This window comes from Sipha flava, unplaced genomic scaffold (assembly GCF_003268045.1).
Source record: "Sipha flava isolate LNK unplaced genomic scaffold, YSA_version1 196_pilon_pilon, whole genome shotgun sequence".
Classification (NCBI taxonomy): domain Eukaryota; kingdom Metazoa; phylum Arthropoda; class Insecta; order Hemiptera; family Aphididae; genus Sipha; species Sipha flava.
In genome coordinates, this window is record NW_020272770.1 from 432,959 (window position 1) to 538,848 (window position 105,890).

Below are 105,890 nucleotides of genomic sequence, written 5' to 3' on the forward strand. Positions count from 1 at the left end.
ACAGAAGCTTTACTCAAAATTGTTTTGCTAAAGAAATTAATTATCATATACATTCATCATCATTATTTTGTCTGTGTATCGAAGGGACGAAAGACAAGTTTCTATCTCCATTATCTTACAGGGTTTTTTTTGTTTCGTTTTTAGATTGACGCCAGCATACATGGTTGTCCTATTAATGGCTGAAGTGTCTAGTCGATGGCTTCGAAACATTTCAGTTTTTGAACCAGAAAATAGCAACCATATTAGCTGTGCTAATTATTGGTGGAGAAATATATTGTACATAAACAGCTTATATCCCAGAAGCGAAATGGTAATCATCAGCATTATGAAACAATCAACAGCATTGACATTTTTTCAAATTAAATTAATATTTTATAGTGTATGCTGTGGAGTTGGTATATGTCTAACGACACGCAGTTTTATGTTTTAGCAGTCATACTACTTCTCTTTTCAGCCCGGTAAGTAAAATAATAATTAATCGTTGACCTTAAAAATGATTTTATTGTATTAAGTAGTACTACGTTTCTATAATATTAAATTTATATATCGATTGTTTATAATGTTGAATACTAAAAAGAATTATGAATTATTTCAATAGTGATTCAAAATTATATGTATGGATTACAGTTAAACTTACATAAGTATCATATTTGTTTCGACAATTGAATGGAATCGATAGCAAATTAGATAATGTACACAGCGAACCAACCAAATACTTTTTTTTTTCAATACGATTCATTTTTATTTTACAGACATTTCAAAGGAGCAGTGATCGGATTGGTGGCATTCTTGGTTGGATCGTGGGTCGTAACAATATCAATCGCAGTGCATTATAATTTTAAAGCAAGGTAAAAATCGGCACAAAGCTAATGGTTATCATATAACAATAAATATTTAATGTTTGTACTAAAATAATTAATACATAGTTAATAGAAACACATTTCTTTAGTTTTCAAAAATATTGATTATTCGTTTGTTTTAAAGGATAGAGGAACCTTTTGGATTGTTCGACGAGCTTTACGATAAACCCTGGTCAAGACTTGGACCTTATTTGTTTGGCATGTTTGCTGGATGGTTTTTGTTCATCACTAAATGCAAATTAAAAATGTGTTTCGTAAGTTGTAGTTTATACGAATAAAATTTAAATATAGGTATAATTTAATATAACCGTAGATTGCATCTTTCCATGTTTCTTATTTACGAAAATAGTGTACACAATAAGCTAATTTATATGATAAACTATAAATAACAAAATATAATACCCACAAATTATTTTAAAACACTAAATTTATTATTTTTATACTATTAAATGTTCAAATATTATAAAATGTGTTTAAAAATAATGAAGTATAATATGTTTAATATATAAACAGTAGATAATTATAAATTATATTTTACATTTTAAAATTGTATTCATAACTTAGAAATTATTCTAGTTAAATAAACACTTTAAATTAAACTCATTAATAATTTAAAATAATTTCTATGCAGTATGAAGACAAGACAATACACAAAAGACTAAAATTTACAATTCATCCCACATAGGTTTTTAATTATTAACAAAGCTACTCAATAACCATTATAAATATGTCAATTAAAGGTAAATAAGTGGGTCAACAGAAGTGGGTGAGTTGGTAGTTTTTTGTTCATGTAAATTAAGATTTGATAATATTATAACAACGAGAGTGTAATGTAATGAAAATTGTAATCAATACAATTGAATGAATACAATATGTGTATACTTATATGCATTATAATTCGCTTAATTGTTTATTACGAATATATATATACTGAAGGACTAATTCGAATTTCATACAGCTGTGTTTAGATAGTGATACTCGTAAAACATAAGTATTTAAAATAATTATTATTATCTTATTATGCATCAGTAATTTCACTAATAAACCTATAAATTTACTCAATTAATTATTAATTCACTATAAGGCTTATAGATAAATTATTTATTTTGTAAGAAAAATATAAATATGTACATATTTAAATCTTTAAGAATGGAGTTGATGAAAACTTAATTTTGGAAATTATATAATATGTGACTTCTATCTTATTTTTGATACCTTAAGTACTATTTCGTAGGACGTTAGTACTACTAAAAATGTTATTTATATTTAATAAATGCATAGAAAAATCTTTATAATTATATTTAAATAATTACAATTATATAGGGAATATAATATTTTAATGTTTAACATTTACATAATCGTGTATGGATTCACCGTACACTAAACAGTGCTTTCGTACCTATTAAAATAATGTAATCACTCATTTTATAAACAAGTGCGAAAGTTATCAAAACAATACAAACATAATATGAAATTTTAATTTACATTTGGAAAACGATTTGATCTACTAATATCCAAATAAAATACGAATGCATATATTCATTATTGTACTGTTGATTAATTATTTGTAAATTTTATTATTTTTCTCGGAGAATAATAGATTCACGAGAAATGTTTTTAATATAATATTTTATAAAATTTACTATGTTGTGCGGTTTAGTTTTATAATTCTTTACGGTTAGTGATAGAGTTTGTGCTTATAATTTTACGAACCAAAAAATTACAAAATACCACCATCTCGGAAAACGTTTTTTCCTCTTTTGAGTAGTTTTAAAGTTTACTAATCGTAACTAAATTTCGTAAATATAATTTTCACGTGTTTGTCATGCATATATTTAGAGCCTTAATAAAATTGAACTAAAACGGTCAGGATAAGCTAAGTTATATAATATCAGACTCGTATAACACATGTTTGACATGTATTGACGCGGAAACTTTAACAGTCGTGTACATCTTTAACGAATAGACGGGATAAAACGTAGCCGTCGACGCGTCAAATTAGGAAAAAAAGTTAACGCGATATAACTACAATAAACTGGCTTTCTCCGTCGGCGGACCCTTACAAACATCCGTACGAAATCGTGTGTTCAATTTCTTTTCCATACGACTCGTTTTCAAAACCGCAGTAGTAACTAACCGTTTTCGTTTCCCCGCAGTGGACGGTTACGTTGGGCTGGTTCTTCTCGCTGTTCACCTTGGCGTACCTGGTGTACGGTCTACACGTGGTGCACTTGGACGTGGCCGGTTCGGCTCTCTACGCATCCGTCGGTCACTCGGCCTGGGGCGCCGCTCTCGCGTGGATCGTGATCGCCTGCTGCACCGGTCACGGCGGTTGCGTCAACTCGGCCCTGTCCTGCCGGCTGCTCCAACCGCTCAGCCGGCTCACGTACTGCGCCTATCTCGTGCACCCCCTCATCATGGCCATGACCAACTTCCAGATGGACGGACCGCTACATCTGCACAACTTGATCACGGTAAGAGTGGTTTTTATTTTCACAACAGCGACCGTATAAGCGTCACCACTAACGGATATCGAGGGGTATCTTTGCTACCCCAGAAATTATTGCGGGGTAGAAAGGGTATTTTTTTGCTAACCTAAAAAAAGCAATAGATTTTAGAAAAATATATTCGATGCTTATCGTTCAAGCGTGACTCTCTATTATTGTGATTGTATCCAAAATAATTATATTTTGTGATAATTCCGATGCGGGCGATAAGACAGTGTACAGTACACTATGCGTCATACCAAGATTTACGTATAAGAGGTTAGCCAGTTATGAAACCTATAAAAAATTATTTTTTTGGCTTTCTAAAAATAAACTTTGTTACCCCAAAATGTGGACTCTAGCGACGCCCGTGACAGCAATCGTGCCGAAAACGTTCCGCGCGCGTGCACTCGGGTCGGTTTGTTCTTCAGCCCCGAACAGTACCTCGTTCACCACACGGTTAGCGCGCGACGCGTATCGATTAATACCGTACACTTTCACCCGCGCAGAGATGTTATTCGATTTGTGCGGATTATCTTAAACAATTACATTGTAGTTGAACTGCAGCGTGTACTCTGTATTGTTACTGCTGAGCGTTACTGCTGCGCGTATTGGAACGGGCAACCGAAGAAAGTGGAATGAGGTTCACGGTTTGGCGGAGAACAAGAAAATTCCATTGTCGAATCCGCTCGAGATAATCGTTAACAACGTTAACGTTTTTTTTTTGGGCGCATTCATCGTCATATTCCGAAGACTTCGAATTGAACTATTTTTACATTTCCCCGACGCATTATCCGTCTAAACTCGATAACTATTTCCAAATTTAACCTGAATACTGCAGGCGTACGAAGAGAGATTTAGTCGAAAAATCGGATACGCTTGTTGAAATAATAGAGCCATTGATTTATATCGTAATACGTTCAATTATTTTTTATGTTTTTTTTTTCGATAGTCCTTCAAAGTTGATACTCGAGTATTTTCGATTATTACGGGTTGCAAGATATTTAAGTATAGAAAACAAATCCACTTGAGTACACGCAGACGTAGATATATTAAGTACACGAACCTAATCGTTTTGTTCGTACGGAGAAAGCGATTATTATTCTCCGTTGTTAATTTACTTAACTAATGATTAAAATTTGAAAACGTGAACAAATTAACTATCTAATTAACCCGTAATGTCTTTAAATTTATCTAATTTAGTTTGTAGTTCATTCTATACTGGTGTAATGAGGTGAAATAATAAAACCAATAAGCGTTGTGGTCGTTGATTATTGACGTAAGAAAAAAAATTCTGTTTCTCTAGATGATATTGTACTTCGGTAACGCAGTAGCATCATTCATGTTATCCTTCTTCATTTCGCTGACATTTGAAGCGCCTGTGGTGAACCTGCTCAAAATTATGTTAACGCCACCGCAGACGAAAACTTCGATGGAAAAAACCTCGATGGAAAAAAACAGTTCCGAAACACAAGACTCGTAACACTGACAAATGTTATTATTATATTGTAAAATAATAGCATAATAATATCGATACAGCTACCTTTAAGTATAGTTTATATTAAATTATTTTCTTATATTAATTATAGTACTTAAATGTAAATTATAAATGTTTACCAAGAAAATAACTAGATGTTTTTTTTTTTTTTTTTTTTTAACCCTTTTAAATATGTTAACTTGCTTAGGGAGTCTATGAAAAAAAATGTCAAACGATGACAAAATACGTACGTTTACTTGAGAACCAAAAAAATTCGAAGCCAACAATTTTTGTTAGATATTTCATTACGAATAACTGTGAATATTACCGTCAGAGAAGTGTTATAAACATTTTGTCAACGAAATGTCTGAAGAATAATAATTTTTTAAGAACTCAAAATATTACATGTTTAATTTACGTTGCACTTGTTACGTAAATGTATAAGATGTTGCCCAGATTATGATCCTTAAGGCATGAAACTTGTTGTATAATTTAAAAACTTGATTTATTATGTATTTGATTTATAATAATTAAGACAAATATATTTATTTATTATACAACTAATTTTATTATATTGTTGTTTGTACACTCTAATTATCTAATTAGCTTTTTTTTTTTTTTTTAATGAGATCTTAAATAAAATTATAATACCTCGACAATTATGAACATTGATGTTTAAATATAATATGAGAAGGTAAAGCTCACACTCTTAAATTTGGAGGCCTGCTTGATTTATAAAATTAATCGTATGTATAATTATGTTAATGTCTAATTAGCTTTGTTCATATTTTATGTTACAAAATCGTATAATTGGTAGCAATAAACATCAGAGAAAAAAACTGCTAAACGTATGAAAAATAGTATTTTTAATGAGCTGAACAATGTGAAAGGCTATATAATGAATATTATATGCACTGAAATAATATTCTAAAAACAATTTATTTCAAAACGAATAGCTTCAGTACTAAAAAAAAAAAGAAATTACTACTATCAACATTACAATATTACATTGTTACTATTGGATTATCATTGGCATTAAGATCATACACAATTTTTGATCACACATAAAATATTTATGAAAGTAATTTATCATGCATAATAAAAATTTTAAGCTATACCATTGATTATAGAATAGATCTATTCTATAATCAATGGCTGTACTGTTTACGTCTTCAAAATCCACGCAAAAATATTATCAGCTTAAATGGCATATCTAAACAACGGTAACGGTTCACACGTTCATTATCATTATTTGTCCGTTATCATTTATACGCCACCTCGATTAAATATAATTATTGTAAATCGGAACATCGTTTTCGGTACAATTCTTCATGCAATTTATCATCAACTTCAGCTATGCAATATAGTCATACATAGAAGTTATTTATATTGAAACCTACGATAAAATAAGCAAAATGTTTATTAAACAAATTTCCAAGCCTCTCTTCCCGTAAAAATTGGATTTAATCAGGAGGTGCTTAGCCATCGGAGATGAGTAGTGTATTACTATGATTCATAACACACCACTCATCTGTGTAGAATCCTCTGCATGCAGCACGTTTTCTATTGTACTTTCAATTTTCCTATAAGTGGAAACTATGAATTTTCCAAGATCAAAAAAATTGTTAATTTCTTTATAATTTTTTCTTATATTAATCAATCGAATAATTTTGATTATAAATTGAAAATCAATCATTTATATACAATATTTTTAAATTGAAATTTATTTTATTATTACATTTTTTTAAAATTAATCTAGGTATTCAATAAATGCAATTATCAGTATTAATCAGTAATTTTTAAATTGCTTTATTATGTATTTATATATATATTTTTTTTAATCAATCGATTGAATATATTTATTTTTTAATTTTATATTTATAATTAAATTTATTAAATTAGTTAATTAAAATAAAGCGACAATATCATTATTTAAAATTCTAAAATGAAAAAAAATTAATGAATTTAGATTATTGATTTTAGATTTAAAATCAATTTTTTCAAATGATTAATTAAAAAAAATTATAGTAAAATTAAAATATCAAAAAAAAAAAAGTGACAGTAAAATTATTTAAAAATTCTAAAAAATAATTAAAAATGATTGAATTAAATTTATTAAATTTAAGTATATAATTATATCAGGGCTTGCAAACTATATAATAATGGTGTAATTATAATCAAGGGATATGAATGAGAGCTTAGATGATTTGAAATGTTGGTCATTTTCTGATAAGATGCTGGCCTGACTTGCAATAATTCAACTTCTCCCATTATACAAGCTGTGTATTTATCATTAAAAAAAAAAAAAAAATAGAAATAAAATTATTGAAATTTAAAAAGATAATAACCATTGAATTCAAATTTTCGATTTAATTAATGCAATTGATTAAATTAAAAAAATATGTATAAGTGACAGTAAAAATATTTAAAAACTTATAAACAAATTTTAAAAGTTATCGAACATAAGTTATTGATTTTTTTATAGTTTGTAAATTAATTTTTTAATGATTTAAATGAGAATGCTTAGATGGATGAGTGGAGTGACAAGAGAAGATAGAATAAGGCGTACTATTGATGTAGCGGAGATAATGGAGAAGATGAGAGAAAATAGACTGAGATGCTTTGGGCATTTGATAAGGCGAGAGGAAACAATAGCAGTAAAAGTGGTTATGAAAATGAACGTCGAAGGGAAAAAAAGAAGAGGAAGATCAAAAAAGAGATGGTTAGGTACGATTGAGAATGATATGAGGGCTGCTGGTGTACGTAGGGGATGTAGAAAATCGATACGAGTGGAGGTTTAGGACAAGGGTGGCCGACTCCAAATAGAAAGGCGAAGGAGATGGAGGAAAAAAATATGATTATCACCTGGGATCACTGTGAACTAGTATTTCTGGGGCAGTACAACCTAACCTAACCGATTGCTAGATTAGACGACTGCAAGTCAAAACAATTCCATGTTAGTTCGTGATGCCCCTAAAATTGGATTCTATACGAAAGTTTACTACACCAACGTAATATGTATGCGCTACACGATGGTTCTAAGGCGTACACTCGAATAACACTAAACGTGTAATATAAGTGTAAATAATTACAGTTGTTGTTTTACAATTATAAATTATTTATCGTTCGTATTAATCAGACCTAGCGAATATGCATGAACAAACTGTGTTTTGCTGATGAAGAATTATTTTATTCCGTAAGTGGTACGTGCCAGCGACGGATTGGCTAAACATTTCGGCTCGAGATATTACCGCATGATCGGTCCACCGTTCAATAATAATAATTTTCCATAAAAATCTCCTTTATTAATCTAATGCTTATAGAACTGTTTACATCACGTTTACACTAGGTTTTATCACAATCTTACAATTAAATACAATATACATAAATAAATTATTTTTATAAAATAATTTTTAATCCAAGTACATCGGCCCAGTATTATAGTACGACTACTGGCCCACCGGGAACTTTCCCGGTATCCCGGTAGCCCAATCCGCCGCTGATACGTGCCCAATGTTACCAGCAATTTCCATAACATTAAGTTCAACTAGTTAGCACCTAAACTGAAATCGAGCACTGCTGTTGAAATCCATAGCGCAACGTTGAGCTGGTGGGTGAATAATTGATACTCGATGATAGTGGCGATATGAATGAGGTAATTGAGAAGCGGTTGCCTCTCGATTTTTTAAATTATATAAAGGTGGGTTAGTATTTAATATATTCATCTTTCGTCAATTTTAGACAAAAATAACTTACTTGATAAATATTTGTGGTGTTAAAATTAACAGTATTTTACTTTTATTTATTATTCGTTTAGCTTAAATCGTAGATTAAATATCATTAATTTAAATAAAAATGTAATAAATTAGGTACATTATACTTAGCTTACTATTAATTAAGATACATTTTTCTGTTTTAATTAAAAGAAATATTCACATTTTTTATGAGAACATTTCATAGGCTCAAAATCATACCAGTTTTCCATTACAATTATAGCTATTTTTCATTAAAAACAAGATACTTTTTCTAGGTGTACTTTATGCGTCTTATATACGAGTATGTTAATAATTTGCTAACTACGGTTAAAATATACAAAATGTATAAAATTCTTATGCCGTTGATCGAATATTATACAATTTTTAACTATACCATATATTCTTTAAATTAGATTGTTGGTTTAATTATTATCATAAAATCAAATTGAATAAACGTTACAAACTGTAACACAATTGATTTCAAAAATGTATTTTAAAATATGTTACTGTATAGTACTTATATCACAGATGGATTACTAAGCCAATATTCAAATCATAAATCTTAACTGATTAAAAAAAAAAAAATTACGCTTTTATATAAAATAATTAAGATTAAGCAAATTGTAGTTTTGAAAAAATACATGAATAGTAAGATCATATTAATCATTATACTTTATTCATTATTATCATTATCAATATCATTTTAGTATATTATAACAATTTATTTAATCCGAAACTTCTTAACATTTGTAAATTTTCCTAGACAAATGTATCAAAAAAATTCCGTTTCACGACATAAAACCAATATTTAAATTACAAAACTTACCTATTAAAAAAGAAATAATAATAACCGTTTAAATGTAATTTAACTTTATCAAAAATGTTGAATAAATCAAACCTCAAGTTGACACCGGGTCCCGTCGAACTGTGTTCGGCACGTAGTAATTTGCGTTTGTCCACATCGCGTGGTCGGCAAACCGCGGGTCGCTGCACCAGTGTTTGATCCGAGATCGGTAGTGTTGCCATTTGCTATATTCGCGTAAGCACGCCAGGAACTCGCTGAGTGTGTGATTTGTCGCCCAAGTCGTCTAGTCGTCGTATTTACCACCACGTCCGACATCATTAAGTATTCGCATAATTTAATTATTAATATACTCGTATATATAATCCGACTGTCGTGTACCCTGTGATCATTGCACCAGACCGGAACAATCACGCCCCCCCCCCCGAAAAAAACTAAAATTCATTTAAATTTCCTAGATCCCGTGCATAAATTAACTTGATTCCATTCCTTCTTCGTTCATTGATTCCATGTTGTAACTGTGCAATAAATGTTGCTTAACTGCAAACTGTCGGGCGCAAATATTTAGTATAATTTTACCTATCCAAAGGTACACATCGAAGGTTGCATTGCCATTACGAAATATAGTATTTTCCTTCTTATACAATCAGTTCATCAAAAACTGTATTTGTTTTACTTTGTTTTAAACACGCACATAAACTTATATGTTCTTATGGACAATGTAATGTTATATTATAGTGCTGAAGTCTAAAGGAAAATAATAAGAATTAAGAGAATAGAAATCCAAAAAGTTTTATTCGGGAAGAGAGGAATAATAATAATAAAATTACCTAAAAATGCTTTTATTTATTTTAAAATGCTCGTCTTTCTTGTAACATTGAAGTATTATTATGTATATTTTCATAATTTTTAAAATTTTTTTGAATGAATTTGATTCATAAATACTGGCTGTTATCGCAGTAATAATACTCGTTCGGTTGCTATGCAAAATTTACAAGTCACAACAATTTACCTGCGTGTTAATACATAAGATATTACAACATTTGTATTTTCGAGGAAGCTTTTTAAGTCAGACTTAATTTTTATGCTTTGAAAATATTATATCTTTAATATATTATACTCTTAAAAGAAATCGACGATTTTTTCGTACTATTTCAATTCTATTAAATTTTACTTCTTCGTCTACAAGAAAAACGAAAGATGAGCAATTTTGTGACATCCAACGGTAAATATTTTCATACAATAATGAGAACGCGAGAATATAAATAGTTATTATTCGTATACAACTGTATTTTAGACACTGGAGCTTTAAGTAACCGATGGAAGAAAATGGACGCAAATGAACGTATGACCACCCAAAGAATTGTAAGTGGACGTCGGCCGATGTGTCCGAAATGGTCTTCGTATCCGAAGGTATTCGGTCAACGGCCAACACTTCAACCCAGAACACTTTCAACGGTAAACGAACAACAATATTAATATATCCTTATATTGAAGAAGTAACTGATTTTAGACTATTACGTCACCTGTATACAACGTGAACCAGTGCGAGAAAACAACGAAAAGAAAAGTTTTTCATTATATTCTGTCGAAAGACAACTCAAATGAACTTAAAACGTGTGAAAACGCATGGGTTCCATCGTGTTTAAGGGAAAAAAATTCAAGCAATTGTGGTTCGATGGGCGATAAAGATACACAGACAGAAGTAAAGAATAATTTAATAAAACAGTTTATCCATTGATAAAGCAAGATGGATTGCGGTTCATATTCAATATTTTATTTTTATAACCCAATTCTACGTGAATAGTTATTACTTTTTTTTTGTTCTACAAGGAAATACGGAAAAAATTCTTATCGATTCTCAACAAGATTTCTCCTGAAAACATGGTGCTGTTGACCAACGATATTGTTTCTCTGCCAATAGAAACTGACGATCATCTAAAGAAAGTCATAGAAATTTTGTTTCAAAAGGTATATTAATAAATCAAAAAATGCATACATGGACCACATAATGTGGTATTATCATTGAATCTATTGCGGATCTTCACAGTGTACCATGGCGAATATTATTAATGTTTGATTTTTATTACTTTAGGCCATTGACGAACCGAATTTTAGCCCTCAATACGCATACGTTTGCACAACGTTGAATAACAAAGAGGTTAAATCGAAAGACAAGATGGCAAAAACTTCATTCAAAAAGTTATTAACCAAGTGCTGTCAAAACAGATTCGAGCTAATGCATGAGCATGAACAGAGCTTAGCGAAAAGCCTTAAAGATTTAAACGATTGCAATGATCAAGTAAACGAAATTGATGACATTTGAATAACTTAAATATTGCTTCTATTGACCAAAATGTCATCGGCGATATGTTTATTATACAATGCAATCGAAATATTACAGGATATGAAGAAGCAACTGCAGTCACATTATGACCAAGACGAAAGGGTCCATAGAAAAAGATCCGTTGGAAATTGCCGGTATTGACGAATTAAATGAGAATAAAGCAAATCATTTTGATTTTAAACAATATTCGTATTGTAATATTCATTTTTCAGATTTATGTGCGAACTTTATAAAGCACAAATACTTACGAATCAAATACTCGAAACGTGTATGAAACACCTTTTAAGATCGCCTAACGAAGAGACACTCGAATGTGCGTGTAACATATTAAAATACGCCGGGAAAACACTAAATAATGTAAGATTTACACCGAATCATCACACGCTGTTATCATAATTTAATCGAATCGAGTGCAAATATTTTATGTCCAATTTTTATGGTTTAATGTTTAATGCCCATATAAATCGTGTACTGTAATGATATTTGTTTTATCAAAATCATTATAGAAGGCTACTTTCAAAAAATTAAGCGAATACATGTCGACGGCGTATAAAACGAGGATACCAACAAGAATACGGTTCATGATAATGGATACCATAGAGCTAAAAGATAATAACTGGATACCTCGGGGTTCTCGTACCGAACCGGAATCATGCAACACTAATGCAAAATCGAACGCGGGAAGACCCGAAATCAAGCAATCTACGCATGTCCAAAACATATCTGCAGTATTGCCTACAGTAAGAAGCTTTATTTTTTACTTAAAAAAAGTGATACATATACATGAAACTATTTAATAAATTTTATTATAAAATAATATACTTTGCATCGTCTCTTTATCAGAAGAACACTCAAAGACCAAACGAATCGATCAAAAGCAAATCGATAACGGAAATTCAAAAGGTAAATATTTATTATCAAGTAATTCCAATTTGGAACCCAAGATTCTAGTTTTTCGGTCAGGTTATAACTTTATTTCTTTCAGAACGATGAGCGCAAAAATAAAGTGCTGGTAAAATTTACAAAAACCACCGATTTTAGTTATTCATCATCACCAATAAGTTTAGATGAGAAGGTTAAGGGAAAAACCTCATCGGTATGTATAAGTTTAGAGACAAAAAAGAAAAATAGTTGTCAAACATCGGATGAAAAAAATACTGAAATACAAGTAAATTATATCGGACGAACTATAATCTATAATATAACTATAAAAGTGAAAACTTTTATTATTTAATATTTTGAATCATTTAAATTTTTAAATTATTCTAAAAAAAATGAAAAGGGGTCTGGGACTTCCACGGGAATTATGATTTAGGCGAAGTCAAAAATATTTTAAATTTATAAAAATAAAAAAGATGAATTTATACTGAAAATGTGTATTTATGTTTGATTTATTTAATATGTATGTTAAAAAGTAAGATTTAAATGATTTGAAATTGGTTTCATTTTTATTAAAATACTAGTATATTTTATGAAAAGAACATTATTATTGTTTTGCTTAAAAAATTATATTTTATGAGAAAATTTACATAAATAATTTGTTTTATAGAAGTTAGTTATATATGAGTTCTATAGGACTTCTTTAGTCTTCTCGAGACTAAATATCTATTATTTTATAAGGAGATCCAGGAAAAATGTCGGTCTATTGTCGACAAAATGACACCAGAAAACATGATTCTATCGGCGAATAGTATTATTTCACTACCGATAAAAACGAATGAATGTCTAATAACAATTATTGAAGTTTTATTCCAAAAGGTATTAAAATACATATTATCATAACGTATTGTAATATAATATGTGTTTGTACTATATACTGATTTAAGATAAGTCGATAGTTATTTATTACTTTAAAATGTATAGGCTGTAGACAATCCACTGTTCGCACCTCAATACGCATATGTTTGTTCAATGATGAAAAACACCAAAGTTCATTCAGAAGACAAGAAAACACAGACCTCGTTCAGGAATATGTTGATTAAAATGTGCCAAGATGCGTTCGAATCGATGTACACCCGAAAACGTGCGGTAGCCAAAGACCGGAACGGAATAGAATCTTGCAAGGATAAAGTATAAATGACATTCAATTAAACATTAAATAAGCAATATAATCATCGATTTATCAAACAATTTAACGATATTGACGTTACAGACAGTTAAGAATCAACTTCAATCGAAATTTGATCAAAACGAAATAGTTCATAGGAGACGTTCAGTAGCAAACTGCAGGTACGTACACACACTGCACCAGACGATATATGATAATAATATCATCGAACGAGATCAAGTGAAGGTTTTAACCGAACGTTTACCACTTTTAATTCCAGATTTATGTGTGAACTTTTAAAAGTGAACGTCATGGTGCCGCCGATACTGGAAATGTGCGTGGCGAGACTCGTGCAGAGCCCAAAAGAATTATCGCTCGAATGTTTGTGTGTCATACTACAACACGCTAGGGGCATAATAAATCACGTAAGGTTCACCGAAATGTCATAATACTTTGTGGTCTGAATATATTAAAAAATAATATATATAGGGCCGGTTTTACCACTAAGAGTTAAAGTGCGAGTTACTAATAACTCGGAGTTAGCACAAAAAAGTAATTTCACGACCCAGAGTGATAACTATTACTATTAACCAAGTGGTAACTTCAAGTTAATGAAAATATTTACTTCCAGATTTTAATTCTCGATAATTCTGAGTAATAACGATCTAACTCCAAGTTAAGACCACGGTATCAGTGTTGTTGTGGGTGGGAGTGCTTATATGATATCAATAATGTAGTCATGTAGATCATAACAATATATTATATATTATTAATTATTATATAACATTATATTATATATATATATTACATATTATATATTATAAATAATATATTTTACTATGATGTAGATGACATATTATGCCAATTTTTGTTCAAGTCTTTTTTCTTTTCATCCGATTTTATATGTAATACATCTTCTATAACAAGATTTCAAAAAGAAAGTAAGTTAAGTATCGTCAAATACTATACGTTAACGATGACGATGATGATGAGCAGATGATTGCGATGCAACGACAAACAGTAGGTATTAGATAATAGAAAAACGAAATTGCGGAATTGTTATCAACGTTATCTTCAAATACTTGGAGAAAATACTGTTGGAACGAGGTTAACTCGGATTAACTAACTCCTACCCAAAAAACCAATAGTAAAACTGAAACAATACTAATTCAAAGTTAGACGGTAACTCAGGACTAACTAATCCGGACTTTAACTCGTACTTGGTGAAACCGGCCCATAAAAATTCGCATTACCCGGCACATTGAGCGTGTACATGAACTGTTTACATTTGTATTGATTACCCAGAGCGACGCGTTCGAAAAGCTACACGAGTACTCAGCCGCGCACAAGCCGATTTTTTCCTCGAGGATACGGTCGATGGTCATGGACACGCTAAAGTTGAGGTACAACAATGAGGGGATACCACATGATGTTTGCGATGAGCCACCACTGTTGGACGAAACGAACGGGGTAACTTTCGCAGGACAACCCGTGAATTGCGTAGGACTGTCGTGTTCAGACTTGCGACCAGTGTTGACGGTCTGCAACAACAGCTTACGCCTGGAGGTATTTGAATCGATACGTATACGTACAACCGTGGACATAAAATTATTATATTATTTTCATAATTTGCGATAGATGAACACTCGGGTCGGAAAAGAACCGCGGCGAAATGAACCTTTTTCAGAGAAAGGAAATGTAACAGTTGCTTTCATTGTTTTAGATTTATTTTAATTGCGAGTCGAACGTATTACAATAAATAATTACTGACCTGTTAGAGAAAATTCGACGAAATTGACACACGACAATGATTGATACTGTTTTGATATTAATAGTGTTTCGAAATTTTTTCAGTTAAATGTTTACAATATCGTTAAACCGATCATCAACCCGGTAACTGCAGACAACATGAACACCACAATAAAAGACTTGTCTGTACACATTAAGAACATCGATATCATGGAAAGATTGATCGACGTCCTATTTTCAATGGTATTATTATTTTTTAATGAATATAACATTTTTAATTTTATATTCAATTCAATTTTTACAATTAATATTAATTTTTATGTATTTCAGGCAAAAGATTATCCCAAGACCATTCTAGAATTGGTAGGCATATGTTCTTTGTTGCGGAACACAACAACAAGTTCAGTAAAGGAGCACATCAAGACTACCACGTTGAAGAAACAAATCGCGATCCGTTGCAATGAAGTACTGCTGTCCGGAATTCAAAACGATCCAAGTGCAAACGAATTTACGGCCAAAGAATCTTACGCGTAATGATTTTCTTGCAACGTTATATAAATATTTATTAGTTATCAGCAAAATCAATCAATAATTATTTGTATATCATGTGTTAAATTCAGATTTATTGGCGAATTGTTTAACGAAAAGATTTTGTCCACCCATATTCTATTAGAGTTTTTAAGAATATTACCGGAAAAGATGTCGGACCGAGCGCTTGAAAATATTTGTGTCTTATTTTTAGCGGCCGGCAAAAACATAGAAAAAGTAATTAAACAGCTGTTTATAGAATAATTATACGTGACAGCTTACGGTATAATCTAACGTATGTGTTTGTATTATTGCAGGTGTACAGTTTGAAAAAAATAGTTAGGAAACTGACGGATATGGTTTCGAATGACGTAGAAGGGATATTTTCCCATCGTAGTGTTTTGCTTCTGAAATCACTTGGAGAACTACGAGACAAAAATTGGGTCCCTTAGTACAATATAAAAAGATAATCATTATTTTTCTTTTGGTTTATCACAAATCAATAACCTTATTTACATAGCTAATTCGAAAACATATATTCTCCGCAATTCAGTACATACATAAATTGATTTGCAAATAATAATGTTAACATGAGCTAGCCTTTAAGCTATATTATTGTTCGATAGTAAAAACATTTTTCATTTATTTTAAAGTTTAGAAAATAAATAATATTATCATCGTTGAACAATCATTTAGCCTAAAGGCTAGCTCATATTAATTTAACACAATTCAAATAAATACTGCATTAACCTAAAGTATTAATTATTTAATTTTCACTTTTTTTTTTTTTTTAATTTATAAAATGAATAATGCAAATTAAATTAATTTTAAATGTTGTCCTTTGAGAAATGTATAGAATTATCTAACATCGTGTAAACATTTTGCGTACCCAATTTTTTTCTTAGTAGGATTTCAATATTTCTCTACTTCGTCTAAAATTAGGGTAATCATCGCTAATTAGTACTAGTTACGGAAATACTGGCCGACATGGTCGCGATTTTCGAACCGTAGGGTTTGGTTGGTCCATTTTGATAGTGCGAGCAAAAATAATATTACAGTCGCTATCGCGTGAGAAGATTGATTGGAATGAGCCCGTTCCAGTGGATACACACAAACGATGGTTTGAATATCGGACAAAATTATCAGCGTTAAATGGGTTATCGATATCACGTAAAATTACGAACAATATGAAATCATGTGCCATCGAAGTCAATGGATTTTCGGACACTAGTACAATGGTCAGCAGAGGGCCGCATGGCGCAAAGTAAAGAGGGTAGTTCGTACGTTGTGTCCAATTCCCTTCAAGGAAAATATCGAATAAAGGCTTTGTTATAATCCATAAAATTTAAATTTATTATGATATATTAAAAAAATAGTTATAATATGTGATGTTGGGTTGTCCTAATATAAAATATATTTATTATTATTCACTAATAAATAAAAATTATTTCAATCAATACAAAACACTTTTCTAAGTGTAATTTAAATAATAAATAATTTACTAGTAATGTAGTAATGTGCTAAAATACTTATCTTACGTTGGTAATATTAAAAAAAAATTGCCGAATTAAAGCAAAATAATTTAAAAGTGGTAAGAGTTTTAAAAGTATAAATTGAAGACATTATGAGACTAAGCTATTTTTGTTTTTATTAATTCAATTTTACTTAGTATACATTTAAATAACGTAAAATATCAAATAGTTAAATAATTTTATGCAGCAAAAACGAACAAAAATAAAAAAATGGTAACAATGCCTCAATATTATTTACTCGTCAAAAAAATTGTACTTCTTCATGGGTTTCTTAAGAAATCATACATAGTTACAATAATTAGGTTTTCATTAAATTTTGAACAATATATCGAATTATATAAGCTAATTATATAATCATATTAATTATATATCACAATATACATTACATACATTTATTTATCAATCATATAGAGTTAAGGACAACATTAATTTTTTAAAAGTTCATATTACTTCATATTGTTAATAATAAATAAGATATGTACAGTGCACATTGTACACACTATTACTTAATAACACTTGTATAATATAAAGGAGCATTCAGTTTATTGAGTTCATGGATTCAGATTTTTGAAGCTGCATATAAAATAGGCTTTCAAAAAACAAAATATTTAACACTTGAGTAAAATTTATGATGCATGCCCCTATGTTTCCTTTAAAAATATTTTTAAATATAATTTGATGTACTATAAGAAATTTCGTTTAATTTTTATGGATTTTAAATTAAATACTAATTGATGGATTGAATATGTCAAATCAGTTGCTTTAACTTGTTTTGATTAGTTATTATACCCAAAGGCTACAAGGCAATATATTTACAATTCACTCGGAAAACTACCAAAAAATAATATATTAGAACAGTATTTTTTCATAAAATACTATTTTTTTAATAATTTAACAATTATTGTTTACACCATTAGTCAGTAACTGAAATAAAATATGCGTGAAAAGATAATTTTTTAAAGTTGATAAATTGATTTGTGTTCAATTTTTTTAGGAATCAGATTCTTAGCAAATAAAATAAAAATATAAGCTTTTAAAATATTATATGTTAATAAATATTACTATATAAAATTATTTTAAAATTCAACGCTAAATTTAAATCAAAATCAATTCACAAAATGTGAATTTTAATATTTGAATATTAAAAATTATTTCCTACAATATTTTTTATGAATTAAAGTATTTACAAGATTAATATCAATACAAATAAAAAGATAAATAATAATAAGCAAAAGAAATGATGATATGAATAATTTGTTACCTAATAGTTTAAAATATTAAAAATTAATAATACTTACACGCAAAAAATCTTAAAGCATATTTTAGAATAATTTAAGAGCTAATCAATTAATAAAAACTAATAATTTTTAACGGAAAATGTTAGTAATCGAGTTTTGAAATGTATACCTTGGATACGGTGATTGTAAGTGCGGATAGTTTTTGAGTTTATTGAATATTTTTTGTATTACGAACGTTTTGTTTTTAAATTTTTATCACGACTAAAAAATATCAATAACTCTGATAACAGTTAAACCAATTCAAGTCGCTATATATTATACATCGTGCGTTTCAATTTCTTTATTACATTCCGAACTATATTATTATAGTAATTATTATTATCAAATATTTTACGTGATTTTTATGGCAAATTGTACAGTATTTGTTTTATCGTAATAATGAAATGCCTAAACAGTAAAAGTTATTAATCCGAACATAACGTAAACGTAAAATTAAAAACTGTTCATCGTCCGCATAAGAAACGTACTGCCACTGCGCGAACGGTACATTTGATCGGTGATCGGTAAGCTGAGGTTGAACGCCGGTGGGACAGGATTTCTTCTTCGGTTTGTTCGGTAACGGGTTTCAACAGATAAATCGCTGCAAGGGTCACAACTCGAGATGTTCTATTCATTTTTTTCAGATGACGCACGTCGGCATAAGGTTCGTGCGATGCCGATTCATTTATAACGAACGTCATCTGCGATCAATTTATCTACGTATTCAGTGCGGCAAAATACGTATCTCGAAGAAATTACGTACTTCACACTTCCCCGGGTGCACGCCGCGATGGTGAACAATGTCTACGATGTGAATCCAACGACGAGACATTCGTACGATTTCGAAAATAAAAATCCGTCCACACCGTTTACAAATGGTGTTGTCCCGCGAGGATTATTTTTCTTCGTTTCAACGGTATCGTTGCAGTTCTCGTAGGACACGCGGTTGGTGTATATTATTAGAGACCCCGTAAAAGTATCTCTGCTAAAATATCCTATCATTTTTTCTCTTTGGGCCAATAACACTCGCACCAAAAAAAAAAAAAAATCAACTTTGGCGCGTGAGGCTGTTACGACACTGGTATGATTTTACGAAAAACACGTGTTCGGGGTGAAACCAGTGCTCGACTTGGGAAAATTAAAGAAGGAAAGACTCTGTTTGCTTAAAGAAAAAATTGCGTCCTCAAAACTTGTCAAGCGTTATATAATTGTAACGTAATAATAGTAGGAAGACGCTAAAATTTCTTAAAATTAGAAGGGGTACACCGTCTCCCTGCGTCCGCCCCACTGGGTAAAACCTTAGGTGCGCTCGAATCGAGTGTAGGTTTCGTTTGGGTTTTAGTAAAGTTTCGAAGTCAGTAGTAGAGGGTACGGTCCAAGAACAGTACACGAGAAACGAGCGAACGAAATGCACGTCGGGTTCGACCGGACCGCAATGGGATCAAGTGCGCGGTTCTGTGCAAATTAATCACTCGACCACGCGTCTTGTGCACGGGACACCGTTGCGCAACGCGATCAAACGTATCACTCGCTCGGCAATCGTTGAACAATTACGTTCGATAATGCGCGTTTGATTAAGCGCGTTCGTGGTATAAAAAGTTGCGGTCGCAACCTAAGCACGAACCTTGTAAAAAAATTTAACGATTATTATTATTGTAATTATTGACGGAGCGCGCAATGCAGTGCAGTAAATCGAAATTAAATTTATATCGGCTTTCCGTGACTGCGTTTTCAAACGTTGTTCATGACGTTACACAACGTTTATAATACGTTTACCTACACGTAACGTTTTTTAACCGCTGACCACGACCGTTATACGGACGCGCATTCCAAGATCGGTTATCGTCTACCGTTTATCATCATGTACGGTGTACAATAAACGGTTCTGGTCACCGTCGCCTTTTATGTAAGCGTTTAATCGATTCAAAATCGAAAATGTAAACGGGCTCGAATACCTTGGTTAGGAAATAAAAAAAATAAAAACGAAAACAGTAAACATCCAGTGATTTTGAGTTGGTTTCTTTTTATTATTATCATTATTATAACTGTTTTAATTATCTTACACGAGAAGTATTTGGATTATAAATACACAGATCATTTGTTTCACGTTCATAATTAAAATATATTTTATTCCTAATAAAATAATAAATAATGTATACAAAATTATGTTATAAAGGACGATTGAGCAATAAAAACAAACGGCTAATTCAACATAACCACGAATTAATACAATAAAATAATCATATACTATACTGGTTTAATACAAAATATTGCACTTACTTTTCAATAGGTAGGTATATTTATTTAACGTCTAGAATAATTTATGTTCAAAAATTACGTATACGTCTGTAAAACTATTAGGCTACGTAAATGTAAATCTCTATACGTGTTCTTAATAATATAGGTACACAAATTATACGAAAACTGTTATAATTAAATGTTTTTTTTTTTTTAAATTATTTTAATTTTTTTTTTATCATAAACACGCGAGCGTATTTTACTTTCTACAATCGATCAAATTGTATACACGACTGAAGTTTCTACACGTGTGTTACATCTGGGAAAAAGTAATTATACTCGTATATGAAGATTTTAAAGTTCTTAGCGTTCGCCGTTTCATTTAAGTTATAATTGTGTAATTAAAGTGTTTGGAAAAAAAAAATCTCTTAAACGAAATATAAAATAAAGGCTATATAACAGCTAAAAGTGCTATTCAGTCAAGCGGTAACCTATATTGTACTTCAACTAATATTCGTGAACTTAAAATGTATAACATTATGTACAATTATTTTTGAAACCGGTAAACACGGTGGTGCCGATTAATCGGTCGGTGTACCCGTGCAACGGTCGCGTTAGAAGAGGATTAAAAGAATAAACACCTAAACATGTTTTTGAAACGTTGCGAAACGCCTAAGACACAATACTATATATTGTACTAACTTAATTATTATTACTATTTTACACGTATTATTATTATTATTATTATTCTATGCTCGTTCAGTCTAATAGAGCCCGGATGGAAAATCCGTGAGCTTTCCCGTGGAAACAGACGTGTTGATATGGCGCAACGCTTTCAAGGGACCGATGTCATCGGGACTGTTGCCGCCTGGCTGGCACGTCTTCGGACGACCTGCCACCGCGGCCACCACTGGATCCCTGCCCGCGCCCTTGTAGCCGGAGTATAGTCCTGCGATGTTACGACCCCGGGTCACGAACACCTTGGGTTCGTCAGCACCACCGCCATCATCCCTGCATCCCTTCGGCAGGTAAACTGATCGCTCGGACGCGCACAGGTCGAATCGGGTAACTGGCATGCGGTTGAAACCTTCACCGCCAATGGCTACGTTCCTCGTGCTCGCCGATCGCGTCACCTGCGCCACCGAGCCCTTTGCTGGTGGCCCAAACACGTCGTATATGGACTTCCGTCTGCATCCCTGTGACTCCCCCACGTCCTGCATCTCCCACTCCGGACGGTCCGCGTGCAGCGCCAATGCCGAGAATCGCTTGATCTGCTTCTGCGCGTTGCGGAACGTCTCGTTCCGTTGAAGCGCCGCGGTGCACTTGGCGTTGTTCTCCTCGTCCCCGTACGGGCATTCCGAGTCTTCCGCGCTCTCCTCGTCGTCCTCGAAAAACGGATTCACCTCGAAGTTTTTATTCGCCAACAGGCTCCTGGACCTTCTCGGCGGTTCCGGCACGATCCGCGTCGGAACGATGATCACGTCGTCAGGGTCCGAGTACTGCTCGTAGTACCGTTTCGAGTTGTCGCTACTTACCGACGACGACACCTGCCGGCTACCGCCGCCACCTGACTCCGTGGACGCGTCGTTGATCACCTTGTCGAAGTCCTCGAGCACTTCATCCACCGTCGTGTCGTTCTGTGACAAGTTGTACATCTTATATGACACTTTCACCTTCTTGCTCGTCGTCACCTCTTCTTCGCAATCGTCTTGTTCCGAAGAACTGATTCCCTCGTCTTCGGCCGAGTTGCCGCCACCCTCGTTTTTGCTGTTCTTTTCCGAGCTATTCGCGTGGTCCTTGCGTGAAGAAATTACACGTTTCTCCTCCTGGAGAAGCTGATTAACAACAAAGGCAACAATTCAATTATGTTATCGATCAATTAGTGCGGATTTCTATTTTAAGTTTAATAATATACTCACGTGAATTTTTTTTTCTAGCATTACTACTTTCTCTCTGAGACACTTTGCCTCTCTGATGACCTCGTCGTGTTGCCTTTTAAGTGACTCCACGTTTATGAAATTTTTCTGCCATCTGTATATCTCGTCCGAAACAGAGCTCAACAGTGGCGATTTGTTGGAAATATTCTAAAAACAAATGATTTCGTTATCTTGAAGCGATCAAACAGTTTTCGATTTTACTTACTTTCAGTATAGCTGCCGGTTTGAATCCAGCTTGTTTCAGTTCTGCTTGCACGTAGAATTTTGTCTGAAGATCCGGACACGTTTCCGTAAACGCGTTGATGAACTTAAGGCCGGCCAACAGCAGCTCCATACCGGAGCTACCGCTTCCCGACATCATGCCCACCAGAAATCTGAACCGGACGGGCTCGGCGAACCGAAGTCGCATCGTGCTCATCGCGTCCGACACCGTGTTGTGTCCTTCGGCCGTGCCCGATTCGCAGCACGCTTTGGTCAACAGCTACACAAACACGATCACGTTGTATATAAAAATTGCGAATAGCGAATGTTGTTTGCAAAGAAATAAATCGTTCCGACTGGGAAGGCGGGAGTGAAAATACGCGTACAAACCTCAAGGGTCAGGAGCCGGGACGAGTTGACCGTGCTCATGATGCAAGCGGCCAGCGTGTAGAGACCAGCCGACGATACGGCCAGTCTCCTAGCCGCGTCCTGGCACCGCAGGCAGTACTTCAAGCACTGCAGGCACGAGTTCTCGTCCAACGCGTTCCGGCGCTGGTTCGCGGGCGTGCACTTGGTCTGGGTGCCGTTCTGCTGGATGGTCTTCAGCAGCTCCAGCAGCAGCGTGACGCCGTCTATGGGGTCGCCGACGAACTCTTGCACGAAACTGAAACGGAAACAAATTCAAACCTGTGTGGGTTTTTCGAAAACGTTTTTCTCGTGCAACCCGACCGCTTTCGTCGAACTAATGCCAGACGGAAATGAAAACCCATTCGCCCGTACACTTCGATTTTGACGTACGCGTTTCGTCGTGACGATGTGAAAAAAACCGTTGTGTTCTATCGAGGATCCCTTCGCACGCGTATCCCTTTCGGAGTACGCAACCGCAACCCCCTTACGGCCAAGGTTACGAACCAACGCGCCGTGATCCCACGAACCTCAATATTTCCGTTGACCGCGGCCGGGAACGTTCTCGGTTTCATTCCGTTTTTTTTTCTTATTATTTTTGCAACGTACAATTTGTACCGTGTGCAGGCACTAGCCGCGTACCGACTGGCCGACATGCGATTCAATATTACCTTTTACGTTACGTTTTCATCACGTTCCCGCACGAAATTTAATGCGGTTCGTACCGGTTTTAGTGGTTAATTAATATTGGCAGTGTTATAACCGTTATCCCGCGTACAAGCCGGTCAGGTTTTTTTTTATTTATTTATTTATTTTTTATTCGCTCGCCGCGCGCACTAGGGCATTGGGGCTCTGCGCGCATTATTATTATTATTACGTTATAGTTTTTTTTTTTTTTTTCCGTCGGTGTCAAACAAGTATGTTTATACGCCACTATAATTAAATTTAACGTATTGATTTAAACAGCCACGATAACATCTTTTTATTCTAATGACCTACAAACCGAATGCAGCGTCGTATTTTAATAATTTTCATGTTCACAACGGTTTGCATACGTAGCAACAGTGAACGAAAGAACCGTCCGCGTCCAATGTCAATTACGTATGGAAGCCGACCCGTACTCTGAATACGATTAATTTTCCGTTACGCGCATTTGTAAACGAAGTGAACGTCACTGGAAATGCTAACAGATGATCATGTTTTGTCAACGTTTTCGATCAAGTGAAAATCTAATTTCCGTTGCACGTCGTTTGTACAAGTTCTACTTAACAACGGTGCAGGACGACGAAAACCGCTGATCGCAATACAAATATACAGAAAAATTGATCAACGTAATACGACAACGGATCAGTTAAATTCGTTTTTTTTTTTTTTGCGGAATGTTTAAAAATTTGGTTTTTCCTATTTTCGACACAGAACACTCACGAACCGTGATCCGTCAAAATTAGAACTCTGGCTACGAATAACGTTACGTTAAACCGAAAATGTAGTTTTTACATAGCCAATTTATTGATCGAATCACTGGGAATATGTATTAGAGCTATATTATGTTATAATATTATATGTTATAATATTGCTATATTATCTATTTTAGAAACCCATAGATCGGTGGGTATACTTGCAGTCCATTGTTTATTTTTTTAACGTTCAACAGCACATGAGTACGGGATTGAATGGTAGTTTAATTCTATCATTTATATTTATCGATGATACGCTCGCTCCGTTTTTGGTAATCGATTTCTAGGAAATTTATCAGAAACTCCGTGCAATTTTTATAGCCCAGGTCAGGCGGGGCCTTGAATATTATAAATATTCTATTGATAGTTAAGTTCACAAAGAATTAGTCGATGTTGTCATGGGTAGCAATTAAATATTATGTTTTGCACAACGCGCGTGTTAAATAATATACGTGCTTTGGTAGTAAATTGTTTTAGCTCGTTTTATTGTATTGTGACGTTCTCCTCAACCAGAGTTAATTGTCTGCAAATCATCAAACAATTATTTTGTGAGAAACAAGAAAGTAATTATTTTTTAAATTTATAATTTGTATTTCTGTAAATCTTTGAATTTCGCATATTCATAACTTTTTATTATTATTTAATTTAACTATTTAAAAACGAATCGAAGAATTTGCGAGTATTGCGAAATTATTCTGAATTATTCTTTGTAATTTTTTTTTTTTTAATTAAAGTGTGTAATATGGTTTCATATATACGAAAATTATCAAAATATAATGGAACTTAGTACATGGATTTTGCTAATATTTGCTTAGGTATATTTAATAAGATTTATCTTTAGACATTTAAAATTATTCTACAACATTAACGGCATACTATATCAGATTATAAAATCGTTGTAATTAATCGGATATCATATTATTTTCGTAACTCAAGATTTTGAATAACATTATCAGATAATATTTGGAAAACCGCGCTAGTTTCAGTGCATTCATATAAGTTCATTCGTTTTTCTTTTTTTACAAAACACGTTAAATTGCCATTGATAAAATCGCTCCAAGTATGCACAAATGTAACTCTTTATCAAGAACAAAAAGTAACTTTATTCGGTATTTACCTGAAATACGCGAGTTTTAAATCAGCGCTAAGCTTTTCCAGAAGTTCCGTGATTGACGTGAACTCTTTCAGAGTCATTTCGGTTTCTTTCGCTTCCTGCGAATCTCCATTGTTGCTATCGGACGTTGATCCTCGTTTTCCGAATTTGCGCAACGATCCGGCGTAGTCTTCCACATTATATACCGGTGGCCTTGGCTGATCCTGCGATAATAATACCAAATATCAGTTATCTTGATAGAACATTCACAGTAAAAATAAATAAATAAATAAAAGATTAACACTGCAACGGACATAAGCCGGTAACGAAAAAAAAAATGGATTATAATATGAATGATATTTGTGGTTTTGTGTCGTTCTCGGAGTTTCGAACACGAAAGAATAATTTTTAAAAGATGAAATATTTTATCATACTATGGGGAATAAAATGCAAAAATCGTGTATTATGCATAAAATATTACACTAAATATAAATCTCACTTTTAAAAAACGTAGTACCCAAGCATGGGACACGCGAGACAAGGTACCTCTTTCGCGGTTACAAATCCGGCATGACTTCATGATCAAGCCGCACACACAAGACTAAACGGACGTAATTTTGTGTTTTAATAATACAAACGGTTGTTGTATATAATTGCGTATCCCCGGAAAGTTGGATTTAAAATAATATAATGATTTCACTTTTCCGCTCCTTAATGAAGAGAAAAAGAAACATAGGCATTTTTTTTTTTTTTATTATTATTATTCTAATGCCGTGGCTCATACAGTGGTTATTATTACGTGATTACAGCTCTGGTTCAGGATCCCACGATACACAAATGAATAGGACTATTTTATTATTTTGAGAGCGAATTCCGCTGTGTATTTAGTTATATGCGTTTGGATGCCAAACCTCTAGCTGTTATAATTATCATTTTATAACAATAAAAATAATAAAATAAAAAATATGAAAAACCCAACCGAGTATAACTCACTTATGGGAATTTCTCATATACCTAATTTCTACTCGTTCATTACTCAACACCCAGTAACGCCATCCTGCCATTTTGTACTACGTCGTCCTTCCTGGGTGAATCTCCCTTTGTTTCGTTATTCCCTAACGGTATTCGATATAACTGTACCGAATAACCCTATTGTATCCATATGTGAGACGAACATGGACGGATTACATAGTGAAAACATTGTAACATGACATATGTCGTTTTAAAAGCCTTCCGATGGAATAAAATGCATAAATACAATGCGCGCTGTATGTATGTGTTTAAAATGGCCGGTATTAAATGATATATTCATCAAAAATAAAATAAAAAATACCATTGTTCTTTTTCAACAAAAATATTCTACAATAATACACGGGCGCCTACATCGATAATAAATGTTACGTACGTATACACACTTATTATAATAATATGTTACATATCTATGTGCAGGGCCGGCCTTAGATTTTTGCCGCTCTTGGCAAATCTAATTTACGCTGCCCCTATTAAACAGTTAATTTTTGGCGAGAAGAAGAGTACATGTCAAATAATGATATTCGATAAACACTTGTTATTATTACGAGAAAAAAAAACGTATTGAGTGGCCTATGTTTTCTATAAAAAATATAACAATAAATGTTATGAAAATAAAACAAGTCATTGTATAGAAACCGATATTATACAGTATTTATACTGTATCTCATACAGTAACAATAAGTATTCAATTATTAGTTGAAAAAATATTATTACAAAATTAAAATTATATAAATACGAGTACAGTTTGTTTTGTGAGCCTTTTCGTGTGCAAAATCGATCAATACATTTTAAACTCAAGATTTTTCGCCACTTCTTTTTCCATTGAAACTATAGAAAGATCACTTAACTTTCTTCGGTTCATAAAAGACCTCAAATAGTTTTTAATTATTTTTAACTTGAAAGAATTCCACTTGCCCGATGCGACCGATACAGATATTGTTAAAAAATAATTCCAAAAGCTACAGCTACGTTTGATACAAAATTGTCATTATTTATAATAAACTGTTACACTTCCAATGAATTATTATTGGAGTTTTAATAATTCGGATAACGTTAACTCATCCGTAATTTACATTGAATTCATATCTGATTTACTAAGATCTTCATTTTCTGAAAGTAGCAATTAAATAACCATACAGTTTTTCGTAATATTATCTTTTGTTATATTCTTCAAATTAGGTTTTTATGTCGTACAAAAACTTAAAGTTATCGCTGTAGTTATGCATTTTTTGAAATCTTACTTCCAGATAACTGATTGCTGTCTAATTTAAAATTGAGTTATAAAATTACAACTCACCTTCAAATTTAGTTTCTAAATAAATTATGAAGTCTCAATCACATCATCGGTAAACGAAACATTATTGTAGCCTATATTAAATGTTTTTATTTATTTTATGTTTAATATTTTTCATTCGAAATCTGCCACCCTTACACTAGTGCCAACCTATTTTACTACCGCGAGGGACCGGCCCAGCGTATGTGTATACTTAAAATAGTAATAAACATCTTGGTGCATATGAACACCGGATACGTCGACATTTCAATTAATAACAAACAATTAAAGTAATTCTGAATCTTTTTTTGGTAGCTTATCCGATTCAAGTGCGACATTTAACCATCCGTGCTAAATTGTATTCGACTTTTGTACACCGTCTGCGACGTTACAATATACGTTGATATGAAATTGTCATAGAAATATCGTTATAATACACCTACTCCTTGTTGAATGTGCCGATGGGTATGATTAAGGATATAAATTATCATAAATTTACGGCGATTCTAATTACCACAGCGGTACGTGGAATAATCAAAGATATTAAGGTTTACCCGTAATAAATTAGTGTGTAAATTAGGTGTGAATAAATTGTCAGGTACACACGCGTAAACGCATAAATGTACCGTCCAAATAAATTTCGTGATTTTCCTAGTGATAATTAATTATATTGTGAAATATCTTCCGTGAATAATACAAATATATCCAAGTTCGACAATATCTGTACGCGTAAGCTATGTTGAGAATTTTTAATTGTATATACGTTGTTCGTGTATCGCGGTACACAATCTTCAACACGCGATGTTTACGACGACATTTTTCCAATCTCTATCGAAGATTTATCACTCTAACAATCGCCAATAACTGTTTTCGACCAACGTCATTGAGCGAAAACACTAACACGTATATGTGTATAGTGATAAAACGTTTGGTGATTTTATTCCAGCAATAGAAAAAATATTAACATTTTACAAATACTCGATGTAAAAAGATATATTTTATTTAATCACAACTGAACAGTGACTTTTAAATGCAATTTGCATTCATACTTTACGTATTTTACTCTCGTATGGTAATAGTCTAACACAGTGGTTCTCAAACTGTGGTACGCGTACCCCTTGAGAATACTCCAGATTTTTTAAGGGGTACGAGTCTGGCCAACAAATCTTTAAATTTGAATTATTTGTGTGGAAAAGGTTATTCAAGTTTAAAAGTAAATATAGAAACAAGTAAAACGTTGAAGATGATTTAAGATTGTATTTAACTAAACTAGAACCCAATATAGATCAACTGTGCCAACAAAAACAAGCTAACACTTCTCAATAATTTTTTTTTTTTTTTTTGAAAGTAAACTCTTTTGTTTTTAACATTTTGTGTGTATTAGTTTTTAATTAAATAAAAATATAATTCAGTTTTTAAATATTTTTATATTTATTTTAGTTTTTCTAACTAAGAAGGGATACACAAAAATGTTTATTGCTAAAAAAGATTATAGTGTTTATAAAAGTTTGAGGATCTCTGGTCTAGACACTAGCATTATCACTAACAAACCTATTCTAATATATTTTAAAAAAATGTGTGTGCAGTCATATAAATTGTTGTAGTCGAATGCATATAATGAAATTATGTCAATAGGATAATTTTACATTGATCATTCACATTCTCCGTAATAAACATATTTTACTTTTTTTTTACCTCATTACCTAATCGGGATAGTTATTGAACTAGTTAAAAAGTAAGGCTGATTTTTTAAACTACGTTTCACGCAATTTTCTTTGAAACGCTTGCAAAATATATCGTATACAAGTACTTTTATTAGTAATTATACTTTTATACTTGACTATTATACTTGACGGATGACATTTAACGTTTATAATTTCACTAACCAAAGATCACCATTCATAATCCGAACAATTGTACACAAACAATATGTTAAATCCTAAATAATTTTTTAACGAAAACAACAAAAGAAGAAGAACTCATAGACGTGAAAGTAGTTAGCACGTCCATTTTCATTCAAGTCCATAGTGGATACTATTAATATTATTATTATTAATACACGATTTATAACATTATTATGTCGTTCAAAAGTAATTCTAAGGACATTTTCAATCATACACCAATCATCCCGATTGTTGGAGTAAAATTGTTACGATATCATCAATCACAGTTAAACAATTAAACACTACATATAATAGTGTGTCTGTGTACCAATCTGTTTTAATAAGCTTAAATAGCGCACTAATTATTTGTTCCTAAAAATAAATAAACATGTCATACTTAAACGAGTAATTTGTGGATCTTAGACATAACTATAATACATAAGTACAATACATATTATTTCAAACCGTTGAGTGCTTGTAGTGAAATCGCTGCGCCAACTCAAACAAAACTAAAATCAAAAGATTATATAAAAATTAATTTAAACTGACAATGAATAAGTACTACGTCTGAAGTGTGTACGGTCGACTAATTGTTATGCGATAATGTAACGTGAATGATTAATTGATAATAATATCGTGGTGCATCGTTTAAGTATATTATTATTAATATGTATTTGTTTAGAATGTTTCAAACGAAGAACGCGATGGAACGATTCAAAACGATGAATTAAACGCTGTTATACAACTTTGACATAATGGACTTGATAGTACAGATTTCGTTTGGCATGACATTAGAGGACAATAGGCGTGTTTATCCGTTCGTTATAGGATAAACGCGCGTTACTATCAATAGCGCTTAATTTAAATAGAAAGTGGTAAGACTAATATCGAGATGAATTTAATTATTTGTATATACGGTCGAGCACAATGTATTGTTCGATACAACACTTACAAATCGAAAATTTATAGGCCCCGAGAATAAACGAACACATAGGGCACTCCGGAGGATCAAGTACAACTTTGTATGATATTTTTATTTTTATTATAATGCCATGCCGCAGAAATAAAATCAAAAATTACTTATGTATTACTACGAACAGTGATTTCGTTGATCATAGATATACATGTATTTTTACCAACTAAAAAGTTAAATATACTTATTCATTCAAAAAGCACTAGAAGAACACTATTAAAATATTATCATGTCCTTGGTTAAAAGTATAATTTGGTCGTAATATGTCAATACGTCTTACGAATTGAATAATTATTGTTCATTTTATTCACGTTTTTCAATGATATAGAATGCAATTTCAAAGAAAATAAACTGATCAAAAATACTAAATAATTTACCTACAAACACATAAGATATAATGGTATAAGATTTAATTTCTGAAATTAACATTGCCGTATTTTCAATTGCCTAATAAAATAATTAACGTTTTACCATATTAATAACTCATTGGAATATTTCCATCGACGTCATGATTATATTCTGGGCATCAACAGTAAAAGTTAATTTATTTCATATATATTTTAAATTAAATATAACTATTTATTTAAATTATAATTATATATATAAATTTTTATTATAAACAAATTGTAGTATATTATAATAATAAATATAATATATTTATTATAATACATTATTACAATATATTATATTGTACAGTAGTATATGAGAAGTCAATACTGTGAATCGAATTTGTTTCTACGCAGTCTTGATACGCGTAAACATACGTTTAACAAGTAATTTTATTTTCATTTGAATTAATTAAATTTCATAGCTAATTTATTTTAAAATACTCCCACGTCAGTATTCACTCTCTATATTATATTATATGAGCACCAACATATAATGTTTCTCAATCTTTTATTAATAAAAACAAAATTATTTTTTTACGCTAAGCTTTCACAAGCGCATTTTGGTCTTATATTTTATCGGTATATTGACAATATAATTACAGTAGTTGAGAGTCTTTGATCATAATAGTTACGAGAAAAAAAATTACAAATAATAATTCACTTTTATACCTGAAAAGAACGAGTGCCTATCAGATTAAATAAGTAATCATGAAATTAGAATTTAAAATGTTTCTGTCTGGAAGCAATTTTCTGTTAAATCTTGTTCTTGCATAAAAATAATAATTTTAAGAAACAGCAGAATGAAATAAAACACGAAAACAAATAAAATTACGTTGGACGTTTCAAAACATGTGCCTACATTAATTATATTTTCTTTAAGCTTCTTACCATAGAATTAATGTCTGATAAATATATATAGAATTTAATGAATTACAGTCATTACGTTATTTACTTACAAACGGAAAAGGTTGCAAAATGTATCCGGTTTATTTAATTAATTCGAATTATGAGAATTATCAGAAAATAAAATCGCATCGGTAAAAAGGAAATGTGGGAAGAGTAGAAGAGAGAGAGAGAAAGAGAGACCCTGTAACGATTTAAAAAAGCTAGTGATTCAGTAAGTAGTTGTTACTGAATTAAAACTAGAATTCGTTTAATATTTTTTTTCTTCGTAAATCGTTGTGTGAATAAAATTCGATGTTTTGTGTTTAATATACAAACGGATATAAAAAATAAACTAGTTTTCGGTATGCCTTAGTATAGTTTAGATATGAGTTCACATAAAAGGTTTAGGTCATTTTTTTTACTGGTCCTTTATCGAAAAACTTATGAGTCAACACCGAAAATCTGACCATGGAGTTTAATGACATTATACTTTCGTCGAAGCGAATTTCATAATATAATTAGTTGTCGGTGAGTTCTTATCTCAAAGCGTCGTCGGACGGATAGTTATATGAAAACACATTCATGTGATTGTGGTGAACATATCTACTGAATGAAGTGTTAAGTGACACAAATAACACAATATTTATCAGTAATAATGTTCGTACGAATAGTGTCTCCCGTGACGTGACGTTAAGAATACCGAATTTTATTAAAAAATCGACATCAAACCGTACTGTTCACGTACAGAGTAATACTGTAGAGTTAGGTGTACTATAAAGTCAGTGGTTATACTACTAAACCTGATAACTTTATAAAACTAATCGCGGCATCAGCCGACAAAGGAATGAACGTAGCAACTGCGTCGAATTGTAATTATTAGTGTATACATTGAAAAAGTTAACGATTGTTTTTCTTTTAGTCAATTGAATTACGTATACGTTCATGTTACGTGAATTCGGTTGTAAAAAAAATTATTATTTATCCACCCGTTATACTATAAGATCCGCATTCACTTGATACTGTGTACGAAGTGAATAATATAAAAATTTGACAGTTTGCGGCTATTTTCGAAACAATGGACGATATGCATGCGTGTGTATTATTATATTATCCGTTTTACTACAATTCTATTGTTTTAGTATACGGCGAACATAATTTTAGACTGTACAGGGTGAAAAACGTTATCGCAGCATCTGGGCTGTATAATTTAGACAGAGAAAGTATTCATAATACCAATACGTTACCACATTCTCCTGTGCTTCTAGGATATCAGATTCGCGGTAAAAGATCTTACATCAAATCGTTATCATTGATAAATTGAATCGATAGTTCATCCTTCTGATTTTTTTTTTTTACGCATAAAATATGATGAGATTGTAAATTAAAATATAATACGCCCGTAAAATAACTAGTAAGTTAATTTTTTTATTTTTAAAATATTATTATAATGAATGATCGAAGCACATTGGCTGACCGTTCGACTCGATAAAAAAAAAAAAAACACCTGTAGGCTTTAAACGTAAAAGTATTTCTAAATAATATTATATGCGTTAAAAGTTTTAAAAATATTAAATTAATTGAAATAATAATAACAATAATAGTAATAATATAAACGATATGAATTTTTAATCGAATATCAAAAGAAAAAAAAAAATTAATTATGGAAAACTACAGTGAAAAAACCTCGAGCCCACGTCCGAATGGGTCGCATGAACATAATAAATGCAAGAGTGCTTCATTTTTTTATTATTTTTTTTTTTTTTTGTCTTTACTTGTGCATCGTACTACGAAACGCGCCCGTAAACAGCGAAGTACGCGTATGTAAAATAAACGGTGGACGGCAAATTAAAATGTATGAGCGTACGACGGTCGTCAGCGCAGCGCACGATAAACGTGTTGTCGCAATATATTTTCCTCGACGCCAAAATATTTTACGTTGGGGTGAGATTCGCCGTAGGACGACGACTCGCACGACCGAAGATTTCCGGCTCATTGTGTCCGGACCACCTCGTGTACGCGCCCGAGACTAATTAAACGACGTTTTTTTTCTTTCCTCTCATCTCTGTAAGCGACCCGCGCAGACAGACGATAACATCAAAAGTATCGGTTTTACACATTGTACACAACGTATCCTTCTTCGGTCCGTCTCTTCCTTTTTCTTCTTTCCCTCTCGCCGCTCCGTCTGCCCGTGTCTCCGCGCACCTACCCGCCTACGACGCGTTTGCGACGGAATTCTACGTGCACCTGTGCACATACAAATATATATTACGCGTGTGATTATCGTACGGTCGTCGTCGTCATCATCATCGTATACCTGCGGGATGCTTCTTACAATGTAAATAGAGAGCTCACGAACTGTAAATACCTTATCATAAAATTATCATCAATCATGCGCGGTCGGATTAGAATAGGAGAAAAAAAACCAACAAAAAAAAAAAAAATCCACTGCAGTCGTGATCCGTATTAACGATTATCCTGGAAGACGCGACGACGCTGTTACACTATTATAAATAATATACGTGCGCGCGTATACAACGATATTACGTTCGGGATTCGAGTCCGTTCGTGCGCGTTCGATTGTGTTATTGTTCACAAAAATAACAGCTATACGCGCGGCGATAAAAACTTCAACAGGCACAGAACGTTCTTCGCCGATACAAATGTTGTTTATTATACTCGACAACGAGGTGGTTGAATTTCGGTAAGCCACTGCGGCAGCTGTGCGCGCTCAAGAGCGGTACGACTTTATGGTAATCGTTCCGTCCGGGAATACGTTACGGACACGTAATTTTTCTGGGGACATAAAACGAGAAAAACAACCGGCCACGGGTGTACGTTTGGAAATCCAGTCATATACCGCGGCGACTACGGTAGGTACGGCGACAAATCGTTATCAATATTCCGAACGAATACGTGTGCGACGTATTAATCAAGTTTTCTAAACCACTACGTGGCGTATGGACGCTTACAAAATACGTCTGCATATAAAATCACACTCGTACGGACAAGTGTGTGTGTGTGTGTGTGTGTTTGTAACATACATATATACATACGTACACGCACTCACGCATGCATATGTGTATTATAAACAATCATATAATATGTGCACGGTCCGTTCGGATAAGATTATATACTTTCCTCTGTTCCTCACGCACTCACGTTGTATACCTCTGATATCGACCAACAGACAATAGTGAATACGTGATGCACTTGGTAATGAACAAACATGCACACACACGCACGCACACACACAAACACACGAGTGTGTATAATCTCAACCCTTCGCCAGTGTGTACCCGTTTACGTGTACGCACACAGATACGTGTAACGTACATCAAGTACATACGCGTATGTGCGCATGTGAGTGTGTGCGTGCGCGGTACAAGACACAATGTGTTTCGGGTACGTACACATGCAGGTCGCTCGAAAGGGGACGGTTTTAAATCCGACGCTCCGGTCTGCGTATCGTACAATATCCTATTAAGGGCCATCAATCTTCGTTAAGTGTATTTCTTGTACGAGCGTGTGTGTGCGTGTGTCGTACATACCTACCATCGGGATCGCATGAACACGTGAAAAAATTGTTTATTATTTCTTTTACCCGGCCAACGTTTTGTTGTATATTATTATACGTATTACACGACCTGCAGTGAAAGACTTCAACGCACTGCGCGTACACCTATGCATAGTGGTGATTTTTTTAACACGTCTCGTATCAGCGTGTCGCAGCCGCAGTATCGTGTACGTATCTACATATTTATACATATATATATACGAGTACATACGTGTGTATCAACTGCATGCAGACAATCGCCCCGGTCTACGTGTGTTTCGTTCGTTGTATTTATAAATTCATCGCGATTCGTACGACAAGGATATTATAGTAATGCACGTAATACCGTCGATTTGATAAAGATCGCGATAGATGTTGAACATTGGATATAAATGGGTGCGAGTTGTTATTTTTTTCCTTTTTATTACGTCGACGGCGACGGCTATTGGGAGACGAAACATATCGACTTCAAACGCCCACGTCTCGCATCCGATGTTTTACGACCGCCGTCCGCTCGAAATACATTTATTTTTACTTTGTAACGATATTAAATTAATTGTTTTTTAAAACTCTGTTCGAAACGGCAGAAGAATCGGCCCGGCGTGCTCGAGAAGGAAAAAAAAGGAGAAAAAAAAAACGAACCTATTGACGAAACGCCAAAAGCGTATACACTATTATATTACATAATGCTGTCTTTAAACCAGTTGACTATAAATCTTTACGACTCAAACCATTGTGCGCTATACTCGCGCGTTCGGAGGAGAAAAAAAATATGTTGGTTTTTTTCGTATAATATGACGTGTTGATAAATTATTTCGTACTTTAATTATTTTACGGTCTTTCGGTGGGGAGACCAGAAGAACAAACAATAACATAAATATTCGCTTTCTTACGTTTACGTATAACTACAGGTGTAATTAATGACATTATATGCGCGAATCGCGACGACCATATTATTATAATACCATATGTATATGCACGTATTATTCGTACTTTACGCGATACAACATGTCGGTGCGCTCTTTGATTTTCTACTAACACTACACATAATATTATTACAGACCGTATGCGGTCGTTCGACCCGCTGGTACACGTAATTTTAGAAGGAAATAAAACACACTTTCCGCGAGAAGCGATATTATAATACATAGAAGGCACATATCGTGTCATTGATAATCACTGTTTTTTTTTTTTTTTACGATTTATACACGTACAATGATTTAGATATGGCGGCGGTTCACCTCGGCACTAAAGCGGCAAAAAAACCATTAAAAAAAAAAAAAAACCAAACGTAACGAAAACACCCACCGGATCCCTGTGGGCGGCTATATAATATTACACACTACACAGACGATTAGACCAAAAGAGTAGCTCGTTCATTTCATATTTTCTAAATTACATTGTCCGATTTCAATGTCAAAAACACATGAGGCCCCCGGTCGGGTTAACATCTTTTTGAGCGACGCCCACGCACAGATTTATATCAAACCACTGTATAGAAGGATAATTCACTTTTTATTTTATTCCCCATTGTTCGCGCGACGTGTTGCAAAAGCCCTGATACCCGTAGCATAATAATATTATTTCGTTTTTAACCTACGATAACACGCAATATAATACTACCCATCACAGTGTATAGGCGTAAGGAACGGTAGTATGACTGTGCGCATAGTGCCTCACGCTCGTGCATGAAGCTAATGAATTCATTATACAAAACGGCTGTATAAAATATAATTTGTAAACTCCAACTGCAGTATACAGGTAGCTAGAAGATTTGGTTCTATTATTATTAGTCATTAGTAGAGTTAGAATTTTGTAGCTCTATGACTATTTAAAAAATATATCCAAAAAAGCAGTATATCAGCAGTAACCTATGTACTAACTATTTATCAATAGTATGCATTTCTTTTTTTTTCAGAAACTGAACTATAATGCCTATAACGAAATTGTTATTAGCACTTCAGTTTTATGCATGAGGAATTATTTCACTTGCAGCTGGAGACTGTAGGTGTCAATAAAACGTGACTTGTAATATTGTTCGAACGGTTACTGTAGTTATAGCCTGAATACTGTTTTATAGTTTAATGTCAGAACATTTTTGTACTTTTCAACCAAACTTATCAATCCTTTCACTTTTTCACTAGAAAAATTTTTTGAACGTGATTTATCTTTGTTTTTAATTTTAGAGGTTTTACCATACTATCATAGGCGTGCGCACGGGGGAGGCCGGTGGACTCTTGGAGGACTCTGGCTTTTTCTTTAATAAATGTATATCTATATTATACAGATAGCGAACATTTTTACATTTTACATGAATAAAGTAAAGTCCGTTTTAATCCTATAGTATAGAATTGATATCTGTGAATAAATTTAATAAAATTATTAGTTATTAATTAGACTAATCAGAACTTGCATATAATATAAAAATTGAAGATGTAATTGATACATTCAAAAACCTTACTCCCGTAGACAAAAGGATAGAGTTGTAAATAGTATAATAATATGTAAATAAGGATTTCTTAGATATAAATTGTGTAAGTTTAAATAGTATTTATTTTTATATTTGCATATTGAATTAAATAAATAGTTTATAAAATTTAAAATATTTTATTATACTAGTAGTTTTTAGTACAAGAATCTTTGGTTCACTTTTTTAAGGGGCCCCCCTGCGGACGAAGTCTGCCTACACCTATGCATACTATCCAATTCTTCTTAAAATAAACTTAATAAAAAATGGATATATTATATTATATAAATATTAATTGAAAATATTTATAAGTCACTAAATAGTAGTTTATGGATGTTACGTTCAACTGAAAACTAATGTATAACTAATAACTTTTATTTAACACAAACATCAAACATTACGATTAAAGACCAACTAAACCACGACCAAATTGAATAAATCATAAAAATGAATATTGATTATTCAATTATTTTAATTTAGTATGTGTATCTAGTATACATTTTGTAAAAATATTATTGATAATATAAAGAAAAAAATAACATCATATTGAAATAGACCAAAAAAAAAAAAGATTTTTCTCGATTATACTATCCTTCATAGTGTACGGTTAATATTGGGTTTGGTAAATTGAGTCCCATTTTATTAATCTTAGGTAAACCGAGTCCCACCGAAAAAAAAAAAGGTAATTTGAGTCCCTCATATAAAAATGAAATCGGTAAATTGAGGCTCTTGTATAAAAATTAAAGCAGTAGTTTGAAATATGGTGAAATGCCGTTTTTTTTTTATTTAACACATTTTTAATTATATTAGTACAATTTTATACTGTGTACATTAAACTTATATTTATCAGTTATCATATATCACATCCAGATTTGTTATAGATAGTTAGGTACTTATAGAAATGTCGCGTAATAATACGGAGCGAAATATAATAATATTTAACGATGTAACGATAAGATACACTTGCCTATCGTAGGTACTCGGTGAATTTATAACTACGAGTATATCAACGATTATATTTATAATTTAAATAAATTTAAATAGATTTAATACATTAAATATTTTAGACGAGACTCAATTCGCCGTTTTAACTGTTACGAGGGACTCAGTTTACCTCTTTAAATTTTATACATGGGACTCAGTTTACCCATTTCAATATTATTATTGGGACTCAATTTACCTATTTCGAAAAAAGATAAATTCTTGGGACTCAATTTACCTATTCCCGTTAATATCAAAGCTTCGTGTTTGACCAACAGAAAAGAAAAAAATGCAAATACCTACAAAATCCGAACTCTAGTTATCACTGCCGTACATGCAATATTACACTTGACTTACTTGGAAACTCTGTTCGGTGGAAAACGTGCAAGAACTGTTCCAGCTGGCCGAACTGTTTCGTGATGAGACTTCTTGTACCACCCGTAACCGAGCCACGTGGTCGTTCATCTTGTTATTAGGTTTCGCCGATATCTAAAAAACGGAAAATAACGGAAACGATTAACAACCGTGTGCAGACAAGTCGAAAAATAGTTTTCACGGTTCTTATATTGAAGCCGTTGGCGTACCTAATATTTGTGTTGTACCATTTCCATTGCAGTAGGTACGCAAACTCACGCGGTCACGAGCGTATTTACACAAATAAGATTTACGTATATTCTTTCCTGTACAACACTGTAAGCCTATGATGTGTAAACGTGCTAGTAATATATAGGGGTCAACATCCCACAATTATAGATTGATAAAATAATGAGGTGAGCAATAAAAATTTGGATTAGTCTACCGAAAACCAGTTTGGTCGACCGATAACGTGTAATGTTATTATAGTGGCGTTGGGAGGGAAATAAATATTAAAATATTCCAACGCGGCAACTGCAGCGGCACGTATAGCCGGCGCTGCGACGGTGTCCAAAGTTGTACGGAAGTATTGCTTTTACAAGCGGAACAAATCGAAACCGAACGCGTATCGTATGCGACCGACAAAACGCTTCTCGTTCGATAACGGTTGACGATCCCGATAATTATTACGTTAGTCGTCCGCGGACCGCGTAACGTTATCGGGGGCACACGTTACGTGCAACTTTTGAATGTTGTTCGTGTTGTCGACGTATTTATTTCCTTCGTCCTCTCCGAACCCGTTACTCGGCGGGCTAGCGGTACACGAACGGCAGCAGCCACCAGCCAGTCGTCGGGCAATAAACCCCAAAACGTAACGTTAAACTATAGGACCGAGTCCCAGAACCATCAGCCAGTCGCCGTCGCGTATCATCGTTATAGGTCTTCTAGGTGTTCGTACGACCGGGAGTGATTAGGTGTACGGTAGGTGCGTGTGGGCGTGCGCCGCGTGGTAGTAAAACGCGTGTGCACGGTCGGCCGGTTGCACGATTACAGTAATACAACATTATTACGTTGGGTCGATAACTCGATGCGTTCAGCGTTTTAACGACGGTTTCTTCGTGTGTTTTGTAATAATATTATCGTTTTGTACTGACATTGCCGTCAACTATCCCGTATTCGGAAGGCCACTACTACGCGCCATCGTTTCGCGTGTCCGCGATACACATATGGCTGGACATTACAAGAAGTCCAAGTTACTTTCAATTTTTTTTTTTATTTTCGATCAACTTCAAACACGTCGAGTTAATCGAGTGAACACATCGTGTTTCCGTGGTACGCGCAACCAAACAAATTCGTTAACTTTTTCTACAATCGTATTAAGTTTAATTATTTACAGGGGTGTATTGGAGGGTATACGCGGGTATACGTCGTATACCCGGATCCCTATTTTTGGATTTATGCGTATACCTTTAAGAAAATTAGTCTTTTGTGGGTAAACGCACACTTCTAATTTATCATCAAACAATTCATTGACAATTCAATTCATTCAGACAATTCAGTCATAGTATCTGTTCGAGCTGGTTGCCATATAAACTTATTTTTGCCGTATCTACGGCCTTTCCCCCGATAACCACGGCCGCGATTATTTCAACGGCCTGTTCACCGCCCGGCTGGACAACTGTCGCGGTTGTCGTGTGTTCACCTGATAGTACGGCACATAGCCATCAACGTGTTTTTTTTGTACCGCCGGTCGTCGCACGAAACATCGTCCTGCCGCGTGTGCGTTTTATTTCCTTTTCGCCGGCCGTGTTTTAATTAACCAAAGTGCGAAGTTGTCAACGGTCGTTGTCGTCTGTCCTGTGGTGTCGCGGTTCGTGGGTTTGCGGCCGACAGTAGCCGTTTAGTCAGGTCAATCCAGAGGGCAACGTTAGCTCGGGTGTTTTGTCGTGGTCAACCGATCAGGTCATGCCTTTTATTGTATTATTGCCAATATTGCACTTTGGTATTAATTATTCTATTACTGCCCATACGGCATCTCGTTTTATTGTTATACTTATATATTTTATATTACCATTATTATTATTATTATTATTATTCACAACATTTGGGCTCCCGTTCCCCAACATTGAATGATTTATTGTTTTTTTTTTTACAAATAATAGTATGAGGTGCCTTTTGGTCTGTTATCGTTCCATATTATATTGCCTTTTATTTTCTTGTATTCATATTTAAGTGGTCACCTATTCCCGACATCAGAGGCTTGGGTAAAACAGTATCACCAAACAAAAGTTAAAAACTTAAAAATAATAATAATAATAATAATGATATGATTTTCAAATATGTAAACCTAATAAATTATTCAAAAATTGTACCAATTAAAAAAAAATCAGTTCATAACTAGTATCTGTTATAATCTAAAAAGTAAATTATTAGAAGATACTAATGACTTAAGTTTGATGAAAGACATCACAGTTCTTGATAAAAGTACTTGGGCAGTTGATATAGACATACGATATGGTGAAGAAGAAGTCAAACGTTTCATGTTAAACAAGAATAATGCAATAAACGAATTGAAAGTATACTCTGATGAAGATAAATATCCTCAAGATGTATTTCTAGAGTTGAATAACTGTATTAAAACTTTTCCTTGCTAAACTGCTGAATGTGAACGTGGCTTCAGTGTTTTAAATTTGATTTGCACAGATCTTAGGTCTACATTAAGCATAACTAATATTTAAAATTTGATGTTGATAAATATAAATGGACCCCACTTAAGTTATGGAGCCCTGAGTCCTATGTTAAAAGTTGGTTAGTTCAACACAGATCAGTAAATGACACCAGAACAAAAAAAACTACAAAGAAGAAGATATAGATGCTTATAAAAGAAGTTTATGGACAGTTGTCCATTTTTTAAAATTATTTATAATAATATTTGAAGTTTGACGTGTTATTAACATAGATAAATAGATAATATAGACTAATAAATATTGTATATTATCTAAAGTTGTTTATTTTTTATATATATATGTAGTCCATTATTTTACTGTACAATTTTTTTTAAGTTTGATAGTAAAAAGTTGTATTATTTATGATATATATGAATTGAATTAATTTAAAAAAAAATAATACAATGATACTTGGTACATATTACACACAGTGGAGTATATAGGAATTAATTACATGGTGGGGGTGAATATAGGATGAACCCCCCACTATATACGCCACTGCATATACATATACATATGGAGGGTATTTGTAATAAAGTAATAAAAGATTATTAAATACTAAGTGTAATAATTTTTCGAGTGGAGCGAGAACATTTTTTAAGGTAAGCAATAGTGGTGAATCTAAGGGGAGGTAATATGGTAAATACCCCCTCCATTCTTGAGTTTATTATATATAAATGTATTACATTGTGACTTGTGAAAAAAATAGGTTTATCCCATTATTATATACCATTTTTTCAGATTTCAGATTAATTACCCCTTGATAAATTTCTGGATCCGCCACTGGTAGGCATATATAGGTATATTAAATTACTTTTAGGCACGTATACCCATAAATATATTTACCAATACACCACTGATTATTTACCTTATTCGAATTCCGGGCATCAAGAATATAAACATATACATAGGTATTTTTGGTAAACACTATTGTTTTCGGCGAAAGTAATCGGTATTGTGAGGGTTTTGAGTGCACTATCCCTGGATTTCAATAGTGAGCAAAATAACGTGAATAATTATCGTATTGTTATTCAGTTGAAAACATTTTAACTTAGGTATTTGTAGTTCTGATTTGTCTACTTATTTCTGATTAACTTCTAACTTTCACCAGTTAATAAAAAGGAGAAGTAGCTTTTAACCTTAAACTTAACTTGAATTCTTTTAGACTAATTGGACCAGTTAAGAAAAATGTGTCAACTCGCTCAACCTTGATAATGTACGCATTCTACTGCACGATACAGGCGCATTGTCTCGACAAATCACACGTAGTCCATAAATAGGCTGGAATCTGATTGAGAACGATTGATCTTTTTCGTAACCCGATTGAGCACTTTTGCAATCAAACAATAGGGACCAAAAAAAAGCCCAAAAACCCACGAAAATAGATGCGACGTTGCCGCTTTGTACCGTAGAATATTTCAATTATTCACCATTTTTTCTAATTCCAATAAACCTATACTTGAAAGCTCCGACGTTAGCTAACTCTTTGCCTCTCTCGGATAAAATAATTTTTATTTCATTGTTTTCCATTTCAATTTGCAAAATATACGTTATTTAGGAATACAACACGAGCACACGAGACAACAGAACAGACTGGCTATTATTTACAGCGTAGGTACATACAATAACAGTGCAATTGTTGAAGATAATATGATAAAACTGCTTTTCTATCTATCAAAGTTATTTTAATCTTCCGTGGTACCCATCAATCGATAGCGAAATTTTTTTCGATTAATAGTTAGTTAGTTAGTTTCCTATTAGTAATCTACAATAAATACTAGTAGAAATCTGACAGCGTTGTACACGATATTTTTTTTTTTTTACCGTGCTCAATCGGGTCGTCAAAAAGGTTGGCCGATAGTGAACTTGCTCAATCGGGTATCACGGCATAAGTATGCTTTTCGTTCTCGGCTCTGGGTGGTATACATTTCTGTTTTAATACCACGTTACTCGGTAACCCCCCCCACATCACCATAATAAGGGTATTATGTGCGCAGCGATTTGCCTGTTCTAATCAGTATTTATTCAACTGAGCTAATGCGCGCGAGACGATTCAAACGTGCATACGTGATCTGCACTTTCAATTCGTTCCCCCTAAAAAAAAAAAAAACCGTCAATCCAACGATTCTTAACCGAATCAGAACGGTTTCAATGGATTTATACAACTCATCATTCGCGTGTTGTTCAAAGTATTTTTTATATACTTTATGTACTTAGGTACCCTGCACTACGAATAACGTGAAATGCACGTGCGCGTTCGTAAAACATATTTTTAATTCTTCTTGAACGACGATGGAGCCTTTCGTGCGGAAAACCGTAATTACAACGAATTACGTTTATTTCTTATCGGCGTTAATGTTTATTATTATTATTATCATATATTATAATCTCGACGCGTCCGATATTATAATAAGTATTCCGCGTTGATTATTACGTGGTAATAAATTTAATCAGAAATTAAAAATGTGTAACGTAATCGGTGAATTATGAGTACATCGCGCGCGCGCATGAAAATTAGACACGAAGTTGTGAATACCTGTCATGGGCGCACCACGGAGCTGATGTAAAATTAGAAAACGAACCGAGTGCTATACATAATATTATTATAATGCATGCTCGTAATGCAGGTTATGTACCTATAATACACATTTAATTAAATATGTCTGAACGATAGTTTATTTTGTTAACGTCAGAACAAAAAGTCGACCGCGTTATAATTATTATTATTATTGTGCGCTGTTGTCTGGTTTTTTGATATCGTAGTACTGAAATCGAAAACATTCCATTTCACATCGTGTTCGTTGTTTGTTTCTTTACGAAACACGAGATTGATGAAGATCGTGAAGTATAATTTTACCCAACACATTTGTTTTTTTGACACATTCTTATTATATTTTACAAAAGTTGCATGATTTACTATTACTTTTCGAAAATATATTACACTCTCGATGCCGTGAAAACCTGTCTAAAAAGCATCCTAGATATTTCGAAAAAACCTGTCTTAAACCAAAATCGTACGTATATTTGGTCCCGTCGCGACTATACATTATTTCGATTATTGCACTTAATAATAAGCCGAAGACAACGATTTATTATTTCAGTTTCGAGCGATTCCACCTTGCAACGCATATGCATACTCTTATCCATTTTATGGAATACATGTTTTCCATCATTGGTACAGGTAATCTGGTTATATTTCACCGTTGATCTCGGCATTATTATAATTATTATTTTCGTTATCGAATTGGTTATAAAAATCTAGTGTTGTTTTTCTTAACGAAAAATATACATTTTATACATTTGAACGTGATAGCAATATGTTTTATTGAAAAAATGGGTAACAATCAACTATGTAGACCATAAAATAATGTATTCGAAAGCATCTATAATCACATTATTGCCGAACGGATCGAAGCCATTCGTGGATGCGATAAATTAAAGCGGTGATAGGAATACGCATATAATACACGGCCATTGACTACGTTTTGAGTGTTGCTAAAGAAAAATATCGATGCGTGTGTATATAGTATACGTACAGTTGAGAATTCTTTTGTTGTGGATTTAATTTGATCGGTTGTTTCGCATCCCAATGGAATACAATATTATAGTCCATGTTCGTTTTCGCGATGAATTGCAAAAGATCGCGATACATACCACAAACATAGTATTGTATTGTATTAACTGTACGGATTAAAAAATATAGTGTGAAATGCGAAGAAAAAAAAAAAGGAAACGTGATGATTTATTGACAGTTAAAAAATGTATACTGGTTTTCCAGGCGATGTTCTCCTCTTTGACGGTATGTTATACACTTTCAAAAAACGTTCAAGCCACCAACTCGAACATTATCACCGGTGTATGTATAAAAATATATAATAACGCGAGCGTACGGGTCGCAGTCGACTGCATCCCATACACACACGCGCATATTTTTTACTGTAACGCGTACGGAAAACTCTCGGAGATGTGACCGTTCGTCTTACGTAGATAATCGTTGGGTGGAGTTGTACGGTTTCGAGCGGTTTTTTTTTTGTTGTTATTATTATTTTTTACACCCAGTCGTCATCGTCTGTTCTACGCAGTAACGCACGCAGGGCTGATGGCGGCCGATGCGCGCACGACACGGATTTGCCGATTCAATCGAATTATCGTGTCGAATAATCGACGGGGTCGACGACTGGTCCCGGGACGGGTTCGAATCGAATTTCGTACGCCGTTGCATAACCGCGTGTGTAAAACGGTACGATACGAGTGCACCACCACGACCGCGTTCCCGTTGCGATGGGCTTTCGTCGCCGGTTGCGAAATCGCGTGCGACCAACGACGTAATTAATCAATCGCCAGCGATGATGTGACGTAACGCGCGCGGTCCACAAGCATGTTCACGAGCTCGCGATAGCACAGGGGCACCACTACTGACACTGGGAGACTGACGGCTGTCCTCCGAACGGGTCGCAATGAATGATGATAATAATAATATTAGTACGATCGAGACCGCCGTCCAAAGGTGTCGACCGACTACGATTTATCACGTCGTACTACTAAGCACATGCGCACGACGATATCGCTACGAATTCTGTGCTCCGGACCGCTATAACATAATGTAATATATTGTATTACGTGCTACGTGTGCGCGGGACCGTCGTTAAATCCTCGCCGCGGGCAACCTACAGTCCCTGGTATAAAATCAACGGTCACCGAGGATAACTTAACCCGGGCATCACGGAACGCGCGCGCGTTTATGATACACGTTAAAAAATGCATATTATAACTGTTTAAATCCTGTGCTCTCCTTCTACTTATTGCGAGGCCGCATTACTGCTCTCGCGTAAATCAAATTCATAATAATAACACAAATCACCAGCCATTTGAATGCGTACGCGAAAACAACGTGTAAACACGCGTATAATACGAACGCGAGTTTTTCGTCTACAGGATAAACGCGCGGCGTACAGAGCTGAAACTTATCTATCCGTCCACATAAAATATTTACGTAGGACCGAGAAATTTTCATTAAAAAACGTTTCTGTTTGACGAATAAATTTAATATAATTTCATTTTACAATAAATTTTATAAGCTATTGTAATGACGCGACACACTCGTAGTGATCTTTGGCAAAACAATTTAACGAGTTATGATATCATAATATTTCCATACCAACATAGGTATACTTTCTATATATATATATATATTATTGTTTGCATACATTTCGCACGGTGAAAACGAGTTTATAAACGAAAAAATGATATTTTTTTCGAAGGAACCGTCAAGTCTGTTGGATTCGACCGTGCATATGTATATACCGTACAAATATGCTAGGGCAAGTTCTGCAGTGCCTACATCTTGTACGAAGACGCGTTTCGATAGTAATTTTTATGGTAAGCGCATTATTGTAATCGTTGCGCGTAGGTCATCGTATTATATTACGTATAATGTACGAGTATATTAGGTACTGACCGAACTGTAGTGCGGAGCGGTATCGCGCGCACCTCGCGAAAAAGTTTCAACATCGCCGCGTGCGTTTAACCTTTCTATTGCGGGGCACTCTTTACGTAGGTACCGTTTTAAATAAACACCGGGCCGATATCCTCAGTACACGAACGTATTTGATTATAGACCTGTTGTGCGCAAGCATGGTCGAAACGTTTTACTATTTACGTGTTTTCGTAAAAAAAAAAAAAAAACAATATACATTTATACGCGTATAGATTTCGCGCGGTAACGAAATCGTACGCGTTCGGCAACAACCGTAAATTATCGCATATTTTTTACGCAACGGCGCCGCTCCAAGTTCATCGAAATTAGGTTAGGTACATAATCTTATTAATAATACGTGGAACTATCGTTTACGAAAATCGCTTTGGTCCACAAACCTGACCGAAGACGATTTATATAAAAAAAATAAATAAAAAAACCGTTTACTACAGTTGTTTTTTTTTTACGCGCTCGCGGCCAAACTCTCCGCTCACCGTTGTCCGGGCAACGGAACGGCATCTTCATCATCTTTCCGTCGAAAACTGGTCAAGTGATGTCCTTTCTACCTGTTTTTCTAACAGCGGTATAAACGTCGACGTCTGTTTTTATCGTGGTAATTTAGTATGCACGCACTGTGACGGGTGTACGAGGCGGTAAATAGAATATACACGATTATTGCGGGGGCCGGTGTTTCGATATATCGTATGTTTAACACTGAATTTTTAGAACATAATAATTCGTAGTCGTGCGTTTGTGACGCGTTCCTCAGTTCAACATAATCCGTCGGAAAATCGACTGAAGCAATGATGTCATGCTTTTGTGTTCTACATAAAACGCTACCGATCGTTTAAATTAGTGCACATGACTATTTTTTTTTTTGTGACTACCTACAATAAAAATACGGTTCGATCGTAACTTTTCAAACTTTTACAAACGCTCACTTTACTTTATTTTCGGTACAAAAAGCGTCGTAGTGCACGCGATTTTTGTAACCGAATTGTCGACGACGTCGAAACACAACCCGGAAACCTACGTGTGCAGTGTTTTGCGAACAAGTCGAATACAGTAATAATCAATAACGATACCCCCCCCTCCAAACATTATGGCGTTCGATACGTATTATTATACTCGTGCGTTTCCATCGAAAATAACTCGAAAAAAAAAAATAATAATAACTATACGACAGCGAATTACTTTCCGTCTAATAATATGTTATGCATTACGTTGTACGGATGTTGTTGCTTCCCGTTTCTACACCGTCGTCGTTCTTCTTGTAGAGTTTAAAGCGTTCGCGGGTATTGTGCGCTGCTGCACAGGAAACGCGTCGCGACGCACACGCCAGTTAGTTCACCTTTGCTCCACCGAGTCGTGGACCAATCGCCCCGTAAACGCACGTAACGCGTGAGACCACGTGCATAGTAATAATGTGCAAAGCGCAGTCATAAATGCTGCTATTAAAAAAAAAAAAAAATGTAAACATAAAAAAAAACCTTTCGGCGTTGATACGCATAACTTCAGCACATCCCACGCGGTGTGACACAATACACCAACGAAGTAGGTATATAGAGCTTACATTATTATTATTGCTGTTGTTGTACTCGGTTAGAAATAAAACAAGTGTAGACATACCACATACGGAGTACGTGGTACAATATGGTATAATAGTGCACGCGTGTGTGTTACATATTTTACACGTGTCGCGTATATGGGCCGACGCACTTTTAATACACAACCGACGACGACGTCGGCCGAGCGATATACGAATCGTTTCTCAACGCGCGTTATTCTGATTGAAATCTTAACCGAAACATACGATTAACAAACGCGTGATTGTTATAGTGTAGTCATGTGCGTGCGCGCGTTATGTGTGAACGCGCAGGGCCGTCCGAATTTAAATTTTTCGATAATCCACCATCACGTTTTTATCAAGCTAGAGTCAAACATATATTTATCGTTATCGCGTGAAAGGATGTAATGAAAAAAAAGAGGGAGTGGATTTTCGATATGCATCAGATGTGTCAAACGCACACACAATTCAGTTTTACGTCGTGTAATGTTTATACGCGTTTTTACGCACTCACCGATCGGCATACACCGCGAAGATTGGTATTAGCTGCGCGGAGATTTAATAATTCGTTCGAAGGATACGAATATTATTATAACATGAAAAGATTCGAATCCTTTCGAATCGTTACGACCCTATAATATTATCTCTGTTGTACGCGTGCGCGGATGCTGTTCGCAAAGGCTGGAACTGTAGTACAGTGGTTCTCAAACTGTGGTACGCGTACCCCTAGGGGGTACTTGCAATTTTTTAAGGGGTACGAGTCTGGCCAACAAACTTTTAAATTTAAATAGTGGAAAAAACTCCAAAATTCAAGTTAACATTTGCGAATTTCAGACTTAAAACGATACTGTAATTAACCGTTTAATTTATCATTGATTAAACGCATCTGCTATTATACCAATTACACAGTCAAATATGTTAAAATTATATTGGCACGACATTAAGCTACGCTAGGGTTGCCAATCGTACTAACTTGTACAGGACTGTCCAACATTTGTTTGATTTGTCCTACGTTCAACAATGCTATAAACTTTTTATATGACTATTCTCGTTTTACAAAAATACCTATTTATATTTCATTATTATTATTTTTTTAATTTTATCAATTTATTATTTAATTAAGGTAGTAAACATCCAAGTGTCATAATTAATAAGCTAATTTAATAAAATGTAATAGATGTTTTTGTTAGTTATCATTATAAAAGTATATACTGTCGGTTGCAGCATTTTTTACTAAACTATGCAGTGCCATAGCTATTAGGGGAATGGACCGTGCCCCCTCCACCATAAGCCGTATTATTTATACATATAATCAGTACAAATAACCATTGTGGTGGTCTTTTTATTTTTTATTTTGCATTATGTGTGTGTCTTTAAATTTTTTATATATATTTTATTTTACCAACTAAGAAAGGGTGCATAAAAAGTTTATTGGTAAAAAGAGGTACAGTGTTTATAAAAGTTTGAGAATCCCTGCTGTAGTATATAAACGATTTATACACGCGCAACTATTGTTTAACTGTAAATTATAACATATTAAAAGTAATTTCGACTGAATAAAATGAAAGAACGTGAAAGCTGACAAGTTAATTTTATATAATTGCTTATTTATTTAAAATACTGAAAAATATTCATAGTTTAAGCACTTTTTATCTGTATTTTCCTTGTATTTCACTTGAATTAACTTTTAGGTTTTCCACGAACTATTATCCGTTAAAAACCAACCGTTTATTTAAATCCATTTCCCTTGATTTGATAATGAAAAATGATATTAAAAGTTACAAAAACTACACTCATATTATAACGAACATGAAATTATAATATCAGTAATCAAAATTTTGATTTTTTAGTATATTAAACAGATCATATAAAACACAAAGATTAATTATAGCTAGATAAAATTATTAAATAATGTGAGATTAATGATATTATAATAGGTATTAGTTAACCATGATATTTCGATTTAATTAATCACTTTATTAATTATAGTAAATTGTACGTTATATTCTTTCAAATATTAATAAAATGTACAGTGACGTAGTATTACACACTTACATTGTTACAGAACATTAGTTTGATTTTTTTTTTTTTAGTGTTATAAAACCGAAAACACCAAAATGTGGTGTAATTTAATGATACGTGTCCACTTCAGTCAAAACAGCAATATAATTATTCCAAGAACAATGAGTCTAGCGTGCTAATAATCGGTTTTTATGATATTTCACGAAAGGATAAACATTTTAGTTGGATTGTTATATTTTTCTAATACCTAAAATAATACTATTTTAAATGGAACTGTTATGTTTTAAAGCATTTTAATATCGAAACCAATTTTATTTTTATTACATTTTATTATTTTTAATGTATGTATACATAAACTGTAAATCAATATAATAATAAACATTTCGAATTATATATTTACTGTGGTAAATTTAAACATATGTAGACATTCATGTGTTCCCCGTTTACAACAACATAATTCATATTCAAGACTTGCGTTTAAGTCTCCAAAATAGAATTGAACAAGTGAGAACTACCTACTCAACCTACATCACATTCATGATTTGAATTATTAGTTCTAAGCACAATATATTATTTAGATTTATTTGTTATCGCCATTTGCATTAATTTGAAATTATAATGTTTACATAGTGGCAATATTATTTTATCATTTTTATGACTTACATTGAATATTTTTCTATTAAACAATTTGGATTGTTTTTGTTACGTATACTTTGATTTGAATAATGGCGTTGAATAACCAACGCATAGGATTTAAATAATACCAGTGTAAGCTGATGGTACCCCAAAGCTAAATCGTTTTTAATTAATAACACGTAGTTTAAGACTATGTAATAGAGTCAATAATTTATTACAGGATTTAATACCGTAATGGAAATAGGCCGTACGTATGTGTCAATATATCGAAACGTTTAAATACACATATATTGTTAAATTAATTAAAATAAATCAAACCCTATTGCTTGTATTCAGTAAACGAAATTAATTTATGATTTATTTTCACACATTTTGAATTCAAATATTAATTCAATCAGAAGATATTGAAATAATAGGTTCTCAAAATTATTAAACGGTTCGTCGAATCTAACCTAAATTATTTATTTGACTTCCTAACAAATAGTAAAATGTACTTGTATCGCTTCTTGCTAGATTTGAAATTATTTCCACGTAGAACATTTAAATTGTAATTTATTGATAAACCGTATTATGAATAATACGAGTGTACCATAACTGTAGAAATTAATTTACGTGACGAAGATGTACTATTAACAACGTATAGAGTCTGCGTGAAACGAAATTAAACTATAAAAATTAACCTATTTCACCAACAAAAACGTTTAAGTTGTACTCGTATGTATTTGGTCGGAAACGTTATATTCGATAACTAATCAAAAATGTTCGAGAAAGCGTACTTATACGTTTCGTAATAAAAAAGGAAAACTGAAAAACTTTTTATCTTTGTGATATTAAATAAATTAAAACAACTTTTATCTAGGGAAAAGGAATCTCGCAGTCGGTAGAGTTATTTTTTCAGCTACAAATTGTTTTTTACGGAGCCCAAATTGAATACAAGTAGAATTAATATTATACGGTGAAATGAAGCATTCCCGAACGACATTTTGAAAACGAATAACATTATATATAATCACGTAGTCACTTTAGCGGCAACACTAGCAATTTTCTAGCAGAAAGACGGACCGTTAGTATTAAAATGGTTTTTTTTTCTGTTAAATCTTACGCTATCTCGCACCTTTATTAGGACAAAATGATTTAAAAGAAGAACGCACAAACACACGCACACATACATAATGTTTTACCGTACATACATATATTACACACCGCGAAGATGTTCAATAGCAGCCGTTCACTTCTGCCGGGCGTACCAAAGCTAATTTGTCGGACAATATTTTCTAATGAATCCTCACGGTACGATAATGGATGCGGCCCAATACACACGTTTTCGTCGTCGCGGACGTCTATTTTTCACGACCGACCCCGTTAAAATAATAGCGACCGATAATAATATAATGCACACACACCATACAACGTATTAACGACGGATACGCTACCTGTTTGTAAAAATAATAATCACTGCTCGTCTCATTAGCACCGTCGTCGGGCGACCGATGGAAGTCCGCCGGCTGCTGATGGAGCTGTTGGCCGGCGACTACGATGATGCCGTGCGGCGCTTTAAAAGCGCTTCGGACCATCATCGTCCGACGACGTTTTTTCCACGCGACACAGTTTTTATCATGCACGTGTACAGTATTAATTGATGAAGTAAAACGAACAACGAATGTTTTCAACCAACACGCGAATAAGACGACGCGAACGTTGTAATAACAATGTGATAACGACGTTCTGCGCTGTAATTTATCGCACATCCGTCACCGACGCCGACCGAATCGCACTACTCCCCATCTTCGCGGCCGACGTCGTCGAATTGTTCCGGTCCTCACCGATATTATCGAGAACGTCTCCTGTCCGTACAACTGCGGTTCGTTTCCTTTTTCCCCTCATTATTACTATTATTATTATTTTCACGGCACCTCGGGTGATTTCTTTTCGACCGATCTCGAACGTAATAATATTATTTGTGTTTATACCGCTTTATATATATATGTATGCATAAATAAACGGCGACAATGCGCGTTTTACACGCGTCCACGTAACTGCGTAACGGAGAGGTGTAATAATAAACGAAAGAAACCTCGAAAACACGGTATTCTCGCAAAAAGATGTCCCGAATTCAAACACTCGCACGCATATAAAACTGTTTACGAAGAGAGAGAAAATATACGTGTTTTTCTTCTTTTCGTCCCATTTCGTTGTGTTATTATTTCTGTTTTTATGTGCATTCCGATTGTTAACCATAATCATCATATAAAAACTGTAATTATTAAATAAATAGTACGATATTATGTGCTCGTATATGTGCGTAAATTTTGTACAGGAAATTATGTCGTTGGTCGTTACGAAGAAAAATTTGTACAATTATAGACTTAGATTTCTGATACACTATGCTTAGTACATATTTTTAACACTTACTAACAGCGTTTAAGGTGCACACAAAAGTTATAGTTTGTTTTAAATGCCATATTATATGAATATAACGCACAAAATTATGACCAAAGGCTCGGAGCTGTAGATTTTATTCTGGGCTAATCGTATTACAAAATATAACGAAAGCGATCTTTCAACGTGTGTTTAAAAATAAAATAAATGAGTTTCTTGTAATTATAATTATAAAAACTGTTTAGGTATAGGTTATATATTTTTAAAGATTTTTCTCAGTTTAATATTGATTTGAACTGGTACTGGAATCTGTATATGTATTTCTGTTAAGGATTAACCGTGTGAAAAATTAGCCCAAAGTCAATGTAGGTGTTCTTAATTTACGCAACGTAATATGATAAGTTACCACAAGTAACAATAAGTCATCTACATGAAAAAAAGGTTATATTTCATTTCGAGAACCTGACAGCGGTTTTGAACGAGTTCTAAGAGTCAAGATCGTATGGAATAAAAAAAAATGGTATGAATGTTCGGACATATTGTTTGAATCTGATCGTCCAAAAATAATACGAACGTCGGCGGAACGTTCAATATCGTTTAACAATTTAAGCGGTGCCAATCCTAAGAGTCCTGAATGTATTTTTAGAAACAATTGATACCAGCTAGGTATTACTGTATATTATTATAATGTACATCTTGTTCGTACTCATAAACGTCCGATCGGTATGACGGGCAAATGGTTTGCAAATGCATCGAAGTTTTATTTCCTCTCGTATTTGGCTGAACAAAATTTACCATTATATTATTATTCTCGGAAATAAATTTAATACACGTAATAAATTGTTCGGTGATTTCGAAGGAATTGATTTTACGATTCAAAATAATATACTGTGACGGAGTCGAATGCAAATCGCTATAGTGTATTATCGTAAAAAGTGAAAGACTTAAGGATTTCCTTATAAAATGGTCAGCCCTGAAGACTATACGTGTTTATTGACTTTCTACATTTATACGAATCGACAATGTCAATATTATTATATTAATATTCAAATTTTAAGCAATGTTCGATACCAATGACGATTCTATATAATATACGTACTATTTACACATATATATATCTACACTTCACGCATAGCTAATCAGCTCAGCGAGTTGTAATAACATAACCACGCAAATTTAAAGATCGGATACTATATAATAATTGAATAAATAAAAAAATACCGTACCTATCCTACTTCCAAGCGATTTCAAGTATATAAAAATAAGGTACTCGAACTCAATTCGGTATACCAGTTTTGGAACTAGCTGCTGACTACCATTAAAATACGTGTTACACAATAATCATTCGCGTATTATAGCAGTAAATCATATTATATTAAGTTCAATTAATCATATTCATTGTGATCGTAATTAATTATATCAAAATTTAATATTTTTTTTTTTTTTGCCGGACAAGCATGCTCGTGAATTATATCTACCAATTTATACATATGTTATATCAAACAAGACAATTATTACAGTTGTATTGCATGTCTATTTTTTTTTTTTTTTTTTTTAATTATGTCGATTCCTCATCATCATGGTTTTCTAACAATATTTTTTATCTCTGTATAATAATATTCAGTTTCGCCTAATAAAATAAAAACAGGAAAATCCGTCGAAGGAATTTATTCCTATTTTCTAATTACGATGTCACTTCGAATAAGACGACTTTTATATCGCTTATCTTCATGTACATATTCTAACATGAAAGTGACACATTACAGCCCGAATTTTGTTATCCGTGCTGTAGTGGATGTCAATCAAATTTTTATAAGACGTATTCTTGAATAACTCGGTCCTACTATTATTTTTTTTTTTAGAGATTTTTTATTTTTTATTGAAATAATGGAATGTGAAAAGAAATGTAATACACCGTTTAACATCACGGATTACGGTTTTATTTTTATTTTTTTAATAATTTGATTTATGTATAATAGTTACATACAGGTAAATATAAAAAATAAACAGGATTAAGCAGGATGGTAACAAGATTACATGACATTATACTATAAGCTGTTTAGTATGTTTAACTGAGCATTTCGGAAGGAATAAAGAAGATACAATGCTGATTATCGTTCGTATAACTTTAGTTATTATTTCTAAGTTTTTTTTTAACATCGACATTACTTTTAATCTATTATTTCGTAGATTCATACAAACGTGTATGTACTGTGTTCACGTGTGCGTGCAATCGTACTTCTGAGTTTAAAAAACAATTTCAAGCACGGTCAAATGTTTCTCCCAAACGCAACATCGGTACCGTGAATAATTACTAGATGCATTCCGCCCGCGTCAATCGAATCGAACAAAAATATAATAGTTTATTTTTATTATATTTTTAATACGGTCTAATAATAACGCGAGTCTACATAGTACATGGTGTTATAGATAACCGCCATCAACGTGCGGTTTGGATTTAACGCGATTTCAGATTTCCCAATCGGATTACTCCATGCGCCGGGATAGTATCGCTCGAGTTTGTAATTACAATCATTATTAGTTTTTAATACGACTTTCGAAAAATTCAACTTCATCTGTGCAACAGAATAACGGATGTTTGCGCCGCAGTATACATACGACCAACGCTGCAGTTGATACATTTATATATATTTATATCCATGGTAAACAATTATATCGAACAATTGGACTGCAGATATATATATAAACACACATTACTCGAACGTTAATACGTATTTACTTTGTCCGCAAGCGGATGTAATATAATATAATATTATGTTTCCCGGCACTTAATTCGTATCAGCAACGGTGGCGGCCGATCGATTTCACACTTATTATTACATTCGTTATTAAATGTATTTGGCGTCGTCGAGCCGAACTAGTTATAAAGCGTTATAATAACCGACGACGCCGAATAGCGAGGAATCAATGACGGTGGCGAGTGGTTTACTTTTATTATTGTGATAATTATTTTAATTATTTTTTTTGTCGCACAGTAATGTATGTATAATACAGCTAGTCCTTTTGAAACAACTCTCATAAATATACTTTTACGATTATACTCCAGAGTCTACGATTTCGAAGAACTGTCTATAAAATTTTTTACGATTGTTAAAAAAATACAATTTGGTAAATTTTCGCTATGTTGAAATCTGAACGACGAATAGCTTGTTGTTGCCGAAACTTTACATCGACGTGCTTTCGAAAGTTGCGAAATACAAATGTTGCTGTGTAATATAACGAAATAACGAGAGTGAAACGTATGTGCTGAACAAAAACGTGTTTTGACGAAAATCGCATGGTTCCGCGAAAGAATTCGTTAATTCAATTAAACGACATATTTTGTTGTCGTTGTTATAACCGTCGTCGTCGTCGTCGCATCGTACAGTCGCGTGCGGCATAGCAGGAATCGCGATAATGGCCGCGGAGTGTAAAAAGTGTACGCAACGCGGATATGCGACGTAATAAAAGAAGATATTTTTGCCCTGGCAAGAGAGAGATATACAGTTAAGCCATTAAAACCGATTGAACTGGCACTGATCTTATGCGTGCGCAAGGACATAACGGGAACGACCTGTTCCGCGGGCGCTCTCGAATGCAGTCGGAGTCGCACCAGTTTTCGCGTATTCGTTGCCTCGTCGTATGCACGTGATAAACGCACGTTTGTACAGCACAGGTACGCGTGTATGCGCTTCCGTCCGTAGCTTACGAGAAACACGCGGAAACCGCAGGCCGATCGCATCGTCGCCGAGCGTTTAAGTCACCAGCCCGAAACCCGTATTGTGCGGGATTTCGGTGGTTTTTTCGTCCTGCGCGCGGAATTCTCGTGCTCGGAAAACGAGGGATTTTTAACCGACGCGCAAGTTGACGACAATCGTCCTCGCATATTGTGTTACCATTATCATCGAAATCACGGGGCAAAGAAAAACGATGTTTTCTGCATTTCCGACTGCTATAAATGTATTCAGATTTCGGGCTTTTTTTTTATTTTTTACGCTTACATGTCATATCGCTAAAGATCATACTAAAATATTAAGTGGGATGTCACACTCGTCCAGTACAAACTAGCAAAACGCACCGTTTCCCTAACAAACGGTTTGATTGTCGTAGCAGATCCATTGTAAAATCATCGAACAAAGCAGAATCGGTCGATAATGTGGTTTTAACTAAGATTTTACTTGTGTATCTCCGTATACAGCGTGGATATACGATGACGAGTATGTTTTTCCAGTTGTACATCATGCGATTACAAATGAACATATCAAATAAGGTGTCAGAACCAATGCTGACAGCATTCAGATTATAAAGACAGCGGAGTTGATATAATTTATAATTGAGCAGTGAATAATAGGAGTAGACAAGCGTTGAGGAGAAGATCGGAACCGGGAATGAAATAATATAGCCGAGAAATATTAATAACTTTTGTAATCAGCCTTTAACTATTAAAGTTTAATATGACGTACTTGTGAGCTTACAGCTTCTAGTCTACTTTGCGGAAAAAAGGAGAACAGTTAAATTCGGTAATATATTGAAATCATAAACAACTTTTTCATAGATTCTGGTACATAGGGGGAAGAATTTATGGAAAGCTTAGACAAATTTTGACAACGGATATCAAATGTTTTTAAAATATTTTATTTTCATCACTGTATGATCTATTTTTTACGTGAAACTGGAATTCGGTCGGTTCGTTTTTTTATCAAAATTCTGGAATGTTTTTGGAAATCTTCGGTCGACTGGAATTTCGAGTGGCACACAAAATGCGTACGGAAACCACGACACATCGAGTTGTACCTGTATATAGCCAATATGACTTGTATAATCTATTTGCACACGACATGTTTATTTATATACAGAAAAAAAAACTGACGTAATATCATAAAACGAGAGTGATATTATGACGCGACAAAGGTCATGCGGACAAGGTTTTACATCGAAAATAATATTGATGAAAAAAAAGTCGTATAACCTCACAACAAGTATATTATTTGTTATTTATTCCGCACGTGTATTTCAAAGCGTATAAAAATCATTCGATTGATTTTTATCACAATTACTTTTTCTTTTTTTATACTTCAAATAGTATCTTATCTACAGAATATCTTTATCAAATTTTATGCTTTGTAAAAACGTCCTTGGTACGATGATTTTAAACTTTCAATGAACGGCTGAAATGCTTAAATTAATGTTCGTTCCTTATCGGGACTCGTTCGAGACGTTGTCGTTGACAGTTAATTACGCTCGTCAAACAAAATGAGTCCGTATAAATATGTGTTAATATAAAATATTTATAAAGCCCTCTTGTGCAACAACTACGTCTCAGTTGTAGGTATTACACTTGCAGTACGTTTAATATTTCAATCCGTACGTTTCAAGTGCATATCATCATACCTTACTATCGTTCAGACCGATTTCGCGGTACAAACTTCTTGACCGACCGCGTGATGATCATCGGCGTTGGACTACATTATGTATCTGAACCCTTCACAGTGTAACGTTACCATACGGCTTTCGACGTCATAATGTTTCACTTTCGGAGTATTTATAACATACCCGTCGTATTGCCAAACGTTGATTTGTTCATATTTCTAACTGTCGTAGTCTGCGCGTACACGGCGGTGTAAAGAATCACATCCGATTTCACGACTAATTTTCGACACATTTCTCACGTAGAATTTCCCTAGCACAGTCTACACAACGGAACACGTCGTCGACTATTATATTACTCACGACAGTTTTACCACAGTCGTTAACATGACGATCGTCCTAAGTGCTGTGAACGTGTTTTCGCAATACTGAGGAGTATATGTACACATAGTTTTTGACTGATTTAAAAACGTCATTAGTTCTATTACATTTTTTATTTTATTATTTCCTATGACCACCCGCAGATGAGACAAGTAGACAAGTGGTATATAAGATATTAAATATAATAAAAAGATCATAAAATATTTGAAACCATTATATTACAGTTATTTTCTTTAAATTAATTTTAAACATTCGCCAATAGTATATTTTTATTTCTGTACAAAAAAATATTTAAAAAAAATGTATAACACAGAAGTTGAGTGAACTGAATGACATACTAGGTATCGATTCATATTACTATTTTATCAATATTTACCTTACAAAGATGAGTAATTAATATATATAATTAATTAGGAGAAAGAGTATTAATTTATGTATCGTATAATTATAGTTATGTAATTAATTCAATTTTAGTAACGATGTACGGTTGAATAAATGAGATCACTTAAGTATATAAGTATATACGTGTAGTGTCTCACGTAATTAAATATTGACTGTTAATTAACAACTTTAACTAAATGAGAATATAAGGTTTGAACCTGACTGAATACATGGTTACAGATGTTTTGGTTTATAAATGATAGTTAAATATATTAGATGCACTTAACCTACATCCTAGACCGTTATCAATTTATTCAAAGAAATAATAAAAATAATAAAAACGCATAGGAAACAAGTTTAAAAAAAAAACAGCTTTTTATTAATCTATTTAGTATTATGTGGCCAACTGCTATTCTAATAATAATATACTTTATTGACTACAGTATACACCCAAAGTATATAATTTGTAAACACGAGTGTGTTTTTCATGAATCTAATATTTTTGTTTCAGTATAAAAACGATGGTTTTATCATTATCCGGATGCGTAAACCATGAATTAGTCATCATGTTAGTAAGACTTCTAATTTTGTCAACTTATAGTAATTGCTTGTTACTATAGAGTCATATATTTTCAAACCACTCCCGTTCATGTCATTCGTTCAGCGACTTCCACATTCCTCGGAAACACACTACGTGTGTGTAACTACGCTTTAAAATCGTGTTTGGTAAGGTTATGTTGGTTCAAGTCGATTTTACAAGGGATCGTGTAACAGTAAAATCGCTAATAATGCAGTAATAACGGCTAGTAATTTATTCTTCTGTAACATGTTTATCTTGCAAGACTGACTTATAATTATAATAGTAACAATGTTTCGTATTAAACTGTTACATGTTTTCCGAATAATAATACTACACAAACTTGAAACCTAATGCAATATACTCGTAATCATATTAAAACGTTTTCCAAATCAATCAATGCCAAGAATGTTCAACTAAATTATAAATGTATAACTTTATATGACAATATTTTTAATATATACTAATACTTTAAGGTTAGACCTATTATTGTATGAAAAAAAAATGGTCACTATAATAATATCACTAAATGAGTTGAAATCAAAAATATTGGTCGATACTCCTCATTCGTTCAACGTATAATGAATAAGAATATTATACACGGTTCATAACAAAAATGTTTCGTCAATTATTTTAGGTGTCATTAGAACAATCATAATTATTCCGTATGCTGTAGTAGTGTACGGTTTACCAATATTATTTGACTATAATTTATAATTACACCAATTTTCTGAAGAAAAACATATAATAATGTACATTGTCAGTCCATAATACATTTTCGCATCGATAAATAATACAGTAAAATGCTAAATAACACGTTGAATATTATTATACTATTGTTATATATTATTATATTTATGTTAACTGTTTACTTGTGAAAAAAAATATATATATATTTTTTTAAAATATTTTATTTATTTATTAACTATTTAATTGTGTATCTTATTTTCTCTTTTATTATAATATTATTATTTTATATTTTATTCACTATCATTCATAATATGGTGTACTCGTATAAGTAGCGCAATAGACTAAAAATCACATCTGCGACTAAATTTGGCGTTTTTAAAACGTTTATTGGAAGAGACATTGCACACATATTGCGCATAGAAATAAATAAATATTTTTAAAAGTATCGCTTTTTTTTTGTTTTCAATTTCGTAAATTATCTGATAATATTAACATACTAAACATGTGTATTTTTTTTTTAATATAAAACTGGTTTCAAAATATTTAATCTTTATACTCCGATCTTTTAATTTTAGACAACAAATTTTTACTTAACACGCGTATTTAAATGTCAAATGAGGTTTTAAATAAACGCGATTTTGTAACAAATGTAGACACAAGTTATAGATTATTAACTATTATTGTAGTTTTTTTGTGAACGATTTTGGCATCTTAGATGTAAAAAATTAATTCATTTTAAATTTTTTGATGGTTTATGTGATAATGTTTTTCAACTTTTTCATTTTTTTTTATCAAAAAACTGTACTGGTTTTAAATGTTCATTAAATTATATTACTTATTAAATAGGTTAGCATTATTTTTTACCATTTGTAATTATTTTTCATCAATATTAATCTATAACTTTATGATTTTCGTTACTCACGGTTAGATACGGTGTTTTGCTTCGGACAGTATATTATATTTCAATTATTTTAATTTTTGTTTATCAACATATTTTATAATAATTTTCTTCAAAAATCGAGTGGTATTGGTATTTCTTTGTTACAGTTGACAGATTATTGTCATGCCGCAGAGGAAATGTGTGGAGGAGAGAGAAAAAAATCGATTTTAGCAGTCGTGATATCGTGAGACGTTCTGTTGCGGCAAAAAGGATTATTAAAATTCCCACACAAATCGCTTTCCGTGCATCGACGTTTTAACCCGACCAACAACAATAAAATAAGAATAATAATAATTGGTTTCTTATAGGACGTGGAGTCTGCTGCTATAGGACTGGTGAACACTGCAACATTGTGTCACCCGGTCGCATTCTATCGACGCGCGATTTTCATCCGAAACGACAACTACAACAATACCTTGAACCGTTATACCCGACTTGCATCGTAAGTTCTATATAAATTTATTTGTATGCATACATATAAATGTGCGTGTGAACGGGCAAAAGCACATTAACGTGTACATAAGATATTTATTTTCCCGGCTATTGTTTTTATTTTAACAAGTAGTGATCGTAGTAGGAAATATAGGTAGTACAGGTTGTGTCTAGTAGTAGAAAAAAGGAGCAAAATAAGAACTACACTATAATGCACGTTACTTGTGCACAGTGCGAGGGCATCGGGGGTCACGACGATGGGTTTCTTGGTCCGTGTGTGTAAATGCGTAAGTTCTGTGTGTGTATATGCGGTAGTGGTAGCGACTCCGGTAATTATAAACTAACTGTAGTGGAACGAGTGGAAGATAAAACCGTGACTCCGGTATTCAGATTAGGATTTTCAGGGTAGGTATACATCGTTGACCGGAAAGTAATAATACAAAAATAAAAGAAAAAAAAACAATAAACAGTAATGGTATAATAACACTAAGAATGAAATAGAAGAAGAAAAGGAAGATATTCGTCGTCGACGTTTTATCTCGTGAGATAACTGCAAAGCCGTGAGGCCGAATCGGCATTAATAACACTGCAGACTCCGCGCGGTAAGCACTTCTATTAAGTATATGCAACGATGTCGTGAGAGTATTCTACTTTTTTTTCATTGTACAAACGAGAACGCGGATCAATGTTGCTTTACAAACGCAAAATCGTACTATTTCGTGTGCAGCGGATATATAGCCGCGATGAAGCCAAAAACATTAAAAACTTAATAATATTAAAATGTATTCTGTGTCCGCACCGTAAACAGCTGGTCATTTACTATTCAATTAAACACCGATGTTATGTAAGTACTTCTAACGACTTGTGATTCGAAAGAATACCTACGATCATCGATGGTCGAGGGCCAATGGTGCATTCTCAATTCGTAGATTTTACAAACACGATTTTTCGTTTTTATTGTTTTCATCTAAACGCGTACTTAGATTGTGGTCTAAAAAACCGGCGTTAGGTGAATTGCGTCCCATTTCCATAAAACTAGGTGAATTGCGTCCCTGTTGTAATTTAATACTAGGTGAATTGCGTCCCTGTTATATTTTAATACTCGGTATGTAACAAATACATAAAATATACTAAGTTAATACATTAGTTGAAATATAATTTACAAATTAAATAAAAAAAATCCAATAAGTATATACAATACATTTTCATACTAAACATTAATAACATTTGTAGGTCAATTATTTAATTATTCGTCAATTATTTATGTAAAAAATAGTAAAATTATTATAAAAGTATATTAAACTGGTAAAAATTTAAATGAAACGGCTTTGACGTATTCAAATCTGGTCAGTAATTTATTATTATATTCAATCATTTTTTCTCCAATATAATTTTTTTTTTCGATAATTTGACGTGATTTTCTTTGTCCATTACTACGTATTTTTATATATGTTTCGGATTGAATATTTTTTATAACATCAATAAAATTATAAATATTTGGATGACTAGAGATAAATAGATTATTTAATTTAGAGTGGAATGCCTCACAACTGTTGGTTGTCCGATTTGTTGTTGGTGTAAATTCAGCCCAGAGATATGGTGGAAAACTAGCATCTTTTGTAATGTAAGTTTTAAATATGTAATCTATGAATTTATTAATTTGTTCGTCTTCAATAAGTAAAATGGATTGCAAATCATTTTGAAAGCATTCTTCTACCTCATCTGAATGTAAGAAAGGCAACCCAAATAAATACTTTAAAAATTGCCCTTTTTCAGAATTATAATCTTTAAAAACTTTTGTCAAACCAAGAGACTGTATTTTTCTCCACCAACTTTGCCCTAGATGAAAACGACATCCCTTAATTTGAGCTGTAGGTAATACATGTCTTACAGCAGAATGTATTGCGGATTCAAAATCGATGTGGACATATGTAGGAGAAAACAGGAAACCATTTGTATCACAATGATGTAATACATGTTTAAATAATTGCACGTACGTTTCAGTGTGTTTGTGTGTAACATTTCAAAAAGTATCGGGGACGCAATTCACCTATTCGGTACTATGAAACAACATTAATGAATTATTTTTTACCATTTTTGTGTCTAAATACGCCCAATATTTCTATTGTTTATTTTTAAATGTGCCTTACCACATGTTTATATAAGTATATAACTATAATGCCTCTCAAACTATCTTTTTTTTTGCAAGGTATTTTTAAAGAAATTAAATTTTTGGGGTACATAATTTCCACATAAAATTATTTTTCACAATAATTGCAGTTTTATTAACAAGAAAAAATCGATTTTTAAATAAACAATAACATGATTAAGGGTCTGTTGGAATACAAAATAATCAAGAAGATATTATTTTAAATATAAATATGATGCATAGTAGTCACCTAGATAATCATAATAATTAAAAATATTAGGACTATATGCCTTAGGATTATTAATTTTTCATCTAAATAATTTGATATGAAAAAAAGGCGAAAACTGAATTATATTCTATATATGAATAAAAAATGTTTGCATACTTGCAGCGGATAAGCGAAAACAATTTTACATAATAAAATCATATCATATATTATATTCCAATAAAATAAATTTTCTCGAACATTGAGATAGTTAATATGAAAAAGAAAACATAGAAAGTTTTAACGAACAGTATTAATGTATCTTTCTCTATAATTTTCCGGTACCATTATTTTATTAATTAAATATTATACACCGATTCAAGTGTTTTATTGAAAACGATTTGATTAAAGAATGTGAAAATATGTACACGATTGGATTACTAATCCAAATTGATTGAATCCGCATTAAAGCACCAATATTCAATAAGTAAATCAAATTTAAATTTAATCAGATAAAATACGTTAGGATAAATTGTAAAACATTCATATCAGTTACAAACGAAATATTTCTGCGTCCTGTTCGTATAACCAATAAGTTCAAAAAAAAATCACAGAAGTACACATGTATGGTATACCATGACGCGTATAAATATGGAGTAACTGAAATGATTTACAGTTAATGTTTAATGTAATGGATTACATCATAACCAGTGTACAATTTTGTTACCGAAAATAGCGATCTGATATTTATTTTTTCTCATGAGTGTACCTGACGAAATACATTCAACGTATGTTTTATGAGAGCATATTTTTTTTATTATGTATGCGTGTGAGTGGTTTCCGGTCAGTAGGACGCAGAAACTTGTCTCGCGATTACAATATTATTAACGAATCTTGTTATTTAGACTGCTCTGTATTCGTTCACACCGTATGCTAGATCAATGGATGTACACGTGCAAAATTCAAAGTGGCTGTTTGATTTATTTGAGCGGCTAAATGGACTGATGTTAAACGGCCGACTTGTCAAAATATACGCACGGCATTCGGAATGACAAAAGCGAAAACAAAAACAGGTTTTTTAAACATACATACCTATACAAATATATTATTTACATGTAAATTAATGTGAACAGTGATATAGATCAACGATCGCGTAGTTAAACGTTTATCGGAGGTTTTTGTTTTACGTTTATTAATTATTCTAATCTTATTTCTCAAAAAAAAAAAAAAATTACATGTTCACCCACGACGCATAATATTATGTTGCAATCGAGTTCTACAGCAACTGCAGTAAATATTAGGTTAAACTGTGCGTAGTATCGGTACGGACGAATTATGCTCGCCGAGATGGATACATTATATTATGCGTACGCTGCGCAGCCAAAACGACAATATTATCAATGATTTAATCGATATTACGTCATATTTTTTCTTGTGAAACGTCTCTTCGTACATCACAATAGTGCTATCGTTCATTACCCTTTACCGAACGAGCGCTCATAAGTCAGCACGTGCTGATGCGTGTTCGTATACGTACAAAATATAATCCAATCTAGTTATTGTCGTATTGAATTCATCAAGATCATATTCAAATGACCGGTATACACGGTAGGTAAGTACGTCTCGTACGAACGTTGTGGTTTCTATCAAAACCGTTTTCGGCACACGATCAATAAATAATATAATAATGTATTCATGAACGATGTTAATTCGATTTTCACCTGGAAATTTCACGAAATCGAAATACTAACGGTTTTTAGAGATCTACCTACGCGTTGTGAAAACACAGCGCAGCGCGGTTACCATTCGACAAATTCAGCGATTTTTTACACCGCGCGCGCGCGAATGGTTTGGACGACGACATGTTATGAGATAATTGTAACCCGCTGGCAACTACTTTCCACGTGCGTTCTTCTACGAACGAATGCGGGTAGAATACAACTGCTGATGCTGCTGCTATATCCGCGAAGTCACTTTCTGTTTTCGTCCTACGACGACGTTTCTTCGACAACGAATTTCGCCAGTGGACGAGTGCGATGACCGTCAGCGTGGGTCCTGCTCAGGGCTGAATCAAAGGGAGGGGCTAGGGGGGCTAGAGTTTCGGGCTGCAAGTCTGCAAGTCAAGGGGACCACTATGTGTTTTATAATCGTTGGCTGACATTTGGTCGAGCACTGTTTAATCTATCAATTATGACAATACAACAGTACACAAATTTACAATACTTATTTTTATTAATTTTTATTATACAAGTTACTAAGTTAAAAAAAAAAAAAAATATGAAATCGTTTCGGATGAAAATTCATCACCAAAAGTAATAGCCCCTCCCTTATATTATTACCGTAATCCGGCCCGGGTCCTGCGAATAAATTAAACGTTCGTGGAAATATCGCACGTAGACATTCCGGTACTTCAATCGCACGAGCTGTTTTATCGATTATTTCTATCACCGCGTGTTTCCGTTCGCAAACAATTCGCCGCACAAATCGTGTTTGGAATGATTTTTACAAATCCAAAAATGTTATACCAAACACCGCCTATCACTGCATAGGTATTATATATCGTCCGATTCTACGATACGTATTATTACGAAATATGTGATCAACATGATATTATGTCGACGTACGGTACGTGCTTGTGTTTTCGTATCGTTCGCACGACGCGCTCTTCGCGAATCATTTATTACAACGTGATATTATGCAAATATTTTATCCCATCAACAACGACACAACAACGATATCCTAAGACGGTCGGTACCTAATTATACGTTTGCCGATTCGGAAATCCGAACCATCAATTTGTCGTGAAACACGGACGCGCACGGGGTTACACATCATCATCGGTACATTCTATTATCTGCACCGCCGGCAATCGTTTGTTGGATATTAACCGTTGCGACGCGCCGATGGTGCACTCGGTAATCTCACGGTATCCCGGCCAGCTCGCGGATTCGGCCTTGGGTATTTTTTTTTTTTTTTATGTATTCGGTGTGGACAGAACAGCAGACGTGTATGCCCACAGCCGTCCGCATTGCGTTCGCTTCTCCCTAGCCCTTTAACCTCTCGGCCGTACGAGCACTTGTTCACCGCGACGCAGGCGGTTTTCGTGTAGGACATCTGTACAGAGCGAACGTATTACGTATACGCCTCAGCATATTGAACACCGGTTAAGACCTTGAATATACCAATAACAGTGTTTTGTTTGGATGTATTGTTTTCTAGTTTTAATCGCATAGCTGGTTTCTGCTTATCCTAACTTTTCAGTATTTTAAGACCTGTTAAATGCACGCAAACTAAAGGTGTCCGTGAGTGTTGAAAAAAAAAATAAATAAAAATATGCTATAAAACATCAGCGATTCGTTTCGTAACAGGTCGATAAAAAAAAAACTGAATTTTCCGGTCGTCACTGCACATAGCAATCGTAATCCATACGTTATTAAATGGAAATTATATCAATTCGCATGATTGAGTACGTGTGAGCTAACGGTCGGTGCGAAACAGTCGGTAGTTACGATTTGCATATGATGTCCGAAACGAAGTAATCAAGCACAATCGCGTATACCGTGTGAACCCTGCCGACACGAGGAGAGCACAAAAGTGCGGAACTACGGATCAATGACCAACAGGAAGTGTCGACGTGTGTGTATGTGAGAACGTAAGTTATATGGTCTTTTGCATTTTGATATAAGTTATATGCACAAAAAAACGAAACAAAAAAAACATGTTCATTATTATATATATACCGTATTGTCAAGGGATAAAACGTGATGAGGTGATGACGAAAACAATGTCTCTAATGTCATTACTATTATTCTGTTGTTAACTGTGGAAAATTCGGATGTTCTTCTTTTTCTTTTTTCTTTTTTTTTATTTAGATTTAAAATCTAGTAAATTCATTGTTATAATGACCGAAACTAACGTATAACCGTTTTGTATACAAGTATACATTTATGCATATAAGTGCGTAAAATGTTTTTCGGTTCAGTTTTCAAACGCAGCATAATTGGTAAATAACAAAATAAAAAATGTTTTCTACACGCCTTACGTACTTATAGTGACACTTGTAGGTAAACAATATAACAAAGTATGTATACATTTTGAAATAACTTCTCGTCTCATAATATGTATAATAATATGTAAATATATATAATTTTTTTAAAACGGTTCACGGGAAATTGCAATTTATTGATTTTAAAGAAATTTGTGCATTTCATAAACTACCATAAACTACTATACGTACTAAAAAATCACTTTCATTTAAAAACCTTTTGTATACCGTATTAAATTCGACAAAAATAAAATTATTGAAATTATATTAAAAAAAAAAAAAAAAAATTAAATGAATAAGCTCCGATATAGAAATATATTTAGTAATCGGATCGAATGATTGTGTTCGAGACAAAACAAAATCTCATTTATTACAAGGAACTTATGAATATTACTAATGTCTGTGGTTAAATCACAATAAAGTAGGAGTCTTACTGACATATTTATTGTTAATATATGATCAGCAGTCAAATGTGGGTGAATAGTAAATGAAGGTGGTTGTTATCTGAATAATAATATGTCTTCGACCAATAAATAAAAAAACGTCTAGTAAGAACAATCACTATACACTATTATTCCATATTCCAGAATTATTTTATAATTATTTAATACACGTATAATATATTATAGATACCTAGCTAAAAACAGATTATTAGATTTATGTTAATTTTTCATAAATAATAATATCGTACGTATATTATCATAATATAAATAGACTAAATCCCAATGTTTCAACTAATGTTATATGCATCGTGTTCATATTTGTTTATCATTACTATGTTTATCATCGCAGTGCATACGGTTTTCTTACACCACAAGTTAAATTTAAATTTAATTAAAACTGTTTTTTAGCATTGAATTTAATTTGCAAAGAAATATACTACTATATTCAGAGTATAAGTATTATACAAATTGAAATTATTAATCAGCTTGGAATTTCATCTATAATTTAACACTCGGACGTGGGATTTTTAAGTGCGAACGCATTACGTATCTGCTACAGTATTTTACCAGTCACCATATGCGGTAACTATACGACCAATATTTGAACGGAAGTTAACTTTAGTCTTAATACACGTGATAATAATGATCCTTGATTTCTAGATGAATCGTTACGCGATATTAAATCACGATTGATTTTCTAGACCCTAATGATAACGAAAGGTGAAAAATGCATTGTTTACACAGAAATAAGTTCGTATCAACGGAATACGTCGTAAGATAAAATATTATAGACTTGTACTATGCAATTTAAACATAAAAAAACCGGCTACTATCCGGTGAAGACGCAAACAAATATGCGTCTCGAGAAGGTGTATTATACTTTTCCATATGCCGCATATGATTTATAACAATATAGGCTTTACAAGACTATTGAGATGTGGACCGTTGCCGCATGTTTTCTTACCGCGCGGTGGTTTAAAATAATGTTCTGCGGACGACACCCGAAAAGAGTCATGGCCCAGCGGGTGGGTTGCCTACGCGCTGCATCCCAAAGCTGTTCGGGAACCGCTCCTGTAACTCATCGGTGTACGCACCCGGATACTGCGTGACGAGAAGAGACGTCACGGTGCGCATGGTGCCGTTGTGAAACGATCCGCACCTTTACGTTAAACGTACAAAATATTATAATAAATTTACATTTCATACGAACATTTATGTTTTGTACGTTGTGTAATATGGTAAAGTCGCCTTGTCCTTGGACCCGGTGCAAGAACACCGGGAGAGACCTTGTTCGGAAGCGGCGAACATCTAGGGACGCGCGTCGAGCGGAGCCAGAGACCGGATAATCTCGTATTCCGTGCCGGCGACGCGCGTGCATTACGATTATTATTTGTATACATTATTTGTACACGTGTTTCGGATATCATAGAATATCAAGCGTTTCGTGAAATTACGTTTAAACGTGATTTATGAGAACAACCGGACAGTATTGGACGTATCGTAAAACGCGCAACTACATAATGTAACGGATGATCGATGATTTAACGAAACGCGAACGGTATCTGAGCGAATCGGACACGTGTGTGGGATTATTATTAATATTATAGTATCGCGTGTGAACGATACGTTATTATTGCTGCCGTAACTGCTAATTAATTATTTTACGAAATCATCTGGTAAGTTTCGATATTTTTCGCAAGCAAAAATCGTGGAACGGCACAACTAAAATTCAAACGATAATTTTAATAATTATTATTGACCGAAGAAACGCTATTAATCGAACCAAAAGGATAATGTATTATCTATAAATTACGACTGGATCATGTAACGTAACGATATTTTATACACTACTCTTCAACTCTATAAAGACGTTTTGTTGTGGTGTACTAAAAACAATGGTGATTTTAATTTCAAGGCAAACACATTTTCAGCACGAATTAAAACTTATGATTCTGCAAGTATACAAATAAAAACATACACGGTAATAGTGTCAATGCTTGTAGGTTTTTGGTCGAAACCATGTTCTAAATATGGTCACGTTTAAGTAGCTACAAACGTACGTCGGGTTACGTCGAACAGTCAGAGCAGTGCGCGCTTTAGACTTTTAAAATGTCGGCGTCATCTTTGAAGTGCAAATGCCATATGTAGTTAAATCGATAAATTATTAGACAATGATGATTGTACGCGCAGTATAAGTACAGTACGAGGTGCATTAGAGGTTTGTGCGGAAATCGAGGTGGCTTCGTCCGGTACACTCCGAATAGTTTTGTTTAAAAATATATTAGCTTCCAAGATGAGAAAAATATTGGATACACCGCAAGAATAAATTTCGTACGTTTCTTTCGGTATTTTTTTTTTTTTTTTTTTATGTATGGTTTCTTCGCAGTTATAATATTCCCCCGAAGGTCCTTAATTTACATTTTTTCTTCGCGGCAAACGATCGTGGTCAAGCACATAACTCGCTATAGGCTTGGAGACGCGTGTGTTATATCATTAGAAATTATTATAGGTGCTGTTCCGATGCTACGACGGGATTATCACCTAATGTGTTAACATTACACGCTACGTTATGCGCTAATAATTATATACATTATTATCGTTCCGTGTCAAAATGTATCATTACAGTTCGTAAGATATTGAATTAAAAAATGATTCGTATTATAAAATATTAGTGTAACAAGTTGTTTCGCAAAATTTGACTAGGTTTAGTACGTGTACAACGTATTATAAACCATCTGCGTTTATCTGTTATTATCTCGATAAAGGTAGGTACGTCAAGTGTACGAGCATGGATTTCGACCATTGTACAGGGTCAAAAACAACTGTTCGTACTTATCACTCGTAACCGTTATGCGATTGTGTTGGATAAAGCTTTAAGTATTACGCAACCACAACGTGATTGTAGTTGTACGCGGACGCGCAATACCTACCCGTCGACTGTTTGTCACTGCGTGTACGTAGTAGTAGTACCTGCACCTATAAACTCGTACGGCCGACGAACCTATAGCATACATCGTTATGACCCGAACAACACACCTGTACACCGCATATGAGAGTGACTGCGTCGCAGCTGCGGGATATTGACATTAGTTTTGAAACTACCGAGATAACGGTGCGTAATACGTCCCGCGTAGTCAAGGGAGTTGCCTCGTATGCCCAATTCAGTGCAGCCGAAGACGGGCAGAGCCGTCGTGGATAAGGAGAAGAGATCGCCGACGGTGTGTACGAGTACCAGTCGCGGATATCGCCTTTTGGATACGGCTCGAGTGTGGTGTACGATAGCGCGCGTAGGGGTAGTCTCGAGGGGTGCGTGGGCGGTGCGGCAAAAACCACCAAAAGATCGTTCGCTCCGGGTAAGTAGGTAGATCGGTAGATAACGTTTAAAACCGGCGGGTGCTTGGTACATTGTATTATTATAGTTTATTGTTGCACCGTGTTTCTTTACGGTGTATAAAGAATCGCATGCAGAGCACGTGAAAGTGGGCGATAACAAAAATTACATACGTTGACGGCCTTTAGACGATATTACGTTTCAAGAACCACCGTCTTATGTAATCTACAGACAACATATTGTAACCCACATAACCAAGTTCGATTAGAAGCTGCACCCTTGCGCGTAAGTAGACACTGCACAATACGAATGCATACAACGGTCTCTAACCATTTGAATATAATAAATTGTACCTATATTTATATTGTATTCGAATCGTCTAGAAAATATTTCAAATATTCAACCACTATCAGTCGTAAGATTCATAAAATAGTAAGCATACATTTTACTTCGTATATTTTTAATAAGACTATGAACCAATTGAAATTTCGTATTCAATTTCACATAAAACCTTAGGTAAATATTTAAATAAAACCAAAAAAGGTAAAATAATCGTATTACTTGTGCGAGTGCGAGAGACATTTTTCGAACGAATGTAAAGTAAAACGAAAGTCAAATGACTTGCATCCTGGACAAAAACGTACAAGGTAAATCAACATTTCAATAACTCGTATGCTATAAAAATAAAAATAAGTGTATTGTATTTAATTTAGTTTTTTAACTATTGGGCCACGTTCACGATCAACTGATCACTTCAACTATCATAAATATTATGGCAGTTTGTCTCAAATTTGAATCGTGTACATTGTAATTATGGCATTTATATTTTTACCCCACGCGCGGCGACGGCGGCGGTGCATCGTCCTTGAATACAATATAACATATATACAGATAACATTATACAAGCGCGCGTTCGTTACATAAATAATTATCTCGATTCTTGATTAACATGCATACGCGTATATGGGACTTTCTCTGATTCGGAGACAACAATAATGAAAAAACTAAAACAAAAGATTTATGTCCTTGCCCACGGTTACGTATGGTTATTTTGAATTCACAAGCCCAAGTCGTCCGACAATAACACCTGCAATATATAACGTAAGGTACATGCCCTGAAAGTATTTTTCGAACTACACCGGTGTATTTATATCCAGTGACCCGATCACGCGGTTGAGCTAAACGCGCTTTGAGGCTCGCGTGGACCCGACGCGCTTCGGACGATAGACCGGGTATATAATATGGTAATGGTTGTAATAACGTCTGCGCACGACCGCTATTCATTTCCAACAATCGAATTCCGTGCACGATATACCGTACACTTAATTTCACGTTTGCGATTCGATTCTTTCGCAGATATATTATATACCTCGAGTCTGGTCTTTATTTGATTACACAGATCCGTATCGACACACACACACCGATCAAGAAACCTATCGAAATCTTGTAATAATGTTATTAATTACACTCTTTCCGTTTGCAAGGTTGACGCGCGTGGAGATAACTCTCGTCATTGCTATACGTACACTCGTATTGTCGATCTCCAGAAAGTCCGCGCCGAATACCGTAAACCTAACAACCGTCACTTAATTGGACTTTTAATGTAAATTTGCGTGCACAGCGATCGGCAACGAGTCGATCCCCTTGCGTATTCCTCAAAACAGTTTCCCGACGTACGTTTCTTATAATCGTATGTATATTTTATGCACAGACTCTGCGCTCGCTTGCACACGTATATATCAAGTGGCTAGCCGATGGAAAAAGAAAAAAAATTATTATTGCATTATACTTTTAAATTTCCGACCGCGCACCCCCTTAAAACGCATGCTATATACCTACGTCTCGATCGGTCGATTTATACTTTTTGTGGTCGTTAATACACGCACAAAATTCATTATTCTGGTATACGAATTAATGGAAGATTTGCAATGCGTTTGTTTGAGCAAACGAAATTCAGAAATATATACGTATATAATACGCCTACGTAGTACCGTGTGAAAAACTTGGTATCCTATATTCATATAATATTTTTTTCATCTGCTATCTTTTCAGAAATCTACGGTAAATATACACATCTGTATACGTAATTAACGTGACTCATTTGTGGAAGTATTTATTTATTTGTTTATTTTATTTGACCGCACTGCGTACGTAAAGTCTGTTATAATTATTGTTTTTGATGGGTAAGAGCTTAATCAAACACGTTTGAACGTTATACGGTTTAAAATACAAAATCGTGAAAAATACGAGTACAAATGCTACAATGACACGGAATCATGGCACAAAAGTTAATTAAGGAATTAATAATGCGGGATCTAGTTATTTTATCATTACCAAAACACGTAGTCAAACAAACAAAATCCAAACCTAATCGTTCGCACGATATGTCTTGCAATCAAATGATTTCATATTTTAAGCAGTTTACACGAAACTCATAAAATTTTTACCGCGTGGGTATAAAAAATTAAAATATTGCGTACACAGAATATCAAAATTACTTACCTAAACAAAAAAATAAAATTAAAAAAAATAAAAGTTTGTACTACAATGTGGTTGAACAATGTCAAAATCAATTCATGCACACGTCGTGGGCACAGTATGTATTATTGCGGTCACGTTCGAAGTAAATATTTCCAAAGATTTTTAAGGAACGAAATTAAATGTGTACATATTTCATTGCACCGCGTGAAGTGCATATACGTACGCGCAATGGCGGCGCAGACGAAATCCGTAAAATCCGACGTGCATGCATCATCAACTGCGGCGGGCGCACGTTACATCTCCTCGGACGTCAAAATCCGGTCGGTTCATAAGTCAAAAACAATACCCTGGACAGCCCTTGATCGCAGCCGCCGACGTACGTGAGGTCGCGGCCGGTCGGATTCCTACCCGCTCCGTCTCGTTACCTACGTGTACCGAGAGAGAGAGAGAGAGAGAGAGAGAGACAGAGAATGTGATAGACAAGACACACACGTCTTCTTGTATCGAAGCTATGCGCGCATATAATATTCAGTTCATCCCGACGACGAACGGCCATTGTTTTCAACGCACTCGCGCGCGTACACCGTATTATAGAATACAATAACACTACCATATTTTACTAATGGTCTGGAGGGGAATGACTTAAACCACTGCTGCAGAAAAGCCGCGTAGATAAGACCGCATGAAACAGGTACGCGCGGGCGATCGAGATGAACGATGGGCGCAGATCAAGCACGTTTACGATTTTGCGGTGTACGAACGCCGTTTGGTTTACCGGTTCGGTGTTATTCGTGACGAGGTAAACGAAAAACGATTAACAATGATGTAGCACGTACAGAGTGTTTGTGGACGCACCGCGCCCTGATCCCAAGACAAGAGCCAGCAGGCGACCGTGTTCAAAACGTATGTTTATCGCATCAAAATATTCGTGTAACATCAAGACGACTTTTACGATTCACATTAAGATTTAGCGTGTCCCTGATAAAATAATAAAACTGATAACTATGACCTTGAAAAACGCAACAGCAAAAGTCAAGATAGGAGGTTTAATGAAAGACCCATATAACACAGATTCAGCATTTAGACAAAATGACGCTCAATCAGCAACATTTTTCAACATTGCTCTGCATGAGGCTGTAAAAGATCCAATTAAAACAAGAAACATTGTGAACAAGACATGGCAAATCAGCACCTATGCATACGATTTAGTTATAATATATGAAAATATATGAAAATTCCGTAATAGAAGCCTACTGTATAAAATATAAGGGCCAAATGATAAGGTTAAAAATTAATTAAGAGAAGACCAAGTGCATGAGAGTGTCCGCAGTGGTGGCGCGCCGCAGGGTGCGGAACATTACAATCGATAAATATAGTTTCAAGTGTGAAAAAGATTTCATGTATCTTGGATCATCCCTTAATTACATTAAAAATATGCCGGAGGAGATTAAAAGAATAATTATGGCCGGCAACCGTGCATACTTTGCCAATATCACACTCCTCAAATCAAAACTGCTATCGAAAACTACTAAGATGAAGCTATATAAAACAATTATTCGATCTGTAGTCTGTTATGGAGCTGAAACTTGGACATGGTCAAAAGCAGACTTCAACAGTTTAATGATATTTGAAAGGAAAACAATAAGAAAAATGTATAGAGCAGTGAATGAGGAGGGAAGATGGATACAGAATAACATTGAAATAGAGGAAATTTTAGAAAACGAAAAATATAGTAAAATTTATAAAGTCAGGCAGGATCAGATGGTTGGATATGTGGAACGAATGAACGAGAAAAGAATGCTAAAAAGCATAATGTTGGCAAGAATGGAAGGAACCAGAAGACGAGGACGTCCAAGGAATAGATAAATGGATGAAGTAAAGAAGAACTTACAACAGATGGATATACGGAACTGTAGAAGTACTGCTAAAGATTGAGACGAGTGGAAAATAATTGTTTTGGAAGTCAAGGGCCATTATGGCTTGTAGCGCTTACGAGTAGTAGTAGTACGAGTAGCATTTACCGTGCACACTTCGCATAATAAACTTCATTGAACATATTCACGTGTTTCTGAAACGAATGAACGATACCGACCACATTTCGCGGTCGTCGTGCCTAGTGTTGCGTGATCGCAATGCTCGCGTACGTTATTTTCGACCAGTGCTGATATGATAATTTCATACCGGCGTAAGATAAGTTTTTTGTTCGCGGTATTCCTCGGTTTAACAACAATAATCACATTTCTGAGCGAAAAATACGTGATTGCGTTTCGTTTGGTGTTTTCCAACGGGTATGATGGATTCGACCACGAGTCGCTAAAGTCATTCGTTCGTTTATTTATTTGTGCGCGATAACGCGATTGAACGTATAATTTTCCTTAAACCTATTAAAGATTGCTGAGTTTTGGGAGTATTGGAATGTTAAGTGCACCGCGTGCGCATGTCGTGGTCAAACGAACGAAAATCATCGCTTAAAAGCTCTTTTTCGAACCGTTGACCATGCGCTCGCATCGTCCAGCTTTACAATATATATATATATATTAAAACCAATACACGCCGTACACGGGTAACAATATGTTAAAACGGCGACCGTATGCAAATGGTGACCGATTAATCGCTCGGTGAAATAATATTACCCGAGTATAATACGATCGGTTTCGACCGAACGCGGACGAATCAATAACGACGACCGACCGTCTGCGGATACGAAACACCGCCGCGGCCATTCGCGGGATCGAACCGTACGCGTCGGTAATGTTGTTGGCGCGACGCGTGTGCAGTTATCAGTCCCTTTTCACACGTCGATCGACGGCCCCTCCGGTGTAAATCCGAACGAGCAATGGCAATAGTAATACGTGCGATCGGTCCGTATATCATTACAATACCCGGTGTGCATGAACAAGCGTGGGCGTTGTGGCACTGATAATACCGTTAAACGCGGCTCGCCGAGATCGTATCTATGCATAACAGTGCTTTAAAACGCTGTTCGCGTACGAATCGAGAGAGTTCGACCGGAGATAATTCGCGGCTGACGCGATGTTTGCACAGGATCGACCCGGTTTCGGAGCGCATTGTTCCGGGGCCCGCGCGCACGTACCCCTACACCGTCGTGATACGTATTTATTACACGCGAACGGTGCGCTGTAGACGTACGTATTGGTTGTTGCGCGTCGTTCGGTGTTTGTCGCGGACCGTGTAATATTTTCATAACCCGCGTGCGTGTCGAACAAAACGTGTTGTTTGCATGTTTAATATCGGGCCGGTATGTGTGCCGCGAAATCGCGGAACGCCGACGGTCGAAACCGCATCGGTTTTACACGGTTCGTCAACGTCGACGCGCGATACGGCCGGCGGGTTCTCGAATATGAAAATCCCGATCATATTGTTGGTTCAGTAATATTGTAGATCGTCGCATTACGTCCATTAAAATACTAATCGCAATATTATTCGGACGGAAGGTAACACTCACCGGTGGTAAGGAAAGGTTTTGGGGTTTCAATCCCCCGCACCCCATTTCACAAAATCCCGGCCGTTAAATAAATAGGTAACGATAAAAATAATTATTACCTAAATATATCGACCCCCCCCCCCCCGCCCCATAAATAATGTTTATCTACGCCTTTGTAACTTAGTTTATGTGTATATATTGATTATGAAAACTCGAACGTAAATTGCAAAGACGTTCGCAATACAAAATGAAAATCAAATCATCGATACATCGATATAATTTTTTGAGAATAATTGGGTGAATTTTTTGTATTTTAAAGTCTCCGCAAATAAAAAATGTTGAGAACCCCTTTTTTATATATGTGTCATAATATATATATATATATATATATATATTTATAGATAACTAGCTGAATTACCCGTCGTTGCCGGGTTTAAGTATATAAATGTATGTAACCTGCCAAGATTAAATTTTGTTAAATCTATTGAAATTTAAATTAATTAAGATTTTTTGAAATAATATTTTATACATATTAATTTAGTTATTATCATAAGCTATTCGATGAGTTATAGCTTACAACTACCTGAACCTCTCTACAGTTTGGTATTCTGTTGAATACATTTAGCATCTCACTTATTATTATATAATATTTTACCTTTTGTCAATAAGTTCATGGTCTTTTTGACTTTTAACCGAAACACTCTTGCAATTATATCATGTCGATCATATGATCTTTGACCGGGAAGTAAGAGCTCTTTTATCTCGTCCCAGCAAGGATTACATGTAAAAGTAATAAAAAGGTCAGGACGACCGTAATGTCTAACGTAGGTCATAGCATCTTGTGTTCTTTCGTGCATGTACCTTGGCCCACCAGTAAAAGTTGATGGGAGTATAACCATTTGGCCTAACTGATTAGCTTCTATGTCTCGTCGTCCAATCGTATCTTTTAAATGAATATAACTATCTGCACGCAATTTGGCTTGGTTGTTTTTGATGTAATTTAGTCTTTCAGTTTCAATTTTGGCGTATTCATCTACCAAATATTGACTGAAAAGAGAACGATAATTAACTAAATAGTTGTCTTCCCCTTCTCTGACCATTATTCTATATGAGTAAAAACTTGATGCAGAGACAGTTTTTTTAAGCGGTAACTTGGTTTTTGGATCGCGTTGTGGTATATTGATTGCATACCCATCATCCCCCCAACAAAACATTAAAGGATACTGCAGTGCATCGTATGCTCGATGTATCTCATTGATACGGTGAAGTGAGTTACTTCGGTTTTCGAGGATGATGTCTCTTCGATCAAACTGCTGATCTACTAATACTAAAGCAACTTCATTTGCCGTTGGTGCATTATACCTGTCTCTATGTTCTTCTGGTGGTTTTTTATCTGCATGTATTACAACTTTAAATGACTCTGAAGGAGGTATTTTATCGATGGTAAATTGTAATGATCAATAGTAAATTATGCGGTGGCATGCTTAGTAAATCCAATGAGTTTAAAAACTCTGTTAGATAATTTACAACTTCAGTAGCATCGCAAACTGTATCTAGATTTGTATGACACCAAGTTTTCTGGTAACAAATGTTGTACCTTGAGATTCAATTCGTTGACCTCCACATTTTTTGCTACTAAAATTGCTCTTTCTGCCAGCCACTCATGATTTGTGTATTGTCTGTGTACACTGGGACATATCTGGTCAATGAGAGCATCTTGCGAATAAATGATTGTCCAGAAATCGTTCGGTAATTTTATACATCTGTATTATTATTATTATTATTTCATCTGTAGAAACTTTCCCATATCCAATATCTAACAATTGTTTTGAGAATCTTTTGCACGCAGCTTTTTTTGATTGAATCGAAATCGAAGTATCGAAACCGTTCGATATCTATCTTTATATATATTTCGACCATGAATTGTTGACAAAGCTTATGCATCGTAAAATAACTTAGTCCTGATCGTGTCTAATCATCAACCGATATGCATAATAATTTTTTGAACTAACATTTTTATTTGTTTTGGCACCTGTTGTGGGATATTTTTGTTTAATATTTATGCAAAACCCGTCATTTATTACCAAAAATAAAATTAATAGTTTTTAAATAGTTTTTAATAGTTTTTTAATAATTTTTTAATAGTTTTATTTAATATAATTCATTTTCAATAGCGCAGTTATCGACCTGGTCAAAAAATATTAAACCGATTTCAACCCTTTAAATTCAAAATTTCGAAAAATCCTTTCTTAGTGCACGTCTACATCATAATAGCTATCTGTATGCCAAATTTCAGCCAGATCCGTCCAATGGTTTGAGCTGTGCGTTGATAGCAGTCAATCAGCTTACTGTTTTATATATACAGATTTTATATTTTTTTTTTTATTTTTTATATTTTTTCAAATGTATTTTATTGTAAATACGCTGGGAGTTCGCTATAACCCTATTTCGTAGCGGACGGAATGCTTGGTTTTGACACTATCGTTTTGATCGTATTTATTCGTATTTATATTACATTTTGTTTTTCCCTCCCTCGTGGATAGCAGTAGGATACCGCTATTTATAATATAGGCTGGTGGTATTAAACGTACACGACATAACCAAACAGGTCAATTATAATACTAGTCAGCCCAATGAGTTTCTAAGTGCCGCTTTAGAACTATAATAACAGTAAACGAACGATTTGAACAGAAGATTGTATTTTTCATCATCTCTCAGAAACGAAAACATTATTCTCGAAAAATAATACGTTACATAAATAAAAATATGTTTTGTAGGTGGCTATACACATTTATTTGCTGTGCTAGTGCACGAATGAAGGCAATTCATATATAATAGGACAAAGGTTATTATGTTTGATGTGCATTTTTCATTCAACTGATATAAACGAAAAATACGTTGTAACAGGTGGAAATGAACAGCTGTGCGACAAGAAGCTACTCGAGAGCATTCGAAACAGAAGTGTAGCAACAGTACGCGTTTGATATTGTATTATATTTTTGTATGTATGTTAAAATATCAACCCATGAACTGATAGCATTTGTTTAAATACATCATAATAATAAATAATTAATAATTATATTGTGATTTGAATAACGTTACAAATAGATAATATGATATATATAATTGATTTTTAAAAATTCAAATAATTTATGCCCTAATAATTCATCTAGTGAAGATTTTACATAATAAATAGAACGTCAAAGATAAATATATCTTATAGAATAATATTTAAATGCATATATTTATTTCGAAAAATCTGTTACTCGTATTATTTGTCTTCAAAGGTTTCGAAACTCGAAATCGGAAAAAAATTCAATTATAATTATAAAAATAGATGAATGCATTATTTATACTATAAAAGTACGTAAGTTTTATAAGCGCTCATAATATCGTATCATTTTTTACGTATCTACAAATAATGTTTGCGTATACTACGCGAATCTATTATGAACGTCTAATTTTATCGTTACTTCATTACACCGTGTACGTATTTATTTAATGAATATAATATGATTTTTAAGAAAAAATTCGCACCACATAACATGTATTGAACGTAAAGTATATTGCAGCGTTAATGTCCTGTAAAAATGTCGAGAGCAATTTTACTAATTAAATGTTAATTAATGGAATAAAAGATAGTTAAGAGAATAAACATTCACAGAGTTTCGACTCGAATGCACACAAAAACCACTTCCGACAGCATGCATTAACCATGACGGTATTAATTTTTAAATATGTCTACGTGAGATTGACTTAACCTTCCGTTGTTTTACTATGTTCAACTAAACTTGCATTTGGAAACTTGTAATCTATTTTGTTACGCAAAACGAAGTACGTCAAAATATTTACTCCACAAGCAATAAATAGTATATTTATATTTACTAAGTCATTAAGTATACAATAATATTATTTCGATACTCGATTTTATTTTATTTTAAAAACTTTTCCCGTTTAGTTTTCTGTAGTAGAATTCCAGAAACGCGACAGCGTCATTAATTATTATTTGTTTGTTATATGTTTAATTGAGAAAGTTAACATTTTATCCTACCTTGAACCTGTCTTGCAGCTTCACCGTCGATTAGAAAATATTATTGCGTAAAATCGAAATAATATAATTTATGAACAAGACCCGAAAGTTATCCAATCCGATTCATATTATTACACGTATAAATAAGTTCGTTTCGATAAAAATACTATATGACATGTAATATTTCTTACGTGTATGTTCAACGCTAGTTGATCGATTTAAATTAAAACGTACGTTTCGTATAATTTTTATGCGCACGCGTAAGTAGGATAACGAAATAGCTATTAGACAAATATTCAACTATAAATCGCGTATTTAATTTAATTTTTTTTTTCAAACCTGATAAAAATACATGTTATAACCGTGTATGAACATACGTTCCATATTAATTCGATGAGCCAACTATATAACATAGTATAATATGACGTATATGTAATTGCCAAAAAAAAAAGAACATCGAGGCTAATGACTGCAGTTGAAGTCGTGTAATAAGAAAGAAAAAATACACTCGTTCGTGTGTATGTAAAGCACATTAAATACCTGCGAATACACGTGTACTAAAATTAAACGCAGTACTCGTATATGCGATGCGCCTAAAATACAACCTCTGTTTTTTCGACGGTTTTTGTTCCTAGAAACTCGAATAGTAATTACGGAATTGGAATTATCATTAGTAATATAGCCGCGACAACCTTGAGTATTCGCAATAACGTTTTTCTGCACCCTTATAATAATAGAGGGTATTAATAAATATTTTATCGCTGCCTTCGTATCCGATAATGTATAAAAAATACAGCTACACGACGACGTGTTCTGAAACTCCCAACTACATTATTTATCATTTTATCGTTTCTCTTGTATAATATGTAAATAATTGCATGCTTCGTGTATAAAAAAATAAAAATTGCACTAATGAATTTCACGACATTAAATAAACTACAGCTGTATTAATATAATATAGTACCTATGATGTATTTTCATTATTTTTATTTTAATAACCACGCACGGACTAATAATAATCAATTATACATGTAGGTACGCGTGATATAATATTCTGTGTTTAATCGTCCAAAAGGATTAAAAGTAATAAATCATATCCACAACCCCGTTCATTTACATATAGTATCTACTTTTTCAGCGTTACATATAGCATGTAATGTACTGGCGCATTTCATCTCGCGGAATCCGAGTAGGTAACTAACAATTCGCTACGGACATTTAATAAAAACTGGGCTAAAGCAATTAAATTCACATTCTTGCATTTTCAAATAAAAAAAAAAAAAAATAGCGGTTTCTTGGGAACGTTTGCAATAGTTATAATTTATGAAACATATTTACAACACGAACAATTTATGCACATAACAGATTATGAATTGATCGTTTAATAAATATCAATTTTTATTGTTTTAAGTAAAAACTAATTAAAATTCTACATTATAATAAAAAAAATGTCTGCGTTGGTCAACGTTTTCATTATCCTTTTTATGGACATAAGTCATAAATTCTAAAACATCTCGACCATAAAACAACGTTTAAGTAAAATTACAATGTTACAACTAAAATATTATACCTACGTACTACAAATAATTAATTATTCTGTTATAAAAACGATTTTAAGTCCTAGTTGTATTTTAAATAAACAATTATTTCAAAATAGATATTTGCATATTTTTACAAAATAACACAGTATAATATAAATATAATTACTGTTTGATAAAATGATTCATTCAGAATCTATAAAAGTTTAGTGTTTCCAGTATTTACAATTTATGAATTAATATATTAATAATATTAATAAACTACTACAATCATGAGGATATTTGGATTGATCTCATAATTATTTTATGTTGTGGGAAATCAACAAATAATATCCATTAGTAAACATATATTTTTTAGCAGATACATACAATATAGGAATAAATATAATTATGCACATTTATATGTTACGTTTTAAAGATATTAACTATTCGATTATTCGGAAGATATAAGAATATATCAAACCAATGATTAATAAGAAAATTAAAAGTAAAAATATAGAACTTAAGATAATTAATTGAAATGTACGTTATTGTTAAGAAAAACTATAAACTCAAATAATGAAGAAATAAGTGTTTTGTTAAACATTTTAAAATGTAAATCTTAATTATTAAAATATCCGTCAGTAAAAAAAATCAATTTGCATCTCACACTTTAGAGAAGGGTCGATTAAAATAATCGAATATATTTTCGCAATGAAGCGTTATCTATGTTAATTTCGATCAATATAAAGAGGTGTTATAATATGAAATATATATGGACAAGTAAATGCTAAAAACGTATATCGCAATTGGATCAGACTCTATAATAGGGAGCAGTCTGAATAAAAATCACGAGCAGACATATAAATGAAGTAATTATTTTAAGTGTATACATAAAATAACACTGCGATGCATGAGATATTTTTACTTTTATTCGACTATGGCTCATTATATCACGGAGCATAATGCATAAGATGATATAGCATGATATAGAATATGAGCGTTCAATAAAACCACTCGAGTGTACGCATTTACATTATATATTGTTTTGCATTTAATTAGCTTTTGGGAACAATGACTGACGGTTACGTAATTTTTCAATGTACAACGATTTAAAATTTAATAACTATTGAAAGCGATAAATTTTTTATGAGCATTTAGCTGTGCACATTTATAAATAATATACGGATTGAGCCAAGAAACGTTTCTAATGATCTCCATTATAATATTATCGGTACGCCAATAAGAGAACTTGTGATTAACCACTGTCCGATTACATCTGTTTTTTACTTCGCAGACAAACACTTTGAACGTATACGAAAGATTTCAAAAATAATGCCATACGCAGGTTCTGGTGTCGAACACACGACGGTTTCGACGGAAGAGGGAAACCGCCACGGTCCAACCCCCTAAAGAGTGATTTATGATTTTGACGACATAATGCTATGCGAACGCGCGACGGTATCGGCGAAAACAAAAACGATTTTGCAATCACACTCTTCATCCCGATCTTTAGTAGGCAGTCCTTACATTTTGAAGGTCAAGTGCATCACATGCTGCAAGTCATCGGAATGCACTGGGTGCAATGCAAGGGCGTAAGTAAAGATTATTTATGGAGGGGGGGGGATGGTTGATATATTTTGTATTATTACACTTAAATTATTTTTACTATTAAAAAACTGGTGTTTTGAATATGGGGGAGCCCCCTTACTTACACCACTATTGCCAGCGCGTGACAAGGTTGCGACAATCGTCGGGAACTACGGCGCGCACTAAGTGACGTGCAAAAGATAAATCCGTATCGAACGTGGTGATACGATTATGTATGTTATGCACTTACCATGTTGGAGTCTTTGGGTTTCCGGACCATTTATCCGACCGTTGCAAAGGGCGCTGGTGACAACGAGAACACTACGACGCGCGCATAGGCGAAATGGCACGTGCGAACACGACGAGGTCGACCGGAGACAGCGAAAAGTTATTCGACAAAAACGATATCGACTCGCGGTGTAAATGTCTTCGTGTTGGGGCCGTATCACCGCATCGCTTTACCGCGACACCGTACGCTCGGCGCTAATGTACCATAAAATGGCGCAAGAGACGGTTAAGAAAAAAAAAAAAAAAACCGATGTATCTTAAGAACGCTTAACTTGTTCAACGAATACGACGATTCGGTCAGAGTTTTCCGCGCACACTTTCAGCTCGGTGCCGCTTCGCACGGTACAATCGGATGCGTTCGAACAGATAAACCGCACGGTCGAACACGGACGGAACGGACACGGACGGAAACGGACGGCCGCCGCACAAGAACGTGATAGTGCGTGTGCGCGGCTGACGAGCGCATGCGATACGTTTCGACGGTGCTCTTGAATGCCGCCGCCGCCGCTGCCACCGCTGCCGCCGTAACCCGGGCAAACCAGTTTCGTAACGATTGTTGTTGTCGTTGTGCGACACCGCCGCCGCCGACCGACCGACCGACGAGTACCCGCGGGAAAAAAAGTGGGCCGTCGATCGGGACGTCACCGAAAAAAAGCAAGAAAGAAAAAAAAAAAACGAAATGCTCTCTCGAGTGGTGACGGAGAACGGGTTAGCAGAGGGGGCAAGGGGAAGAAACCGTTGACTTGGAAGAAACGAGAGAAAAAAAATTTAGAAGAAAAAAAACGAAAAATTGGATTCCTCGGACTTCAAACCGGACTCCGTGGTGGCATTGCTCCGGCGGACGCTCGTCGTCGTCGCGATGTCGGGACGTAATAATATGATACGATTTGTCAGTCCGAAATGTTCGCCCGTGAAGTACCGTACGTACATCGGTGCCCGGTAAGTATACGTGGTTATCTAGATAATACGGCCGGTGCACGCTGGTCCGTAAATTATAGGGATCGAACGCGGTCGATGCTGAAAACGAATCACGCAAAACACGATCTGGGAATCCGACATTGTATTCTCTCCCTCAACCGCATAGGACGGCGGTTTTTTCGGCGACGGCATCTTGCGGATTCGACATTTTTCATAACGTCCGGTGTCGCCTCGTTCAGAGTTGGGCATTAGACGAATAAAATATTCGAATAAAAAAAATATTCTTCGTCTATTCTTAATTTTATTATTGATTTTTATTTTTATTCATTATTTTAATTTGCATTATTATTCGGAGATTTTTATTTACTACATTTTATTCATTATTCAGTTATTCGTTATTCCCTATAATCATATAAATAATAATAATTTTAAATCCTAAATAGCGATGTATAATAATAATAGACTTATTGTTTAGACTTAAATAATATATATAAAGGTAATACGTATTAATACATACATAATAATTGACAAAAATAAATTTAATATACTTTTATATATTTAATATCATTCGTGATTTTAACGAATAAATTTATTCCGAATAAAACTATTCACAATAATTATTTTATTCTGTATTCAGTGCATCACAATTATTCAGAATAAAAAATTATTCTTTATTCATAAATAAATTAGTTATTCATGCTTTTATTTTTTATTCTTTATTTTGATTTTTTTTTACCCAACTCTGGTCTCGTTCCCCGTACTGTATTTAGACTCGTGTCGAACATAATTTATACAGCTTGCTCGCCGATCGGAAATCTCGTACGATCATCGTTGTCGGCGAACACCCGGAGAAATCGTATCGTATTCATTCGCATCCGTTGGACGACCGCAGTTCGAGGAAAATATTTCGTTCGCGCGCGATTATCCTTTTCCGCGTAAATTTCAATCCCAAACGATTAGAAAATCAAACATTTTCTCTACTAATAAATTTACGTTTTATCTTTGCTGTACACAAGTACTCGACACATTTTAATATAGTACCGTTATTAATCCATTATTAATCAACATGATGATTTTTCCGTTTTATCATCCGTCAGACGCTATGTTCTATACGTACCTACAACCGTATCGAACGTACATATAAAGTATTAGCTTTGAACGTGGAATAGTCTTAAATTTGATATATTTACCTGTATATTAAAATAATCAATCTTCACCTACTAGTATTAAGTGACTACACAAATTTCCAGTATCCGATATATGATATCTGTGGCGGTGTTTTACAGGATCGTACACTTGAACCTTTATTCCAAGGTTAGGGATGTAATATAATGAAAACCAATCTGAAACCACAGAATAAAAATGGCGTGTTTTTTCACGTAGCACGACAAGAGCGTGGACAGTGTAAAAATGTTTTAAAGTATTCAATAATTACGCATGCATACAATACTACGTGAATGTAAGTACAAAACGAGAGTTTAATTATTACTACAATCAAACCAATAACATTAAACTCTTGCTGTTGACGCAGATAGTCCATTATAAAATTATAACTGCGCGTTGTTGTTATAATTATAGCATTACTCCGTTACCCTCAGATATTAAAAATAATCTTGTAGAATCTCTGAAAAAAAAAATACTGTTATAAAAGTTGATATGTTGTTATTTCGTTTAAATTATAATATTAAATTAAATGTTACTAGGGAAAAAATTATAAATGCATAAGACAAAACTTAATAATTCGAAAAATTACACTTTGAATAATCCAAATTAACCGGAAGATTTTAATGTCTATATAATTATTATACGTGAATCTCATATGAGTTCACGTGAGAATACACCGTAGCATTTGTACCCGCAAAGCAGCTAATAGTTTACATTTTCTGGGACCGTCTCAAAACGTTGTAATGGGTTTCGAAACGAATTTGTGGTTTACGAATTCGCTGAGCATTTTATATTAGTGTTACCGGACAATCGGAATTTCTTTTAACAGTGGTTTGCCCAGGTTCATACGTAAAATATAGAACATCTGGTGTATCGTATAGCAGTGGCGTACATACGGGAAGGGGGTCCGGGTTCAAACCCCCCCAGGACCAAAAAAAAAAAAAAAAGAAAATTGTTTCATTGTTGATGGCGTATAATATATTCGTAGATTCATTATTACGCTTTGAACTTAAAATATACAACTATACAAATATTATGATAATTTAATAATTACATTGATAGGTGTTTGAAAAGTCTTGTTAACTATGCTGTTTTTATATTCCAATAGCTATTAATTTACTGTAATGTAAAAGTAAACTGTAAATTGGTAAAAAAGTTGTATAAAATAATATCTATTTATAGCAGTTACTTATCTTATTTATCTGTGCAACGAAAAAAAAAAGATATCGATATAAATATAAACGATATTTGGACTTGCTTCACGGGAGCGCATGCTAATATAAAATGATCGTACATTAAACTGCATAATACTATAATGACAGGATGCTCAACTATCGCACCTATTGAGATGGTAAAAATTGAAATACGAAATCTCGATTTCACTAATCAATATTTTTTTTTATCATCATATTACATTGCGCATTCATGTTGGGAGTATCAAACAGTGGTAGAACTAGGGGATGGAAGACGGGGATTCATCCCCGGGCGTAAATTTTTGAGGGTATAATTTTTGTAATTATTAACAACTAATTTGATATTCTTAACTTTTTTAAATATTGTATATACTTTGTAAAAGGCTATCGCCCGTTGAATTATTCAATAAATAAATAAATAAATAAATACTCTTGTTAGGTTACAACTCAATAAGTATGATTGTATATTAATTATTAGTAAAATACTCTCGAGAAGAGTATTTGATTATTAGTCTCTGATAGGGCGTGATTTTAATATTTTCTCCGGGCGTAAAAATTCCTAGTTCCACCTCTGGTATCAAATTACAATAATATTACACGGGTACACATTCGGGATTTGGAAACCGATGACTACGGTGGTAAGAGCCGATTGTTTACCGCGGACGCCCCAGTGTGTTGGCTCTGAATATTTATCGATGGTCGAACCCATATCTTGTTACTTTACTTGCTCGTATCTAACGTCAAAGTCAGTCTGCGAAATAATCTAAATGTTGGACAAAATACGCGCAAGAATGCATTGTTAACATATAATAATAACGTGATGGTGATGTCATGCTGATGATAATGCGGTTATAAAGATTATTGTTACCATGTAACATTTCTCCGCGCAAACATAAACCACGTAACGGTATGCGTAATTTTAGTGCACTACAATGTGTGTCGCACGTAAAAGCGTTCGAATTTGATTTATTAAAACAAACGCGTGTAGAACTGATCGGCCAAACCCTTTCCCTTAACGTGATCCTTTATTAGTTGTACGTTTGAACGCGATCTGTGAACGTGTTATAATAATATACAACCATCCAGGATGTACCTCAGTTCGATAAGACATTCAATAAGATTCGAAGACATCAATGCCGAAACTACACTAATTTGGACCTGTGTGTAAACAACATTAACGACCTCCTTTCCCGCAAGGAAACCGTATCTTTAATCGATTGGAACCAAACTGTTAATGATTTGCGTTGTGCAAGTCGCAAAAAAAAGGTTAATCGAACGCAGAACTTTTTATTGTACATCGGCGCATATCTGGGTGGCTTGGGGGCTGAGATCCCCCTAAGCATTCCAACCCCCCTCCCAAAAATAATTGGCAAATTTTAAAAATACTGTTTAGTTGGATACATATCTTTTAAGGAAAAATAATAATTTTAAATGTTTAAGAAAAATTATTTTTTTTATACTATAAGTAATTATTATAAAAAACAATATATAGGTATATTGTATGTATAGAGTTATGTGAGGTATCAATAGGGTCGTTTCGTATGTTCATTTTTGACATTATAATATGATAATATACTGGTATATCATACCACTGGTGGTCGACCACCTTCTTGAACTCTTGGGCCATATTCAACAATTAAAAAGTATTCACGGGCCAGACAATTAAAAAAAAAAAAAAAAAATGATATAATATTCAATTAAATTTCCTGTTTTGGAATTCAGTGGGGTCTGTATAAAATAGACGCACGGGTCGGATCTGTCCCGGAGGCACTGGTTGCCAACCACTGCTATACACAGTATACAATATTCGTATACTTAACTTTTTATCATTTACGTTGAATGTATAAAGAAAGCACCATGTAATTATTGGTAGTTTTATTGTTAACCTAACAAATATGCGGAAAACTAAAATTGAACATACTATTAGACAATTCAAATTTTTAATTTTTAAGTAATTTTCGTTCCTCTCAGAGTATTTCTGCGGGCGTTCATGTATGCGAGTATATTATAGAACACGTACGTTTATACATACGCAGAAATGACAAGTGTTAAAAATTATTTAAATAAATACAATAATAATTTGAGTATTGCAGTACTGTATTTTATTACTGTAAAAAAAGAAAATATTTCCAAATATGTATAATTTATCACAAGGAGCACTAATTTTACCAATTAGTTCTGCAACGTGTGAACGTAGTTTTTCAACTATACGAAAAATAAAAACATGGATAAAAACTTACATGCATTAAGATCGGTTCACTAATTTATCTATTATTCATATAGAAAAATACCTTACTAAAAAAGTTGATGATGAAAATATTTTAAATGAATTTGCAAAATTCTTCAGAATGCCGGTGTTGAAATAAAGTATTTACAGCTGTTGTTACGTACTTGTTTATATTTTAATTTTTTTCAAATCAATTATTATTTCAATTATCAATTATTATATACTGTGTAATCGTATTTTGTTATTACTTGTCAAAACTTCGCTGCACTGGAGGATCCAGCTTATCAAAAGTGTTAATTAAAATAGCAGGAAAAAAATTATTTATATTAGCAATTTTCAAATGGAGCAAACCTACTGAATATTGTCACAATTCGGTTGAACGCGATTGACATTATATTCAACACCTCTTTATTATATATTATTAAAAATTATAAAAATATGGATTAAAAACAACCAGCATGAAAAATTAAGAACTGAAGAGGGTGTATGGTGGTTGGGAGGGTGAAGTTCTCCACGGCATACATTTCCGAAAAAATGTACAATCCCTCCACCACACAAAGTTTTCAATGGACATCCACCAATGCGACTGCATGACTTTTGGTTTGGTTTCGATCGGTGCGCACCATGGTTATAAATACTGAGCACCTGAACAGTTGGTCGCGGTAAGGAAACGACGTGTGCGCGTCTCCGCGGGCGGGCAGACGATAAATAACGTTGCGCGCCACGCAGTGCACCGATTTCGAAACTGACGTGTACACGAACGTTACCGTACTCGGGAGACGTGATTCGCAAAAAAAATAAAAAGACGTATTTTTTTTGAAGCGATTTCGCGTTGACGAGAGGATTACAAGAATCCGCTTCCCGACTTACAGCACACGGTGCTTGTGCCGTTCAAAACGTTTGTGCAACGATAAACAACGTGTTCGGACGGACGCGTACGTATTAGCTGTGCGCGCGCGCATTATCGTCGTACGCGTAGACGTCACTAAGAGCTATCGACGGATATGTTTTCTACCTCAGAAATTTTCGTGGGGTATCAAGGGTATACTTTTGTTACCCCAAAAAAAGTTATTGATTTTAAAAATACATTCGAAGTTTATTATTCAAGTGTGTACGAACATAGGCCATCTATTATTGTGATTGTATCTAAAATAATTTTATTTTGTGATAAGTTCTATACGGACAATAAGACAGTGTATGCACTATACGTCATACCAAGATTTATGAAGAAGAGTTAGCCAGTTAAGCCAGTAAGCCAGTTATCACGTTAAACCTTTAACAATTTATTTTTTAACTTTCTAAAAATAAATTTTGCGACCTCAAAATTTGAACTTTAGTAACGCCCATAGTCGTACGCGCTGCGACACGCGCGCACGTCAGTTTAGCAATGTAACACGCGTATACCGCGTTGTTCTAGCGTATCGCCGATTTCGTTGTTCGTAAATCGAACGAACCCGAGCCGATATTTCTCCGGTAAGAGCGAACGTTTTGATGAATATATGTTCCATGTTTGAACCCTGCAAATTGCTCTTATCGATGCAATACCATCTTGATTGCCAAGCCGAAACGTTTTCGCTGGTGTTTTTCATTTTATCACCTGTACTCGGTGGTCCATCGGGTTTCATATCGATTGTAATTGGTAAAAATTATTCAAATAAAAACGTATTTGTCTCCGTACCCGGTGTATTAACAATGAACAATCCACTTCTAGAAGTTCTTCAAGAAGCGAAGTAACCGTTACTGTTCTACAATGAAAAACGATCGAATTAACATCTCCAAGTAGAATACATCGCAGTGTCGTAATTACGAGTATTTCGAACAGATTCATCATAATATAAGAGATGATTTGACACAAGACGGTTTGACCAAGATAATAAGGTGTTGGTATTGTGACTCTTAATGGTATCATATTACGGTAGTGATTTAAATGACATAGGGGACATTTCAAAGACAATATGAACCTTCAAATTTAATGAATGGTTTACACACAACAGTGTAATTATTGGAAACTATAGTAAACTATCGCGAATGATCGTATGTAACACCGTAATGTTATCTCGAGACTTATACGTGGAATCTCGAAATCTTACAATTATCCGTAGAATATAATGTGAAATTATAGAAATATCACCGTTAGTAGAAAATTGATCTGAATTGATACGAAACAATGGTAAAAATTGTTTAGAACATGATTAGAATATAGAAAAATAAGTAGATTGGAGAAATATTAGAAAAGTCATCATGATGAACTACACTCGTTATGCGTATAATGATACAACTACGACTGAAATCGACCGAAATTGATGCAATACCTTATACGAGTATTAACGTATTATGGTAAATATTTGTTGGACCACCCAGAACGGTCATAGATTCCGTGATTGAAAATAATTGTAGTATTCCATGCATTGTAAGAGCGCTGATGAGAAGATCACAATGTTCACGAGTTTTTTTTTTATAGTAACATGTAGTAGTTAATGATGTAGAGTTCTTACAAGTCAATTCTGACAATTCATCGGAACCCATAACGTCAGTAGTGATTTTGAAAAACTTTGATTATGTGCTTACATAACACGTTTGAGAAAAAGGAACGATTATAGTTTGGACCTCTAGATTACAGATTCGTCATGTCAGTAAATGTGATGGAACATTAGAAGTTTGTTGGAAAACGTTATCGGTATCCATTATGGAAGACCTAATATCGGTTCGAAGGCTAGAGTATTATCGTTTCATCATTATGAATATGAGATCAATGTAACGAGGAGAAATACGGTGTACGGCGAATTCGCTTTGTTTAATACATTTACGCGTGATTATGGCACTTTTTCGTTTAAATTGGATCGAATAGAACTGTTTACCGATGTTTAACGATAAGTACGTGTTTATAAAAAAAAAAAAAAACAGTAATAATCAACTAAAAAGCTCATTACCGTGAGCATTCAATGATCGCGTGGCTTGCAGTAACTATAGTAGACACCGAATGTCACACTTATACAATACGTCTTATTACAAAATAGAGTCATTCGGAAATGTTATTGTTCATTCATTTCTTACAAAACAAATTGAAAAACATGTAGTTTTAATGTTTTTATATTTAATTTGTACATGTCCACTGCTGCGTAGTAGTACATTTTATTTCACTATTATTATCGCCCATCGCCCCAGAACTAAAAATGCGTACAGTTACAATTAACAATATTACGCTTGTTGTCCAACAGGAACAAAGTATTACAATGCAGCAATAACAGTTACGCATAATACACAAATACCGTTCCTTACGGGTTTATTTCGATGACCAGTCGAAGACATTAGCTTACACTTTCGTTTTTATTCACTCGAAAGTGCTCCACCCAAATACATCGATACTTGAGTGCTTCTAATAAAATACGGATTAACCTACTGCTCGGACTACAGTTAATGGGCAATTGAACCGTTCTAATCATTCACTGTACCGTCCGACCGGCTTAAAATAAATAAATATCTACTGCTGATACCGTTTTTGAATAGAAATCAAGTCATCTCGGATGTGTAAGAGCTACGAGGTAAGTCACACGATAACAAAAGTCAATCGGTCCGGTTTACACGTGTATCGATGTATCACGTGCTGGGCACACAAGTATACTTGGTCATCGGACCCTACCCTACTCGAAATTTGTTCCTTGATAATTTAAATGTAATTAAACTACTCTTAATTTGAAATAAAATTGAAAATTATACGAAAATTATATTTATTAGTATAAAATGTTCTAATTTGGATAGAAGGTCGAAGAGAACGAAATTGTTTTTATACCCCCCCCCCTCTTCAAAATAAAATATTATCTTCGTGCCCGACTCCCCTTGCCACTGATCACATCGAAATGATGAGTTTTACGCAACACTTCCCCTCGTAACAATAAGTATACACAGTCTACTGCACACTCCTTCGATTGCCGTGACGAATTACATCGTATGGACATGCTCAGCCGATAACTCAAATGCAAGATTATTATTACTTCCTCCGCATAATTAGTTACCGGAACAGACACTTTGAATAATTACCGTCTATAATTTGGCACTCAATCGTTGATCTGTTTGTGAATATTATTATAAAAACATATTTGTACCATACCAATAGACATCCTACATTGTTGACTTAGATATGGATAATTTTTGAATTTTTCACACTTATCTATGTTTCCATGTTATTTTTTATGCTTTTTGATTTATAATTTTATTTATATTCTTTATTGCCGAAAATTACCTCTAAGCGAATATTTTCGAATTTTCCATGATATTATGACATATAATTTAAACCATTTTTTTTTTTAATATAATATATTTAACTTCCTCGAGATTTTTTATGAAGAAAATATCAACTATTTGTTCAAATATAGAGATATTTCGCTTAAAAAAAAAAATGTCACCTTTACGTCTTTAATGGTTTTTAAAAATATATTATTCATCTACTTATACCTCTTCTATACAGAATATTCTATATCTATTGACACAATACTAGGAAGATTTGTTTATTAACAAGGATACCTAATTAATAAAATCCTTTGAAAATATTATTAAATACTTAATTTTTCTACATTAAAACGTATCACTTAACAGTATGACATATGGTTTATTTAATTTACAAATTCATTGTTAATTTTCTGTAACTTTTATAAAAAAAAAGTTTCTTAAAATACTACTAACTTATATTATATGCATTTAAGTAAAATGTGTTGCCTATTACATAAGAAAATGTTTTAATAATTGCGACATTTATATTTTATAATTAATTTTAAGAAACATAAAAAAAGTGCTTCAAGAATTAATTACTGAAAAATCAATTCAATTTACAAGTGCCATATATGTAAGGCACATTATAATACCAATTTTACTTTAGAAATATTATCCCTGAAAATAATAAAATATGATATCAAAATATGTAATTTCATCCCCGTTGAAATCAGTACAACTATAATAATGTGTTTTATAACCTGAAAAAAATGTTAGTTTCCAATTGACTTATACTCGACTCAATTCTCAAATCTAAATACTGTCCAGATTAGGTATACTAATATCTTAACAATATAAATATGCTTCAGTACGAGTATTAACCAAGAAAATCTAATGACCTTACAAAAATAATCTTCGGAACTATTATTTAGCGTCATTTTATATAAATATCATAATTATAAACATTCAAAATCTATAATTATAAATTGTGTTTTTATAAATTATGTTTATTGGCGTGTAAAGGTTGATAGAAAATAAGAAAAATAAGAAATTCACCTATATCCATTTTATATATTATTGAAAATTGTAGGATGAACAAAATAAATATTTATCATATTCAAGAAGATTATACGTTAAGGTGTTTAGTTAAAATGTACACACAAATACCCACATGGAAATATTATTTAAAAATATGAAAATGTTTATGAATTATTTCGTTAAAATGGTATAGAAAATAGCAACCTTTGACTGAATTTTTTTTAATTCTTCTAATATAATATTTTTATAGTATACATTTTTAATAATTATTTTATCTCTAATATCTATGAATTCCAAAAATTTTAATCGCTTATTAGTAATAAAAAAACCTGAAAAAATTAACTTATGTATTCAAAAAAAAAAAAAAAAATAGTTCCGGAAAATTTAACTAAATATCATTATGAATTTAAGTTCGATGTTTTAAAATATTTTCACAAAGGTTAAGACTAAACTTAAATAGTTGAATGTAAATTATAATTAATTCTTAAATGACCAAAAAAAAAAAAGGAATCATTAATTTCATAATCATCGAATAACTTCACTAAGATTCTACAGGTTTTTATAACATATTTAAATCATTTTCTATCTGAATCGTACCATAGATTTTAGTTTCAGAGTTATTACATTTTTAAGTTTTCTTGCTTTTTTTTAACAATTTGTTTTTTCATAAACCTCACTTTGTTCTGATTGGGTATCTCAAATTTTTATTTTAAATTAATAATTCTAAAATTACCGTTTCTGACTAACAAACATCTAGCAGTTTCAACTATAAGAATAACATTCTAAAACCAGATTTATTATATTACTACAGACAAATATTTTGTTAGTGTTAAACAATAAAAAACTAAAACAAATTTATCATATATTTAATAATATATTTTTTAACTCTTCCGATGATTGATAAACCAATCAGTGAGTAAGTTATATCGATCGATCACGCCACAACGATCCACACGAAACCGGTCACAACTAGTGTTATATATAAATGCACCCGATATCTTAATTTCAGTATAACTCATTTTTTGCAAAAATCTTAACTTTGGTATGTATATGAATGTATTTTAACTTGGACTTTTTATGACAACATAATTTAATTTTTCTATTTCTATTCGCAGTCTTCACTTATCTTTCTAAAAATCCAACAAAAATCAAAAATGGGCGCTGAAAAGGTATTCATGAATATTGTTGTCATCGGACAAGTCCAACCTACCAAGGTCATCAAAACCGTCACCAAAGCCGCACCAAAATCTAGATCATTAATAGTGAGTATATAAATCTACTTGTCTATAAATTAATTTTAAATTATACTATATATATTACATTAAATCAAAAATATTTAGTAATTTATGGTTATAGATTGAAAATATAATGTTATTATTCTAAAGAACTAGTCAATTTATTGATAATACTATGTTTTATTACTTCTTATATTATAAGTTGTATTACACGAAAAAATTTAAATCTAGTTAAAGTAAGTTTCATAACTTTGTAAACTTACTCTATACATCCATTTAATATAAAATTATAATTTTCTTAAAAATTAATGGTTTCGAAAAAAAAGTTCTAAGTTAATTGTGTAAAATTTATTAAAAATTATACAAACAAAAAATATAATCGTGGATTTTACTTTGTACGTTATAATCTCAATGGTTAAAATATTTCTTTTTATTAAAACATTTCAACTTTTTTCTTAACACAACTAAAAACAAAAATACTTGCATTGAGTGTTATTTTTTTATATTACGAAATCTTTTAACAAACTAGAAATCAAATTATGATTTATGGTACTAAAGGACAACTAAAATAATATCATATTACTTTGATTATATATTTTCAAATATTACATTATCTTTAATTTTGTTAGAATAACCCTATTCACTATATAAACTCCTATGCTTATTATATATTTCCATTGTGATAATATCAGAAACTCTACTATAATAATGTTATAAAAATGGTATCATCGTTTGTTGTACATTTTTTATGTTATATTTTTCAAATTTTATTTTTTTTTTCAGTATTGTTAACTTATGTAAACCGTCAATTTCAAACTCAAAAATGCCATAGTCCTAACAATACTAATCGTATGTAATGTGTATTGACATAGCAAAATATATCAGTTTTTTCCGTTATTTATATTGCTTTATTTTTTAAATGTTTTCATAAATCCTCACTATATTAACCATTATTTTCTGCTTCTATTAGCCGTTAGGATATTATATACTATTATATACTATTATATACTATCTATCAAAAAGCTATATTAACTATAATTTTGACTGAAAACCAGTAAATATACATTTCATACATAATATTCATGGGCGTAACTTGAAAATTTATTAGGGAGAGGGGAGGCAAATGTATAATTACATATCTAACAAAAAGGGTGTCCGTGGCCAGGGTTGAACTAGCTCTATAGCCCGGGCAAAATAATTTAAAACGGCCTCAATGGAACAATAAGTACAATAATAAATGGAATAAGTAGATACTTAATCAAATTATTGTTTAACTGAAAATGATATTCGTAACTCAAAAAACAATATACACAAAAGTACATTTTAATATTTTCAGATTTAATATTATACCTTAAATAAATCTAGTTTACGCATAATATATCTTATCTATAATATTGATATAATGACCTACCTATTAAGATAAATTATATACCATAAAAAATTATTTGATTCATGAAATATGTTTATACATTTAATTTTAATTGAGTTAGAACAGTGGGGTCGGCAACTAATGTTTCTTTTATGCGGCCCGCATGAAATTTCAAAACTAGCAAATGTCATTGAATATCATATAAATTTTTCATATAATCTGACCCTAGAACTATTTTTTTTTTGTGAATGTGGCCCAAAAGTCCATAAAGGTTGCCGACCACTGAGTTAGATTTTGTTTAGATATTGTTTATAATAAAATAATTGCTTACCGGTAATAATTGACTTGAAGTCAACAGAAAGGTCGGAAACTAGTAACAGACTTGTTATTGACTGAACATCAAAACTATTAATATATTTTAAAATAAAAGTCTAATAAATCTAATAAAAATTATTATTATCAAAAAACAATTTAGTTATCATATATCTTGCATGACCATGTCTACCCATACCAACATTATCTTTTGATTAAATGTTGTTCGAACAAACGCGAACGGTACGTCGTATGATTAACATATTGTACACATGTTTTGTATTCAAATTTCCTAAAATTTTTCTATTTATAAATATTGTGATGAAATCATTGATATCAATCGGCCTATCGCTACATTAAATATGTTCAATTTTCAAACTCCGAGTTATCTATTCCTGTGTCACCGCATCCATTAGTAATGTCATGTTACAAGGCGATATTTTTTATTTTAAGAATAGAAGATAGACGAATTAAATTAAAAACAAAAAAAACTAAGTAATTTTATTTAACCAAAATTACAGCAGCCCACCGGGGCATACCCCGGTGCCCCGGTGGCCTAGTCCAACCCTGTCCGCGGCTAAATGTCGCTTTACTATCTACATATTATTATACAAAATTATTCATTTTTCAACATTATGTTAGATTATGATCGAAAATTGAAAATTAAGATTCAAAAAAAAAATTATATAGTGATATCTATAATCAGCTGTTTTGTACTTATTTTAAAACAAGGTATGTTAAATATCAGAGGGGGCACTGCCCTTCCTTATCTATTCCAGGGAGGATTACCCCCTCTTACCTCCCCCAGTTTACGCCTATGATAATGTTTATAATATTACATTTTTGTTGTTGTTGATTCATAAACGAAATCGAATTACGAGTGTTTAAAGTTTCAAAATCGATAGTTCTATTGATATTTACAATTTAATAACGAGAATTATGGTTATTTTATTACAAAATGAAACTACGAATTTTCAAAAATTTTTATATTGCAAATTAAATGATTACTATCATTTTTTTCGTCGAGTGTTTGGGGTCAGCAAGTTATATTTACTACCATTTGCCTCTAACTCTCACCTACACACACATACACACACACACATACACGATATGTGTCCTCTTATTATTTTCAATTATAACCAATTATCTTGTCTTCTTCCTTTTAACCTTTCATTTCATGACGACTATCTGCTAAATAATAATATAATTATATATAAGTACAAAATGAAATTTACCAAAATATTTTTTTTTGTTAATACATCACATGGTATTTATATTTTGAACTATGCAAACGTATATATTTTATTCATTTCATTTACAATAATTTTATTTGATGTGACTTCAATTTCAATTGACTATTACTAGTATAAAAGTAATCGCCATACACGAGTATAGTAAAGTAATATACAGCAAGTTAACAGGTTGGAGGTCATTATTTTACTTTTTTTATAAAAATTTACCTTTCTCTATTATAGTACTATAATATTCTTTATTTCATACCCTTTGCAGTATTTTCTAATGATTAGATAGGTAAGTACAACAGTTAATCGGCGATTACTGACAGTCATTTAAACATGAATTATCATGTACGTGAATGTCTATTCACATACTATAATGCAGAGGTTCCCAACTAGAGTGCTACGAAATTATTTGAAATATATATGTAATTTTTAAATAACATCATGAAAAATATAACACTGCGAGTAATAAAACATACTATACTCTATATTTATAGCAGGAATCAGCAGTTAATTTCTATAGCTGTCCAGATAAATTTTAAAAAAAATGTCGAGGGCCAGAAAAAACTTAAAGTTATTATCAATAATGTATTTATTTTTGTATTAAAAACAAATTTTAAGACAAATGATTTTATATTTAATTATTTATAAAGTAATTATACATTCATACTAATTTTAATATAATTTTATACTTAAGTTTAATGAGAGAAATTACATTTCTTTTCTTGAGCTAATTTTTTAAAATCTGGTACTCTTGGAGAACAACTGATGCGCAAAGTGTTTTCGAAATGGTGATCAGTTAATCTTGAACGATATTTATTTTTTAAAAGCGTAATTTTGGAGAACGAAGTTTCACATAAATACATAGAGCCAAATATAGAAGCTAATTTTATGGCCAGGGTTTTACAGTTTATGTATTTATCCAAGACATGTTTTGTCTAAAAATGTAAATATTCCATTTGAAGTGAAGATTTTGGTAGTCTAAATAATTTTGTGGCAACGTTAATCCATTATACAGTAGGAGAAACTTTAAAAGGATTTTTTAAAAATCGAGACAGTTTTTCAATTTCTGCAAATTCTTTGAATCTCTTCACCAAGGTCCGATTAAAGACTTAAAAACATACTGCAGTCTATGTCGGAATTCTTTTTATATTCTAAGATTGTTGGAAAATGAATAAAATCTTGAATTTTTATATCTTCTTCAAATATTTCAAGTTTTTGTCGGAAAGCAGATACTCTTGATATCAGATCACAAATTAACTTTTTATGCACTACAGCAATTAGCAAATTACTTCCCTTCCACGGGCGGAACATTGCCCGCGAGCCGCCTATTGCCGACCCCTGGTCTATAATATAAAACCTACTATGTATAATTAATTATATACAATATAATTTAATGTATTAATTCAGTGGCGTATATAAGGAGGCCTAGTGGGCCACATCCCCCCCCCGAAATGTTTTAAAAAACTTAAAAATTATTTTAAACGTATGTTATATTTTAATGGTGCTTTATGCTTAATTAGAATTCGCGTTCAACGTCAAATCATTTTGGGATATTCTGTAAATTAAATGTAGATAAGTACTTATTGTGTCTTATTAGTAATTCTTATATAGCAATGGTAATTTAACTAACTTCATTCTGTCCATAGTAGCCCCTTCCGAAAATATTTTCTGTATACGCTAACTTGGCTAAATAAAACCGAAATTACAAAATATAAATTTAAATACACGATATATTACTATTGCGTATTCGGTATTTTCTTACTCAAGCATAAATATAACAATTGAAAAATTAGATTGTACATTCAAAATCAGAAGTTTTTTTATATTTTCAAATTATACGCATATTAAAGGAGAGCTAACTTTTAATACTAATTATTTTTTTCTAAAGTTATTCATCACCACTGAAAGAAATTGTAATTTAATTTTTTTTTTTAATAATAAATAAAAAATTAATATTATTATTAATCGGTATTATATTTTTTTTTACGTACACTCTGCCAGTATTGCAAATATTTTGAAAATGACTTGATGTAACCACATATTGCAAAAGCAATTATACTTAGCGAATAGTTTCTTGTATAAAAGTGTTGGTATGTATGTATATGCTACCGGCAATATAGATAATTCAGGTATTTTGCAAAATGCCTGGGCATTATGCAAATTGCCGACCCATTTTAGGCAAAGTACAAAACATTTTATTATATATTATATTACATTAAGATTTTTATAATTATTATACATTATTACTTATATTACAAACAACATTTAATTTTTATTTTTTATTATATTATTATTACTATTAAATAAATATTTTACCTAAACTACAATTTACTTATTATAACATGTTGTAGAAAATAACATTTTAAAGTCCACAAATTATTATTTTTAAGCCAAATACACTTTTTATTTTGACACTTGGACTTACAAACACATTTTAAAAACTCTTGGCCAATTCTTGTGAATTCAATTTTTATCAACTCATTATATTGTTCATCAGATAAAAAGCTAGTATTAGTGGCCAAATTTAAAAAAAAAATGTCCAATTTCGTTAGTTTTTTTCATATTGCCTACTCCACGATTGGCATTATACATAATACCTAGGCAGAGGTCGTATTATGTATATTGCCGAGTGATTTTTGGTATTTTGCAAAATACTGGATTATCCATATTGCCGGTAACATATACATATATACAATAAAATAGTTATTAGCAGAAGAAATACAGCTACTTTGGACTAAAAATGTTTTTAGTTATTACGACTTCCTCGCCACAATAACAAGAGCATGGGTATTAATTGAAAAAAAAGACAAAAAAATTCATGTGACTTTTGTAATGATGTGTTATGTAACGCGCGTTTGTGGGTGACGTAGAGATTGATCTACAATGGAATGATTTATCAAATCGGACAGTATGACGTAAGAACGGTTAATAAACTAATAATCGCTCGCGTTATTATTACTGAGCGTAGATACCAAGTGTATATGTGATACCATCGTTGTTAACATATCATTAATGTATTTAATCAATTACTTTGTACGCACACGCGGTACGCACATGGTACAGCATATTCAAACAGCAAAATATTCACCGCCATATATTCTTCGATGTATCCGTACACATCGGACCGCGTTGTCATTCAATAATATCAGTGGCGGATCCACGGGAGGTAGGGGTCAACCCCCTCCCCCCAAAATCCATAATTTTATGAATTAAGAAAAAGATTTTTTTTTTTTTTTTTTAAAGTACGAGGAAAAGTATATATTAAGTATATTTGTATTTTTGTTCATACAAGAAATTAGTAGTCTTAGATTTAAATGAATTCATTATATTACTTACTCTTATCTTAATTCATTATCAATTACTGATTGCAATGTTATAAAACATATCCCAAGGAAAAACTATTTTCAACCCCCCCCCACCCCGCAAGAAAATCGTGGATCCACCACTGGTTAGTACTATTATGTATCCAGGTGTGAGAAAGTCACGATTAACATCCAATGCTAGATCTTGGCGGGAGTGGCTCTTAAGTCTATGAAAAATAAAAAATTCATGAGCACAACTCGCTGCATTTTTGTTCGCCCCCGATGTCCAATTTTTCCTAGACCCAACGCTGCTAACCGCAGCACACAAGGCGCAGGCGTAAAGAGAATTCGAATCGTATAGGCATAATTTGACCGAAAAATGCGGAGAAAAACATTGAATATCATAATGCATCATATTCGCATTTTTATAGTTCCTTTATCGACAGTTAATCGGTTGAGTAGCTATTTCTTCTCGTTTCATAATATGATTTGGACAATATTAGGTATTCTAATGTAATATTATTCAAAAAAAAATAAATAAAATAAAATAAAGAAAATGCATCATTTCAACACCGAATTTAAACCAACTATCATAAAAATATCGCA

The 105,890-nt window shown here is 33.2% G+C and overlaps 2 protein-coding genes and 1 long non-coding RNA gene across 5 annotated transcripts in view; 2 read left to right on the forward strand and 1 right to left on the reverse strand.

Moving 5' to 3' along the window:
- The window catches only part of LOC112681748 (nose resistant to fluoxetine protein 6-like), a 27,042-nt gene extending 22,110 nt beyond the window's left edge, over window positions 1–4,932 (forward strand). Inside the window, exons 8-13 of the mRNA XM_025552051.1 lie at window positions 145–310; window positions 379–458; window positions 753–848; window positions 985–1,114; window positions 3,017–3,334; window positions 4,653–4,932. Of these exons, the coding sequence (XP_025407836.1) occupies window positions 145–310; window positions 379–458; window positions 753–848; window positions 985–1,114; window positions 3,017–3,334; window positions 4,653–4,829 (967 nt within the window). The 3' untranslated portion in view covers window positions 4,830–4,932. The remainder of the gene's footprint in view (window positions 1–144; window positions 311–378; window positions 459–752; window positions 849–984; window positions 1,115–3,016; window positions 3,335–4,652) is intronic.
- Window positions 4,933–21,444: 16,512 nt separating this feature from the next.
- On the reverse strand, window positions 21,445–87,562 carry LOC112681747. 3 transcript variants are annotated; one of them, XM_025552049.1, is made up of 7 exons: window positions 87,042–87,562; window positions 39,985–40,116; window positions 26,216–26,415; window positions 23,627–23,900; window positions 23,241–23,516; window positions 23,018–23,182; window positions 21,445–22,933 (listed from the first exon to the last, which is right to left on the reverse strand). In XM_025552049.1, the coding sequence occupies exons 1-7, from the start codon at window positions 87,069–87,071 to the stop codon at window positions 21,863–21,865; spliced, it is 2,148 nt and encodes a 715-aa protein (XP_025407834.1). In that variant the 5' UTR covers window positions 87,072–87,562; the 3' UTR covers window positions 21,445–21,862. The 3 variants fall into 3 exon arrangements, with proteins under 3 accessions (XP_025407834.1, XP_025407833.1, XP_025407835.1); XM_025552048.1 differs by lacking the exon at window positions 87,042–87,562 and adding an exon at window positions 53,842–54,019; XM_025552050.1 differs by lacking the exons at window positions 39,985–40,116; window positions 87,042–87,562 and adding an exon at window positions 26,691–26,792.
- Window positions 87,563–98,835: 11,273 nt separating this feature from the next.
- LOC112681763 lies at window positions 98,836–99,957 on the forward strand. Its single transcript, XR_003148424.1, has 3 exons — window positions 98,836–98,867; window positions 98,941–99,087; window positions 99,844–99,957. It is a non-coding gene; the product is annotated as an uncharacterized LOC112681763 (long non-coding RNA).
- Window positions 99,958–105,890: the final 5,933 nt, after the last annotated feature.

Bases quoted from the DNA above. Each gene is read 5' to 3' on its own strand.
- LOC112681747 (XM_025552048.1), bottom strand. From the start codon at position 53,985: ATGATGGTCCGAAGCGCTTTTAAAGCGCCGCACGGCATCATCGTAGTC. The intron at 23,901-26,215 runs GTAAATACCGAA...TTTCCGTTTCAG, and splicing joins TTAAAACTCGCGTATTTCAG to TTTCGTGCAAGAGTTCGTCG. The intron at 23,517-23,626 runs GTTTGTACGCGT...GTGTTTGTGTAG, and splicing joins CCCGGCTCCTGACCCTTGAG to CTGTTGACCAAAGCGTGCTG.